The 144,179-nt window shown below is 48.1% G+C and overlaps 1 protein-coding gene and 1 long non-coding RNA gene across 2 annotated transcripts in view; one reads left to right on the top strand and one right to left on the bottom strand.

Moving 5' to 3' along the window:
- Positions 1-23,776: 23,776 nt before the first annotated feature.
- Positions 23,777-108,077, top strand: LOC125947001 (glucoside xylosyltransferase 1-like). The gene is made up of 3 exons (XM_049671275.1): positions 23,777-24,086; positions 92,160-92,327; positions 108,011-108,077. The coding sequence occupies exons 1-3, from the start codon at positions 23,790-23,792 to the stop codon at positions 108,059-108,061; spliced, it is 516 nt and encodes a 171-aa protein (XP_049527232.1). The 5' UTR covers positions 23,777-23,789; the 3' UTR covers positions 108,062-108,077.
- A 30,457-nt stretch (positions 108,078-138,534) lies between these two features.
- The window catches only part of LOC125947002 (uncharacterized), a 14,232-nt gene continuing 8,587 nt past the window's right edge, over positions 138,535-144,179 (bottom strand). The window contains exon 3 of the long non-coding RNA XR_007468061.1: positions 138,535-140,058. This is a non-coding gene — a long non-coding RNA (uncharacterized LOC125947002). The remainder of the gene's footprint in view (positions 140,059-144,179) is intronic.

Below are 144,179 nucleotides of genomic sequence, written 5' to 3' on the forward strand. Positions count from 1 at the left end.
CTCTGTTGTTGCGCTGCTTAGCTCGAGGTCGCTAATCCGAACTCTTCCGTGGCGGCCGCATTTAAATGGGGGCGAATTGCAAACACGCTGGTGTGTGCTTAGATTTATGTGCTCGGGTTGAAGAAACCGAGGTGGTCAAAATTAATCCCGAGTCCTAAACTACTTGCCTGATAATCATGTGATGGGTTTGACACGTAAAATCTCAGAATTTATTTTTTACATGTACTTTTATATTTTATATAACCCCATCTCTCGCGGACAGGGACACGATCTCGTGACTCAGTCATAAAACATCGCGCCGAGCCAGTAAATGAGAATCGTCACAGCTTTGAAAATGAAGCACGATCGCAGGGCTCAGGCGCAATATTTTGCGCTGACAAAAGCGGCATTGTAGTTCAATGCGAATTTAGCATTTTGCTTGTAATTCTAGTAACTTGGGGTTCCAAAAGTAGAACTTTTTCTGACAACAAAACTCTTATTTTTATACTGAGAAGCGGTTTACCTTGAACATTCGTGGGGCACAACGCGCTATCATTCCAATTGCCAAGCATGCTTTGCAATATTTTCTTGAAAATAAATCTCATTACCACTTTCTCATGCAGAAAAAAAATTATCTGTTTAGGTTAGCATAATACTATTTCCGTTCAAAGCATTTTCCTACTACCGGAAGCCGCTTGGAAAACATTATTTTATAAGCGTAATAATAAAAATATTACTTTAAAAATGCAGAAATGCTTGTAAACATTTCGCCTTTTTGCGTCTGCCTCCCCCCTCTCCCCTCTTTCTTTTTCTTTGTGTGTTTAGAGCTCCAGCAGCTAATTTGGTATAGTTCCCAACAAACCAAAACTTATCAATTTTCATGTTTTAGTTTTGAATAGGTATGACCCGCTCACAGAGCAAAATATGTTGGAAACGGTGATTTAAAAAAAGGTTGTCACCTGCTTTAGTTACGCGATATCACTAATTATCCTCACTAGACGAATCTAGCCCGGGAATGTGCACGCTACCCACGATAGGAGCAAGCAAAGAAAGGGTTACGTGGAGCGACTAACATGCAGGGATGAGCTGTATCACGGTGGAAGTAATTCATTTTAATTAAAAATTATGCGAAGGTCAGTACTGCAGCACAAGAATAGGTAAAAAAATTTTACCAATTTTATCCGCCCTGTATCAGACGTTCCAGACCACTTTTGCGACAATGCTGCTAAAACAATGCATGCATTAACGTACCGCAGTGACGACCTAGTTTCTTGAGAATGGCATCAAACTTCTTTCATGATATGCTTAAGTTTTCTTGGGCAGCAAGAAAATCGGAATATGTGTGGCAAACGAGTTGGCGACCGAACTCGCAGTACGCGCTGAACTGACAAACGCGCTATTACAGCGCAGGCACCGTAGCTGAAGACCAAACCCCGCAGTTCACTGTCAAGAAAGGACCGACAAATCGTTGTGAGTGCGCCATGAGAACGAACAGCAATGGCGAGAAGCCAACGCCGCATACGCACGTATACACTCGGAGACTAGCAGACGACGCCAGGAGCAATCCACATTGATCTTAGTGACGACTACACGGCTCGATTTCGCAGTGAATCGCGTCCTCGAACATTCAGTACATACTGGTCACAAAACCTGCAGACTTGCGTTTCAAAAAAATGTCGCAGTTTCGCCCGAAAGGCCAAGCATCAATTGCGATAGCAAATTGGTAGAGAGCTATAAGGAGTAGGGATAGTAGTTTTATCGGCTGCATAAACGTGACATATTCCCTTACTAACTGAATTAACAAGCCTGGTGTCAGCGCGCACAAGCAAACATGAATAGATCACATAGTCGATGACCGCAACCAACCACTGTCAAAACGCGGGCGTGGGGAAGCGCGGCCGCCGCAGCCAGCGAAGGTTCGTGCGGTCTACGCTTCAACGGAAACTGAGCGGCGAAAGCGAAGCGCATACAAAGGTCAGAGCCCTGTGGAAATCGCTTGCAAGATACGGTGCGCGCGACAACACCGACAGACCGCACCGGCACAAAGTACAAGAACGCAATTGTTGGCAGAGTAAAAGCCGCCACCCCCCCCCCCCCCTTCCTTCCGCGCTGCCTTCCCGCTTTGCTCCTTTCGCGTAGGAGATTGTGTCGCCAGTTACCCTCGCGCCCGGTTGCAAGATACGCATTTGGTGCCGCAGCACAGCGTCGCCCCCTCTCTCTCCCATACCCCCACGGCCTTTCGCGCGAAGGAAGTCGCGTTTGCTCTCGGCCGTGCGTTCGCTCTCAGCGAAAGCGCGCGTCCCCCGCGCGCTTTTACTCGCACATACGGCGCACGGCGACGATTTTATCGCCCTTGGACTTTATACGGAACCTCACGGCGACGGCAGAAATGCGCTCGGAGTGTCCATATAATTGCTCTCGCAATAAAACTGGAGCAAAGCAGGATGGCCGACAGCTTCAAGCTGCCTTCACGTAGCGAGCGAGCGAGCGCGCGGCGCGGCAGCGGAGTGACCCCATTGAAGTCACACGTGAGAGGGCGCCACTCATAGATTTCAGGACTTTCACGAGTGAAGCCGACGGGAGCGGACGTGTCGAGTTGAGGTGCCGTTTCAGCGCGGCAGGAGCAGCGTGCCAAAGAGATGTTTTCTTTTTGCTGTTTTTGTTTTTTTTAGGAGGGTTAGCTTAGCCAAGCAATCTTTATAAATTATTTTCATGCTTTTCACTTTCTTGGTCTTTTCGCTTAGATAAAAGTAGGTAACGAATAATTTTTTTGTCAGACATACAGCTTGTTAGTACGAGATAATGGTTGGTACTAGGGGGAACCCACGCGTACGTTGTTCTGAGTGCGAGCGTGCTTACGCGTTGGAAGAAACGCGGTTTAAGTCAGCACGCGAAGCGAACGATGCAGATTTTATGTGTAGGATGTGTGAAACTAGGGTCGGGGCTGGACCGTCTAGAGCAGAAGAAGGATAAGCTAGCTAAGCACGTTGGAAAGCTAGAAAAGGAACTTAAAAGCGAGCAGAAGCAGAGGAAGGAGGCAGAAGAAAAGCAAGCTAACGCAGAAATGCAGCTGAGGGCCACCATTCCGCAAAGCAATGGTGAACGCATCGAGACGAGCACCGCGAACGGAGCTGGCTCCGATGAGAGTGCAGAGACAGCCGAACCCGCCACGCCGGGAAGCAGTGGCGGAAACGTCAGTGATGGTCACGAAGGGGATACCACTGACGCGGCCGCGGGAGAAAACAAAGCCAAGGCAAGGATAAGAAATGAGGCGAGGGCATTGTGACCTCGGGGGCAGCTTTCGGCGGTGAGGGGGAAGAAAAGCGTCGAGTTGTCTTTGTTGGAGATTCCAACATGCGTAAAGTAGAACCGGCGATAACAGAGAGGGTAGGTGCAGGTGACTGGTTCCAGGTTAGCGCGCTTGCTGGAAAGCCGATTAGAGAGGCGATAGCGAAGGCCAAGGAACGCATGTGGGACACAATGCATGAGAGACACTTAGTGGTGATAATGGGCGAAGTGATCGACGTACTGCACGGACGAGGGGCAGGGATCACAAAGCAAATAGCCAAAGGGGTCACCGACCTGTAGAATGTTTCAAAGCAAGTACAAATCGCAGTGTGCACGGTGCCAGAGGTTGAAAGGGAGGGCTATGAAATTGAAAGGGCAGTTCTTGCAGTAAACAAAAAAATTTGGACTCTAGCTAAAGCAATGAATTTTACGGTCATTGACATCAACCGAGAACTGCACCGAGCAGGCCGCGAAGACACTTTTGTGCGTTACGGGATACATTTTAGTGAAAGTGTAGCAACACCGGTCGGACGTCGATTCGTGGCGCGAACTGTAGCTTTTTTAGGCGGGCCCCAGGCAATCAGGAAGCAGGGTTAAGTATCGAACGTAGCGAAACACCAGTAAAGGGCAGAATTAGACGACCAGTAGTCAGGAAAAGGCGCAGAAAGGATAAGAATAGAAAAGGTAAAATTTGCTACATTAACATGCAGGGTGGTCGCAAGCAGGAAAAATGGCTGGAAATTCAAACGCAGCTGAATGATGAAGCGATTAGCGTGTACGCCATGGCGGCAACGCATCTACGAGATTTGCAGCAACTGCCTGTTATTGACCATTTTGTATGGGAAGGGTGCAACAGACCGACCGGGTCAAGGAAAGGCGGAGGCGTACTAATTAGGCGAGGTCTGCAGTTGCGAAGGGTACACGAGACATGTAAAGAGCATTTATGGATTAGCGGCACATGGCAAGGTAAAAGACGTGGCTGGGAGTTGCTTACCTAAGGACAGGTAGTGATAGCAGATAAAAAAATAAGGAATTGGTTGATTGCATTAGAAGCGATATTAATGAGTTCAGTAAATTGGGCCAGGTGTTATTAGTGGGAGATATGAACGTACACATGGACGATTTAGACGGAAACACTGATTACAACGGCTCTGTAGTGCTGGATCTGTGTGATGAATAGAACCTTATAGTAGTTAACAGGGAGAATAAGTGTCACGGACAGGTAACGTGGCAATTCGGTAACAGGCAGTCATTTATAGACTACGCCTTAGTCTCAGAAATGCTCTACGAACAGCTAGATCAAATTATAATAGACGAAAATGGAAAAAAATGTCACAGTTTCGCCCTAAGGGCGAAGCAATGAATGCGATAGCAACACAGCAATGTCATACGAAGTAAGGTGAGCGGCTTTGGTAGCAATATGAATTGTAGTAAACATGAGCTGATTAAGTAAGCAGGTGTGCTGCGGCTTAAGTAGACCGACATGAAGAGAGACTCGATGACCACGAGAAGGCGCGTGTGAAACGGTGGTGTTGATGAGAAGCGCTTCCCGTGGGCAGCGCGTGAGAAGGGACACAGCTGTAGCGCTGCACTGCCGATCCGGGCAGCACTGCATGTGTAGCGTGCGTTGGAAAATGTGGCCCGACTATTACTAACTGATTGAACAAGCGTGGTGTGAGCGCGCACAAACAAACATGAATAGATCACACTGAATGACTGCAGACAACGACCGTCAAAACTCTGGCAGCAAGCGGATACGCCGCAGCGGCGAAGGTACGTGCGGTCTATCGCTTCAACGGAAAACTGAGCGGCGAATGCACGGCGCATAAAGGTCAGAGCCGTGTGGAGATAAGAGACGGTGCGAGCGAGCGACGAGCGCGGTTGTTGGCAGAGTGGAAGTGCGCCCCCCCCCCCCGCTCCCTCCGGCGCTGGCTTCCCGCTTCCTTGCTTGCGCGTGGGAGATTGAGTGCGTTCGCTCTCCGTGATAGCGCGCGTCCCCGCACGCTTCCCCTCGGGCATACGGCACGCGGCGAAGATTTTATCTATAGGGAACCTCACGGCGACGACGACGGCGACGGCAGAAATCCGGTTGAAGTGTCCATATAATTGCTATCGCAATAAAATGAATGACGAGCAAATAACAGAGATCGCAAACAACATAGAGAAGAAAATTGAGGCTTTTCCTACATCAGTCTGGGAATATAAGGACCTGGTGGCCGTTATGCAGCATGAAATAAGGCAGACACGGCAAAACAATTGTTGGATTGAAAAGAGGAAACCACGAAAGTGGTGAAACAAGCAAATAAAACAAGCTATAGAAGAGCGTAAAGAGGCATCTAGGGCTCATCGAGAAGCCAAAAAGTTGGGATTAAAAGAAGAAGAGGTGCTCCTTAGGTGGAATACATACCGAGCAAAGAAAAGGGTTGCGAGTGAGCTCGTGTAAGAGAAAATTAAATGCGCGAGTGAACGTTGGGTGCATAACATTCACAAAAGAGACAAAGGCGCCCCAAAAAGATTCTCCAACCATATAAAAGCACTCGGAGCTCCAACTAAAAACTCGCAGACGGCTATAAGGGATGAAGACGGTAACATCTACGAAAGAGACGATGCGCTGCGGTACATCACAGACGTTATTAGGGATAACTTCGGCACCAGAAAAAGCGTAGTTCAGACAACAGATCTAGCAACAGCAGAGAGGCTTGAGATATCAAAATTTAGCATAGAAAGCTTTTATATGAAAAAGGCAGCAGAAAATGCCCCTAACAACACGGCAGCAGGACCCGATGAAATCCCAATACAGCTAATCAAAAACCTCGGTCCAAAAAGCAAAGCACTCCTTACTAATGTCATAAAGCAAGTGATTAGAATAACAAAAAAATCCCGTTGGATGGCGTCAAAGCAAGATGAACCTCATCTACAAAGGCAAAGGAGATAAGGATTCCTTAAGACGAGATTGTACAGGCCACTTACAGTAACGTCGGTGATATTGTCACGAGCAATGGGAAAGACAAAGACGTTGTAGTGGGGCTGGTTCAGAGTCTCTCTTGTCGGACTGAAACCTGCTGGAGCCTGTGCGCTCTGTGCAGTCTTGACTTCACAAGCGCTAGCCGCTTACTGTTAATTAAATACTCCCCGTAACATCTTTTTGGTGGAGGTTGCGGGCTCTATTCCACCCGGCCCTGGATTTTCGGAGCGGACGCCACGTTTCTCCCGCCACCATGGGCGAAGACAGTACGCAGTCATCGCAGCCCGCGCCCGCGGCGCCAACAACCATGGTCCTTTCGCAGCCCCTCGACTCCGGCACGTTTTGCGGCATGGACAACAAAGACGTCGACGATTGGCTCCTATTGTACGAGCGCGTCAGCAAGCACCACAGGTGGGATGAGACTCTCATGCTTGCCAACGTCATTTTCGACTTACGGGGCACGGCTCGGGTGTGGTTTAACACGCACGAAGAAGAACTTACAAGTTGAGGCCTATGCAAGGAGAAGATGCGCGTATTGTTTGGCCCATCGGCCGCGCGCCAAATGACAGCCCGGCACGAGCTGGCGGCCAGAGCTCAGACGTACACGGAGTCGTACGTCGCATACATCCAAGACGTACTAGCCTTGTGCCGTGCCATTGAAAAAGACATGCCAGAGACAAGGTTGGCCACGTGTTGAAAGGCCTAGCTGACGATGCCTTCAGCATCCTCATGTGTAAGCACTGCACCACGGTTGACTCCATCATCACAGAATGCCGGCGGTTTGAACAAGCAAAAAGCAGGCGAATTACTCCGCGCTTTAACAGACTCCCGAATACAGCTGCGACCTCCTCGTGCGATGATCCCGTGACGCCCCCTCCGTTCTCGCCGCCTAACTTGGCCAGGATTGTTCGCCAGGAGCTCGAAGCCATGGCTCAAGCCGCTTATCAGGCACCTGCTCACGACCAATGGGCGACAATATCTCTCATTCAGGCCGTCGTACGTCAGGACGTTGCAAATATAGGCGTCCTATTTCCACAGGCCCCCAGCTACGCCCCTCCGCCCATGTGTGCTTCCGGTCCTCCCACTGAACACCACACCGCCCCAACGGTTGCTGCTGCCGCTTCCGCTCCCCGGTTCACGCCCCGCTACCGCAACCCTTCTGAGTGGAGGACGCCTGACGATCGACCAATCTGTTTTTCTTGCTCTCGCGTCGGCCACATTTCACGCCACTGCCGCAATCGTCGGAATTACGGACCAAGTTTCCCCCGTGAGCGCCGCCAAGATCGTGGCCCGTACTACGGCACATCTTTTCTCAACGACCAACTCCCGGCGCGTGATTCTCACCCTATTTCCTCGCGCTCTCAATCGACCTACGCCGACAGTGCCGCACAAGGACATTGGTACAGCCGATCGCCGTCCCCTCAGAGTCGCCAGTCGCGCTCCCCTCAATGCCGTCGCTCTCCTTCTCCGGCTTTCTCTGGACACCACCCGGGAAACTAGCCAGTGCAGCTCCGGGAGGTCAGGCTGCATTGACGACAAGGACCGCAAAACCCCTATTGACCCCTACTTCAAGACGCAATTTGCTCGCTGTTCTCGTCGACAGCGTGCCCGTTACAGCTCTCAGTAATACTGGCGCCCACATATCTGTTATGAGTTCTACGCTCCGACGCCGCCTACGCAAAGTGCTGACACCTGCCGTCTCTCCTACTGTGCGAGTAGCTGACGGCACCCGAACACCTGTTCTTGGTATGTGCACTGCCCGCGTTACTGTTGCCGGCCACCACACTTCAGTTCTCTTCGCTGTTCTCGACGCTTGCCCACATGATTTCATTCTTGGTATTGACTTCTTGAGCGCCCACTCTGCCCTCATCGATTGTTCTTCTGGCATTTTGCGGCTCGAACTGCCATTGTGTCCTGATGACACCGCATCAAGTAACACTCGTCTACGTTCCCTGGAGTTTCTACGACTACCCGCGCAGGCTGCTACCTACGTCCTTATGTCACCGTTTCCCCCAGTTCCTGATGGTGAATATGTGGTCGCTCGCCTCACAGATCTGATCCTATCGCGCAACATCGCACTTCCTCATACCGTAGTGCTTATTGCCAACAACAGAACGTTGCTTCCAGTCCTCAACTTTTCTACTTCGATCCATGTGCTTCCTCAAGGAATTTCACTAGCCTAACTGTCACCTTTGGAAGAATGTACTGTTTCTGCATTCGCTGCTGACGCTGAGACCGCGACGCAACCTACCATACCAGCGCCAACCCAGGAACTCCTGGACAAAATGATATCTCCTGACCTTTTACCTTCCCAAAGTGAAGCACTCCGTGGTGTCCTATTTTCGTACCTTGACGTATTTGATGTTGCGAACAGTCCACTAGGCCGTACACATGTCGTGGCCCACCGCATCGACACTGGAGACGCCAGCTCCCTTCACAAGCACCCCTACCGAGTATCTCACTCTGAGCGCCAAGTCATCCAAAAGGAGTTAGAGAAAATGCTTTATAAAGCTGTTATAGAGCCTTCCTCTAGCCCTTGGGCATCCCCTGTAGTGCTTGTGAAAAAGGACAACAGCTGGCGGTATTGCGTCGATTATCGCCATCTCAATCGGGTAACGAAGAAGGATGTGTATCCTCTCCCACGAATTGATGATGCGCTCGACTGCCTCCATGGTGCCAAATATTTCTCGTCGCTAGATCTCCGCTCGGGATACTGGAAAATTGCCGTCGATGACCGCGACCGCGAGAAGACCGCATTCATCACACCCGACGGCCTCTACCAATTTAAGGTTATGCCTTTTGGGTTGTGTAATGCTCCTGCAACTTTTGAACGCATGATGGACACTCTTCTACGCGGTCTGAAACGGTCGACCTGTCTTTGTTATCTGGACGACGTCATCGTTTTCTCGTCCTGCTTTGACAGCCACCTCCCTCGTCTGTCGGCCATTCTCGACATCTTTCGCCGGGCTGGCCTCTAGCTCAATTCATCTAAGTGTACCTTCGGGTGCCGCCAGATCAAATTACTTGGACGCCTAGTCGACGCTACTGGTGTCCAACCAGACCCTGACAAGGTCAGTGCCGTCCGCGAGTTCCCGGATCCACGGTCCACGCAAGAAGTACGCAGCTTTCTTGGGCTCTGCTCCTACTTTCGCCGCTTTGTTCTCAACTTCGCGGACATTGCTCGACCCCTCATGGACCTACTCAAAAAGGATGCGGCCTTTTCTTGGGGCGCGGACCAAGCGTCTTCCTTTGCGTCGTGGATTTCTGCCCTCACTACACCACCCAGTGCTGGCTGATTTTGACCCGGCTGCTAGAACAGAACTTCGCACTGACGCAAGTGGCCATGGCATTGGTGCTATCCTCGCCGAAACATAGAACGGCGCCAACCGTGTGATAGCGTATTCTAGTCGTCTTCTGTCACAGTCGGTGAAGAATTACGCTATTACTGAGCGGGAGTGCTTAGCTCTCGTCTGGGCTGTCGTGAAATTCCGTCCGTATCTATATGGACGGCCGTTCGTGGTCATAACAGACCATCATGCGCTCTGCTGGCTCTCAACACTTAAAGACCCCACAGGGAGGCTCGGCCGTTGGGCATTACGATTACAGGAGTACACGTTCTCGGTAGTGTACAAATCTGGCAAGTTACACAATGACGCCGACTGCCTCTCCCGCCATCCCGTTGAACCATCCGACTCCACTGAAACGGACCCCGACACCTATGTCTTGGCGTTAACAGACTTCACCCATGTGGCCGACGAACAACGTACAGATCCATCGTTACTCTCTCTTATTGACCGTCTGCAATCCGGTACCCTCGACCCTTCCATCAACATGTTCTTACTTCGGGATAACGTTCTTTACCACCGCAACATGCACCCCGATGGCGCAGAACTCCTGCTCGTTGTCCCGCATCATCTGCGCAGGGATGTCCTCATCCAGTTTCATGACGCCCCCACTTCCGGGCACTTAGGCGTCTCCGGAACTTAGGATCGCATACGACGACGTTTTTTCTGGAAGGGCTTTTATCGGTCCGTTCGCCGCTACGTAACATCTTGTGAGCTGTGTCAGCGTCGCAAGAAACCTGCGAAGCTACCTGCTGGTCTCCTTCAGCCACTTGACGTTCCAGCCGAGCCGTTTTATCGAGTGGGCCTGGACTTGCTGGGCCCCTTTCCAATTTACACGAAAGGCAACAAATGGATTGCAGTCGCTACGGATTATACTACTCGATTTGCAATTACTCGAGCGTTGCCAACCAGCTGCGCCACAGATGTAGCCGACTTCCTAGTCTACGACGTCCTCCTCCAATATGGCGCTCCACGTCACCTACTCACAGATCGCGGTCGCTGCTTCCTGTCTCGTGTGGTTGACGATCTCCTCCGATCATGTGCTACTCATCACAACTTCACGACCTCATATCACCCGCAAACAAATGGACTCACCGAACGCTTAAACCGTACACTGACCGACATGCTTTCCATGTACGTTGCCGATGACCACCACGATTGGCATAGGCGTATCTACCGGGGGGGGGGGGGGGGGCAAGGGGGGCACTTGCCCCCCCACTGTAAAAAGTGGGGGGGTAAAGTATGCCATTTGCCCCCCTACTTTTGAAAGCGGGCCCTTTCGGCAGCATGCTGGAAAGTCCAAGAAAACTATAGCTGAAGCTAAATTTTCTTTCGTAATAGAGTGGTCATGTCAGTAATGCTTCTCTTTACTACGTATCCCCTGCTTGGGAAGCGAGGATTGTCTTTTGTGTCTCCTCGTGTCCGCGTGTCGTCCGCTGTAGCGGACGACACACGCGCTACTTGCATCATGCCCAGTGTTTCGGGATCACTATATCCGTATTTGAAAACACAATCAGCTTATTTAACCTGCGGGCGAGGGGGAGGTCAGGATAACGTATTATAGTCATAATGAAACTTTTGCGCACACAACACGAAACCACAACGAAGAAGTACACAAGGACTAGCGCAGTCCTTGTGTACTTCTTCGTTGTGGTTTCGTGTTGTGTGCGCAAAAGTTTCATTATGATGCCAAACCAACTAGCCCGCCTATCCGTTTTAATGTATTATAGTCAGCCGCGTTCAACGACTGGTGTAGTTTACGGCATGAAATCGTTGGATTTTCAAATGCTGGAACTATTTCATCTCTGTCTGGAGACATGCTACATAGCGTTGCAGTCTCAGTATCTTATCACCATCAAAAAGTCTGATCAAACCTCTTACAGGTATAACTGTCGAGTTTCACTGTCTAATCACGACCTTTTGTAGATATGTTTGTAGAAGTGACCTTAGTCGAACGTGTAGAGTCATTTAAACACTAATAGAACAGTAATTAATTTTTTTCTAAAGGCATGGTCTAATCGACGCGGTTGCTTCTCACCGTGTCTATTTCATTTTCAGGCTGTTTCTAAATAAGAGCTACACTGTTACTTGTATCCCAGCATGAGCAAGAACAGCAGATGTTTTATATATTGAAAAAAATGAGGGCCACTTTTTGGTGGTGTGTATCGAAAATGTGCACTGTGTAGGTTGCTTATGTGCTCCAAAAACAGTTACTGAGTAGTCTCTTCTCCCAATTTTTATGCGTTATACACGGCATTTAGTTGTTCTCCCCGGCTATCCTCGGTGAACTATGCGAGACATGGTGTTTTTATTTATTTGAAGTACGGACAAATGTTCTGAGTGACGAGCCATAAATGTTTATCCTGGGTAGGTTCATTATAGCATTTGTAGAAAATTATTCATTGGAGCGTTCCAGGGAATCATACTGCCGATAATCGAAATGTTTCCCACACTCCTAGAGCAACGACATGAGAGAAAGTTTAAATTCCGTGAAAATAAAGATAACTTTGAGTGCAATGCGTTGAGAAACATTCACTTTCCTGCTTTTACTGTAAGTTTTGCAAATAATTACTAAACCCTCGTTTTCCGACGTGTTTTCATGCATCGTGTGAGATTCGTAGTTGGTTTCTCAAGTGTCGAGCTCTCTGAGCTAAACAGGGCATTTTGTTTATATCTGGGGATAATCAAGCGCATGATACGGGTAATCTGTAGGCAATGCTCCAGATGGGTGGGTTAAATGCGCATTTTCCTAGAATACGTATGCAAGTGGTCCATTGTGTTATTATAGTCTGTTTCACGAGCGGTGTAAAACTTAGACGGCTGCGCTGGCATAATTACAACTACAACTGAGGTGAAATTTTACGAATATAAGGGGGGAAAATATGCCAAGTTTATTTGCGATGGTAAATGCGTGTTGATCAAAAGAGTTACAAAAAGTGTAACCAATTGTTCGAAAGTATCACGCTGCTGCTTGGTTTCCCAATGTCGCAAGAGAACTCTGGGTTTCAGATATTCTATAATTTGAAGGAATAGACAGATTTTAAGTGCAATGTGTCGCACAGTTTTAACGTTTCTGGCTTATTTAGAAGCGATACCAATAAATTTTGAACCCTCATATTTCATTTATTTTTACTTTTTCATGCATGATATACTAGGTTTGCCTGGCGTCCTACTGACCAAAGGAGGCAGCTTCGTTTTGTTTAGTGTCTGTAAAGACAAGTTAATAGGTGATGTGTAGGTGAAGTTCAGAGTAGATGGGTAATTGGGCCTTTCGCAATAAATTACGTATGCAAGCACTCTAGAATGTTATGAGCGTGTCTAACGAGTGGGGAAGGATTGAGCCCACTGCCGTGGCAGAACTATAAAAGCCACCAAGACCAAATTTAGCGAACATTGGTGGAATGCTATGGAAACTCTCTGTGCGAAGTTAAATGTGGCTGGATCATACACAGTCTTTGTAAAAAGATTCTTATTCAAGTGTTAAAGCCTGTGCTATGGCAGCTGTCAGCTATGCTTCCGAGTACCCCGACATAGCTGTAGGTTACAGCAGGTTTATATTTTGTGGAATGGGGAGGGGGGACATGGTAACCGCAATGTGCGACAAAAGTTTTACGTTCGAGATCCAGCTGGAAGCGTTGCAAATAATTTTTGAGCCGTCGTTTTTCTGTCCCTATTTTAAGGCGTCACAACACATTCAGACTTGGTTTCAGCGATGTCCTCGGGGAACTAAGCAAGATGTTTTGCTTATATTTGGCGAAGATAAAGGGCGCTTTGTGGACAATGAGTAGGTAAACTATAAGGACAGGCGACTAATTATGACATTCGCAGTAAAGTACTCATGCAAGCTACCCGGGGCTTTATGAATGTGTTTTGCGAACAAAAAATTCATCCCGTTGCTCTGGCACAACTGTGAACTCAACCGATGTCAAATCTAGCGTAAATTGAGTAAGGAGGGTAAGGGGGAGGGAGGACACCATGGTAAATGTTATGGCGAAGTAGCATATGTGTGTTGATGAATTACTGGCTTTTAATAAATTTCCAACAATAAGTGCTCCAAAGGATTACATGCGGGCATAGTTTCAAATGGTACAGTCGTTTACGGTCAGCTTTGTAATGTATACGATATAATTACAAGAAACTGAAAGTTTTATTGCAACAGTTCGAAAAAACAGCTTCGCTGGAAATAGGGTTGTTGCACACATCTGCAGTAGTTTTTTTCTAGTGAATATAGCAAGTAATTTATGTTTATTGTACTTCGTTGCGTAGAACCTAGACGATACTATTACCTAAATTAGCGATACATATAGGCTGTAGACTGAAATGCCAAGTACAATTGTTTGTTTCATTATTAATATTGTTTTTAGCAAATGTCCATTCTTCACAATATATATATATATATATATATATATATATATAGAGAGAGAGAGAGAGAGAGAGAGAGAGAGAGAGAGAAGGAGAGAGGTCAGATTTTGTGCGGTTTGCCCCCCCACTCGAGAAATAGTTGGTACGCCACTGACGATTGGGACGTTGCGCTCCCGTTCGTCACGTTTGCACATAACTCATCGCGTCATAAAACTGCCGGCTATTCACCCTTCTATCTTCGTTCTGGACGCCATCCCTTACTACCCTTTGACACCTTGCTCCCTTCTGATCAAGCCTCCACGTCTACGACTTCCTATGCGCAAGATGCCATCACGCGTAGATGCCATCACGCGCATAGTAGCCCGCGCTCGGCTCTCGTAGATCGCACAAAAGGCCATCTACGATCGTCGACAGCGGGATACTGATTTTCCACCAGGCTCTCTCGTCCTTCTCTGACTCCCATCTCGTCGTGTCGGCCTCTGTGAAAGTTAATATCGCGGTACGTCGGGCCCTACCGCGTGCTGCGCCAGGTGACTCCTGTCACCTATGAGATATCTCATATGGCATCCACCTCATCGACTGCCGCACCACGAAGTGACATCGTACATGTTTCCCGCCTCAAACTTTACAACTGTGATAATTCATTTTGACCACAACAAGCACCGGGACGGTGCTTCATCGGCCGGGGATAATGTCACGAGCCATGGCAAAGACAAAGACGTTGTAGTGGGGCTGGGTCAGAGTCTCTCTTGTCGGACTGAAACCTGCTGGAACCTGTGCGCTCTGTGCAGTCTTGACTTCAGAAGCGCTAGCCGCTTACTGTTAATGAAATACTCCCCGTAACAATATACAGAATGGCAATGCAAGCCATAAAATTAGAACTGTCGAAGTGGGTGGAGAAAAACGATGTATTGGGGGAACTACACAATGGGTTCAGGCCAGGCAGACGCTTAGAGGATAATATGTTTGTACTAACTCAGTGCATAGAGATTTCAGTAGCTCAGAAAAGACCTTTATCGATAGCATTTCTAGATATTAAAGGAGCTTATGACAACGTAGACAGGGAATTGTTATGTGATATTCTTCAATACGAAGGCATAGATGATTTCGTAGATCTGCTGAGAGAGATATATAGAGACAACCAAGTACAAGTCGTATGGGAAGGTCGGAATGGTAATTAAATGGTGGGAATTCACCAAGGATTGAAGCAAGGATGCCCTCTGTCACCATTGTTGTTCAAGCTTTACGATAAGGCTATAGAAAGACGACTGGAAAACAGCGAATTAGGTTTTTATTTATCCTACATGCGTAATGGACAAATGGTGCAACAGAAGGTCCCTGGACTGATGTAAGTAGACAACTTTGTGCTACTAGCGGACAATAAAAACGATTTACAGATACTTGCGAATATCTGTGGGAACGCAGTGATAAATCTAGGCCTTAAGTTTAGCACAGAGAAATCAGGAATTATGATCTTTAATGAATAGACGAGTAACTTCGTGGTGTCAATTCAACAGCAAGTAATACCCATAGTGAAGCAACATAAGTACCTCGGCGTACACATAAACGAAGGAGAGAATTACTCGAGCAACCACCACGATAATCTTAAAATAAAGGGGAAGCGGAATGCAGCAATAATGAAACACAGAGCACTGTGGGGCCACAATAAGTATGAGGTGGTGCGTGGAATCTGGAAAGGAGTAATGGTGCCAGCGCTAACATTCACAAATGTCATTCTATGCTTAAAATCGGATGTCTTGTCGGGTTTGGAAGTTAACCAAAGATCAGTAGGCCGGTTGGCTTTGGGAGCCCACGGTAATACTACAAATGAGACAGTGCAGGGTGACATGGGTTGGGCCTCTTTTGAAGTCAGAGCACCACAGATCAAAATTAGTTTTGAAGAAAGGCTCAGCAACATGGATGAAAATAAATGGGCGGCTAAAATGCACAAGTATCTCTACATGAAAAGCGTGGACACAGAATGGAGGAAGAGGTGAAGGAAGTTGGCAACCAAGTACATCATAATCGAAACTGTAAATGGACAACCAGGAGTCATCAGAAAAAAAGTGAAAGAAATAGAAACCGTGAATTGGATGCAAAGAATGGAAACAAAAAGGACAATGGAGATTTACAAGAATGAGAAGAAAGAAATTACAACGGAAAATCTGTACGATAACACAGAGGGCAGTGCCTTGCTATTTCAGGCTCGAGCCGGTTGCCTCAGCACCAAAACATACCTAAGCAAATATTCGGAACTAGATGAGGCATGTGTATGCTGCAGTAAAGATCCAGAAACCACTCAGCACATCCTAATGGAATGCGACTTTATCCCACCCAGCGATAACCGTAGGTAACGTGCAACATGAACAGATCAGCCGTAGAGATAAGCAAGAGACGATTAGAGTATTGGTGGAAAGAAATCAGGGAAAAGATGGATACGACCTGATCTCTTAAAATCATAAGTAGCGGTGCAAGGTAAATTTTTAAAAAAGAAAGGATAATGAGAGGGGGGTGGTATAAAAAATGCTAGATAAAGAACATGTATACCTGATTAAATCAAGCAGGCTAGGTGACTATTTGTGGCCGCCCCGTTTCAAAGGGGATGCCAATAAAAATCATCATCATCATTATCAGGGCGAATAGAGATGGTATTACGGCTGGCATAGCGCAACCAGCGTAGCGTGACTGGCCGCGAACGACGCTCGCCCGCGCGCCGATAACGTCAGACTATAAGCGAGCAGATGCGCGCCTTGTGTGAAAGGATGGCATCGCGTGGGAAACAAAACATGAAACAGAAGACGCTGGCTCGCGCTCTCGGCTACTACGTCACATCTATCTAGCCGCGTTTACATCAATGCGACAGTAGCGCATAGAATTTTCCAAGCGCATTTGGGAAAGTCCATGCGACGCCGTTTACATGTAGCGCATTAACTCTCCCGAGAAGGGAGCGCCACGTGAGTGAGTATACTCGCGCCCGTAAATCTACGCTCGCCTGGCGCATTAATGCGATGCGCCTTTCTAGCGCTTTACCGCTGTTTACATGAATTCGATGCGCTAGAAATGCGATGCGATGCGACAGTGTCGCATTCATGTAAACGCGGCTATTTCTTGTAGGTGGATGAGTCTTCACACGCGGTGATTCGCATATCGTAAACAACCAGAGTAGTGTCTGCCGCGTTGGAGCGGAAGCGTTAAGGCCCAACCACTGGCACGGTCCGGCACGCGCCAATGCGTCAAGAGCTCCAGTCCCGAACAGGGTGACGCGTCCCGACGCGTGCAGATTTTTTACCGGCTGCCGATGCTAGAAGATGAGAGGCTGCAACCCATCGCCGGCGTCCACCAATCAGAAGGTCTCGAAACCTTTGGCTGCTACGCCTGATGATGGCCGCCGATGCGAAGGCGCCGACACCAACGATAGTCCGAGTTCTTTGGACGCACGACGCGCTCGACAGTGTTCCTTAAAGACAGCTGTTGTGATACTAGGCCGACAACGACACGACCGACGACCGTGGGTGGTGGAACTGCGACGTCAATTCATGCCGAGTTCGAACGACGCCGCCGAATCCAACCTGCCGGCCCACTGGCGGTTCCGCAGATCTCAATAAATGGGAGATTTATTACGACTGCAACTAACACTTCGAGCAGGCCAGCTAGCTATAGTTGACATCGCTGAGGGTTCCCTCGAAGAGAATAATGCACGATAGGTAAAGACGGGCTTCCGACTTACCAACTGGGGAATACGGGCGGCCGCGGCGATTGCCGCGGCAAGAACGCGGTTGACTAACCACGTGCGGGAATACGGGAGCGGCGGCGGAGACTTCCGTCGTCGCCGCTTGCTGGGGACCAAAGGGATCCGGGCGATGTCAGCGGGATCTCACATGACCCACCCGGTGGCGCTGATAGCGCTTGCGATTCCCGTGCGCCGCCCGCGGAAGGAAAGTTTCCCCTCTCCCAACTCTCCTTGGCGCGCATGCACCTGACGCGAGGTTCGCTGCGCGTGCAGCGGTCATGGGACCCGAGGTTTCCCACACATTACGCGTAGTCCTAGCGCATCCGTCGAGTTCGTAACCGGCGATGAACAAGCCCAGCTGAGATTCTCTGCCGAAGGAAATGATTTTTCAGTTCCGTTTTTGCGCAGCTGTGATTTGAAATATGGCACTCCTGACCTAGTGTGGTGCACGTGTAGTGTGGTGAATGAACCGTGCAGAACTTCGGGTGGTGACCCGCGGCGTGTTTCGTCTGTGAATTATGTGGTCTCGGGTGACTCAAGTTTAACGGGCGAGCTCTGCACTGTTTCCGGCGGCAAAAATAACTTGCCATAGCGAAAAATATTAGTAGTAGAACAATTCGAAGTACATCTTGTGGGAACGCTGCACGTGAATAGTGGCATAAGAACCAACTGTGGGACGAGGAAGAGGACGGACGCGCGAGGCAGTGGTGCGAGAGACGCGCGAGCTGCGACTGGGGCACCCTTGGGTACCCCTTCTAGTACACTGTACCTTGTCGCGGCCGGCCAGGACTGGAGCTGTGGCTGTGGACCGCGGGACCGAGGCGTTTTCCCACGTTGGCACCCGTAACGTGGGTCCCCGCCTGCGTTCCGAGACGGACCATGGTCGTGGAGAAGGCCGGAGGTACCCGTTCCATGGCTAGTAGCGACTCATGGCGCGTGACCATTTCCGCGGTGCGAGCTGCACCTCTGGCGTTCGATGACGTGCGATTCCGCCGGTTCCTCCTCCGTCGTCGTCAGCAATCCTGGCGTGGGTCCTGGTGGTGGCGTGGTCTTCTACGCGCTGCTGCAGCTCCAGGCGCCGCCGTTCGAGAAGGGCATCAGCAGTGCAGGAGACATCATTCGCGTGATCACGCCAACACCACCTCATGAGCGGCTCCATCCCTCGGTGCGTGGTTCTCTGGTTCTCAGCTGCGGTACGGTGTGGTCTCTGGTGGCAAGGCTTTGAGCGGGTGGCGGCTCCTTCCGGTGACCTGCTGTGTGCACTCGTCAGAACGAGGTCGTAGAAGAAAACTAGACCAGGTGTGCGCCAGGGGATGGTTTAGGACCTTTGGTTCCTGCAAGACCTCAACTCCGATACTGCACCACCTGGTCTGGTCAATCTTCGCGAGCAGTCCGTCATGGAAGCCAGTCAGGTTTAGGGCCTGCAGGTTCCTAGAAGACCTCGGTGATTCGGATTTGACGGCTACGCCGATCCTCGTTTGGTGAATTATCAGCCTCCAAGGTTCGCTCGCCTGTAGGATTGTCATGCCGTCGCTGCCAGCCACCGTGGGCCAGTGCCGTCAACGCCTTCGCAGCGCAGCTGCAAGGAAAAGCGCTGGCCATGGAGGAAGGAATGGCGCTAGGGAATGCTTGCACCCGTTGTTCCGACGACCAATTGCACCACCCGCCGCCCACTCGTCGCTTCTCCTCGTTTTGTACTTTGTGGTGCGCCCACTGTGACGACGTGGCGGAGTGAGCGAGTGATTTTGCAACGCGGAGCAGTGTGGCTTTCGTTGTGATCGTGGCCGTGCTCAGCGAGCGTGTAGCGTCGTCGCCCATGGCGACTCGGCATCTCTCATCGTCCGTGCAGTCGGGTGCGACCGCCGTGTTGCCAGCCAGTGCCGTCAACTCCCTCGCAGAGGCAGGGGCAGTGTGGGAACGCTGACGTGAATAGTGGATAAGAGCTAACCATGGACAAATAAGAGGACGGACGCGCGAGCAGTTGTGCGAGAGACGTGCGAGCTGCGGCTGGGCATCCTTGGGGGTGCGGCCGGCCGAGGCTGGAGCTGCGGCCGTGGACTGCCGGACCGAGGCGTTTTCCCACAATCTTCAGCCATGCCGTCCGTTTCAGCTGAGAGTGAGCTCTTCGATTCGGCATGTGAAATCTATTTCAGTACAAGTTCACATTACTGCTTCAATCACTTCTTTCAAGTGCAAGTGTCTTAAGGGCTAGTTGGGTATAAGTCACTCGTGCAGCACTCGAGAACGCTGACACAGTGAAGGAAACGTGACATAGTGTTGTCATGTTTGAGTATGTGTGTCCTTGTACTTGAGCACTCGAAGAAGAAATGATCTGTTTGCAATATGTTCACCGTGTGCAATGCATGGAGGACCTGCATCATACAAGACATGCATGCAGCTGCGTATGCCAGGATTGCTTCGATGCTTGCTTGAGAAGCAGCACGTACTGAGTCAATGAAATGAATTGACTTTTGATAACTTTTTGTTTTGTTTATGGAAAGAGTTTATGGAAAGATGGTGTGAGTGCATTGCAGGGAAGGGGAAAAGCTGTCATCAGTGCTTTGCGCAGTCGGTATGCTTAAGCTGCCCAATTCTCTTCAGCTTGCACCAAAACGCATCTCGATGTGAAACTATAAACTGTAGTCGGGAAAAAGATTCACAAAAACCAAGTTCCCAATGCATCTTCGCAGAATGTGTTTAATTAGCACGTTAACACTTGCGCTGCAGCATTATGCTGATACACAGCACATTCGCTTGAAATAAATACATTTTGTAAAAGTGGACGACTGGGCACACAATAACAAACTTTATGTAAGCACTGAAAAAAGTGCTGCCAATGCGTACCAGCCACAACAAAACCACTTTGCGCCCAACCTAGTTCCCCGGAGGCCCTTCCCCCACTAATCAGCCCTTCTCTCGACTTTTCTGCGCAAGTCACTAGGCTCGTCGCATTCTGGGGTTTATAACCTGTCTCTCCCTTCCCTGCGGATCTGAGGTTTTCAGAGCACTCTACACATCTCTCATTTTGCCACAGCTTGAGTACTGCTCATCAGTACAGTCCCCGTACCAAACTCAGATGTGTACTTTGACAAAACATTAAGCTTCTGTTCAGACGTTAAATATGCACAACGTGCCCTTCACGTTCTTGGAATTGTGTGTCGTATATTGCATGATTTCCACTCACCTGTTCTGTATCTGAAAACATATTCTGCTGCGGCCCTTCCACTACTAGAGTATGTCTCTGTAGAATGAGGTGCAACGTGCAAATCTAATTCTGGCGTCACTGAGCGCGTCCAGAATAAATTGATATCGGTCTTCAAGCACCACTTTTGACATTCTGGCGACCATAGTCCAGCCCTTTTAAATATACCTCAACTCACACCTCTAGACTCCCTCAAACCTCACCCCTTCGAATAATAAAGTTGTCACTCACTCACTCAAGACTTATTATATCAGGCCTTTTTGGTCTTGTATAAGGTGGTCCATAGGATTATACATGCCCCAAAGCTGTGCGATTTCTCGTGCTGCACCAGTATACCAGGTAACATTCCGCATTCTCTGCCTAGCCCTGTTTCATTAAAGACTGGCTCGACTCCAAAAAACATATAATAAGAACTGTGCCTATATTTATAAATTTCAGAGTTCATTTCCTCTGTATTTATATATGTAGATAATCATGTTGTATGATGAACTGCCTTTTACAATTCCTTGTTTTCTGTTTTCATAATTGTTTCTCTATCTCGCACTGTTTTGTCTACTACATGTGTGTTATCTGTACATTTTGTCTCGCGTGTTGCTTTTTAAGTGCACCAGTACGAAGGCTCTCTAGCTGTTACTGGGCACTATAAGAAACATTTGATTCATTGATTATTATTATTATTATTATTATTATTGTTGTTGTAGTATAAAATTGTTTTTAAATATGCACTAGTATATCATTTCAGTTCAGTAGCTTTTGTGCAATAGTGTTATAGGGTGACCATTTTTTAAAACCATCACTTAAGTGTAACAAAATGTTATTTGCCTGATCATATGCATTGTGCTATTAATTTCTTCTGAGGTTTAATAACGGTTGGCTACCGTGTCCGGTGTTGTGCAATAAAATAATAATAATCATCATCATCCTATATTTATGTCCACTGCAGGACAGACCCCTCCCTGCGATCTCCAATTACCCCTGTCTTGCGCTAGCAGATTCCAACTTGCGCCTGCGAATTTCCTAGCTTCATCACTCCACCTAGTTTTATGCCGGCCTCGACTGCGCTTCCCTTCTCTTGGTATCTATTCTGTAACTCTAATGGTCCACCGGTTATCCATCCTACGCATTACATGGTCTTCCCCGCTCCACTTTTTCCGCCTAATGTCCACGATAATATCGGCTATCCCCGTTTGTTCTCTGATCCACAACTTGCTTCATGTACATTAAGGCCTCCAAGTTTCTGCCCCATATGTTAGCACCGGTAGAATGCAATGATTGTACACTTTTATTTTCAACGGCAGTGGTAATCTCCCAGTCAGGATCTGGCAATGCTTGCCGATGCACTCCAGCCCAATTTTATTCTTCTATAAATTTTTTTCTCATGATCACGGTCCCCTGTGAGTAATTGACCTAGATAAACGTACTCCTTTACAGACTCTAGAGGCTGACTGGCGATCCTGAATTCTTGTTCCCTTGCCAGGCTATTGAAAATTATATTTATAGATTTGGGTTCACGTTAAAGAACCCCAGGTAATCCAAATTTCCGGAGTCTCCCACTATGGCGTGCCTCATAATCAAATCGTTGTTTTGGCACGTAAGACCCCATAATTTTTTTGAACATTATCTTTGTCTTCTGGATATTATTCTTCAACTTTCTCGGTTAAGGTCCTCAATCACTTGCTGTAATTCGTCCCCATTGCTGCTGAATAGGACAATGTCATCTGCAAACCGAAGGTTGTTGAGATATTCGCCGTCGATCCTCACTCCTAAGCCTTCCCAGTCTAAGAACTTCAGTACTTCTTCCAAGCATGCAGTGAATAGCATTGGAGAGATTGTGTCCTCTTGCGAGACCCCTTTCTTGATAGGTAACTTTCTACGTTTCTTGTGGAGAACCAAGGTTGCTGCGCAATCCTTGTAGATGTTTGCCAATATATTCACGTATGCATCCTATACTTCTTGGTTACGTAATGCATATATGACTGCTTGTATCTCTACTGAATCAAATGCTTTTTTGATATCTATGAAAATCATATAGAGAGGTTGATTGTACTCCGAAGATTTCTCTACTACCTGGTTGATGACATGGATAGGATCCATCGTAGAATATTCCTTCCTGAAGCCAGCCTGTTCTCTTGGTTGGCTGAAGTCAAGTGTTGCCCTCATTCTGTGGGAAATTACCTTGGTGAACATTTTATACAATACTAAGAGCAAGTTAATGGGTCTATAATTCTTTACTTCTTTAATGTATCCCTTCTTATGGGTGAGTATAATGTAGGCGTTCTTCCAGCTTTCTGACACATTTGAAGTCGTGAGGCATTGCGTATAAAGGGCCGCTAGCTTTTCAAGTATGATATCTCTTTCACCCTTGATTAAATCGACTGTTACTCCATCTTCTCCAGCAGCTTTTCCCCTGGTCATGTCTTTCAAGGCCCTTCTAACTTCATCGCTAGTTATAGAAGGGGCCTCTGTATTCTGTTCATCACTACTTCAAATGAAAGTAGCTCGGCTGCTCTGGGCACTGTACAGGTCAGTCTAGAATTCTTCCGCTGCTTTTACTATGTCATCGAAATTGCTGATGATATTACCCTGCTTATCCTTCAGTGCATACATCTTGCCTTGTCTTATACCCAGCTTTCTTCTCGCTGATTTCATGCTGCAACCATTATTTACGGCTTCCTCAATGTGTCCCACATTATAATTCGAATCTCCCTTACTTTCTTCTTGTTGATGAATTTTGGCAGTTCAGCGAATTATATCTGGTTTCTTGAGTTGGATATATTCATGCTTTGTCGTTTCTTCATTAGGTCCTTTGCCGCTAAGTAACACCAGGTGACCAGATGAACAAAGCAAAGGTACGAAGCACCTTCTCCACGCTTGTTCTGAATTATTTACTTTGCCGTTGCAGGGATCAACGCAGGCGTCATGTTGATGAACCTCACGCGCATGCGTTCTTTCAACATGAAGGAGCGCCTGCGTGTCCTAAAGAAGCAGTTCAAAGGGCGCATCCCGTATGGAGACCAGGACCTGCTGAATATCCTGTTCTCTCAACATCGTGAAACGCTCCATAGAATTACCTGTCGTTGGAACTACCTCTTTGAGCACTGCAATATGATTGCCGTCTGCTCCGACGGCCCAGTGGCCGTGCTGCACGGTTGGAGGGACGCATTCACAACGCAACCTGAGTCCGGGTTTGTCGCTGTTCACCAAGCCATGAAAGCGGTAGGTACATTAAAGGGCATGACTCTCAAATAGAGGCCACACGATGCACTTACGGACATTTTGCGTTTCGAACGCACACACCACCGCAGGGGCGTACAGTTCGCAAGTCAAGCTCTCCAACAGGCACTACATTTTGGAGCATACAGCTTCCTTTCCTACACACCTTGAAATCAGCTTCAATTCGAAATCCTATAATAGTCAGTGAAAGTACCCCGCTACGCGAATCAAATTATTAATAGCGTAACTGTTAAAGCTGGAGGAGAAACGTCCGAAGTCCGCAGAAAACTCCCCGATGTTTCCCAGCAACAACCAAGTCACAGCTGCGCACCACCTGGCCCAACCTCGCCTAACCGCGCATGCGCCGAAGCAGTAGCGATGACGTCACCTCGCGTTGCCTAGTAACCGCCGGCGCAGGTGCGCGCTCGCTTCGCCCGACACAGACACGGCTAAATTGAGCTAGACTGGGTAATGGGCTCACTCGTCGGCTGGCGCCGTGCATTGAGGTGACGCCGGCTATTAGTGGCGAGAAGTTAGAGTGGCGCCCTCTACGAGTGCCGTCACGGCCAGGACGGCGCTCGATCGGCTGCTGCGCGCGCCGTTCTCTTCGTGCATGCTTGGGGTATTGGTGGCTTGAGCCGTACTTATTGAAGGATATGCCGGCTTCTTTTTTCTGCCATGCCTGAACGGCAGTTTCTTCTTCAAAACCGCGAGTCTTGAAAGTATTAGGCGTGGATATCGCAAGTTATGTAGCATTGCAATGGTTTTGCAATGCGTCTGTCCATAAACTTTGCGTAAAAAGAATGTCTGCAGTTTCAACACACGCAGTTGCGTACGATGCTCCGCAAAGCACTTAACATTCCCTTAGTGCTTAACTATGAGAAACATTGCATTTTACAAGGAAGAAAATCTTGGTATTGGATGTCAATATTATAAATGTGTGTTAGAAGGAAACTGCACAGCCAATCTTTCATGATGACTCTTATTACTAGGGTCAGTTGTTCTAGTCAAATATGGCTACTTTATTAATGCGTAAAAGGAAGAGTTAGGGGCGCATTTTGCATGAAAACGTTTGCTAACGCTTGCACCGTTCTCTGATACAGGCACCCAGAAAACGCATTGCTCATGGCTCTTAACATGACGGCGCGTCACGTATAGTATGTATATATTTCACGAATACCATTACAGCAATCGCCTGAAAGAACAGTTTCGTGGTTAAGATCGAGAGCCTATCAACTGCTCGCGAGAAAATGTGTCATGGTGACCTCAGTTGCCTTTATCGATGTCATGGCACAGCCCTTACGCAACTAAATCTTCCGACTGTGGTTATGACGAGGCACGCAATATTCGCGAAACCCATCAGTTCACTACAACTGCGAATTGAAACCATGAAGCAGTTCTTTAAGCGCCAATTGCAATGCCTAAGGTATACTCGAAGCTATACAGCGCAGCTTAGGCTGCGCTGAAGGGGAAAATTCAAACGCCTTCTGCCTCACCATGTCTCGATCCTGCGTTGTCTTACTACACAAACTGAGAACTATTTTCTTCGTGAGTACATAAAAAGGAACCTCACATACCCGCCTCATAGAGATGACACCTCAAGCGTCAAATGAATTCATATAATTTTTGACCTCCACAGGGGAATAATGATATCTTCAATAATCCTCATACTGCTAATGAATGAGGCTTCGGCTTCTTTCTAGCTGCAATCATACGGTCGAAAAGGCATATTTCACTAAACAATTTGGGCCGGGCAGTCTGTGTCAGTTTGCCAAACAGATTCGTGGTTTCTGTTCCTCAAAGAACAAGCAGCAGTAAATTGCAAAAGTCAGTTTAACGTGTAGCACGGAACAGTGAATAAATATTGGTACATTCCTTTGCATATTCTGCAAATATCTGTAAGCCTCAATTAGCTTTACTTCAAATTACCGCCACTTGAAATTAACCGTTGAAGAACGGCTTAATTTTGAGAAGCAGTTAAAGGAACCAGTGGTCCTGGTTGAATCTAAACTGCACTGTCAGTTCCTCGTGTTACTGCCGAGCGTTTCTGTGAAGTAATGAAAAATTAGATATTATATCATGAGCTACTGGTCATAAGCAAACACGCTTTAATGGGTTAAAATCAAGGTAAATGTAGCAGTCATATGTAGGTATGGTATCCTAAGAGGATTCTTATGTGCTATGTTTATGCCTTTATGCTTTTGTTAGTCACGTGCTATTTATGCTTTTTTATTAGTCCCTCAATCTGCAAAGTCCTGATCCGCGCATGAAAAACACGCAATGGGCTGGTCGGAGCTCCTTTGGCTGGCACTGCAGCGTTGCCCTTGAGAATTAAATTGTCGTCTAGGAAATAAGCTCTTTGAATAAGTTTGCGCAATTGAAGATGTCGAAAAATGTATTTGAGATGACTGTCATAAGTACACAAGCACAGGGAACGGCATCGAACAAACGGAAACACTGCAGAAGGCGCCCGGACAGCGCCCGAACGGCAGCAGACGACAGGCGCGAGTCCGTGCCTTGATGTCACGCGAGCGGCGCTCGCAGCGCCCCTGTAGGTCGTTCTCGGGGCTAATAGGCCCATTCACATGGCACGATTTTCACACAGCGACACAGCGAATTCCGTCAGTCAGCGACCGCCGCGACGTCGCGGGCTCTCCGCGACGGGATTCCAACATGTTGGTAATTCCGTCGCCGAGTCGCAGCGATCGGCGCGATGTGGGCGGAGCAACGTGACGTAACAGCAAGCGCCGTGGAAATAGGTGCTTTCCTGTTTTACCGCGTGTTGGAAGCTCAGCGGAGCAAAGTATCAATGCTTTTAAAGGCTGAAAAATTGTGTACTATCCTGTTTTCAAAAAAAATTATATGAAATTGTAATATTTGACTAGTTTCCATGTTGTTTTTATTTAACGATGCAGGCATGGATACTTCGTGAGCAGGGAGTAACCTTGGGCGTCGCTGCGACGGAAATCGCGCGGTCAAAGACGCATGTGAAAGCTGCCAGGGAAAATCGCTCTGCGACGTGCGCGACAGAACGATATTTATCGCCCCAATCGCGCCACGTGAAACGGCCTTATGTCGCCGGATTGTGCTTCGGCGCGCCTCCGCGACGCGGCACCACCGCCGCCTTCAACGCGAGCGTTGGGGCCTCTCCGCAGTTGGCAGTTACCTTTGGAGTTTGCGGAGTTTTGTTTCTTACGAGAAACCGTCACGCGCTGCATCCTCTATCTGCTGAATGTTTTTCTGCGGACAGTGATGTGGCCTGACAACCAGTGACTGTCTTGCGCGACCAAAATGCCACCTCGACGGCACAACCATTGCTTTGCGCCAGGCCGTTTGCGCCAGAGAGGTTTTCACAAGAAATTGGGTGCGCACAACATGCCTCTCTTCTCTGAGCAAATACGAGGTGTTTCAGTTAACTTGGGCCAAACTTTAAATATCACGTAGTAGTGACGCTGAAGAAAACAGTCGCAAAACTGTGAATAACGAAACGGACTTTTTTATTGGGCGAACCTGTGCCCACAAAAGCAAGTTGAACTCGAAGCAGAACGATAGCGGCGAACACAGTCGGCGATCGTCGAAATCTGATCAGCGGCGAAACGCGTCGGCTTTTCTACATGAGTCATCGAAAGTTCCAGTTTAATCCCTGGTACCCGCGTGCCTTCCAGAAAGTTCTAGACAATTCGCGTCGCTCATACAATCAGATTACATGAGCGTCGCTGACCACAGACGACGGATAGAAGCATCGATAACGTTCGAGAAGCTTCCAATGCAGGCGCGTCTTGCGCCGAGCGATAACGTTTAACATTTGTTAGCCGGTGGAAAGCGGCCACCTGTGAAATATAAACATGCATACGTGTCAATATGCAAATGCTACGTAGCTGGACAGAAAGAAGGTAATGTTTGCCGTCGCTTGGAGATCCTCAGACGATTTTTTGCATTCCGTCTAATTAGATAATTGCTCTAAATAATCAACTTCTCAATTATTATAATTAGATGAAAAGTGTCAATGAGAAACTCGCAGAGCAACATGAGAACCTACCGATACAGCTTTCTGTTGCCCAATGCGTGCTACATAAAAGTGCTTTTCGAGTGTTTCACTAAGTGCAGCTCGGGGAACGAAATGCACGTGTAACGTGTATGCACGCGACCGCATTATTCAGCGACAATTCGATATGTATATCGAAATTGACTGAAGTTGAAAGAGTGCACGAAGATCACGAAAACATTGCAAATAATCGTTGACTTTTGCCCCAAAATATCTTCATGCCCTTCCTCAAAACTGACAATGAGAAGGGCATGCTAGAATTTTTAAACAACGTGTCATTATTGCAAAAAAATATATAAAGACGTCAGTTTATGTTATAAACTGTGTAGGAACAATACTGAAACAATAGTAATGTCTAGAGAACTAGAATATCGGCTTGGTTTATTTAGGCAGTTTTATTAGAAAGTCTGCTTGAAGTGGCGAATAGCAAGCTAGTGTTACACCACAAATTCCAACCTCCGTCGTTCATGATTTCTATTGGCGAATCGATTGATAACTTATTCACAAAAAAACAGGGATGTCTCTTCGGTATGTAGCAAGGCGAGGCCGCTAAGGTAACTTTCACTCATCTGTGATCACTGCCATGTCTTGAAGTGATGAAGCGTGGAGAAAAGGCCCTTCGACGCTGCCAATGGTGACAGGGAGAGCGGCCAGAATTTGCAGAAGTGTCTTGATCGAAGGGAAGATATCGCCGTCGCAGATGTCGAGCGCATCAACAGCAGTTGAAGAGATGTCCGCTTCTCCTTTGCTTTCGCGCTTCCACTTTTTCCTCCATGGCCGCAGTTCGGCTTCAATAACGTTTGCAGTTATCGGGGCATGCCTTCCAATGAGTCAATCACACCACTGGGCAATCTGCGTTAGGGCTTTTGCGTTGTCGTATGGTATACAGCTGAGACGGCATAAATATGAACAGTCCACAGACTCCAAAAGTGTCTTCGTGAAACTTCAATTTGAGGTCTGCCAACACAGTATCCAGTAGTAGGATGTATACCGACATCCTGTAGAAGCTCTCTCTATCGAGCGCTGGATTGTCGGACCTGTGGGTCTGTCTCTTCGGTATGCAAGAGAGCCGCAGCTTTGTAGCAACCTCATCCGCCAGCGCGACCACTTGCTCGTATAGAGAAGTGTGAATACCTCTTCGCATTTTTTCAGAGCAGTTACAACAGTTACTAGGTCTGTCGACGAGGTCCGTGCTGTGTGCATATCGACGTACTCTTTCTGGTAGGAGGTATAAAATCGCCATCGCCAATAGCGACGCGGAGCGTACTCGCTTTTGCAGAGCTTTGCAGTTCTCTCCAGTTGGCGACAGCGTCGAGATCATTAGCTCGGGAGCAAAGTCAGTCTCGAAACTGGACGACACTTTCATGTCGTTCCACCCATCCACTCCCGCAAAGGCCTTTAAGTTGGTGGCCAAATGTGTATTTCATTACACTATTTCATTTTGGTGATGCGGTAGAGAAGTACATTATCTCTTTCATCATCCCTACTGCGTTCCTGACGGCTTGAACGCGCGATGACTTGGATAACCACAAGTTGAGTGCATGGCTAAAGAACAGGGAGCGAACTGCGTTTGGGGCACACCGCTCTATTTCGGACACGGCACCAAGTAGCTCTGACACAATGACGCTGCAGCCATCTGTCGCTGTGCCAACGTACTTGCCGAGGTCGAGTTCTAGGCCCTTCAGTATTTTTAGACCCCATTCATTGAGTACTTCCCCTGTCAGGATGAACTGAGTTACGTTGGCATCGACAGTATACCTGTCAATTGAGCGCGCAAGTGTTCCGCTGTCTCGGTGTCCACGAAATGGCATATTTACAGAGTATGGAAAACTCTAGCTATCCGGAGGGCACCAGTGCGTTTTCAACAAATGCCGCTTAGTGTAGTCATCGACTTGTCCGCCAGCGACGATTCCGATGTCACATTGAGCTGGCACTGACAAAGTTATGAACGTTCGCGAGTAGGCGTTAAAGGCTATGACGTCCAAACTTCCCGCGCTACATTCGGTATTTGGTTACATTCATAAACAAGGTGCGAACATTCGCCTTGAAGAGATAGCCATATGCTACATGATGCCGACCCGGAAGGAACACAGATGTTCAGTTTTAATGCGATTAGCATTTTTGCCCACTTCAGCCGTTTTAAGTCCGTCCGTCCGTCTCTTACGTCGACCCAGAGGCCGAAGTTTACCCGCCTGGGCCACTAGGTATGCGCTCGTGGTCGAGATGCCGTCGTGGTAGTTCCTTCGTTGTCAATCAGATTCGTAGCCTGCCTCTGGTCATGTCATCGTCGCCACGCCTTCTACCCCGAATAAGTAACCCAAGTTCTCTAATACCTTGTGCCACTAAGTATGTGCTGAGGCTGTCGCGGTCGTTGCATCGTCGCCATTCTAGCTTTGTCAGCGGAGTCTCGTCATGCTGCCATCGTCGCGCCAACATCATCATACAGATGTCGTGCATTGGTGGTGACACCGACCTCGTGAGGTCGCCGTGATGGTCCCATTGCCTTCATTCCAAATGGGTCATCCAAATTACGTCATGCCGTCGTTTTCACACAATCGTCTTGATAACATTGTCATGCAGTCGGTGTCGCTCTGTCGTTTTATCGTTTTTGCTTCGGTAACGTCATCTCATTGTCGTCATCGTCATACCTCCTTTCGTCGTTCCATCGATGTCAATGTTTATTCATCATTCTATTGTAATCATACTGTCGCAATTCGATGGTCGTCGTCAAGGGACAGTCGCTATCACGCATCTGTTGTCAGGCTCTCATGGCCACGCAGTCGTGATCGTGCCATCGTCCAGCCTCGCCACCCGACTCTCGATATACCGTCCTGGTCACGCCATCGTCGTCATACACGCTTCATAACACTGTCACGTAGCAGTGACGGTGAAGAACACCGTAGCAAGAGCTGTGTATCACAAAACTAACTCTTTATTGGGGGAACTTATGCCACTAAAGGCTCATTCACATTAGGCCGATTTTGGTCTGCCGACTGTTGGCGACAGCTTTTTCCTTCCTTTGAACCATTGGCCACGGCCTTTTCCGTCCTGTACACTGCTGTCGTCATCAGTCGGCACACAAAAATCATTGTCGTGTCAGCCTAGTGTGAATCAGCCTTAAAGGCAAGTGACATTCAAGGCGCAACGATGGCGGCGAGCAGAGTCAGCGATCGTCTAATATCTGATCTGCGGGGCAAGCGCGTCGGCTTTTGTACATGACTCGTCGAAAGTTCCAGCGTAATCGCTGGTGTCCGCGTGCCTTCCTCAATGTACTACACAATTCATGTCGCGCATACAATCTGATCTGTGGGGAGCACAGGCATCCACCTTCTCCCTCGTATTCTCGTCGTCGCGTGCGCACGTTGCGGACACATGTTCTCTTCGCCCTCTTCCGGTTCTCGCTAGCCTCTCGCGAAGCGCGTACCCTCGCGGGAAAGGGGAACGTATCCGACGGGCGAGGAGGCGATTCTCCTCGCAAGAAGGTAAAATGGCATAAAAGAGCGCCATCGAGGGAGACCCACCAGGAATTCAACAAGAGGGGACACTCCCATAGAGCCCAGCGGCCGAATTGACTGCAGCTCGCCAAGCGGTCGGCATAAATCACTTCCGGTTTCGGTTTTGGGCGCGCGCACTTTGAACGCAAGCTAGCACGCCGGCTGCGCCCCCCCCCCCCTTCCTTCCTTTCTTTTTTTTTGCTTTTCGTGCGGAATCGGTTTCTTATTTGGTAAAAATGATTGCGAACGATCTCGTCAAGTCCCATCGAATCTGTGCCACGTGCAATTTCACAAAGTAGACGCAAGCCCTTTTGTGAAATGTGGAAATATTTATTTCTATATAAAAGCTCCTTCTGCGCTTTGTGCGTTCATCCAACGTTGTGACCCCAGGTATGCAGTATTTCCTGTATGAAGCTCCACCGGACGGCACCAGGTGAAAAAAAGTAAATTACAAGCATATTACATTTACAAGCACGTAACAGCATGTTACAAGCATGTGTCATTTTGGTATTTAGACATAGGAATACTGCATGTAGAGGCGAAACGTGCGAAAGTGGTGAATGGGCGGCATTACAAACAAAAGCAATTCGCTCTTACATACATGGCGTAGAAAATACCCGACTCATCCCAAACAATACCATAAAATATGAAAACATCTGATTTCCAAGCGTTCCCCCATTTCCGGGCATTATTTCCTGCAGTTTGGCAGCACAAATACACGGGCGACTTCACGTGTCCAAAACTTGGCCTAGGGCGATGCGACGGTACGCTACATACACAGAGACGGACGCAACAGGCACTCAAGACAAATTCGTTGGTGCAGAGCCTGTTTTCAGTTCTTATGAAGACGGAATTTTCGAATTACAAGTTTCTGACATGTTCCTCGGCGTTATCTTTCGCGCGTTCTGCCGGCGCCAGCATCACACTCCCATCATAGAGAAAGGAATTCAACAAGAGGGGACACTCCCATAGGGCCCAGCGGCCGAATTGACTGCAGCGTGCCAAGCGGTCGGTGTCAATCACTTCCGGTTTCGATTTTGAGCGCGCGCATTTTGAACGCAAGCTAGCACGCCGGCTGCGCCCCCCCCCCCCTTTTTTTTTTGCTCTTCGTGCAGAATCGGTTTATTATTGAGTAAAAATGATTGCGAACGATCTCGTAAAGTCCCATCGAATCTGTGCCGCGTGCAATTTCACAAAGTAGACGCAAGACCTTTTGTGCAATAAGGAAATATTTATTTTGCTCTATATAAAAGCTCGTTCCGCGCTTTTTGTGCGTTCATCCAACGTTGTGACACCAGCAGGTAAGGCAGTAGTTCCTGTATGAAGCTCCACCGGACGGCACCAGCTGAAAAAAAGTAAATTACAAGCATGTTACATTTGCAAGCACGTAACAGCATGTTACAAGCATGAGTCATTTTGGTATTTAGACATAGGAATACTGCGTGTAGAGGCGAAACGTGCGAAAGCGGTGAATGGGCGGCCTTACAAAAAGCAATTCGCTTTTACATACATGGCGTAGAAAATACCTGACTCATCCCAAACATATATGAAAACATCTGATTTCCAAGCGTTCCCCCATTTCCGGGTATTATTTCCTGCACTTTGGCAGCACAAGTACACGAGCGACTTTGCGTTTCCAAAACTTGGCCTCGGGCGACGCGACGGTACGCTACATACATAGAGACGGACGCAACAGGCTCTCAAGACAAATGCGTGGGTGCAATGCCTTTTTTCAGTCCTTTAGAAGACGTAATTTTCGAATTACAAGTTTCTGATATGTTCGTCGTTCGCGCGTTCTGCCGGCGCCAGCAGCACACCCCATGTTATCACTCTTGGCAACCGGCCATCGCGTTTTCAACAGGCGTGAGTACCGAAAGAAGGTATAGACGTTTTCACGAGAGAGCTTCCGACGGTCTGGCGTGGAGAGTATGTGTCAGTGTTGCCTGTTCGGTCTGGACTGTGAGCTTGCCTTGCGCTTGCATTGCGGAGTGGTAGCTTTCCTTCGATGTTTCCGTTTATTTTTGTCACGAATTACTTACGCTCGTAAATAATGGCATATATACTCATCAAAAGGCTACAGGCCAGCACTGTGCAGTTTATGGGTGCACAAACAACCAGCGGAAAATAACGATTTTGGGGACTAAGTGTGTCCACAACACAGCACTCCGCGAGACCACTGCCGATGTGATATGTTCACGTTTCACCGGTTTCCTGCATCACCTGAGGACTTGGCATTTCAGTCTAATGTGAACCAATGCACACATAAGTAAAATAACGCATTTTGGTAAACCTTTTTCGGCACATTTCCCAATAGGTTGCGAGAATTGTCAGCTCTTCGATGCAATATTTTCTCGTATGTAGTGGCAGAGGCTACATTTGTTATTCTTACAAACACGACTTCATTCCACTGCCTAATACGGGGGCCACACGGCGCACGTTTGATCGTGATCGAGGCCGATATGGGTCGAATTTCTTGGTCGCGATTGGCTTCTTTGCTCAATCTGCGGATGGGAGCCAATCGCGGTCGAACATTCTGATCCAGATCGGTCTCGATCGCCATCAAAATGGCCGTGTGACACCGGTATAACACAAATTGAAGCACTCTGCGAGAGAACTAGTCGGTAAATACATTTCGCAACGATCTGGAAAAATCCTGTCCTATGGAAGATGTATGCAGACCCTGTGTCCACCAAAACATTCACTCTGCGTTCACACGCACCCTGCGCGGCCCTGCCCATAAAGTTAATAACTTCAACAGTGTGGTGCTGCATCGAGCTCACCCATCTTTGAGCGTTGTCTATGTGCTTGGGCAGCAAGAGAATGCAAAAACGAACGTGTCAACCTCATCAGCGCGGCCTAGCGCCAGTGCTAGAGTTCGGGAACCGTAATGCGCTAACTGTGCATGGCGTAGAAACACGCTAAATGAGCCCGCGCAAGTTAGAACGTAAAAAATGGTATTCGCATGGGTACGCGCGGACAATAGCATCATATTTTCAAGAATAACAGCAACGAAAAAAAAATTATTCGCACAGTCGATCAAGTGAAATACTTACGTGCGTGCAGTGACCGCTTCGCTGACCACTAAGCGCTTTTCACTCACGGTCAGTAGTAGTTTGCAGTCATACGCATATGTATTTATTCGACAATTGTCAAGACTCGACATTACTTGATTATGAACATTGCACAGAAACTAGAGAAAGAGCAGAGATGGCCCTAACGCTGCAATATTATTGGCTTATTTCGCTTCAGAGATAGCGCACATGAACAATTCTTTCCGTACGCGATATCTTCAATACAAACTTCGCGCACGATCTACGTTAAGGTTCACCGTGAGCGAAGCTTGTTCCAAATTCAGACATTCGAAAGAAAAGCCATTCCAGGTAAACAAACGTAAGAAATAGGTAAACAAATATATCTTTATAACAAGTCATGTTATAATCCCTATTGGGATTGACAGTATGTATAAATAAATAACTACTAAATACTAAAAATAAAAATCTAGCACCTGGGCTGTATCAGTTGCGCTGGCTTCTGTGATCACTGTCGCGCGTCGGTTCGCTGCAGGTACCGCGCTGCTCGATCGCCACGCTTATGCTTTGACATTTGGTTATAAGCACACTGCACCGCACCAGATCCAATAAATTTTGCATGATTGAGCTGTTCAGTTGCGTCGGAAGCGTATGGAGTAACCACCGCATATCTACCAACCACTGACACGCGTCGTCAGGCCGCCGGCGCCTGGTTCTAAGCATTGCCCGACAGCTACGTACGCGCCTGCTTTCGCTAAATGAGGCAACCCTCAACCGCGAAACCTAATGGTGATCAGATTCAATCGACGATACGGTCACATGTGTCCAGAAATAACAATGAAATATACCGCTGATTAGCACGCCAGGTTTCGACGAAGCAGACGCGGCTGCCGCCGCTACCGACGACGAAACACCACATCCACTGGCTGGGCTTGCTGTTGCCATGGCACACCACACGGAGCGCTCACGCGAGCACGTGAAACATGTAACAAGTCAAGCCGCACAAGACAAGCGAAACGGAAGAAAACAATCGAAATAATGCTCGGCGAAGATCACACAACCGAAGTGCGGCCGGCCTGCTCTCGCAAGGCGCACAGTCCAAAATGGTGGCATAACATGTTCTGACGCTAGACGTCGCCCGCGTCGGCAAATGGCGCTGCTCAAACGTCGGTTTGTGAAAAGGTCTATATGTTGTTGCGGAGCCACAAAAAACGTCACAGACTTGTCCCTCTAAGATTCATTACACGCCAAACTTTATCACCACGGCCGAGCTGCTTATCGCTAACTGCGTCACAGCGCGCTGTGCGGCCAGCGTGCCTCAAAAGTACCCCAGAAAGTAACGAAATTACATTTCAGTAATGTCTGGCGTCAGAGAAAGCGGCACAAACTTCTCCTAGCAAGATGCACTAGACTACACACCACGGCTGAGTTCTCGCTAACTGCGACACGGCGCCCTGTGCGGCCAGTGTGGCTCAAAAACCGAAATAAGTTACAATAGTCCCATAGGAAGCGTCGGAAACATGTCTCAGCACGATTCATTAACTCAAATTAACTGCGCCAGGATGGCCGAGCTGTTTTTCGCTAACTGCGTCTTAAGTATCGGTCCCGTGCCGTAAGCCTAATTGCGTCGTAGACTGTGAAACAAGATTTCTCACCTTGCGTAGTCCAATAGTGCAGTGGTGTCTTGTCCCAGTGCAGAATGAACGCAAGAATACGCCGAGAGCCCAATAAACCAGGATACATTTAAAAAAGAAAAAAAGAAGGAGACAGACGGGTCGCCGCGCGCGAGCGCTCAAACGCGCGCGCAGCCATCCTCGCTGGCTTCGGGGGAGTGTCTGGCGGATGACGCATGTATCTGGCGCGTCATTGACCTGTGGCTAGGTAAGGCAAGGAAAATAAGTCGCAAAGCTTAAGTTCATTTATACGCAAAACGTTTTAGTTTTCGCGGCAAAGAATTAAAAAAATAAATCAATGCCTGTTAACTTAAGTTCACTTTCTTTTTCTTTCGATGCTCGCGGCAGCTAACGATCGGTGTCAAAAGTATAGCATGACGTAGGGTGGCGTGTTTCCTGCTGCCAGTTTCTGCCGAGTGTCCCCTCTTGTTGTATTTCTTTCTCTATGCTCCCATGTTATCACTCTTGGCAATCGCCCATCGCGTTTTCAACAGGCGTGAGTACGGAAAGAAGGTATATGTTGTTGCGGGGCCACAAAAAACGTCCCAAACTTGTCCCTCTGAGATTCATTACACGCCAAACTAATTTTATCACCCCGGCCGAGATGCTTATCGCTAACTAAAGCCCCTATATATAAAACGTAGCGTCACGCTTTGAAGAATGCCGCCGCCTCCTCGCACACCCTGTCCGAGGCCGACGCCGCGTCGGTATTGGCCTAATGGCATCACGTGGACCGTCGCGCCGCCGGGCGCTGGCTGCGTTTGTTAACGATCACGCTCCATCGCCATTTTCGCCCGAGAAGCGTCTACCGACTGGCGAGGAGCACAACGATAGCGGCGAACACAGTCGGCGATCGTCGAATCTGATCAGCGGCGAAAGATAAACAAGTGCACGTGTTTCAAGCGGTGTAGGCGGCGCAACGGTCGAAAAAGGAGCGCGAAAGAGAGGAGAAACGAGGAGGATGGAAGGCGGAGGAGGGGAGTGTCGCTACTTTTTATATATAGGGGTTTTATCGCTAACTGCGTCACAGCGCGCTGTGCGGCCAGCGTGCCTCAGAAGTACCCCAGAAAGTAACGAAATTACTTTTCAGTAATGTCTGGCGTCCGAGAAAGCGGCACAAACTTCTCCTAGGAAGATGCCCTAGGCTACGCAACACGGCCGAGTTAGTTCTCGCTAACTGCGACACGGCGCCCTCTGCGACCACTGTGCCTCAAAAACCGAAATCATCATCAGCCTATATTTAAATCCACTGCAGGACGAAGGCCTCTCCCTGCGATCTCCAATTACTTAATTGTCGGAATCATGAGGGAGGTAGTGGCCGAATACTGCACCAGGGAGGCCAATTCCTGTTCTGGTGAGGGAGTGACTTTGATGAAGCTTAGTGGGCCTGCCTGGTTTCGTTGCACCTGAACTAGGATAGCCCCACTACACTGTAAACGGAAATAACTCTCAGGTGGGAGTATAATGCTTGTCCTCTAGCGACCCCCCGGTTGGGAGTTTATTATGCTCCGAATGATCGGAGTATAATTTTTACTCCGTGCGTGCGGAATTTTTGCGTGGTGCCTTCGGAGGTTTTTTTTTCTGTCATTTTTATTTTTTATTTCGAGCTGGACGGAGTTTTTTGGAGGTGCACCGGGAGTATAAAAAAAGACGTAAATTTGCGTGGAGAATTTTCATGTAGAGGCTTCGGGTCAAATTCCGAAATATACGCACAAGCCAAATTCTGCGAAACAAGTGAACGAGACCAGACAGACCAAGGAATACATAAACACAAACATTTCAGAAACACCCGATGAGGAGCTGTGAAAGACATACAACGCACACTCGACACACAACAACAAGCAACCCTGCCAGTATATATAGCCACGATAATGTGGGCCTCGAGACGGCCTAGCGAGCAGCTGTAGTGTTTTCAGAATTACGACTCACAGGCTCGCACATATGAGATCGGCCTCTCTGAAAGTAACATGAAACCTAAATCCACACGGAACTGTTAACTTAGAATATTGAAAAAACGTTCATGGCATAATTTTCAAAATTAGAATGCCATTCCGTGAGCGCTGAAGCGACTTCACACACTGCCGGCGTCCGTGGCCAAAAAGTAGTGCGTTAGTTATAGTACGCAAGAAAAATGTACGTGCGCGTGCTTCATGACAAAATTAGCTTCGTGCGAAAGAATTGTGGCAGGACAATAATTTATTACATGTGAGCATGACCCGTAGCAGCCTACGTAACACCGAAAATTGCGTAGTCATACATTTTTTTGACCGCACTATTTGCTCCGCGTCTAAGCAATGTCTCTCGGCTGTGAAACGGAGCCATATCGCTGATCTGGCAAACGAATCCTCACGCTCGGAGCCAGCAGGTATGCACCTAAATCAGTATGTTGGATGGAGCATGATGTTAATGCAATATCCGAAGCAACGACGTGATCAAAACAGAACTGCGCGATAAGAATTCAATTCACATCGCTCAGTAAGAAGCTATATTCACAGTACGTACTCACGTCCTACCGTATTTCTTGGGCGAGGATATCCGTACACAGATTCATAAAAGAGTTGCTTGCACCACGGTCTAACTTACTGGCAGCACAGCACCGTGACGAAGTCAGAATATGGCATTCATGTGCGGCTATCACGGACGTTGTCGCTCGAACAGTGGCTGCTGTTGCCATTGCTACGCGGCACTTTACACCGGACGTAGTCAGAATATACTCAAAAGGACATAAAAGTGGTATTTAACACACTGAGGAACACAAGTCAAGGTCACGCAACACGGAAGCACAGCCAGAAACCCGAGCCGACATCACGAGTCAACCGGCAGCTTCGTGGTCACAACTAAGCCTTTTTCCGCACTTGAAATCGTTGCTCTTGCATTCATCGTTGTCAGCAGAGTGATCACAGCTAACGCACATGAAGATGAGATACAGTGAGCTTCAGGCACGCCTATAACACTTTCTGGAAGGAAGTATAGGAAAGAAAATCGGCGAAACGCTGGCACGGAACGACACTTCACAGATGTAAACAAACCGTCAGCCATGAGCATCGCCGACTCCGCCGAACGCGGCCGGTCGCTGGCGCGGCGCACAGCCTTATGGGAAGCACCACGTGACTAACCTGTTCCGGCGGGGGAGTTTTTTAAAACTCCCTGTGCGGAGTTCCCGGGGAGAACAAAATTTTGAAGGCGGAATAAAATCACGTCATGTCCGCCCTTATCCTCCCACAGGTTGTGAGCGGAGTGAAACGAGGGAATGCCGTTGTATTCCTCCCATACATCGGAATAAATATTCAAGGATGGGAGTATATAGGGCACATCACCTTGGTAAAATTCCCATGTGGGGGTATTTTCGTTTACAGTGTAGCTTTCGGCAATATGTTTTTTTGCCGGTGTCAGGCACCACTCCATGCCTGAAAACCGAAATAAGTTACCATAATCCCCTAGGAAGCGTCGGAAACCTGTCCCAGCACGATTCATTAACTCAAATTAACTGCGCCAGGATGGCCGAGCTGTTTTTCGCTAACTGCGTCTTAAGTCTCGGTCCCGTGCCGTAAGCATAATTGCGTCGTAGACTGTAAAACAAGATTTCTCGCCTTGCCGTAGTGCAATAATGCAGTGGTGTCTTGACCCAGTGCGGAAGGAACGCAAGAATACGCCGAGAGGAAACCAGGTTACATTTAAAAAAAAGAGAGAGAGAGAGACAGACGGGTCGCCGCGCGTGAGCGCTCAAACGCGCGCGCAGCCGTCCTCGCTGGCTTCGGGGAAGTGTCTGGCGGATCACGCATGCATCTGGCGCGTCATTGGCCTGTCGCTAGGTAAGGCAAGGGAAATAAATCGCAAAGCTTAACTTCATTTATACGCAAAACGTTTTAGTTTTCGCGGCAAATAATTTTAAAAATAAATCAATGCCTGTTAACTTAATTTCACTTTTTTTTTTTCGATGCTCGCGGCAGCTAACGTTCGGCATCAAAAGTATAGCGTGACGTATGGTGACGTGTTTCCTGTTGCCAGTTTTTGCCGAGTGTCCCCTCTTGTTGAATTTCTTTCTCTATGGACCCAATCTCTCTTACTCTCTCTGGCGTCCCTAACTCGAACCTGCCGGAACGGATTTTATCTGCTGTAACCCGCGAGTGACCTCGCTTGCGTGACTAACAACGCAACGAGGCAAGCCTGTTTATTACTTATTGCAGAGTGGACTTCCCTCTGCAAGTGCGCATTATTGCTCGCTGCAATAAATATTGTTGCAGTTGACTGCGCTGGGTGGGTATAGCGATGCCTATCCGGTAATAATGCCTTTTCGCGCTTATCGCGCTTTGTCAGTGGTCGGAGCGACGGTCCGCTCGCGTTATCAACGGGATCCGCCGGCCGTGAGAGGTGGATGATAAGACTAGAGTAGAATAAGTCATAATGCCTCGCTACAAAATCGCGGCCCTGGTTGCCTTATCCGCCCGAACCCTTACGTAGCTGCGATTGCACGCGCTACGGGTTGGGGAGTACGACGGAACGACTGTGTGGCTGGCTCCGAAGCTTGCCTTCAGCCCTAGCCTCACGCAGAGCCTACCGACACAGTTCACGCAAAGTTCAGCGAGATCGTACAAAGCAGATGGAATCAACTATAACATTCGAGAAAGTCTCAAGTCAAGTAGGCGCGTTTTGCGCTGAGCGATAACTTTAAGCTGTTAGCGGGTGAAATGCAGTCCGCGGAAAAAGGATAAATAAGCACATTTGTCAATGCCCCACTAAAGTTTTCCTCTTCCTACTTTGTTAGCCCTGAGTGCGCCAAGCTGGCGTGACCAGCTTATTTGGTATGGAAACTTTCCTTCAGCTGCCGCAGTCGTCGTTTCTCCTCTTCCATTAGAGAAGGGACGCCATAGACGTCTGTACGTGAAATTATGACTGTATGTACACAACATATAAACAGGGTGTTTCAGCGAACACTTTCAAAAATTCTTAAAGGTTGCCTGTGGCAGATAGCCCAATTCTAGTTCATGAGCTGGTCTACTCGAACAGGCGGACATTATTTGCACAAGAAATTGAAATGCATAATTGAATAATTAATGAAAGTTCACTGATTAAGTTTAAAACTAATTACCTGATGGCCCATATTGCAATTTACAAATTGTAGCCGTGCAGTTCGCAAGGCGGATCCACTTGAAACAAATTCTTGGTAATACACCAGTTTCGAGATATTAATTCCCGAACTTTGCGGAGAAATGCATTGGCGTTCCAGTTAGGTTTTTAACAAAACGTCGCTGTTTTTATTGAAGCACAAAATTAACTGGAACGCCAATGCATTTCTCCCCAAAGTTAGGGAATTAATATCTCCAAACTGGTGTCATCCCGAGAATTTGTTCCAAGTGGATCCACTTTGCGAACTCCAGGGCTACAATTTGTAAATTGCAATATGCCCATCAGGTAATTAGTTAAAAACTTAATTAGTATTTTTAATTAGTCGATTATGCATTTCAATTCTTTGTACAAGTAATGTCCGCCTCTTCGAGTAGACCAGCTCATTAACTAGAATTGGGCTATCTGCCACAGGCAACCTTAAACTTTGCAAGTGTTCGCTGAAACACCGTGTATATCAACATCTATTTACAGTGAGTCTGACGTAACACTCGACATAGCCGATACTGCATAACACCGCTCATACGTCCAGACCTTCGTTCACACTGGAACCGGCGCCATAACTCGACAAAGCCGACAATGCAGAGCACCTTCCCTACGTCCGGAACACTCGTGAGGGGTCGGGAGCCCGGTTTTAATCCTTCGGTTGCGACTCCCAAATCCCCTCAAGGCAAATCACGACACCACAGGGCCTGATTGGGTCAGCTGGGCGGTCACTCACTTGTCACTACTTCTCTCACTTTCTCCCTGCGTTTCTCGGAACATTCAGAGAGATAGAGGGAGAGAAAGAAAACAAAAACAAGAAATAAACAAATAGCGCCCGAACTGTTCCACTCTGCTACATGTTAAAATATCCCGGTGTTTCCCCAGAACACTGTCGGTGAAAGAAACACCCGAGTCGCCCGTTCTCCAGCCTTAATTGAAAATCACCCACTACATGCAGTAAAGGGCACCCCACCGAAGCACGCCCATCGATGCACAATGCCGTCCTGCGCATGGTTCGTCTCTGGCGGGCCCATAAAACTGTCATTCCAAAGACGGACTGCGCCTCTGGTGCCGACCCGTCGCTCAAGAGCCCGCCACAATCCCTGCGGCTCTGAAGTGGCTTCTTTGCAACCGGGACATGCCCATTGCTACCCTAATGTGGTCTTGCAGGTGATCCGTCTTAGGCAGCGCGCGAGAGGGCAGCCGTTCGCGCTTCAGTTGACGCTTCTGGGCCATACAGCTCCCAACGCCACCCCCTCCCCCGCGTCACCGGACCGCACGTGCACCATTTTACGATGCACCGAGCTGGGGACGGGGGTTCTTTGCGGCCGAAGATCGCCTCCTGACCCACTAACGAAGCCCCCCGCTGGTTTTGCTTTCTGCGAGGGTCGAAAACGGCGACCTCCCACGTTTCTGGGGCGAAATTACTTTTCGGGCCCTCCTGCCTTTTTCAACATCCTTTAGAGCGCCTTCTAAAAAAGCATCGTCCTGATGCTGACAACACGAGAGCAAGAACTCAATCTAAAAATATAAATAACACTCATACATAAAACAATGTCCCAGAGTACGTTATTGCTGGTAGAAATGCTTAAGACCCACAGCATGGACTAACAGAACTAAAAGCCGGGCTAGTTGGTCTTGATTCGTCTTTGAATTTACTTGTCCAACGCAAGAAACAGCACGGACGACAGAGATGCACACACGGTCCGCAAGGGCACCTTGAATATCAAGGAGATAGTGCTTGGCAGGACCACGGACCCTCAGCCCCCTTACCGAAGCTGTCATCCGCACCGTGGGGAATGGTTTTGAGGTGAAGGGTATAAAGTATGAATTGTGGCGGTCGGGGCCATGGTGAAGCTCCGGCCAATGGGCTCCTCGTCTGTTCCCAGGCGGAGAGCCCCGGGAACTTCCTGTGAATAAGACGGTGAAGCACAGGTGACGTTGTAGGAGCCGTCGGCGTATCCATATCGCCTGACTGCTTCTTCCAAAAACCTGATCGGTTCCTGAAAAGGGGCAGCACCGAAGAAAGCTTTGACAGAATCTGATCTGATTGTGATCGCTTTCCACTTTTTCTGATTAACCACTCTCTTGTAGACACCGACTCAGTTGCTTCGATGTCTGTGTTATTGCGATAGCAATTATATGGACACTCCAAGCGCATTCCTGCCGTCGTCGTCGTCGTCGCCGTGAGGTTCCATATATAGTCCAACGGCGGTAAACTCATCGCCGCGCGCCGTATGCTGTATGTGCAAGTGAAAGTGCACGACGGACGCGCGCTTTCACGGAGAGCGAACGCACGGCGACGAGAAAACATGACGTTGTACGAAAAGCCGTGGGGGGATGGGAGGCGACGTTTAGCGTATCTTGCGACCGGGCGCAAGGGGAACTAGCGACACAATCTTCCACGCGAAAGGAGGAAAGCGGGAAGGCAGCGCGGGAGGGAGGGGGGGGGCGGCTTCTACTCAGTCAACAGCTGCGTACTTGTACTTTGCGCCGACAACCCGCCGGCTGTCGCGCGCACCGTATCTTGAAAGCGATCTTTGTGTGTGTGAGTGATTCTTAGAAGATATGAGAAAAGTACAGCGCCGTAACTGCCTCTCGGAGGAGGGCACCTCAACAGCGCTGTACAGGGAAGGGGGTGAGGGAGATATAGTGACAGGGTAGAGAGAAAGTGGGGGGGGGTAATAATAAAAAAATAAAAATAAAAGAGAGGGAAAAAAAGAAAAACCGAGCGGCAAGGCCACGAGGTGAAGACGGCACGACTCACAACCGAGCGCGCAGGTTGGCTTCCTCCAGATAAACAAGTAACGCCGAGAAGGCGTGCCTGGCAATGGAGGGGTGTGTGGCCGCGAACAGGAGCTGCTGCGTAGTATCCGCGGGCAGCCCGAGGCGACTGTATGTCGTAACAAGTGCGCCGCGCTCCGATGCACTTGCGGAGCACTGAAGGAGGGCGTGCTCAACCGTCTCAATGTCGGCGCACCCATCACAGGACGGTGAGCCCTCCCCCGACAGCCGATGCAACCTTTCGGCCGTCCGGCCGCAGCCGATGCGGAGTCACAGGATGAGAGCGCGGTCTCGCCGGCTCAGGCCCCTGCGGGGCAGCAACTTGGGGGGCACGCCGCCGGCGACGCGAGGGTCCGGAGTCTGCGCGTTCAGATAGCCGGCCACGGAGTGGCGGGCGATGTCAAACCGTGTCACGAACCGCGACAGCGGGACCGGCGAGGAATGGGCCTCCTTTGCGAGCCGGTCTGCTTCCTCGTTTCCCTGCAGGCCAACGTGAGAAGGTACCCACTGGAAGACGAGGTCGCAGCCCCGCTCGTAAACGCCGTCAAGCTTGCACTGGAGCCGGCAGATGAGCGTGGGGCCGTGATCCTCTCTGGCCAGCATGCACAGCGCCGCCCGTGAGACCGTCAGGAGGCCGCTCGCCGGACAGGAAGTTCGAGCAGCAGCTCGGCAGCCAGGTCAATGGCGGCCAGCTCCGCATGCGTGGAGGACACCGCGCGCAGGACACGGCACTGGCTCTGTGCCGAGAGTTCGGGGGCAACGCAGGCCGCCGAAGCCGCGCCGTCTCGGAGCACAGAGCCGTCGGTGTACGCAAGCACGCGGCCGGAGAGCTGCTCCTCGATGACCGCGGCCGTCTCCTGTCGCAGGGCGCAGGTGGCGGTGTTGCGCTTCCCTCTGACGCCAGGCACGGTGGTGCGGATGTCTAGCCGGCGGCGGCGATGCGGAGGGGGCGGTAGCCACGCACACGACGGTCCCGGGCCGACAAGGCTGGCGAACTCGGCGACGCGGCGCCCCATGCCGGAGTTGGGCAGGGAGCGAAACCGGTCCACCAGCTGCCGCCCGTGTGGCGATCGGTGTAGTCGCTACCACACGGCTGTGACCTCTGTATGCACTGTGCTTTCGCCGCTCAGTTTCCATTGAAGCGATAGACCGCACGAACCTTCGCTCACTGCTTGCTCACGCCGGCGTTTTGACAGTGGTTGTGTGCGGTCATCGAGTGTGATCTATGCATGTTTGCTTGAGCGAGCTGGCACCATGCTTGTTAATTCAGTTAGTAAGAGAATGTGTCCAAGTTTATGCAGCCCATAAAACTAATATCCTTACTCCGTATACTCTACTAGTAAATTTGCTCTCGCAATTGATGCTCCGCCTTTCGGGCGAAACTTCGACTTTTTTGATCGCTAGGACACTTAAGAAAATAATACGGAAAAATACGAAGCAATGAAACTCTCATCCAGTTATCTTCTTGTTGAAATGTCACAGAAAAACTATTCATACATCCTCCTTAAAGGGCCCCTAAACCACCCAGAGGTCGAAATTTAGTTGTGGTGTTGCAGTTGTGCACGAGTCTACAACGAACACGTAGCCTCGAGAATTTTTCGAGATGGTGCCGTAATAGCGGAGATACACGCGTTTGATGATCGAAAAACGGCCCTCGCTCGTTTCGCTCTTTCCTTCGCTACTCACCTCATCGGTTGGTCTCCCCTCGTCGCCGACTGCTTCTCGAAAGGTCACGTGACATACGTCATCGCCAACGCGCTTTTCAAAACACTGCCTACTTCCGGTTAAGGCACGTCCACGCTAGCGGCACATATACCGACGGCAAACCGGCCGCCAGTGCCGTAGAACGTCTGCCGCGCGAGAGGTGTCCAAAGGAGACGGCGGTTCGGCCGGCGCCATGCCCGCTGCACGATCAATGGGCCAATTGACGACCGCGAAGCTGCGCGCCTCCACCACCGGCAACGAAAACATCGGCTGCAGCTCAGCTGCAGTGCACGGCTACTGCCGGGAGACGACGTGCTCGGCTGTGCTCGCATCGCAGCCGACGGCGCCGCTAATATCAGCGCATTTTCCTTCTTTGTGTACGATTATTGTGAAGAGCGATAACAACGACAAGAAAATATTGCGGCTTGTGAGCGTCGGTATTTCATTTCGAAGCGCCGTCCGTTTTAGCTTTGAAGGGAACCAGAAAAGGCCTAGCGACGATATCGGCGCCGCCGAGCGATCAGCGGCGTTGAGGCAGCCGCACAAATGAGTCCCAGTCTCGTCCTCTCTGCTCACGGCAAGGACATCTCGCCGTTCGCGAGCAAAAACCGCAGTCGAACGGCGGCCCGCGAATGGCAACCGGCGTGTGACGAGTTATCGTGCCGGTAACGTGGACGTGGACTCAGCGCTTCTCGGATACCCGGTGTTGCTGCGGTGCCAGCCCGTCTTAGGCGAAGCGTACCGCTGGCCGTGCCAGCGTCAGCGGAGCATTTGTCGTGTTATGCGAGCAGCTTGCTGTCGGCATCTGCGAACTGCGCAGCATGGGATGCGGAGGCGTTTAACTGTAGCCGTGCTCCGTTCGCGAGCAAAACCGCCGTCGAACGGCGGCCCGCGAATGGCAAACGGCGTGCGGCGAATAACCGCGCCGGTAATGTGGACTAGCTGCGACCACGGCCGCAACTCAACGCTGCTCGGCTACCCGCTGTTGCTGCGGTGCCGGCCCGTGTTATACGAAGCATGCCGCTACGAACCCTGTGTTGAGCGCACGTGTAGAAAGGCCAACACCGTCAGACTCTGTTCGCGCAGCTAATCAGACCGCTAAGCACGACTGTGTTGGAACGCGAGCGATTTGGCACTTGCGTGGCGGGCTGTAATTACCGATTCGCAAGGGCGCACAAACGAGCAACACGACGAGGAAGTGTGTGTGTGAGTGATTTTAAAAGGAAGAGAAGAGAAAAGTACAGCGCCGTAACTGCCTCTCGGGGGAAGGCACCTCAACAGCGCTGTACAGGGAAGGGGGTGAGGGACATATAGTGACAGGCTAGTGAGAAAGTGGGGTAGAGGGGAGAAGAGAGAAAAAAAAACGAGCAGCAAGGCCAGGAGGTGATGGCGGCTCGACTCACAGCCGAGAGCGCAGGTCGGCATCCTCCAAGTAAACAAGTAACGACGCGAAGGCGTGTCTGGCAATGGAGGGGTGTGTGGCTGGGAATAGGAGTTGCTGTGTGGTATCCGCGGGCAACCCGAGGCGATGGTATGCCGCGACAAGTGCGTCGCGCTCCGATGCACGCGCGGGGCACTGGAGGAGGGCGTGCTCAACCGTCTCGATGTCGGCGCACTCTTCACAGGACGGCGAGCCCTCACCCGTCAGCCGATGTAACCTTTCGGCCGTCCGGGCGCAGCCGATGCGGAGTCGCAGGATGAGAGCGCGGTCTCGCCGGCTCAGGCCTCTGCGGGGCAGCAACCTGGGGGGAATGCCGCCGGCGACGCGAGGGTCGGGGTGCTGCGTCCTCACATAGCCGGCCACGGAGTGGCGGGCGACGTCAAACCGCGTCACGAACCGCGACAACGGGACCGACGAGGAATGGGCCTCCTTTGCGAGCCGGTCTGCTTCCTCGTTTCCCTGCAGGCCAATGTGAGAAGGCACCCACTGGAACACGAGGTCGCATCCCCGCTCGCAAACGCCGTCAAGCTTGCACCGGAGCCGGCGAGCGAGCGTGGGGCCGTGATCCTCTCCGGCCAGAATGGAGAGCGCCGCTCGTGAGTCCGTCAGGACGGCCGCTCGCTGAACAGGAAGCTGGAGCAGCAGCCGGTCAATCAGCTGCTGCCCGTGTGACGAACGATGCAGTCGCTCAACGTGGCCCAGCGCCCTCCCCACGGCGCGCAGGGAGATAGGGGTCTCGCCAGCCTCGGCGAGTGTGGCGCCCACTGGTGACGTGTGTGGGAGGCACAGGAGTTGTCGAACAACGGCTCGGTGATCCATGTCCAGTGCCTCCCACTTCGCTGGGCTGAGGTCAGCGAGCGGCAGGCCGTAGTCGTACAGTAATCTCGCCGAGGCCACCGAATTGTAGAGTCGCAGTGCCAAGGTGGGGGAGCAGCCCTGACCGCGGGCCAAGAGGGTGCGCGCGGCACTCGCCACCCGTTTGGTTCCCTTGCGCAGGGCAGCCACTGCCGGCTGCCACTTGAGCCGGTGGTCCACGATGAGGCCGAGATAGCGCACTTTCATCCGCCACGGGAGGCTCTCACCGCGAAGGGAGAAACACGGCGCCGATCGGTGGGCCCCGTAGCGTGGATGGACGAGCATCGCCTCGGTCTTTGCCGCCGACAGAGTGAGGCCGATGCCGCGCACGTACTCGTCGACTGCGTCGAGTGCCGACTGTACACACCCGCGCACAACACTGCCCCTGGCGGTGGGACCACTGGCGAACAGCGCGATGTCGTCCGCGTACACCGCGACACGGACCTCGTACTCCGGCAGCTGAGGGATGTAGTCGCCGATGCGCGCGAGCGCGAGATTGAAGAGGAAGGGGCTCAGTACACTGCCCTGCGGCACACCAGTCGAGACGGCGCGCGGCTGACTGAGCGCTCCCCCCACGCGCACACGCATCGTACGGCCACTGAGGAAGGCCCCCACATATGCGAGCAACCTCCCGGAGACCCCCATGGCACACAGAGCGTCGAGAATCGTGGCGTACGGCAGCTGATCGAAGGCGCTCATGACGTCGAGGAAGACGAGGTAGCTAGCGTCACCGCGGTGCTTGGCCTCCTCGAGCGTCGTGACGACGTCAGCCAGGGAGTCGGCAGAGGCACGGAGACAGCGGAACCCGCTCTGCTCGGCAGCCAGGATGTCGAGAACCGCTGCGATCCACTCGAGGCGCCGAAGAGCCATGGCCTCGAGGACCTTGCCCGCGGCAGACGTCAGCGACACCGGTCGATACGAGGCAGGGTCGCACGGTGGCTTGCCGTTCTTGAGCAACGGCACTACCACCGCCTCGCTCCACTCCCTCGGGATGACGCCCGATCTCCAGACGGCGTTGTAAGCGTCCAGCAGGTGGTGGAGCTGGTCGCTGTCGAAATTCCGCAGCATCTGGTAAGTGACGCCGTCGGAGCCGGGTGCCGAGCGACGCCTCCGTGACGCCAGCACCGTGCGCAGCTCGCCGATGGTGAAATCAGCCGCGCACAGTGCGGAGATCTCTTCCAGGGTGCCAGCGGCCGGGAAATAGCGCTGGGGGGCCATGAGCTCGCGCCGGGGGTGGTGGTGCGGCTGGAGGATCCCCGTCGCTCTGGTCGAAGCCGCGGTTGGAGGGCAGAAGGTGGCCGCGAGCAGCTCGGCGAGCTGCGCGTTGGTGATGCCGCGTGCCACCGCGATGGAGAGTGCGGGGCAGCGCGGCACACGGGGCCGGCGGACCGCACCCAGGATGCGCCACGGGCGCGAGCGCGCGCGGGTCGTCAAGCGAGCAGCACAGGCTGGACCAGCTCGCACTGCGGCGCTGCCGTGCATGGCGGCGGCAGACGGCGTCCAAGCGGTTTTAAACAGTCCAGTGCTCCCGCTTGTCGGTGCGCACGGCTTTGCGCTGTGCCCTTCGGCGCGCAGCTCGCAGGTTTAACTGCTTGATGTCCGGCACGGGTGTTCCAGCCGGCACCACACAGCGAGTCGTGGCCGCGCGCGCACACTCGGCGATGTGCCGAAAAAGGCCGCACTCCGAGACTGGCACTGCAGCACACAGTTCCCGGAAACGCGGCCAATTCACAACACTGTAGGACCTCGTCGGGAGGTCGGCGGTGGCGCGAGGCACGAGGAAGATGGGGAAGTGGTCCGAACCCCCCCGTGTCGGGGTTGCGGCGCCAGGCGTAGTGGCACCGGTCCGACACCAGCGTGAGGTCGATTGCACTCCCCGCACAGCCACGGAGCACGAAGGTCACCGCTCCGGTGTTGGCGATGAGTAGGCCAGCACGGAGCACACTGTCCAACAAGCCGCGGCCACTGCAGTCGATGTGGTTGGAGCCCCATGCCGTGTGGTGCGAGTTAAAATTCCCGCACACCACGAGGTCCCCCCCAACACGGTCAGACAGGCGGCACACGAACTCAGGGTCCCAGCGCCTACCAGACCGCACGTAGACGCTGGCAACACATGTGTCGGTGGCGCCGACGCGCACGGTCACAGCCACGCACTCCACATTCGCGCAAGGCAGGTCGCACACGTTCACCTCGTCCTGGGCGAGGCCAGCGCGCACGTAAAGAGAGGCACGCGATCGGCCGGCCGGGTGGGAGGGGTCAACACACGGGCTGGCCGTGCATGACGCCTGCTGGCAGCTAGTGGCACTGTGGTACGCCACAAAGCCCGGCAGGTTGAGCTCCCCCGCGTGCACGTACGTTTCTTGCAGAGCAAGAACGTCGCACCCGTCGATGAGAGCCCCACCCGCGAGCTCGGGATGACGGCAGCGCATCGAACGCACGTTCCACTGAACGATGCGCGGCCGTTGTTCCCTGGGCGTACTAGCCATGCTGAACCAGGGCGTCATGCATTGCCAATGCCGCCACACACATGTGACGCGCTGGCGAGTGGGCGGGGGCCAGCTCGAGGAGGGAACGAAGTGCCGAGGCAAGCGCCGTCAGCACGAGCACGCTTGTAACCGGCGCCGTCGCTCCGGGGGGCTGCACCGGGTTGTTGTCGGTGACGGGCGGTTCACCCACGCCGCCGCTGATGCTGCTGTCCGCTTGTGTGCCGCCGGTGAGGGCCGCAGAGTAGGAGAGCCCCGGCTGCCGGCGCGATGAAAGTGGCCTTGACTCCGTGGCCCGCTGGCCGGCGGGTCGTTGCTTGGAGGAATCAATCACTGCTGCGCCGCTGCTCCGCGCGAGCTCCAGCGCTTGTTTACGCGTGATGCGCGGCTTGGAGCTCGCGAGAGTGGCAGCGACCCTCCTCTCAAGCTGCCACTGGGGACAGCGCGGTTCCGTGGCGGCGTGCGGGCCCCCGCAGTGAAGACAGCGACGCCTGTCCACCGTGCAGGAGTTCGTTGAATGTCTGCCGGCGCACTGCAGGCAGCGAGGGTCGCGCGAACACGTCACCGTCGCGTGGCCGAAGAGGCCGCAACGGCTGCACTGAAGCGGGCGCGGCAGGCGTGGTCGCACGGCGCGCCGCCGTCGAAACAGCAGGACCTCCTCGGGGACGACGTCGCCGGCAAACCGCAGCGTCACGACGTCACCGCTCCTGGCGATGGCGACCACCGGCACCGAAGACTCGAGGCCCTCGAAGATGGTAGCCCCATCGAAGGTGGGGTCCACGTCAAACAGTGTGCCTGTGCACGTGTTCAATATGAGGGCTTTTGCCCTCACGGGCACATCACATATGACGAGGACCGCTAGCATAGCCGTTAGGTCCTCGCCCGGGAGCGTGTCGACGGCCACGACGTTCCTCCGAAGGTTGGGGCGGACCCGATGCGCACCAGGAACTCCGGACAGGAACGCCGCAATCGCGTCACCCGATGCCGCCAGGAAGTGCGACCTCCGGGCCACTGGTCTGTAGAGTACTGTGTACTCGCGGGGCGGGAGGTCGTCATCAGTGACTTGCGGTTGGAGAGGGGCCACGAAAGGGACGAAACGTTGCCGCTTTTCCCTTCTCGGCCCTGTAGGGTGGTCGCCCTGTACCCCGCCACAGGCAGGAGGTTCGGAGGGCTTCGGGTGGTCCGCCAAATCATCGGCAGATGCGATGGGCTGCTCTCGATTGCGAAGGGTGCCCTTGTTCTTTCCCTTCTTTTTCTTCTTTTTCTCCTGGCTGGCCGCGCCGCTGAGAGGGGAGAGGCGAGGCTCGGGGAGAGAGGGGGCGCGTGGAGAGGAGGCCTCGTACTCATGCGTATCACTGCTCTCCTGCGGGCCGCTGCCCCCGGGGCTGTCGTCTGCTACCAGAGCCGGAGAAACGAGCGGCGGCTGAGGGGTGAGGGGGGCGGCTTGCGAGGGGGAGACCTCCTGCGCGAGGGAGGTCGGCGCGGGCGCGGCATGGCCGTGGGGAGGGAGATGAACTCTTTCTCTCTCCTCCTCGGGCGGCTCCGAGGGGGAAGATGCCTGGGCTGGCGGGCTGCTTTTTGCCTGCTCCGTCTCCGCGCTTGCCTGCCCGTCGACAGCAGCCGCGGGCTTCTCCGAATCGGTGGAGTCACTCTGCTCAGGCCGACGCTTGGTAACACGTGGGGGGCAGGGGGAGACGAAGGCGGGCTGGTGTCATGGCGTTGGGGGAGACCGGTGGAACGTGGTTCCCCTTCGGTGGTGGATGGCTGCTCCTTGTCGACAGCAGCATCATCAGACGATGTGGCGTCGCTCTCGCTCTCGGGGGACAGGGTGAAAGCCGTCGGTGAACTTGTCGCGGTGTCGTCCGCATGGATAGGCGAGTCGGTAGGAGACCTGAGGTATGAGGCTGTGTCCGAGTCGGTACAGTCAGTCGCTGAGGAAGCGCTCGCAGAGCTAGTGGGTGATGACTGCGACGAGGAAACGGCGTCGTCATCTTCGGCGGGGCTTTCGAGCTCGGCCTTTTTTGGCGCGCGTCTCGCTACCCTGCGAGCACCACGGGCTTTCCTGGCGGCGCCCTTGAAGGAGGTGGGCGAAAGCCGCTTCGGGGTCCCCTCGTGGTTGCCCTGGTGGGGGTTGAACATCCGCGCTGCCTCCTTCAGCAGGAGGTCCAGGGCGCGCGAGCGGGCATGTGGGGGGCCAGGCCGAGCTCGGCCATCCCCTCAAGGAAGTCACCCATCTCCGGGTGAACTCAGGCGGGAGAATTAATGCACTTGCCCATGCCTGCTCCCCTGGGAGCCCTAAAAAGGGCTACGCTCGAGAGCGCGGTCGTGGGAGAAGGCGGACAAGTGCACGACGAGGAAGAGCACAAAGCGCGCGTACCTGCTAGCAGACTAACCGGAAGTCGTGGGTTCTTGTTCGACCAATGGACATCGTTTCCGCAGTTGACATCACCAGATTCCCCCTGCTGACATCGTGACGACTGCTGGGGATACCGGAAAGGCGAGGGGAGGAGGACGGCACCTTTTTTTTTGTGTGTGTGTGTGTGTGGCGCTCCCGCCATGCTCCCGCGGCGCGTAGCGCTGCAGCGTTTGGCATCGTTGATAGTGACGGCATTCTGAACTCGATGCGCGTGTTTACTTGAAATATTCAAAAATATTTGCGGTGGTTTAGGGGCCCTTTAAGCAAAAGCAGTTCGCTCATTTGCTGGTGTTCACCGCAGTCTGAACACAGTCCAAGGCGTTCTCAGAATATCAGAATGTGATCTGAACCGCCAAACACACTCTGGCCTCTTTGAAGGCATCAGATATCAAAGGCGTCATCGCCCTTCGCCGCATCACCATAAGACGATACGGTGACGATGTAGTGACACCCCATATCGCCTTGACTTTTAAACGTTCCCTTCTACGAGATGCCTGTGAAAGCAGAGTTCATTCACTGCAAAGTCCGCTCCTATGTCTCAAACCCGAGAAAATTGTGCCATAAGTACGGACACGGATCCAACACATGTCGCGGTAAACTCACCTGTGCAATGTGTGGTCCTCATGAGCACCCAACCGAAAGCTGCAGTGTCACTCAAACAGAATGCTCCAACTGTCAAAGGCCACACACTACGTACTCGCGAACATGTTAACTGTGCCAGAACGAGAAAAAAAGGGATTCAAATTAAAGTAACGGAAAACATGACATTCCCTGAAGCTCTCTCTTCTCTCTGCAAGATCCTGCATTGACGAAGCCGCCGGGGGGCCGGGCGGCGTCTAGTGACGGTGAGCACGCAATACAGCTTTGCTGATGCGCGCCCATCTCGACCCCCCTGCAAGCAGCCATCGGCTGCACTAACTTTCTAAGTCCAACAGGTCAACTTCTCACAGACCTCTGCGACAACACAGACAACTGAAAGGGAGTCCGCCCCTCTTGACGAACCCTCAGTGTCTGACGCTGAGAGAGTCCCCCCAAAAGAGGCAGAGTTTTCTAGACCGCCTCAAACAGAAAAAAAAAACACATCCGCCAGTCAAGCCGCGTAATAAAGTAGTGATATTTGAATAACCCGTTTCCCTTCTCCTCACTCGCAAAAATGGCCATCGAGAGCATTATCCACTGGGACGGCCGAGTGCTAATCAAGAACCTGGATAACATATATATGAAACACTTGCACAATACCAACCAAACATACTTTGTCTACAGGAGACATACTTAAACCCAACACACACAAACTTTCTAAAAGAATATATAGTATACCAGTAGGATAGGCAAGGCAGTGCCCACTCACCGGGTGGTGTGTTCATTGCCGCGCAGTAAACGATTCCCTGCCAAAGACTCATTCTGGTTACCGATTTAGAGGCAGTCACGATGAGAATGGACACCCACTATGGGGATGTACAAGAACTGATTCCCGAGGTGCACTAATCGAAAATTGCCTATTGTCCTGCGCTTCCTGGATATTTAATAGAAAAAGAGCCAAGCCAACACACGTTAATGTAGCACACAACTCATACACAGAAATAGGCCTTGCTATTGGCTCTCCGGCGCTCTTGACAACCACTTAGTGGGCTGTTATTGATCATCTATATTGGGGGAGTGACCACATTCCCGTATCCTTAAAACGCACAGGCAATATTGATACAGAACAGCCGCCACAGTGTGGCTGCACTGCAGAGGAGGAAGACGACGTGTTCCCGCTTGATATAGCGTCGCCATCTTGGCCTCCGTTGGCCTTCCATGTAAATAAATTGCAAATAGCCTTGGGCATCAGCTACACGTAACGTTATTTGGTGGAGGTGGACGTTCCCCGTACCGGCCATGGAGCTTCGCAGCGGTCGCAACGGCGACAACGCAACTTCGGCTCCTGCTGGCGGCACTTGATCTACGTAAGCGTGCACCTACGCACTTCGTCACCGTTTCCTCCCCTCGGGATCCTGGTGTTTTCACTGGAGTCGGCAGTCCCGATGTTTATTTATTTTATTATTTAGTTTATGTATACTAGGCCGTTACAGGGTGAATGCAGGGAATACAACTTAACAAGTGTACGCAGCCACAAGTACAAACTTTTATACAAATCTAGTTCAATCAACTAGAAACCAACAACCATCATAACACAATCATCTAGCGGCTATATGGATACAGGCCGCAAATACAACAGATTTGCCGGCCAACACTCGCAACAGTAGGCTGGGTTTCAGACCAAAAAAAAAAAAAAATACGCGCAGCCCCCGCGAAAGAAATGACAAGAAAGACAAGAAAATGACAAGAATTTCTATTCAGATAAGTAACGGGACAAACAATGTTCCAAATTTTATCTGCTTGGAAAAGCTCCTGAGGCAGAGCATTCCATTCAGCTATTGTTCTTTAAAAGAAAGAGTACTTAAAGGCGTTAATTCGGGCCGTCATGGGTGTAATTTGATCTTTGTGTGAAGTTCGCACAGCTCGCGAGGAACGCTGCTTCAAGTAGGGGCTTGTTTTTAGGTTGAAGTGATTATTACGCAACAGAAAAAGAAACTTTAGCCTGGCGACCATTCTTCGGTTTGAAAGTTAAGGTAAGTTTAGCTCACGGAGCATGTGAGTCACTGTATCTGTAAATTTATATCTAGATAGAATGAACCTAGCCGCCCTTCTCTGAACGTTTTTCAATCTTATCAACTTGGTTTGTCTGTTGCGGATCCCATACGACGCTCGCATATTCCAATGTTGGACGTACCAGCGCGAGATAGGCAGTTTTGCTTTTGTGGAAGCAAGCTTCAGTTTTCTTCTGATGAACCACAACTTCGATTCGGCTTTTGAGCATATGTTTTTGATGTGTGTATGCCAGCTTAGATTTGAAGATATAGTGACGCCTAAATATTTTAAATGGTTGACTCGTGTTAAAGACTGCCCGTTCATTTCATAATCAAAGAATAAAGCATTTTTGGTTTTGTTTGTAATTGTAATACATGAAGTTTTCGCATAATTATTTTCATTTTTTACGCTGTGTTCCACTGATCAATAGTGTTCAATGCAGAATTTAGTGTGAGCTGGTCTTCTTGCTTTGAGATAACCGAGTAAATTAAGCAATCATCCGCGAATAGCCGGACTGTAACATGAGGCGGGATAGAAACTGCAATGTCATTGATGTAGCGCAAAAATAATATGGGACCTAGCACAGACCCCTGAGGGACACCTGAGGGTACCCCCAGGACGTCAGATTTTGCGCCATTTACATCCACGAACTGAGTTCTGCTGGTGAGGTATGCTTTTATCCACCACACAGTATTTATGTTTACGCTTGTTAATTAGCTTGTTAATTTATTAACAAGCTCTTCACGTTGAACACGGCCAATTGCTTTAGACAGGTCCAAGCTAATTGCATCCATTTGAACTCTGTCGTTCATTGCTTTGGAAAAATCGTACAGTACTTTCTACAAGTTGGGTTACAGTAGATAACTTTCGTCTGAAACCAGATTGATTGGGATCTAGCTTTTTGGTGTCCTCAAGGTGTTGGGATAAGCACTTTGCCAAGACATGCTCAAGTATTTTGAAACAGGTGCAAGTGATAGAAATAGGTCTATAATTATCAGGAATGTGCTTGCTTCCAGATTCGTGTACTGGTACTATTCTAGCCTGTAGCCTATCATTTGGTAAGCAATGTTGCCCTAAAGATACTTTAACTATGACATGCAAATATTTACCTACCCATTTAGCGTATCGTCTTAGAAACTCATTAGGAATAGAATCAGGGCCAGGCGACTGTTTCGTGTCTAAATTAAGTAGGAGGGAAAATATACCTTGCTCAGACAAAACAACACTTGGCATGTCAGTTGGCAGTGCGCACTTCCCGTACTGGTATTCGGAGGCGAAGTAGGAAGACTGAACACAGAATGAAAATAAGCACTGCATCTGTTGACGATTTCTGATTAGTCCGTAATAAAACAACCATTCGTTTCAATGAACCTAATTTTTTCATATGAGGGTGAAAGGTGACGCCAAAAACGCTTGGGGGGAAATTTTCATAAATTGCGTGAGCTTTTCTGCAAAGTATGCGTCTTTCGCTGCCACCAACTTCTGTTTAAGCATCAAAGAAAGGTGCGAAATTTCATTAGAATTCTTTTCTATCTTGCGTTTTCTACGTTTTGTCTTACGTTTTAATTGGATAATCTCACGATTTATCCAGGGATTATGCTTTCTGACAATTTTTTGAGGAACAAACATTTGTAAGCAATTGTTGGCAGTGTGTTTAAACTTAGTGCACAATTTATTTACGTCATCCTCCACGTCAAATGAGTCTAAGGACATGTCCAAATAGTCTAAGATGCTTACATCGTCAGCTTTTGCAAAATAGTTCGCCCTTTTTCATGTTTTGGTGGTCTGAGCTGTTTACAAGCTTATGATCAGAGAGCCCTTCGTTAATGGACACGTCATATTCAGTTATTTTACTACTTATAAAAACGTCCACTATTGATTACGTAGTCGTTAATATCCTTGTTGCATCTTTAATGATTTGTGTGAGATCAGTATTAAAAGTGATGTCCAGCATAGCCTCACAGTGTTGAGCATCAATTGGGCCTACCTCAAGCGACTCCCAAAGGACATTCGGCAAATTGAAATCACCTGCAAATGATTAATCTTGCATTGGCAGATACATAAGTTGAAAAATAGTCATGAAGTGATTCAAGAAATACGAGAGGGGCGTTGGGAGGCCTATAAACCGCTGCGATGACACAGGAAGAATTGCCAAGGTTCACCCTGCACCATATGATCTCTGTGTTAGGACATTCTTTCAGCGGAACAAATTGAATCTCTTCTTTGAAAATAAGTGCGACACAACCACCACGCGAATCACGATCCTTTCGAATCATTTTATACGTAGACGGCAATATCTCACTGTCAGCAATTTCAGGACGCAACCACGTCTCTGTAACTCTGTAACTGTGAGGACATCTGGCTGATAAAGCATAATGATGTGTTCACGTTCAGCAGTTTTATTCGGGAGAATGCGCGCATTGACGTTTATTATGGTAAAACAACGTTCTTCCGTCCTACACTGTCACGTTGTTTTACTATCAGTTGCGAGCGCCCGCTGAGCTTTGAAGCAGCAGTGATTTTCGTCATCCCAGACGAATGCATCTTTGTCAATGAAAATCCTATCATGTTCGAGCCGAACTTTTGCGCCTCTGTCCTTTCCTTTCTTTGCACTATCGCACAGTCTCTTACGCTTTTGCAAAGTCACCTGGGTATAGTCATTTCATAAGGAATAGTCGCTGCCCTTTAGTTTCTTGCAGCTCCCAAATAAATTCATCTTTTGGCTGTAGTCAAAAAACCTAATGATCACTGGACGCACCTTATCGTCGCGCTTCTGGCCAAGTCTATGTATCCGCTCCACTGTGTTAACTTTGACACCGAGGCGTTCATGGAAAACATCATGCAGCATTTTCTTCTTGAGATCATCAGTTGTTTGGCGAACAGTTTCGGGTTCTCCGAATACGAAAATATTATCTCGACGGCTCCAGTCATAAAACTCCGTTATTTTCTTTTGCTGTGAACGGATAGTAGCTCCCATTTCATTTACCAATATGTCCCGTCGTTCTTCATTTCTGTGCATATTCGTTAAAGTGTTCTCGATTTCTTTCATCTTTTCATTGACTTTTTCCAGTAGTTTGGAAAGAGAACTGTGATTTTCTTTAACTTGCCTAATATTTTCGATTAGTGTTTTCTGCTCTTTCATGAGTTCACTGAACATTTGCTCGACAATTGCAGGCCCAGGGTTTCGCTCAACATACCCGGCAAGCACCAACAACAATGAAATGTACTCCAGCACTAAATCAGCACACACTGCGGGGCACGGCAGAACAATGATCAACCTATCATCACTTCTAAAACTTTTGCCATGATTACTAACCTGTGAAAAAAGGATAAAAAGTTCAGGTGGCTTCATTCTGGAGCCCTCGCCGTGCCCACGGGATGGCTGGATGCCGACTGAGCTTAAGTAGCTGGTGCTGTCCGTAATCATTGCCGCAGTAGCCGTCGCCGGAAACACATGCACAGGTCCCTTCCAAGTGGCAGCCTTCCACGCAGAGAGCCACGAAAGATGATTGTCGTAGCTGGTAGCGACGGAGCACGTGCTTGGGGCGTGATCCAAAGTTGAAGCATGGCACAGGAAGGCCTGTGAAAACAGGATAAAAAGTTCAGGCGGCTTCATTCTGGCGCCCTCGCCGTGCTCATGTTGACGACTGGCTCCGCTTGTACGAGCTTGTCAGAACCAGTCACAGGTGTGATCTGACTATTATGCTTGCAAACATTCTTTTCTACCTCGACGGCGCTCCACGGGTATGATTTCAGACTCACAAAGAGGAGATCTGGAGCTTGGATCTCTTCAAAGAGAAGCTCCGCGACCTTTTTCGCAATTTTTGGTCGCCAACTCAATGCCAAGAAGGTCCTTGCCACACGTGTACAGACGTCCACCGAGTCCTGTGTGTCGTACTTTCTCGATGTCTTGGCCCTTTGTACCAAGGCCGACTTGAACATGTCGTAGAGAGAGAGAGAGAGAGAGAAAAGTCATAAGGGAAAGGCAGGGAGGTTAACCAGGCTGCGCCGGGTAGGCTACCTGTACGGGGGAAGGTGAAAGGAAGAAGGACTTGATTAACCTTATCGTTCATGTCGAAGGACGATAAGGTTAATCAAGTCCTCAAAGGCATTGCTGATGATGCCTTCAATTTACTGGTGTTTACCAACGTCACCAGCATCGATACGATCCTCAAGCAGTGCCGCCGTCTCGACAAGGCTAAAGGCCACCGGGTATCCCAACACATCTCGAGACTTCCCAACACAGCTGCTACGTCATCTTGTGACGACCTCTTCCACCAGCCTTAGCGATGTGACAACTCAACCCGCATCATTCGTTGTGAGGTCGAATAAGCTCAACCGGCAGCCCCTTCATTTCTGTCATCTGATCATTCTCCGGCGACGATCTCCTTGATACAGCCCGTCGTCTGTCAAGAGTTGTCAAACGTCGGCCTGCACTCCGTTCGTCCCGTGTGCTCGGAGCCGTTTCCTCCACGCACGTTCCCACCTCGCTCCTCTTATGGACAGCGCAACCCGTCCGAATGGGCCCCGCAGGGGCGTCTGCGTCAGCAGGCGTTTGGTGAGTGGCGCCACCACGTACCCGAGCACATGAGGGTTGGACCCTCCCGCGTGTCGCCGTGCGTGGCTTAGCCGTGTCCGGGGAAAAGGGGATCCTGGGAGTTGAGCCGAAGCCGGGTGTTTGGACTGTTATGGCCCCTCGGCAGAGGCAACACACACCTTTGGCCTCTGCTTCACGTAGACGGCACCCTTGGGCTGACCCACCCAGGGGAAATCGGCAGTTGCCTTTTCCTATCCTCCTCTTAAATCTTCGTCTTTCTCTCTCACTTCCAATCTATCCTGTCTTCTTCTCTCTTCTATTTACTTCTGATCTCCTGGGCAGCGAGGGTTAACCTTGTGTGCGATAACCAACCTTGGTTATACATATTGGGTTATAGAGGCTGTGTACTGCTGGCGCTGGCAGGCTTTGTGTACACAGAATCTTGCCGCGTCCCCTTGTTGGGCTCCGTGGTGGGCGGCTGGCACAGCTGCCGAAAATTAAATACATTTATGGCTTTAAGCTCATTCCCAAAGCTGCCTGATCGCTCTCTTTTGAAAAGAGGGCTGCACCGATGAACCTTTAAACTTTTTCGCCAAGAGCAAAGAGATCTTCCCACCTTTCCACGTGATCCATGCTGAATCCCCCAAAAGACTCTAAGAACCCTATCTCATTTTGTTGTCGCGGAGTGCCTCACCGAGATTCTGGGCCCAGGATACAAAATTACGAAAATGGCCAGTGGCGACCTTCTCCTTGAAGTGCGTGGCAAAATCCAACATGACAAACTGACAAATCTTGTTTCATTTGGTGACACTCAAATCTCAGTAAACCCTCATCGTTCCCTCAACAGCACACGAGGTGTAGTTTCAGAACAGGACCTACTAGAATTGACAGAGGCAGAGCTCCTAAAGGGCTGGAAGGATCAACACGTAACAAATGTACAGAGAATTAAGATCCGGCGAGACGATAAGGAAATTCCGACAAAACACCTGATTCTCACTTTTTGTACCAGCACACTCCCCGAACAAATTGAAACAGGCTACATCAAACTCAATGTCAGACCCTATATACCAAATCCCCGACGCTGTTTTAAGTGCCAAAGATTCCGTCACGGCTCTCAGAGCTGCCGCGGCCGTACCACCTGTGCAAAGTGTGCGTCGCATGACCACCCCGCGGACAACTGCAACGACCCACCCCACTGTGCAAACTGTGAGGGTGAACACCTGGCATATTCACGCTCCTGTCCCACATGGAAAAAAGAAAAAGAAATTATAACGCTCAAAGTAAAACAAAACATCTCCTTCAAAGAAGCACGAAAACGCCTCTCATTTGTGGGGCCTTCTTTCTCCGAAGTGGCACTGCAGGGGGCACTGCCACAACGGTTCTCGGCGGCCGTTCGGACCACGCAGAGTGGACCGGCGTTAGCGCCACCCGCCCCCAAAGCGGTATCAGGTAGTGCTGTTCCGCCAGCTAGCAAGCAGAGCCAGCAGCCCTCCGGGCGTGCGGGCTCTAGGACTTCTAGGGCCTCTGCTCGCGCAGAGAAGCCCGAATCACCCGCGAGCGTACACCGCGAGCGGGCATCCAGCGCCTCGGCGGAGGCGATGGATACATCGCCAAGTGCATCGGCGTTTCACACGCCGAAGGATCGGCGCAGCTCTCAGGAGCGCGCAAAAAAAGACAAACCCCGCATCACGGGGCCTGCAAAGGGCCCTGTGGGCTAATTTAGTTTTTCTCTCTTAAACACACAGCACAAACTACTATAAACATGGATACACAAATATTACATTGGAACATCAGAGGTCTCCTCCACAACCTCGATGACGCCAAAGAACTCTTATGTAAGTTTAATCCCAAGGTGCTGTGTATACAGGAGACATACCTAAAACCCACACAGACAGGCTTTCTCTCGCAATTTGCTATCTTCCGCAAGGACCGTGACGACGCCAACACCTCGTCCGGTGGTGTTGCAATAATAGTTGATAAATCTGTCGCATGTAGAGCCCTAGATCTTCGAACGCCTCTTGAGGCAGTTGCGATTCGAGCCTTACTGCTTGGAAAACTAGTCACTATTTGTTCTGTCTACATACCGCCTAATTATCCACTCCAAAGAACAGAACTTGAGGGATTAATAGATGCCCTGCCACATCCTTGCATATTGGTTGGCGATTTCAACGCACACAATACACTTTGGGGAGACTCCCGATGTGATTCACGAGGCCGAATAATAGAACAAATCCTGCTCTCTTCAGGTGCCTGCGTGCTAAACAGGAAACAACCAACATATTACAGCATTGCACATAATACATACAGTTCCATAGACCTAAGCGTAGCATCCCCAACCTTAGTACCCTTATTAGAATGGAATGTTATTATGAACCCCTATGGCAGTGCTCATTTTCCTATGTGCCTTAAATCTACAAGAGAACATCATCCTCCGCCACACGCGCCTCGATGGAAAATTGCGTCCGCAGACTGGGAAAAATTTAAGACAATGACGCACATGCCTCGAAATGCTCTTAGCGATTTTAATATAGACGATGTTGTTGCTTATTTTACCGCTTTTATCATTGACTGCGCATTAGAGTGCATCCCACAAACGAATGGGGCTCCAGAGAAACGGCGAGTGCCCTGGTGGAACGAGGACTGCAGGAATGCGCGGAAAAAACAGAATAAGGCTTGGGGCATGCTACGCCAGTCTCCAACAACTGAGAACCTCATTAACTTCAAACGTATAAAATCCCAAGGAAGACGAATACGGCGCATTGCTAGGAGAGAAAGCTGGGAAAAATATATATCTAGCATTAATTCCTACACGCAAGAAGGAAAAGTATGGAACCGGCTGACAAAAACAATAGGTCGTCAACCCTACCTCCTGCCTTTGGTCGATAACCAAGGCAACAACCTTGAACACCAGGCGAATGCTCTTGGACAGTATTTCGAGCAAGTGTCTAGCTCCGACCACTATTCAGAGTCATTCCTTAAACAAAAACAATTAGCAGAAAGCAGGCCGCTGAACAGGAAATGTAATGAAAATGAACTGTACAACCGTCCGTTTAGTGTTGCCGAGTTCAGAAATTCCATAAACAATTGTCAAAGCTCTGCCCCCGGAGCCGACAGGATTATGTATGAGATGATAAGGCATCTTCACTCTGACGCTCAAATGGCACTGCTGTCCCTCTTTAACACTATTTGGGCGGCTGGGTACCTTCCACTCGTATGGAGAGAAGCCATCGTAGTACCCATTCTAAAACAAGGTAAAGATCCATCCTCAGTGGAAAGTTACCGCCCTATTGCTTTAACGAGTTGCCTTTGCAAACTTTACGAAAAAATGATAAACCGCAGGCTTTTAAACTTCCTTGAAATAAATAAACTGCTCGATCCGTATCAGTTCGGTTTTAGAGAAGGCCGTTCCACGACAGACAGTCTTGTTCGCATAGAAGCAAACATCCGTGACGCCTTTATCCACAAACAGTTCTTTCTGTCTGTCTTCCTCGACATGGAAAAAGTGTATGATACAACGTGGCGGTATGGAATATTGCGAGATCTCTCAGAAATTGGTATCCGCGGGAACATGTTTAACATAATTGAAAGCTACTTATCAAATCGCACTTTCCGTGTTAGAGTTGGTAATGCTCTATCCAGACAATTCACACAGGGAAATGGGGTGCCACAGGGAGGTGTACTCAGCTGTACGCTTTTTATCATAAAAATGAACTCCTTACGTTCAGCAATACGGCGCGGCATGTTTTATTCTGTATATGTAGATGATGTACAGATCGGCTTCAAGTCATGTAACCTCGCAATTTGTGAACGACACATCCAATTAGGTCTTAACAAAGTGTCTAAATGGGCCAGTGAAAATGGCTTTAAACTTAATCCCAATAAAAGCTCCTGTGTTCTATTCACACGGAAGAGAGGACTGGCCGCAGATCCCAATATAGAGTTAAATCGACAGCGCATACCTGTGAACACAGAACACTAATTTTTGGGCATCATTCTGGACAAAACGCTAACTTTCATTCCACACCTAAGAAATCTTAAGCAGAAATGCCTTAAAACAATGAATATCCTGAAAATCTTGTCGCATGCGACATGGGGCAGTGACAGGAAATGCCTTGTGAACGTATACAAAAGCCTTATACGTACGCGCCTAGACTACGGGGCCGTGGTGTACCAGTCGGCCACTCCAAGCGCTCTAAAGATGCTTGACCCTATCCATCATCTAGGTATCCGCCTAGCGACCGGTGCCTTCAGGACGAGTCCTGTAGAGAGTCTCTACGTTGAAGCTAACGAGTGGTCGCTTCATCTTCAGAGATCATACTCTAGTTTCATTTACTTTCTGAAAGTCAACGCGAACCGCGACCATCCCTCTTACGAAGCCATAAACGACATGACATCTGTAACGCTGTTTGCTAATCGACCTGCAGCTAGAGAACCATTTGCTCTGCGCGTAAGAAAGCTTTCTGAGGAAATGGGAGTTCAGATTCTTGAGCAAAACCTTGTGGTACCAGCGAAGCCATTGCCACCGTGGCAGTGGCAGCTCATAGAATGCGATACATCGTTCGTAGAGATTACAAAGCACACTCCAGAGGCACATATAAGAATGCATTTTCTATAACTCCAGTCCAAGTACTCATGCGCAGAATTTTACACTGATGCTTCGAAGCCAAATGCCGGTGTTTCGTATGCAGCCATCACCCCATTGTTTTCAGAGTCCAACGTTCTGCACCCGGAAACAAGCATATTCACCGCAGAGGCTTACGCAATACTGTCTGGTGTTAAACAAATAAAGGAAACAAAGCTACAGAAAGCCGTTATCTTCACAGACTCTGGACAAAACGCTAACTTTCATTCCACACCTAAGAAATCTTAAGCAGAAATGCCTTAAAACAATGAATATCCTGAAAATCTTGTCGCATGCGACATGGGGCAGTGACAGGAAATGCCTGTCACTGCCCCATGTCGCATGCGACAAGATTTGCGTATTGCAAATCTGTCGTAACATCTCTAATGTCATTCAAGAGTCACAAAAATCCTGTACTCACTGAGCTATATTCCCTCCTGTGCAAAGTATATACATCTAAGCAGCACATCATAATATGTTGGGTGCCTGGGCACAGAGGAATTGAGGGCAACATGCTTGCAGATGGAACTGCCACATCCAGTGCAACGAAAGCTGGCAACTCATCCATAGGTATCCCAGCCACAGACCTGAAGCCATTTTTACGAAAACAACTTAGAAGATATTGGCAACAGATGTGGGACACTAAGACTTCCAATAAACTTCATTTAATCAAGCCCCGCTTAGGAAATTTTCCACTAATGACAAAGATACGGCGAACTGAAGTGATTTTTTGTCGCCTTAGGATAGGCCATACCTATGGCACACACTCTTATCTGTTGACCGGCAGCGAACCTCCTACCTGCTGTAAGTGTGGCGAGACACTGACCGTCCTCCACGTCTTGCTGGAGTGTCGGAAAGTGGAACCTGAAAGGAAAAAACACTTCCCTCTAGCCTACCGACAGCATATTCCTTTTCATCCGAGAATGTTCCTTGGTGCAGATCCGTTTTTTTCACAGAAAATCTGTTTTTAACTTTTTACAGGATGTTGGCGCATTGCAAATTATTGGCCCACAAGTATCGTAGCATCGCCTCTCACCCGAGGCCCCTGCTGCGATAGTAGCGCCTTGTAGAGCACCTGCTTCCAGGCCCTTGCACTTAAGGGCCTCGGTGAGGCAGTAGTGCTACTAGTATTTATACATTTTAGTATTTTACTCCGTCCGAGTATACCTTTTTGGTTCACAGCACACATCACGAACCATTGTCATCAATTTATTATGTTTACATGTTACTACTGGTTTTAGGCCCCTATACAGCCGCGTTATATCTTCAGTCAGCCACGTTTCACTTTGTAATTATTTGTATCATCGAACACATACCACCATCGCTTGGCGCTCTTTGGCCATTATTGGCCCTTGCGCCATAAAACACCACATATCATCACCCGTCCGAATGGCGCACCGTGGACGATAGGCCGATCTGTTTTAACTGCCGACGCATTGGGCATATCGCTCGCCACTGCAGCAGCCACTGGACTTCTCCGACACCCTATTCTTCTGACTATCACCTTCGTCCCTCTAGTTCGGCCTTTTCATTCGCTCATTCTTTGCCCGACCCATAATCTGACCATGCGACACCTCTGACACGACCCCGCTACTCCCGCTCACCTTCTCCGTTCCGCCGTCAATCTCGTTCGCCCCGTTCACGCCGTTCTCCTTCTCCCACCTAATAGCAGCACCCCCGACCGCAAAACTAACCAGTGCACCTTCTGGAGGTTGAGCTGCATTGATGACATTTGCACAAAATCCTCGCTTGACCTTAACCACAAACCAGAATTTTTGGGACGTTCTTAATGACAATGTCCTTGTGTGCGCGTTGATTGCCACCGAGCCGCATGTGTCAATTATGAGTGCTGCTCTTTGCCTTCGGCTGAAGAAAGTTCTGACGCCTTCCCCGAACCGAGCTGTACCAGTCGCCGACGGAGGGACTGTCGTTACTGTTGGCATGTGCTCTGCCCGACTCACCATTGCTGAGCGACACACCGTCGTTCTCTTCCCCGTCATCGAGCATTGCCCTCACGAACTCATTCTCGGTCTGGATTTTCTCGCCAGGCATTCTGCCCTCATTGACTGTTCGGACGGATCACTTCGCCTTGACTAGCCTCTTCTTGCTGACCCTGTGAACCCGCCTCCAAGCCGTTTAAGTTGCATGGATTCTATTCGCCTACCGCCTAAATCTGTGACACACGTCGACTTGTTTTCCACACCAGCTATACCTGACGGCAATTACGTGGTCGCACCAATTCCGGCCGTTATACTTACCCATGGTGTTACTGTGCTGACAATTACTGGCAGCCGCACCGGTCGTCCCATTGTCAATTTCGCACTAACCGCGCTAATTCCGCCACAGGGGATTTCATTGGCTGTAATTAGCGCTCTGCAGGATGATCAGGTCGAACCCTTCACAATCAAAGATTGTTGCAGCTCAGCCCATACCGCGACGTCATCCCACGGCAGTGGCGTCGACATTGAGAAGGTCACACATTGAGGGATTTGTGTGATGAACAGAACCTTATAGTAGTTAACAGGGAGAATAAGTGTCATGGACAGGTAACGTGGCAATGCGGAAACAGGCAGTCATGTATTGACTATGCCTTAATCTCAGAAATGGTCTACGAACAACTGGACCAAATGATAATAGACGAAAATGGAAAAAAATAGCCTGGGAAGCGATCATAGACGTTTAGCATTAAAGTTTGGGAGAGATACCAGCGCAGAACATGAACCAATAGCCTCAGAGTTTTTAAAAATGAATGACGAGCAAATAACAGAGATCGCAAACAACATAGAGAAGAAAATTGAGGCTTTTCCTACAGCAGTCTGGGAATATAAGGAACTGGTGGAGGTTATGCAGCATGAAATAAGGCGGACACGGCAATACAATTGTTGGATTGGAAAGAGGAAACCACGTAAGTGGTGGAACAAGGAAATTAAACAAGCTATAGAAGAGCGTAAAGAGGCATCTAGGGCTCATCGAGAAGCCAAAAAGTTGGGATTACAAGAAGAAGAGGTGCTCCTTAGATGGAATACATACAGAGAAAAGAAAAGGGTTGCGAGTGAGCTCGTGCAAGAGAAAATTAAATGCGCAAGTGAACGTTGGGTGCATAACATTCACAAAAGAGACAAAGGCGCCCCAAAAAGATTCTGGAACCATATAAAAGCACTCGGAGCTCCAACTAGAAACTCGCAAACGGCTATAAGGGATGAAGACGGTAACATCTATGAAGGCGATGATGCGCTGCGGTACATCACAGACGTTATCAGGCATAACTTCGGTACGAGAAAAACCGTAGTTCAGACAACAGATCCAGCAACAACAGAGAGCCTTGAGAAATCAAAATTCAGCATAGAAAGCTTTTATTGGAAAAAGGCAACAGAAAATGTCCCTAACAACACGGCAGCAGGACCCGATGAAATCCCAATACAGCTAATCAAAAACCTCGGTCCAAAAAGCAAGGCACTGCTGACTAATGCCATAGAGCAAGTGATTAGAACGAAGAATATTCCCGTTGGATGGCGTGAAAGCAAGATGAATCTCATCTACAAAGGCAAAGGAGATAAGGATAAGACGAGCTCGTACAGGCCAGTTACAGTAACGTCGGTGATATATAGAATGGCAATGCAAGCCATAAAATTAGAACTGTCGAAGTGGGTGGAGGAAAACGGTGTATTGGGGGAACTACAGAATGGGTTCAGGCCAGGCAGACGCTTAGAAGACAATATGTTTGTACTAACTCAGTGCATAGAGATTTCAGTAGCTCAGAAAAGACCTTTATGGGTAGCATTTCTAGATATTAAAGGAGCTTATGACAACGTAGACAGGGAATTGTTATGTGATATTCTTCAATACGAAGGCATAGATGATTTCGTAGATCTGCTGAGAGAGATATATAGAGACAACCAAGTACAAGTCGTATGGGAAGGTCGGAATGGTAATTCAATGGTGGGAATTCACCAAGGATTGAAGCAAGGATGCCCTCTGTCACCATTGTTGTTCAAGCTTTACGATAAGGCTATAGAAAGACGACTGGAAAACAGCGAATTAGGTTTTTATTTATCCTACATGCGTAATGGACAAATGGTGCAACAGAAGGTCCCTGGACTGATGTAAGTAGACAACTTTGTTATACTAGCGGACAATAAAAACGATTTACAGATACTTGCGAATATCTGTGGGAACGCAGTGATAAATCTAGGCCTTAAGTTTAGCACAGAGAAATCAGGAATTATGATCTTTGAATGAATAGACGAGTAACTTCGTGGTGTCAATTCAACAGCAAGTAATACCCATAGTGAAGCAACATAAGTACCTCGGCGTACACATAAACGAAGGAGAGAATTACTCGAGCAACCACCACGATAATCTTAAAATAAAGGGGAAGCGGAATGCAGCAATAATGAAACACAGAGCACTGTGGGGCCACAATAAGTATGAGGTGGTGCGTGGAATCTGGAAAGGAGTAATGGTGCCAGCGCTAACATTCACAAATGTCATTCTATGCTAAAAATCGGATGTCTTGTCGGGTTTGGAAGTTAACCAAAGATCAGTAGGCCGGTTGGCTTTGGGAGCACACGGTAATACGACAAATGAGGCAGTGCATGGAGACATGGGTTGGGCCTCTTTTGAAGTCAGAGAAGCACAAAGCAAAATTAGTTTTGAAGAAAGGCTCAGGAACATGGATGAAAATAAATGGGCGGCTAAAGTGCACAAGTATCTCTACATGAAAAGCGTGGACACAGAATGGAGGAAGAGGTCAAGGAAGTTGGCAACCAAGTACAGGATAATCGAAACTGCAAATAGACAACCAGGGGTCATCAGAAAGAAAGTGAGAGAAATAGAGACCGTGAATTGGATGCAAAGAATGGAAACGAAAAGGACAATGGAGATTTACAAGAATGAGAAGAAAGAAATTAGAAGGGAAAATCTGTACGATAACACAAAGGGCAGTGCCTTGCTATTTGAGGCTCGAGCCGGTTGCCTAAGGACGAAAACATATCGGAACAAATATTCGGAACTAGATGAGACATGTGTATGCTGCAGTAAAGATCCAGAGACCACTCAGCACATCCTAATGGAATGCGACGGGATCCACCCAGCGAGAACCGTAGGTAACGTGCAACTCCCAGAAGCGCTTGGGTTTAAAGTGGAAGGAAACAAACAGATCAGCCGTAGAGATCAGCAAGAGACGATTAGAGTACTGGTGGAAAAAAAGCAGGGAAAAGATGGATACGACCTGATCTCTTAAAATCATAGGCAGCGGTACAAGCTAAATTTTTGATAAAGAAAGATAATGAGAGGTATACAAAAATGCTAGATAAAGAACATGTGTAGTATACCTGATTAAATCAAGCAGGCTAGGTGACTATTTGTCGCCACCCCCTTTCAAAGGGGATGCCAATAAATCATCATCATCATCATGGTTTCCTCTGACCTTACAGTTGATCAACGCGCCGGTCACCTTCGAACGAACGATGGACTCTTTGCTTCAGGCGTTCAAGTGGTCCACCTGTCTGTGCTATTTCGACATCATCGTTTTCTCGCCCACATTCGACACGCATCTCGATAGTCCTTTAGCCATTCTTTATGTGTTCCGCCGAGCCGGTCTCCAGTTGAACTCTTCAAAATGTCACTTGGCTTGCCGCCAAATCACCGTCCTTGGACACCTCGTGGATGTCAGAGGCCTGCGACCTAATGCGGACAAAATTCGCACCGTTACGAACCATAATCTGACCATGCGACACCTCTGACACGACCCCGCTACTCCCGCTCACCTTCTCCGTTCCTGTGAAATCCTGTTCTGAAGCCTGCCAAGGACGTTCGTAGTTTCGTAGGTCTGTGCTCTTATTTCCGACGCTTTGTAAAGGATATTGCGACCATTGCACGTCCCCTTACCGACATCTTGAAGAAAGCCGTCCCGTTTTCTTGGGGTCCTGACCGTGCTGCATCTTTTTCGCAGCTCACTACTCTCCTTACCACGCCTAAAGTCCTGGCCCACTTGGACCCGTCTGCCTCAACGGCAGTTCGAACTGGTGCCAGTGGTCACGGCATAGCAGCAGTGTTAGTACGTACAACGCTAGCGTGGACATGATCGCGCTATAGCCTATGCCAGCCGACTTCTATCACCCGCCGAGCGCAATTATTCCATCACAGAGCGCGAGACAGTTGCGAAGTTTCGTCTATACTTGTACAGACGCCCATTCTGTGTCATCACTGATCACCACGCTCTCTGCTGGCTATCCTCGCTCAAGGATTGCACGAGACGACTCGCTCGCTAGGCTTCACACCTGCAAGAATATACCTTCTCCGTGATATATAAGACGGGATCCTTGCACCAGGATGCAGATTGTTTGTTCCGCCACCAGATGCGGATGCCATCACTTCCGTTTTCTCTGTGCCCCAGTTGCTTCACACTGGCAACGGGCAACGCCGCGATGCTTCGTTACGAGCCCTCATCGACCGGCTCGAGTCAACGCCTGGTGACGCCTCTTTCCGGATGTTTTGCCCCAAGGATGGGACATAAACTGCCGCAATTTTGATTACCACGCTCCTGACCTTCTGCTCGTCATTCCATCACACCTGCGATCGACTGTCTCCGCCAACTTCACAACGCTTCCTTGGGTGGGCACTTGGGCGTCTCGCGCCCATACGACCGTGCACGCGTCGCTTCTTTTGGCCGGGTCTCGCCCGCTCTGTGCGGCGTTACGTTGCTGCTTGTGAGTGCTCTCAGCGCCGGAAGAAGCCCTCCGCGCTGCAAGCTGGATATCTCCAGCCAATCGACGTCCCGCCCGAACCCTTTTTCCCCGTTTCGCTAGGCCTTCTCGGGCCGCTTCCTCTCCCGGCATCCTGAAATAGATGGGTCGCCGACGGCTACCGATTACGCTGCTGCGCAATCACAAAAGCCCCCCCCCCCCCCGGTCAAGTTTCGCTGCTGACGTCACTGATTTTCTACCCTAAATCATTTTAGTGAACACTGATCCGCACCAATGACTCACTGTCTGTGGCCGTACCTTTCTCTCGGCAGTCGTCGAGGACATCCTCTGCTCCTGCTGGACAAAGCACAAATTCAGCACGTGCTACCAACCATAAACTAACGGCCTCACGGAGCGCCTCAACCGGACCATCACCGCCGTGCTTTCGAAGTACGTTGCGGCCGATGACCACGACTCGAGTGGTACCTTCATTTACCATCTGTGACGTTCGCGTATAATTCATCGCGTCACAACACCAGCGGCTATTCACCATTCTATCTCCTATACGGACGAAAAACCGCATTGCCCTTGGACACCTTGCTGCCCTCTCCCGCAAGCTCAGCCATTGAATACGCCCGCGACGCGATCGCAAGCGCCGACCAGGTGCGGCAGCTCACTCGCACCCGTCTCAAGGCCTCACAGGAGCATCAGAGACACCTCTATGATTGCTACCGTCGCAATGTTCACTTTCCTCCGGGTTCTCTGGTGCTTCTCTGGTCACCCATCCGCCGTGTGGGTCTTTCCGAATAGCTGCTCTCGCGTTACACTGGTCCATACCGCGTGGTGCGACAAGTTGCCGATGTCACATATGAAATCATCCCCGCCCACTCCTCAGCGTCGTCGTCAGCTGCAAGTGCATCGTTCACGTAGCGAGACTAAAGCCACATAACACAACTTTCACCGCGCATGCTTAAGCACCGGGACGGTGCATCTACTGCCGGGTGTGCTGATACGGAATCGCCGCCACAATGTGGCTGCACTGAAGAAGAGGAAGACGACGTGTTCCCGCTCAATATAGCGTCGCCATCTTGGCCTCCATTGGCTTCCGTGTAAATAAATTGTAAATACAACATAAATTTGGGTGTAAATAACTCTAAGAAATTTAAAGAACAGGCTGCTGATTGTAAGAAATTCCGAGGACTCTCAAGACTACCCTGTTCATCAATCGCAGACCTAGGTACAGACGAACATCAATCCATGATCACACTGCATATTTAGAGGCCACACAGAAATCAAATCCACAGACAATCAAATAAAACACAAAACAAACGAAGGCCATGGTGGAATGCGGAGTGAAAGAATGCCCGAGAAAACCAACCCAAGGAATGGTCAAAATAACACAGGTATCCTACAGTTGACAATTTAAAAGACTTAAAGTGTGCTAAAGCACATTTGGAGTCTATTATGAAGCACGCTTGAAGCCAGGTGTATCCGATGTGCATTCAAACGGAAAAGCTTGCTGTCATTCCTCTCATCTGTAAACTTCTGCACAGATACACATAAAATGTACAATAGACTTGAAGCACTTCAACGGCGCAGTGCTCACCCAGTGCCTCTCGTCAGCACTGCTTGTGATACACTGGAACACCAAGCAGATGCAATAGGCCAACATTTTGAATACATTTTCAGCCCAGCACATTATACAGACTCCTTCATACGACACAAGCTAGCGGAGGAGCGGAAACCTATCCGTGATACAAGGCCATCCACACGAGGATACAATAGCCCATTCACTACGGAGGAACTGAAGGCGGCTCTGGGAACATGTGGCAACTCAGAAGCAGGCCCCGATAGGTTTATATGGCATGCTGAAGCGCATATATGAACACACACTTGTAACCATCCTCTTTCTCTTTAACAAGATATCGTCACGTGGTAGTGACGGTCAAGAACACAGTAGCAAAACTGCGAATGCCTGAACTAACGCTTTATTAGATAAACCTGTGCCCAGAAAAAGAGGCTGTGCCCAGAAAAATATGGCCGAAACTTCTGGATGGCGAAGACTACTGCCAGGCATTCCAATTCGGTGACAGTGTAATTTCGCTCCGCTCTCGTCAGTGTCCGACTTGCGTATGCAACGACGTGCTGGCACCCATGGTGAAGTTGAACGAGGACGGCGCCAACGCCCACACCGCTAGCATCAGTGTGTAGCTCAGTCATGGCCTCGGGATCGAAATGGCGCAAGACTGGCCCAGAGGTGAGTAAGTACTTCAGCTGACGGAACGCGTCCTCACACTCTGTAGTCCATACGTAAGGAATGTCTTTGTGAAGGAGGCACGTGAGTGGGTGAGCAAGTTGGGCGAAGTTCTGAATAAACCGGCGGAAATACGAACAAAGGCCCAGAAAACTTCGGAGGTCTTTCGCTGTCTTCGGTTGGGTGAAATCGCGCACTGCAGCAGTCTTGTCAGGGTCAGGTCGTATACCATCTTTGTCGACGAGAAAACCGAGAACGAGAGTCTGGCGCTCACCGAAGTGACACTTCTTTGAGTTTAAAACCAATCCTGCGTTTTGTATGCGGTCCAGTACGACGCCAAGTCGCTGATTGTGCTCCTCGAGTGTTTTTCCAAAAATGATTACATCATCGAGATAGCACATGCAGATCTCCCATTTTAATCCGCGTAGCACTGTGTCCATAAACCTACGATAGCGGCGGACACAGTCGGGGATCACCGAAAATCTGATCTGCCTGTCAAGCGCGCCGGCTTTTATACATGAGTCGTCGACATTTCCAGAGTAATCGCTCGTGCCCGCGCGCCTTCTAGCAAGTACTACACAATTCGCCGTCGCGCATACAATTAGATTATTCAAGCTTCGGTGACAACAGATAGAACCATCGATAACATTCCCGTAAGGTCCAATCATGCAGGTGCGTCTTGCACTGAGCGTGGGTGGGTTAGTGGGTGAAATGAAGTCCCCGAGACAAGGATAAGTAACTGAACGTGTCGATATGGTCCTCTGGGTGCCTACCCAAAGCATGGAAAGAGGCTGTTATCATACCCATTCTGAAACAAGGAAAGGAAGCCACACTCACCGCTAGCCATAGGTCCAATGCATTAACTAGCTGCTTGTGCAAGGTCTTTGAAAATGATAAATCGCCGCCTCGTGTATTTCCCTGAATTGGACGACCTTCTGGACCAACGTCAATCTAGATTCAGGTGTGGTCGGTGGACAACTGACCAACGTGTAGCATTCGAGTCGTATGTTATCGATGTCGTAATCCACAAACAACACTGTATCTCTGTATTCTTTGACCTGGAGAAAGCATATGACACGACCTGGCATTATGGTATTCTCCGTGATCTGCATTCTCTTGGAGTCTCGGGAAACATGCTGAATACTACAGAAAGCTACCTCACCGAACGCACTTTCGTGGTTCGTGTTGGAAATGCTCTATCGAAGCGGTTTACACAGGATAATGACGTTCTCCAAGGTGGCGTTCTCAGTTGTACGCTTCTCAGCAGCACAGACATAGTTTAATGAACTCCCTTCGCACTGTGTTGGTCAAAAGTATCTTTTACTCTGCATATGTGGCCGATGTCCAGATCAGTTTCAAATCCTGCAACTTGACCATGTGTGAACAGCAAATTCAGGTGGGAGTAAATAAACTCTCCAGCTTGACAGATGAAAATAGTTTTAAATTTAACTGTGAGAAAGCCATCTGCAAACTTTTTTCTAAACAGTGCAGTATTAGGCCAGACCTCAACATCACACGGAACGCGCATAACATAGCCATTAAAAAAGATCACAAACTCCTTGGTGTTATGGTTGATGAAACGGTTACCTTTGTTGCACATATCAAGCAGTTGCGATTAAAATGCTTGAAAGCTTGAAAGCTTTGAACACACTAACGATTCTTTCCCATCAGCCACGAGGCCCAGACCGTGACTGTATATTGAACCCTCTGAATAGCGTAGTCTTGTCATGTATTGATTATGGCTCGGTAGTGTACGAATCAGCGTCACGATCCGCACTAAAGATGATTCACCCAGGGTACCACCTCGGGCTCTGTCTGGCCACTAGTGCTTTCCGAACTAGCCCAATAGCCAGCCTGTAGGTTGAGGCGTTCAGATTGTCACTGGAACGACGAAGGCAGTTCATAAGCATAGTGTACGCTACTAAGGTGCTTTCTCATGCGGAGAATCCAACTGGTGAACTTTTGCGGGACACAACCAACACTCAGTTGTTCATGAGGCAACCTCCAGCAACGCCACCATATCCGGTTAGAGTCGCGTCGCAACTTGAAAGCCTGTACATACCAGTCTCCAATCTCCAGGTGGTCTCCCATAAAGACACAACTGCCCCGTGGGAAATGCACGCTGTTAACGGTCATGTCATTTCTTGAGGTGGGCAAACATGGGCATCGGCTTGCAATAAATCAGCACTTTATGCACTTGCAGGCAAAATACCGGTGCGCAGATTATTACACTGATGTATCTAAGTCCTGCGCTGTCGCATGTCCAGCAGACAGCCCTCAATCGAAAACAATAAACGAAGATACAAGCATAGTTACTGCAGGATGCTGTGGCATACTCCTGGCCGTAAGGCACATCCCAGAGAAACAACCAGCCTCCATCATATACACAGACTCCTTCAGTGTGGTGACTGTTGTCATCCGGTGAAAAGCATAAAATACACCGACTAATCTCCTTCTATATGCCTCATGCCGGATCACAAATGCAAACTTAAAATTACACTCTGCTGTGTACCAGGACACTACAACATAGCTGGCAATGAGGCAGCTGACAGACTTGCGGAGTCAGCGGCTCTCCGTAATTCTGTTGACATAATGTACCATACGAGGGCCTCAGGCCACACATTAGAAACACAATCCGTAGGCAACGGAAAGAAGAATGGAATGCAGCAAGTGAAAACAAACTGCACTCAATAACACCAATAATAGGAAGATATGCCAGCTTAGGATAGGACACACACATGCAGCGCATTCACATCTCAAACATTTCGCTAGCGCCACACTGTCCAAAATGTGGTGATCGGCTGTCCGTCATACATCTTCTAATAATGTGCAAGAGGCTAGAACCAAAGAGGAGACGCCACTTTCCAAAGCTCTACAAAAACGAAATACTTCCACACCAGTCCTTCTTTCTCGGCGACTGTGAAATGTTGTCACTAAAAAGAGTTTCAGCGTTTTTAGTGAGTGTCCGCTTCCTAGGTGCAATTTAACATTTCCATGGATCTCAGCCTTGTCTCATTCCCTTGAATGACTAAGCTTTTTAAACCGAAGCTGTTTATGCGTACCCTGTGGCGTCGTTGTCGGACTTCGCTAAAAAGGGGCCACGTGACCTAGCGGGAGAGGAAAAGAGCTCAACAGGGTGAAAGGGGTTGGAGTGCTTTCCCCCTGTGAGAATGCTGTCAGAGGATGCAGATGTAAAGGAGAAAACGAGAACGTAAGTCGCGCCTTTCAATACACGCGTTGGAGGGGGAGAGCGTGAGGAGCGCCAACCAATGGCGGTGTAGGAAAAAATTCGATCAAGGGAGCAGTAGGGTGTGAGAGGAGCTCGCGTTAGCGTTGCTTTTATATACGGAGCTTTGGATTAGTGGTTGCGCACATTCCATCCCAGCTACAACGATGAGCAGACCACGAGTAGTGTGTACTCCTGAGGAAGAAGCTGTCCTACCGCGAGTGTCAGCGAGAGTTGGCTAGCGAACGGACTCGTTGTCATAGGGCCGACTCCGAGCTGCCCGCGGTAAGGCGCAGCTCTCTCTGCTTGCGAAGCTTGACTTGCATGGTGTAACACTCGGTGTAACTAACACAGCTTCGCTGTTCGACCATCTTCACGGAGTGGAAGGGCCAGTGATTTTTACCTCACTTGTCAGGCGCCCCGTACTGCTTGCCCTGACAAATACTGTTGCTGAGGCTGCGTGAAATTGTAAAGGTGACACGCTTTGCCCATTATTATTGCATATAACCATTACTCTTAACTAATTTTAGGCCCGATACGCCAGTTGTTTCGTATCCTTCACCTTGAGTACTGCTTCTTAACTTCAGTAGACCACCAACACTGTGTTGGCGCTCTTTGGCCACAGCTGCCCTTGCGCCAAGAAAATCTACTACTACCTAATTAGAAGCGCACACGGACAGCGCTGACTCTCAACCGAATATTTGTTGAAGACGACGTAAACGCGAACGTGAATACGCATGCGCAACAATCGTCGTCGTCCGTGTCGTCGTCCTCTGTCGTCCGTGTTGTTTCTTGCGCTGGACAAGTCAATTCAAAGATGAACGTGGACTACTTCAGGGCGCGAGCGGCACCGCGGTGATTCCGTAATGCTGTCTGGCACGACTTAATAGTCTAGTGCGCCAATACGCCGGATGGTCTTGTGGGGTCAGAAATAGCGTCGCAAAAGTTTTTCACTAAGTCCTCGTCGGCGAATCGGGGTCAAAACACGGTCGCCGGGTTGGTAGTCCACGTAGCGTCATCGAAGATTCTAGTATCGGCTGTCCGTCCTTTGCTAGTTCTTGATGCGCAGGTGGGCGAGTTTCCGTGCTTCTTCGGCGCAGTGCAGATTGGTGGCGACGTCAAGATTCTCTTCGACTGTGAGATGCCGCAGCATGGCGTCGACAGTCGTCGTCGTTCCCCAGCTGGAACGACGTGATCTGCGTTGTTTTTTCACGTTCGTATTGTGAGCGAAGATTACGTATGGAAGGACGGCATCTCACGTCTTGTGTCTGATGTCGACGTACATCGCTAACACGTCGGCGAGCGCCTTGTTTAGGCTTTCCGTTAGACCATTCGTTTGCGGGGGGTAGGCGTCTGTGGACGGAGCTGTGGCGTCATGGAGGGTGGACCTGACGGCGGGCGAAGGCGACATAGGTAATTATTTCCGGCTAAGACTGCGGCGGTTCAGGAGCTCTCAGTGACTGCTCAGTTTCTTCGCGGACGATCGGCCACTAATGCCACTTCAGGTTTCGACGATGTCACTATCTTCCGTAGACCTTCGGGCACGACGGACCTGATGCTTTCCCACAGGTCGTGGGTGTTGTGTCAACACCCCTTAGATAGAACGTGTAGTGGCGCTCTGACGTCACTGAGGTCTAGAATTGTATCTTAGATGGAACGCACGTGCCTGTGTGTGTGTCTGTGATGTCACTGATTAGTAGTTCTGTACAGCTATATAAGACGGCCACGTAAGTGCCTTGTGGGTCTTTTCCGTTGTATTGCAAGTGGCAATAAACATGTGTTCTGGCAAGTAGGCTACTGCGTACTTGAAGACACAACAGTGGCGACGAGGATGGGATCCTCATAGCGGACGATAGCCGGGCCACGGCTGAAGCGCTGGTTGCGGCTCCAGCAGTTTGGGAACCGCAGGCGTCTAGGCGGACTACCACAGCATGGCTTCCTTCGGCCGCTTCGAGCCGTTCACAGAGGAGGGAGACGAAGACTTCGAATCTTACGTGGAACGCTTTGAACACCACAAATATGTGACACTTTGTTGTTGGGCCGTAATTGGCTAGAGGCGTCGAAGCTGGACTGGACGAGCGTGTGTACTATCGGTCTTGATAAATCAGCCGCAGCCATCGAAAAACTTTCGGAATTTTTTGAGCCGGCACTAGGACTGATAGCTGACACATCGGTGAACCTAGCGCTAAAACACCGCAGCACACCTGTTTTCTGTAAGCATCGACCTGTGCCATTTGCACTCAGGGACGCCGTCGCACAGGAATTACATTCGCTAGTGGAATCGGGAGTGCTGGTGCCTGTACAGCAAAGTGATTGGGCTACGCCCCTAGTATTGGTACCCAAGGCTAACAACAAAGTTCGCATATGCGGAGACTACAAAGTGACTGTAACCCGTTGTCTGAGAACCGATTATTACCCTTTGCCAACGTTGGAAGATATTTTTCTCGCGTTGCATGGATGCCAATGTTTTACTGTCCTTGACCTTTCTACAGCGTACCAACAGTTGCAGCTGCACCCTGATTCGCAACCTTAGGTCACTGTGAACACACGCCTAGGCCTTTTTCGATACACTCGCATGCCGTACGGAATAACAAGTGCTCCGTCTATTTTCCAAGCCGTGATGGATGACATGTTAAAGGGTTTACACAGTGTCATGTTATCTTGATGATGTGTTAATAGCAGGAGAAACAATGGAAGAATGGCATAAGGTCGGAGCTGTGCTGACATGGTTCAAGGAACGTGGTGTGAAATTGCGGAAGGAGAAATGCAAGTTTTTTTAGAAGGCTGTGACTTATTTGGGTCACGTGATTGATGACAGAGGAATCCGTCCTTCAGAGGACGAGGTGCGCGCTATCAAAGAAGCACCAACGCCAAAAAACAACGAGCTACGCGCCTACTTAGGCTTGTTAAATTTCTATCGGAAATTCATACCGAACATGTCAGCACAGCTTAAACCATTATATGACGTGCTAGCTGAGAATGGACGGCTTCCGCAGAAAAAACCTTCAAAGCATCCAAGGGCTGGCTGCTGAGTGCGTCCGTACTCATCTACTATGACCCTTCAAAGTAGCTAGGGTTGTTTGCGCCGCGTCTTCGTATGGTTTAGGCGCAGTCCTTTTTCACAAGGAAGGATCTGAAGAAAGACCAATCACTTTTGCGCCTAAGACTCTGACTAAAACGGAGCAGGCGCACGCCCATGTCGAAAAAGAAGCCATGGCTGTCGTGTACGGGCTAAATTAGTTTCGTAAGTACCTTTCCGGGCGGAAATTTGTTATCTGCTCCGACCATCAACCCTTAATGGGGCTATTAGGACCCGATAAGCCAATTACTGCTATGTCGGCGGCAAGCGTGCAGCGTTGGGCCTTACAGATTGCTCCGTATGACTACAAATGGGTTTATCGCAAATCACGGGATATCGGCAACGCTGACGCACTTTCACGCCTGCCGCTTCAGAACACAGGTGACGTGTACACAGATGACGTGTACCTCGGTTTTTCTATGCTGGACGAGCTCCCACTCTTGGCAGAGGACATTAGAGGGGAAACAAGCAAAGACAAGCTGTTATCAAAGGTCTTGTACACGCTGGTCGGCTGGCCTTCAAAGGTGTCTGATGACGCTTTGGAACCGTATTTTGTGCGACGAAGTGAGCTTTCTGCTGACAGAGAATGCGTGACGTGGGGAAATCGGGTGATAGTGCCAATGTCTCTTCGCGGAAAAGTGCTATCGCTGTTGCACGAAGGCCATCCTGGAATGGCACGTATGAAAATGCTGTCTAGAGACCACGTCTGGTGGCCCCGCCTTACGCAAGGCGTTGAGCAAAGAGTGAAAGAATGTCACATGCCAGTTGACGCAAAATGCGGCACCCAAAGTTCCTGCAATGTCATGGGGAATGTCTAGTCATCGGTGGGAGCGTGTGTACTTGGATTTCCCTCATCGTGATCAGCATTGGTTTCTAGTGCTAGTTGACTCCTATTCAAAGGGGGTTGAAGTGTTTGTCATGAAGTCAACTAGTAGCGAAACGACAATAGAGAAACTGCGCACAGTATTTGCCGCGTATGGGTTACCGGAAGAAGTGGTAACAGACAATGGCCCACAGTTTACATCGGCACTTTTCGAGACATTCATGAGACGGAATGGCATTCGGCATACTAAATCGCCTCCTTATCACCCGGCATCAAATGGCTGCGCGGAGCGTTGTGTACAGAGTTTAAAAAAATCTTTTTAAGCAGGTCATGGACGAACAAAGAAATGGGCAGATGAAGTCTCTCCAGCACCGGATCGACAAGTTCCTGTTCAATTATAGGAACACGCCAACGGGGGTCACTGAAGACATACCGGCCCAGCTATTCTTATCGTGGAAACCAAGGACAAGGTTGAGCCTTCTCCATCCGGATATCGAGCAAAGGGTGAAAGAAAAACTTGAGCGAACAAAGCAGTCGGCAAATCAGCGACGAGGTGCGTGGAGGGACTTCGAGGAAGGAGAAGGTGTCCTTGTACATACAGGGTCTACGCCCCGGGGAAGGGGAGTGGTTGAGCGGCAAGTTAAATAAACGTGTGAGTTCAAGCACTTATGTGGTCGGGATAGGGAACGAAGAGCGGTACGTTCACGTTGCTAATCTGCGACCGCGAACATTCCAGGAGTGCTTCCCGCAATTGGTTCATGCGCCATCCCCAAACCTCGAACCGCCAGCATGTAGCCAAGACATTGTGTCTCGCAGGTCTCAAGGTGCACACCTTGAGACCTGCGATACGATAGCGGTGCGCGAGAGACGGTTCATGCGCCGTCTCCAAACACCGAACCACCAGCATGTAGCCAAGACATTGTGTCTCGCAGGTCTTTAGGGGCACACCCTGTAAACGACGACGGTGCGCGAAAGACGCCTGACACCGATAAAGTAGGTGAGCAGGCAGTAGTTACCAACAAAGAACATGCTACCCCTCCGGACCCATCGTCTGCAGGCAGGGAGTTCAGCGGTGCAGCGGTGGCGCATCGCCATCTTCCCAACCGGAGCTTCGTCGCAGCACCCGGCAAAGACGGCCGCCCGACCGCTACTAAGAACCCATGGGGGGGGGGGGGGGGAGTGTTGTGTCATCACCCCTTAGATAGAACGTGTAGTGGCACTCTGACATCACTGAGGTCTATAATTGTATCTTAGATAGAACGCACGTGCCTGTGTGTGTGTGTCTGTGCTGTCACTGATTAGTAGCTCTGTATAGCTATATAAGACGGCCACGTAAGTGCCTTGTGGGTCTTTTCCGTTGTATTGCAAGTGGCAATAAACTTGTGTTCTGGCAAGTAGGCTACTGCGTACTTGAAGACACAACAGTGGGAAATTCTTGGGAGCTTCATCTTGGAGCTTCGATTGAGCGGACCGATACGGCAACAGGGGCTAAGAAACCCAGGGCTAGTAAGCTCTTGTTGCCGTATCGGTCCGCTCACTTGAAGCTCATTAAGAGGAACATTGCCAACTTGTGTTTTGGAAATTCCTTAAAGAAATCCTGCAACCATACGTTCTACACGTGTATTATGGATCAGTCGGGACGGTTATCAGCAGCAGGGTTTTCGGAGTCAGTGCAAGTTGCGGGTGTAGAGGGTCTGCTAAAAAGATGCCATGCAGGCAGCAATACTCCGCACGCGGCAAATCAAAGGAGGAAAACGAAATGAAGGTAGCGGTAGTACTCTATCTGCATAGAACAGCACATTGTCTTAAAGAAATGACTAGTCGTGTGGACACAATAGTGCTCTTTTCAACGCCAGGAAAACTCGGCAAAATATGTCGGTTGCAGACCCGTACCGTAAGTCAGCTGTCGGGAGCTCTTGAATTATCGTAACACTTTTGTGGGTTGCGTAGAAGCAGTGGTGTACGAGCTTCCGCTGTCCGGTGGGAGAAAATACATCGGACAGACAGGAAGATGTCTGAATGACCGTCTACGAGAACATTGGTTAAACGTGAGGAATAAACATGACGGTCATTTGCCTGCTCATTATCAGGAATGCGGCTGCGCATCGTTGTTTGGGTCCTGCCTAGTTCTTGCAAAGCGCAAAGGTAAATATGTCCGAGAGATAATTCAGGCTAAGGTTCTCTGTCGAAATACTAATACGAAATACTAATACTTTGTTAGTGCCCCTTCGGTCGACTTGTTAGATAAAGAGACAGCCTTTTTGGAAGGTTAAATTTGGATGGTGTGGTGCCACCGTGCATGGGTTGTATTGGTGGGTGTTTCCTGAAAATAAAGTTAACCCATTGTGGCATGGTTGCCCTTTCTGTCCTTGTCCGCTGGCTCCTAAACATGCTATCCATTTCTTTTCTTCGGAAATGTCAGGGTCTGCACGCCGGAATAGCCGAGTGATTTCCTCGGTGAAAATTCCGACGTTTTCATTTGGTAGCTGCATCCGGGCTTCCAGCAGAGCTTGAGCTCGCTCTTTGCGCACGACGCTTGTGAAGGTCTGTAGGAAGCTGCTAAGAAACGCGTCCCATGTTGTTAGGGTGTATTCTCCGCTTTTAAACCACGTCCTCGCGGCGTGTTCAAAGTAGCAACTTCGAAGTAGCGCAACTTCTTTCAGCGTTCCAGTTGTTCAATGTCGAGATCCTTTCAGAAGTCTTAAGCCAGGTTCCTGGGTCGTCCGACGAGGATCCACGGAAATTGGTGGCTTCTTGGCTGCTGCAGGACGATGGCTGCGGGGGATGTTGCATCCGTCATGGTGGCGGCTGATTTGGCCTTGGTTTTCCTGGTCGTCTCGGGTAGACGCCCGTGCTCCCGGGGGCAGGTCTTGTAGTATACAGATAACTCGATGGTCCGGGGCGACGCTGGCGTTGCCTTCATAGCTCAAGCTTCGATCGCGGCTTCTTGGGGGCTTCCGGTACATGAACGCACAAGCACGTGCCCCAGATGTCACGTAGTAGTGACGCTGAAGAACTCAGTAGCAAAAACAGTGTATCACAGACTTACCTCATTATTCGGAGAATTTGTGCCCCTAAACGCTAGCGACGTTCAAAGTACAATGATAACGGCGAGCACAGTCGGCGATTGTCGAAAATCTGATCTGCGGCTCAAGCGCATCGGCTTTTATACATGACTCGTCGAACATTCCAGCTTGATCGCTGGTGCCTGCGTGCTTTCAAAAAAGTACTACACAGATCGTGTCGAGCATACAATCTGATTAAACAAAGTTGAACGAGAACATACACAGCGAGACGAATTAACGATAATATTTGAGTAAGTACCGAATCATGCGGGCGCGTCTTGCGCTGAGCGATAACTTTAAGCTGTTAGCGGTTGAAGTGCCGTCCCCAAAAAAGCATAAAGAATCCGCGTGTCCACAGGGTCGTCATCACGCTATGGTCACCATACACTCGTCGTCATCCCGATTGCATTCATACCTTTGTACTGCCATCGTCCTCACTGGGTCGTCATCATGCAGTCTTCGCCATGCATTTATTCTGATACCATCGTCGCGATGACGTAGCGTTTGTTCCCTCGTCATTCTAACTTCGACATCCAACTGTCGTCATGCCGTCGTCGTCAGCCATCGTCGTCACACATTCGTCGTCATACCATGGTCGTCATTGCGTCGTCTTCACGCTATCGTTTTACCATCGTCATCACTTCATTAACTTCCCATTCTCGTAACGTCATCTTCGTCATACCGCCTTAGTGGATCCATTGATGTCATTCCTTGTTTGTCATTCTATTGTAGTCATGCTGTCATTCAATCGTGATTATGCCGCCGCTGTGATGGCATCATCGTCGTGTCGTCGTCTTCAGAACACCATTTTTTAAGGAGGGAGGGGGGTGACCGCACCGACCGACCCCCCCCCCCCCCTTTCACCTGGATCCGCCACTGAACCGGCGGCGCATTTCCAATCGCACCCATGCCCGTGGCTATGATGGTGGTAATTTCATAGCATCCCCTTTTAAATGGGGCGATGACAAATAGTCACCTAGCCTAGCTGCTTGACTTACTCAGCTATGCTATACGAGTACATGCTTTTAAGCGAAGCTTTATAGGCTTACAAGTGTCTGCGGTGGTGGTGATGGTAGTGGCGGTGACGGTATCACGCTGAAAAGTGGGCCGATCGTGGCGATAGTGCCGAAAGGGTGCAAGCTCAATGGCATATGGCCCTGTTTTGTGGGCCGATCCTGATGATAGTGCAGAGAGGGTCCAAGCCCAATCGCACATACCAGGGACAAAAAAGAAAGAGACAAAGAACGAGAGAAATACTTTAGAAAGAAAGAGAGAAAGAAGGAACGAGAGAGAAAAGAGAGATGAGAGAGAGAGAAAGAAAGATGATCACCACGAATTTCAGATACACATACGACAAGCTTCGGTTACCCCCATTTTCTCGACAGGGGAAGAGCTGGTGTTAAACGAAGCTTGATAGGCTCAAGTGTCGGCGGTGGTGGTTGTGGTGGTGTTGGTGGTGTCACGCTGAAAAGTCGGCCGATCCTGGCGATAGTGCAGAAAGGGTACAAGCTCAATGGCGCATACAAGGGACAAAAAAGAGAGAGAAAGAGAGGGAGAGAAAAAAAAGAGAGAGAAATAAATAAAAAATCACGAAGGTCAGATACACACAAGACAAGCTTCGCTTACCACCATTTTCTCGACAGGGGAAGGGCGAGTGATTTTTTATTCTAGCATTTTTGTATACATCTCCTTAATCATTTTAATCTTCAACAAAGCTTCTCTATCTACCTTGTACCGCTACCTATGCCTGTAACGGATCTGGTCGTATCAATCTCTTTCCTGCATTTTTCCACTGATACTGTAAACGTCTCTTCCTTATCTCGACTGCTGACCGGTTGCTTGATGCTTCCGTCCATTCCAAATCCAAGCGCTTCTGGAAATTGTACGTTACCTACGGTTCTCGCTGGGTGAATCCCTTCGCATTCCATTAGGATGTGCTGAGTGGTCTCCGAATCTTTGCTGCAGCATACACAAGTCTCATCTAGTTCCGTATGTTTGCTACGGTATGTTATGGTCCTTAGGCAACTGGCTCTAGCCTCATTTAGCGAGGCACTGCCCTTTGTGTTATCACACAGATTTCCCGTTTTAATTTATTTCATCTCATTCTTGTAAATCTCCATGGTCTTTTTTGTTTCCATTCTTTGCATCCAATTCACTGTTTCTGTTTCTCTCACTTTCTTTCTGATGACTCCTGGTTGTCTATTTACACTTTCAATTACCCTGCACTTGGTTGCCAAATTTCTTGACCTCTTCCTCCATTCTGTGTCCATGCTTTTAAGGTAAAGATACTTGTGCACTTTAGCCGCCCATTTATTTCATTCATGTTCCTGAGTCGTTACTCAAAACTAATTTTGCTGGGTGCTTTTCTGGCTTATAAAGAGGTCCAACCCATGTCACCTTGCACTGCCTCATTTGTGGTTTTAACGTGGACTCCCAAAGCCAACCGGCCTACCAATCTATGGTTAACTTCCAGTCCCGACAGGATATCCGATTTTAAGCAAAGAATGGCACCGTTACTCCTTTCTAGATTACACGCACCGCCTCCTCATACTTATTGTGGCCCCACAGTGCTCTGTTTCATTATTGCTGCATGCCGCTTCCCTCTATTTTTAGATTATCTTGATGGGTGCTTGAGTAAGTCTTTCCTTCGTTTGTGTATACGCCGGTATATATATTGTTTGACTATGGGTATATACCGACTTGCTGTTGTATTAATAACACGTAATTACTCGTGTCTTCATTAAAGATCATAATTCCCGATTTCTCAAGGCTAAAGTCTGTCGCTGCGTTGCCACAGATATTCGCAAGTGTCTGTAAATATCTTGCATTGTGCGCTAGTAGCACTATGTCGTCTGCGAACATCAGTCCAGGGACCTTCTGTTGCAACAATTGTGCATTACGCATGTAAGATAAATCAAACCCTCATTCGCTGTTTTCCAGTCGTCTGGCTATACCCTTAACATAAAGCATGAACAACAATGGAAACAGAGAACATCCTTGCTTCAATCCTTGCTGAATTTCCAACACTTCATTACATTTTCGGCTTTCCTACACAGTTTGCACTCGGTTGTCTCTCTCTCTCTCCATATATATATATATATATATATATATATATATATATATACATCTATTGCCCTTAGCTGCTCCATGAAATCGTAATCTATGCCTGCGTGCTTAAGAAAATCCCATAAAAGTTGCCTGTCTACGTTGTCGTATGCTCCCTTAATATCTAGAAATCCTATCCATAAGATCCGTTCTGAGCTACTGCAATGTCTATGCACTGAGTAGTACAAGCATCGTATCTTCTACGCATCTGCTTCGTCCGAAGCCATTCTGTAGAATTCCCTCAGTATATCATTTTTGTGCACCCACTTCGACAGTTCTAATTGTGAGTGGTCGGATTGGTGGTGCCACAAGGCCCGACTAGACCAGCACACAAATAATATTGTTATTGATGTTACCGAGTCTATTCTACATCACTGCTGGTGTAAATGTTCGACAGCGCCGTAATCGTTAACGTGTTGCCTTCTAAAATGTTTTTTTAGCAATAACACACATGTAATACAAAGACGTCTCTATAAGCCAGCGTGGTCAGCTGAAGCGTCACGAGATGTTGCTACGAGCTTCCGGACACGCTAAAGCTCTATATTACCTTAGAGTGAAAGAATTCAAGCGCTTTTCTTCACACTCCACAATAGTCTAAGGCGGCTAATTCTGCCGCACAGCTTCTGGTCGAAGTGTACCCTTTGTTACTTATTTTGCAATTATGTCTGAAGGTCCTGGTGATATTATTATAGTTATTGTCATCAACGCGCACCTGAAGAGAATACTTTGTAGGGAGCAATCATCTCTTAGTTCCTGACTAGCCCATATTTTCATTACCAGCGTAAATGCGCTTGATCTGTAAGCGGATTCCAGCCGACAGGGCTTTATTTCAGAGGTGAAGTAAACCTGCCGTGGCTGCTTAGTGGCTTCGGGGTGGGGCTGTTAAGCACAACGTCGCGGGACTCACCGGCCGCATTTTGATGGAAGCGAAATGCAAAAAGGCCTGTCTACAATGCATTGGGTGCACGTTGAGGAACCCCAGGTGGTCGAAATTAAACCGAGTCTCCCACTACGGCATGCCTTATAATCAGATCGTGGTTTTGGCACGTAAAACCCCAGCGTATAATCTCTAGAGGGGAAGTAGGGGGCAAACGCTGGCCTCACCTCTGCCTAAGAAGATGCGGAAATTAACAAAACCTCTTTGGATGAAACTCTCAATTTTCGGTCCCCTATTAATGAAAGGCAAACATGCGGGCGTTCTCATAATTTCGAAATAAACTGAAGGTAAACGTTGTCCTTAAATATGGCTCTTTTGCGCTGAAATGTCATTGCGCTTTCCTGCGTCCGTGGTCTATAGACATAGAAGAGATCATAGTGTCGCGTTGCGAAAATGATCATAAGTATGGGCACGCTCATTCAGGGTCACGAAAGCGCTCGTTCAACCTTGGCAACACAAGTATTTTGTCTGAGTGAATGCAGAAACCACAACTGAAGGATGAAGGTTGAAGCAGCTCCTAATCTACGTATAGGTGGTGAGTGTATTAACCAGTGTTCTATATAGCTGTCGCTAAACGTTCTGGGCTCTCTGGATAGCAACTTGAGGTGACAGCGCTTTGTCTTTATTTTCTACGATAGGAGATCGTTCGCTTGCGCGTAAGTAAATGCGTTCTTTTACTTGTTCGTAAGTACATTTACTTGTGATTGTAAGTAAACATTTGTCAAGCAATTTGAGAAGCGGGACCACGACATCATGTGTACGATACGAACAATACATACATTACGGTACGAAGCAGTGCATTTCGTGCGTGAGCGGACGTTGGTTACGGCTACACTCAATAATAATTTTCTACTGTGCATCTTTCATTACCGTGCGCCATAAGGGCGGCAGTTGTATATTATATCTGGTTGCTGAATGGACGACGCTAACGATTGCAATAAGCAAACTTGGTAGATGTGGCCGTGTTCTGCTTGAATCGTAAAGAAAAAAAAGAAGAAGAAAGACCAGGTCCTGTCACGGAGCGGCATAGTTTCGAGTCATCGACAAGCCGATTAACGGGCGTCAAAAACGTCGTGGTCTCACGGTACGGCATAGTTTAGAGACAGCGACACGCCGATGAACGGGCGCCGTATGGCCGGCGGCCGCTGTTGCTTCTCTGCTGGTCAACGGGCTCAAGTGTGCGCGTGTGTGTCTGTGTGGCGCAGTGCGGGGGGAGCGACCGCGGACCGCGGGGGGGGGGGGGGGGGGGGGGGAATCAACCGTTCCTTCGTTCCTGATTAAAAGAGGCGCGGCCAAGACTTTTGGGAGGAGTCATGAAATAATTAGGTGAACTCTGCATACCTGCAGTTCCCCGACATATGGAACAAGGGGAAGGAGAGGCTATTTAAGCGCAGGTTTTAGGCCCCGCTAATCAGTCTAGAAGCTGAGCCTGTAATCGGCTGAGAAGCATTCGAGGGGCTAGTGCCGTCCAGCATTGCATGGGCCACCTAGCCGCGTCGGAAGTCCGCGTAACTAGTTGACGTACGAGACAACAAACCAACGTCTGCAACGAAGCTCACGGTGGTTCGCTTCAACTTAGCTCAACCTGCTTGAGAGGAGTTGTCAGATCTAGACTCCCGGTAAACCCAGCCCAGCAATCACATCCACCTCAACAAGATTGGTTCCCCGGCATTCTTCGCGAAAGCTTTACGCGCCGACTTCACGGTTTATGGACTTGCTGGTGCTGCCCGGCCACGCGTATGACATCGTTGTTGTTGTTTTTTATTAACGTTGTTTTCTTTTTAACTTTGTTTTAGTGAACTATTGTTAAATATATTCGTGTACATTTGATCCGCGCCCTGTTTAATTTTTATAAAAGCCACTGTTAATTGCTCGTCATATTTCTTTATCGTCATCGAGCTATATTAGGTGCAAGTGTTAGTTTTCTTGTGTCATTTTGCAACTATTAATTTGTGCATCTTTGCCCGTATAGAAATATCTCGTTTCTGGTTTTTTTTTTTTTTTTTTTTTTTTTTTTACTCCCGACTCTGACTCTCTCATTGTGTTGGCTTGAGTACGGAATGACCAACCGACTTGTATACCCCGTCGATTGACTTCGCGCCGCCGGCGAACGGGTGACAGCCGTGACAGGTCCACAATAAGCAATGCCAGCCAAAAACTTCCGTTCAACCACCCCACACAGCCATCGTCCCATCGGCGTGCAGGCCGGGCACATATAATGTGCCAATCTGGATAAACATGGCGAATATGCGGCTGCCGTTATCCACCAAGTTGACTCTGTGAATAGCTGCAGAGAGGCGATTTTTCTAAATTCTCGGCGGAAAACGCGTGCTTCAATAAATGTGTCAGTTTCGCCTGAAGGACGAAGCATCGAGTGCACCACGTCTAACCTTCTGGTTAGACGTGGTGCTGGAGCTCCTCGGACGGTATCCAACAATACGCGGAGGAGGCATGTTGACGCGTCGGGGTACGTTAGGTAGGTGGCGGCCAACCAGGCAATGCTGGCATGCTGAAAAACGTTGCGAGTGGCATTGCAGGCGACGCGCACCAATGCTGTACAGTATGAGGCGGGCATAAAACTATCGACGCTATTGAGCGCCCAGCGAAGACGTCAGCGTTAGCGGCTCGCGGAACATTTTTTTTTTTCAGAAATCGTTCCATGAAGCATGAAGACCAAATTCTCGTCGGGCGGATCACGCATGATACCGGAACAGCACGGCGGCGGCAACGCGGTGGCGCAGACGGCGCGAACGCACTTCAACTGGCGTTTGCGCACTACTACTACTACTACTACTACTACTACTACTACTACTACTACTACTACTACTACTACTACTACTACTACTACTACTACTACTGCTACTGCTACTACTACTAACTACTGCTGTTGCTGTCACTGCTGGTTGTTGTTCTTGTTGCTGTTGTTTTGGCGGTTGTGGTGCACCTCCAACTGCTTTCACGTTGCAGTGACGCTGTCGATACAGACTGCTAAATGCGTCGCCTTAAGTGTACCGGGCGAACGCGTGCCGAGATAGACAAGCAGCACTGAGAACTCAACAATAGCAGCGAACATAGTCGCAGACCGTCCCATCTTAGCTCACGGATCAAGTCCCTGGACTATTTCTCCTTATGTCATTGCAGATTCTAAAGTTAGCGCTGGCGCTCACGTACATTAGAGAATGTATAACATTATTCCAGTCGCGCACGCAAACTAATTAGGTAAGATATTTTTTACATATAATCAGCGACAACAGTCAAGAAATTTCGGACACGGAGTAAGACTAACATTTCAGCGAGAAACAGTCATTGGCGAAAAGCAAGAAAATACACTGTGCAGAAATCATCCAGGATGATTAACAATGTAGACGAATAACCTACACGGACCGCAGAAATCAAGTGGACACACTAGCAAAGCTTCCTAAGTACACGGCTGACGTCAGTAACAGCGATGGATGCCGGCCGCGTGTTTGGTAGACGGCGCGACAGTGTGACGACGGTGGCGCGACGAAGACGGCAGCATGATTAAAACGACCTCACGACGAAAGAACTGCGGCATCGAGGAGACGATAGGAACTGACGCGCACCTACGGTTTCTTACCGACTTCGCGGAGGCCAGATAATCTTCCGACAGTTCGCTACAAAAATACGCAGATCCCACACACTGGTGTCGTGGGATCTGCGTGAGGCTCGCCACTTTTAAACAAAACAGTAGTGTCAGCCCAGGCGGTCGAGAAATTCGACACAGCGCAAACACCGACCAGAGCCAACCGAATCGTCATACAAACCTTCGGACACCGACAAGGCTCTCTGAAAGCGGCCCTAACCGGGCTATATAGCGCATGCACTCGTGGGCTGCCCTTACTCTCTACAAAATACCCAGCCAGTGATTAACATGCAAGGTAGCCAAAAAGAGCTCTTGCTTCAGTAGTGTACCCATGACGACGGATCAGCTAAGTGCCTGGGTAGATTTTCTTGTTGAAACGTCGCAATGGATTTATGCAACCTATGGCAAGTCGATGCTAGATATCGAGGTTAGCGTCGCGCTTTATTATTGGATTATGTTCTTTTTTTTCTTTCAGTACAAATTAGAAGAGAAGCTTGTGGATAGCTTCATTCTTCCGTTGAAGAAAATACTTCAAAGCCTGAAGCCAGCCAACTGCGCAAAAGAGTTTGCGAGACAGCTGCCAATCTGGAAGCTATCTGCTCGTCGCATCGACAATGCAAAGACCAGCATGCTGCAACGCAAGGTAATATTTACACGCCCTCCATTGTTATCCACAAAGACATTCTCACATGGTGCAGTTCCTCCTAGATGTTTCTTGTTGCGCCCTGTTTAACATCTTGCATTAGTGTTTAACGAGATTTTGCGACAGTGCTATTTTATATGCATATTATTTGTGCACATTTATTCTCTAATTATGCTATTCATGTTATAACAGTCCAATTGCTCCTTGTTCAGGATTTGTTTCGACAAGTGTAATCTGAGCTTTATTATGTTTAGTTTAGAAAGGAGGTCCCATTGCAGTCTTTGACTTCGTAACTTTATTCTGTATATTAACTTCCTGTAATATTTCCAAGCAACCCAATAAGATCGATTCTGATTCACACATTTCGTTCAATGTGAATTGCGTGAAACTGTCTGTTCCCACCCAAGGCCGAAGTATTGACAGCGGCCTTTCACAACACTGACATACTGGTGGCACCAGTGCCGTCGTTACAGGCGTCGCGAACCGGTGATGTAAACTATGAGATTGGCGGAAGACCGTCGCTCTTTGTTAACGTCCAATGAAAGTGTGTAAGTGTGACTTTACTATCTGTTCCGCTCAGAGCACAGCTTGCACACAACGGCTCAGTAGAGACGCTAGTATAAAAAATTGGGAGGACGCTTAAGCTTCGCTTTTAAGAATGGAACGTGATAGCATTCAAAGATCCCTGACTGCTACTCATGGTTCCCGACGACTGCAGCTTATGCAACCGTAGTGGTTACTGGCAAACACTGGCGGCGAACGCTATGCACGTAGGCGAGCTTTCTGAAGGAAACGCGGCCTCTTCCGTGGGCCGATCCCGGAGATTGTGCACAACCGCGCCAAAGAAATTACAGCATTTTCATGTTTCCGTATTTCTTTCGCACTTCTAATATTTCAGTCTGAGAAGATTTAACATAAAAGGCATGCGCTGTGGGTGTTTTGTTTCATGACATTTGTTTGTGGATGGTCATTCTCAAAATTCCGAGGAATAGCTTTGCCAAGAATGCAAGACAAGGTGTCAGCAACATTAAAGGGACACTAAAGAGAAAGGAAGTTCAGCTGGAATAAAAAAGGGACCTTCAGGAATGCATGCCGTTTTTGTTGGGTGCAAAAATATGAGTTATTAGCGGAGAAATTCGTAAACAAAGACCAAATATCTCTTCCTCAATTTCTCTTACCCCAGATTCAGCACTGAAGCAGTGTTGTTACGTATTTCATTGCTCTCAGCGAATGAGAGGGCGCCATGATACGTCGCCGCTTGCGTAAACGGCCGAGGCGTTCGCTCCATCATAGGCTGCATGGCCGCTGCGTTTCCGTTCGCAGTGACTTTTGCTTAGGTGTTCTGTGGCCGCAATGGATAACGCGTTGCTGACGCTGAACCTTGCAACGAAGAGCTCGCCTGGAAAGCACGACTGCATTTGAGCGACTTCAGTGAAATGGAGCACGAAATGATCCTCCGTGCACACGCAGTAGTTGTTTCCGTGTACGATGGCGGTGAGCAGCTAGCCGCGCCGGCGGAAAGCGAAGCCTCGTTTTTGTCGACGGAAGGCGAGGCGGCCGGTCCGCCAGTCGACGATGTTGCCGAGAGAACAAGCGTAGAAAGTTGCGCGCGTACTCGGAATGGTTTTTTGTGTCTTTTTTAATGACATTCAGCACTCACAAGCGGCCAGTTTGCTGCTGCAGGGGCATCAGTAGGGGATTTGATGAAGGTGACATTGATGGGACAGCTGCTCGAGAAAGGACTGGCCTCTGGGGCACGCCAATATACTTTCCGAGGGCAGGATTATATACATAATCCGAGGGCGAGAAATGCAGAGAGCACACCATCGGTTTCTCTGGCCCTTTTGCCGTTTTATCATCGGCAGAGCACTTAGACACTGCGAACGCCGGGGCTCATCGCGCGGCACCAAATGAAAGGACACAGTCGGGTCAACGCTGCCGCTACCCCTGAGCAAGCACCTTGCGCCGTTTATACAGCCCTCAACACTACACACATGAGGAATTTTCTGGCTGTTTCCCGCGAAGTCGCCGTTTTTTGAGCCACGCAACACGCAACCAAACACTGCAGCACTGTAGAGCCGAACAGGCGCGCACGATGATGCATGGAGCAAAAACGAAACTACGAAACTATCACGACCGCAAGTAGCGCCACGCCATTGTTTCATATTACCTATTTAATTTTGCGCTAAACTTGTACGTCCTCGCTTGAAACCCGGCTTAAAAAGTTGGAAAATGCTGTTTATGTACAGTACTCACGGATTGAAACACGACAATTTAGGCCTAACTAATGCGCATGCTTTTGTTTCCACCGTCAGTAGTTCGTGTGACATCGGCGCAATCTCGACTCGCACGCTTCGATCAGAGTCCAAGTGACCTTTCGTGACCAGACTCGAAGGAACAAGGCATGGTACTCTCGAGTAATTGCACAGAAAAAGAGTTCTACCCAAAATTTGCCTGTCGCGTTTCAATTCGTGAGTACTGTACGTTTACGGTATATTTCATTTTGCGTTTTATTAACAGCAATAAATCGCTCTCGTCCAATTGCGGCCGGGCTGTGTTTGTGGCCTCCGACGTCACGAACGTGTAGTGCGGGAAATTCGAAGGGTCGTCAGCACCTATTTTTCACAAACCTCTGTTCGCAGTAAGAATGGTATGTCTGTGATCGTGATAGGATAATCTACCATTAAAGCGCAACTTCCGGATTTTCTTTAGTGTCCCTTTAATGATAGAATGGTGTGGCATAGCTAAACGTGGTTGGGGATGATTTTCTCGGCCACGGGCGCCAATGCCGACGCCGGATCTTCTGCGACACGGGGCCCTAAACGCTATCGCATTAAAACACTGATGCCAACAAAGGAAGGCAGAAAGATGCCGAGTCTGTTCAGCCGAACGTGACGGTGTGTGCGGTTGACTTCCTGGTTGTGCAGCAAAGTGGACAGCGCTTCTCTAGCGTCTCCGGATACGTCTAACCCCCTTTTCAGACGAAACACCAGAATTCTAGCCTTAGTATGGAGTTGTCCTTGTAACCGAAACGATCACGTCACCTCGAACATACGGCACGCGCCGGCGTAGTAGGAAGCACGGAGGCGGTAATGCATCAAGTTAGGCTGCGGTGTATCCGTGTAGTAGCTATCTATCGCAGCAACGTTTCATTGAGTTTAATCGCCTTCATTGAGACTCATCTACAAAATTTCCTATAAGCGAAAGTAGCTTAAACAGAATCTGGAATGGGACGGAAATAAAAAAAATGCAGCAGATCCAACTTTCCTTGTTTCAAACTTATATACAGCGAAGCTTTCCATAAATGCATAAGGAGCGCTGAAACACGTGTTTGTGCTTATTCAATATGAGGGAGAGTGAAACCGAACATTTTATTCATGTTGGCGAAGAATGCAATCCGCCTGTGTGCACAACAAGCGTTATAGGGGTAGAAAGAGGCAACCTGGCTTTCTACAACATTTCTTTGGGGTGCCCGACCTCCTCTTGGATGCGCAGATGCGAACGTCCGCGCGGTTGCCAGGCGGTGCAACGCATGCGCAATCTTCTCCGGTGCCCTCTCTTCCGTCTTATTGCGCTTGGACGAAGATGTCATCGCCGATGTCGGCGTCGCGGCCCCCCTCTACCTTCCGTTGCTGCGGGAGTAGTGTGAGCCGTCGCTCTTAGATGGCGTCGCCGTCCCGCAGCCGAGTCGCGTTGATTGTGCGCCTCGGTTTGGTGGCATAAAAGTAGGGAGACCACAATCAACGGAGACGTACAGAAACATAGTTCCCAGTAATGATTCAAAAAGGTTGGTGCCTCGAATTCTTTGTATTTGTGTGTTTCTCAAAAATAAAGGTAGGACATTAGGCAAAATAATAACAAGAGCTTGGTGGCGCAACCCACGATCCCGTTTGAAAGGCGACGCTTATAGCATCCATCCATCCATCCGAGTTTGGTGCAGCCGAGCATAGAGTTAGTATACTAACTCTAGAGAAAAAGCTGAACGAAAAAAACTGGAACCGCGAAGGCGCCGCCACTGTTGCTACGACTCTTTTTCGTAGCACTAAAAATATTCAAAATATTACGGCAAAAGCAAGCACTTACACGTAGCACGTAGGGACGGACAAAGTTTGAAGTTAATTCCGTATGTTTTCAGAAAGATCAAATGACTAATGAGAAAATTTTGATGTAAAATTTACGGTGTCTAAAAGCCTGCGTTTGCAGGCGCCTTAACTAGATGGCGCTACTATACTGACGGAGGCTCGGGGTCGCGTTGATTGCGCGCCTCGTCTGAGTCGCATCTCGTCGACTGTGCTTGCGCGCCTACATAGGGTAACAACATGGCAGCGCCCTTGAGGTTCCCGATTTCAATGCATGGGCGCTATGGGGAGCTTTCCCTCTAGAGTTGGTTATATTAACTCTATGCAGCCGAGTCCCGTAACAAAACTTTTGTGGTGCAGTCCACCGCCCAGGTTAAAACGGGACGCTCATAGCATCCTTCCATACATCTGAGTCACCAAAAAGAAAGTGTGAGAAACAGAGACAGCGAATTGGATGCAAAAAAATGTAACCAAAAAAAAAGGCCCCGGAGTTTTACAAGAATGAGAAGAAGAAATTAGCAGGGAAAATCTGTACGACAACGGGTAGATAAGTGCCTTGCTATCTGAGGCTCGAGCTGGTTGCCTAAGAACAAAAATATACCGGAGCAAATATTCGCAACAAGATGAGGCGTGTGTCTGCCGCCGCAAAAAAAAAAAAAAAATGCGGCCAGCTTGACACCAGCGGTGCCAAGTCTGAAGAAACAGCGAAGCTGGGCGACGTTCCTTAGCAACTAGTTGATGTAGGCTTGACGTGGCTTTACTTAGCTTTTTCTAGGCAAGGTTGGGCTATCATGGCAAGGCTGGGCATTGACACTTGGCAGGATTCTCGCGTTCTCGGTATTCCGTATCGGCTCGGCGACGTCGCATATCGGCGGCTTTGTTGGCGACGTAGACTGGATCGGCACGAAGACAGCGATTCCAAGGTCGATCCAAATAGGTCGAGAAGTTTTGGGCGAAAAGCGGTTCAGGCGAAATTGTCACCGACATCAGCAAGGGTGGTTATGGGAGCAGAGCGCGACTATGTGAGGAGGGAACAAACACTGGGAAAGAAAAAAGTAATTAAAACGAGATACAGTTTGATTGATTCAAAGAAAATAAAATTCCTAATCAATTTTATATACGCGTGTTGTGGAAATAAAAGACAACTGCCTTTAATTTATCATTTTCAATAAATACGTGTTTTTTTTTTCGCGTGAACTATAAAAAGGGGCATTGACGCCGCTATCAATCGCAATGCAATGCAGCTCTTCAAGCGTGCAGAATGGCGCGCGTTTAAAGTTCACCTGCTGCAATACGCTCCCCTAACACGTTGTGTTGTTTTGCTTGTCGACGTTTGTCTGAATTTGGTTGCGCGGGTAGTTTCATCGTTTCTTAACCTGTTCACTCAAAATAGTAAGTTACGACCGCCAGATAACTGTTTCCTTTAGCTGTTTTCGTGCGGCTATGCTGGCCGACGGGCTTGGCGTCCGATGATGGGACCAGCACTCTACACTCAAAGCTTTCGTCGTCCTCCAAAAAGAATGTTCTGTGCACGGGTGCAATCTCGACACCCGTACGACAGACAATTTGCTGCATCGCTTTGCGCACTGAAAGCTCGAAGAAACGACCATCCAGTCGAATGGCGGGACATTTGAATCTACAGCTCTAATGGCAGCTGGACTCCAAAATAAATTTCGCACCTTCTAGAACAAAATGACGTCACTTCTGTTTTTCGCAGATATGGCGTCACATTATTTTTTCTTCCGCCGGTAGTGTTCCCTCGTCACACAGATGGCCCTAAGCCCCACGGGCCGCCGATGAAGCGCCATGTTTCGAACGTATGGGCTTCCATGGAAGTTTCGCTACCAGGTATATTTGCGTTGGCGATTCCTTTCCCGCGTGGCTTGAAGGCGCTTCTCTCGTCGGGCAGCCACTTCTACCGGCGTCAAAGTGCGCTTAGGTCGAGCCATATCTCGGTAGAGCAGAGAAATGCCCGTGCGCCGCCGCGCGCACGCTTTCATTAGCGCGGTCACATGACTCTGCTGAACACGTGCTCGGCGTAGCTATGACGTCAATGTCCAGGCTCCTCTCTCACGAGCATAACGCGCTATGCTCGCGAGAGACGTGGCTCCTCCTCGTTCAATCAGTTTTAGCATTGCACACCGAAATTTTGCGAAGCTTAAACAGCGCCGCTATTAACAATTGGCTCGCCATCTCGGCCCTGCGAAAGTGGGTATCCAGCGAAGCTGTGTAAAACCACCACTACAGCTGTTGAGTGCAGTGCTTTATGGCTTTAGAAGTAATGGTAGTAATGCTATCTTAGAATGGTGGTAGTAATCGGAGGGAGTAATGGTAATTTTGAGAGCACGCCGCCGCCCATAGCTGCAACAACATTGAAATCAGTTGCTAGGCTGGTTATATTATATAGGAAAGGCTAGGGACGTCACTCCCCACGTCGTAAGCTGCCGTCGCCGCAGCAGGTTGCGCAACAGTAATTTTTACCGGGAAACGTATGCGGGGATCGCTACGTGCTTCGCATTGTTATCAGGAGCGCCTTATCATCAATTATGTGGTTCTGATGCTTGTTTTGAGCTTGTTCTTTTTCGAAACGTATGCTGTTGTGTGATGATGCGTGATGCCAAAGAATGTATGCAGCGGTCGCTTTACTTTGCTGAGTGCTTGTAGCCTCTGCCTTACGGGGGTATGAGCCATTGCCGAGTCGCTACATGTAGCCTCTGCCTTACAGAGGGATGAACCATTGTTTTAACAGCGAAACTGTAACTTGGGCGTTTGGCGTCAGATGTAACGCCGCAGTGTGGGCCGATCCTGGTGGTAGTGCCGAAAGGGTCCAAGCGCAATGGCGCATACCCCTGTGAACTAGCGAAGCCGTTCAAACGGACATTGAAGGCAAATAAAAATCAAGCCAAAGTGATAGAGTAATGCTGTAGAACGTCTAAGGCGTCAATATAATCGCGAACAGAGCTTTAGTAATCGAGAAATTGAGGTAAATGCACGACACGATGAGAGACTCCCCAGGGACATTCAGGTACTAACCCGATGACCGAACGCACTCCTCAAAAAATAATGTCACTAGTACTCAACCACCCGGATTAAAAAGATCATTTCGTTGGATTATAAGACGGAAGAAAATGCTACTTGTCTACTTCTACTAGATTCTTAGAAAAAAAACTTTTTGGCGTTACTCTTGATCAGCGACATGGTTGGTGTAAAGATTTCGTTTCCGCTCGACTCTGCGCCGCGCGCTTGGAGCAGTTCCGTTATCGCGTAGTGCTGCGCAGGTGTTACTGGCTCGCTAAACTCGCACTTGAAATTGCAAGCAGCAGAGAATGTCACGTCTATGTGATGTCGCGGGATGCCCGAACGGCACGTCCAGACGGTGACCAGCTTCGTCGCCCGACGTCGCATTACTGATGGAGTCCTTCCTGCTTTCGCGCTCGGAAAAGCCGGTGTCAAGGCCGCCGTCATAGTATGCAACGACGCCGGCAGCGCAAGCCCTCAGCAGCATGTCAAGCTCATCGGAGCTTAAATAACTGAAATCGAGCCCAGTATCGCGAGCCAATATGTCGTTGTCAGTGTCGTCAACAAGGTCCGTTGCGACGAGCGTCGACGATCATCATGTTTACAATTCGGCAGACGCCTTTACTTCCACTTTCGCGTTGCTGTCGGCTCTGTCTTGGCTCTGTATCTGGCCAGCGCGTCTGCGTTTTCCGCAAAAAAGCCGTAGCGCCGTCTGCGGGCGGCGTTTTACTCAACGGCGGCACAACGTCACTAGGAGACCATGACGTCACCACTCCTCGTTCGGTAGGGCGGGCAATTTGAATGGCGTTAGAGGTACGCAGACGCTTCAGACGCAATTTGCTCATAAAATAAGTATTTTCTTGGCACGAAACAACCGTTTCGAGGTTTCTGTAACCGTATTTTAACATTTCACGTTGACTTAATATTTGGCTTTAGTGTGCCTTTAAATGGACACTAAAGAGAAACCGGAAGTTGAGCTTAAGTGGTAGATTATCCTTTCACGATCACAGCCCTACCATTCTTACTGCAAACAGATGTTTAATAAGCGAGAAAATAGCGAAAAACTGAAGGATAGGTGCTGACGCCCCTTAGAATTTCCCGCACTACACGTTCGTGACGTCGGAGATTACAAATGCAGGTCGGTCGCGATTGGTCGAGAGCGATTTATCGCTGTTAATAAAGCGCAAAATGTAATACACCTGAAACGTACATAAACAGCATTTGCCAACTTTTTAAACCGTTTTAAGCGAGGAAGTAGAAGTTTAGCACAAAATTAAATAAATAAGAAAAAATGGCATGGCGATACATCCGGTCGTGATAGTTTCGTAGTTTAGTTTTTGGTCAATGCATCGTCGCGCGCGCCAGTTCCGCTCTACGGTGTTTGGTTGCGTGTTGCGTGGCTCGAAAAACGTTGACTTCGCGGGAAACAGCCAGAAAATGCCTCGTGTGTGTAGTGTTGAGGGCTGTATAAATGGCCCAAGGCGCTTGCTCAGGGGCAGCGGCAGTGTTGACTCGATTGTGTCCTTTCATGTGGTGTCGCGCGGTGAGCCCCGGCTCCCCGGCGTTCGCAATGGCTCAGTGCTCTGCCGATGATAAAACGGCAAAAGAGCCAGAGAAACAGATGGTGTGCTCTCTGCATTTCTCGCCCTCGGATTATGTGTATATTCCTGCCCTCAGAAAGTATCTTGGCATGGCCCAGAGGCCAGTCCTTTCTCGAGCAGCTGTTCCCTCAATGCGGCCTTCATCAAACCCCCTACCGGTGCCCCTGCAGCAGCAAACTGGCCGCTCGGTGAGTGCTGAATGTCATTAAATAAAGCCACGAAATAACCATACCGAGTACGTGCGCAACTTTATACGCTTGTTCTGTCGGGAACATCGTCGCCTGGCGGACCCGACGTTTCGCCTTCCGTCGAAGAAAATGAAGCTCTGCTTTCCGCCGGAGCGGCCGGCGGCTCACCGCCATCGCACGCGGAAACACGTACCGCTCGAGCACGGAGGATCATTTCGCGCTCCGTTTCACTGAATATCGCTGAAATGCAGTCCTGCTTCCCTGGCGAGCTCTTCGTTGCAAGGTTCAGCGGCAGCAACGGTATCCATCGCGGCGAACGCAAACGCAGCGACCATGCATGCAGCCATGATGCATCCAGCGCCTCGGCCGTTTACGCAAGCGGTGACGTATCATGGCGCCTTCTGATTCGCTGAGAGCAATGAAATCTGTGACGACACTGCTTCAGCGCCAAAGCTGGGGTGAGAGAAATTGAGAAAGAGACATGTGGCCTTTGTTTACGAATTTCTCCGCTAATAACTCATATTTTTGCACCCAACAAAAACTGCATGCATTCCTGAAGGTCCCCCTTTTATTCCAGCTGAACTTCCTGTTGCTCTTTAGTGTCCCTTTAAGCTCGAGGATGGTCCGTCGAGTGTACGCCGCAAAACTTCCGCCTGGCGATGACGTCACCATGCGTCGCCTAGCAATGCTTCGCCCCAGCTGCGCTGACCACGCCGAGCCTTGCCACAGCTGCGTCAGCCGTGACGTCATCGCGCGCGCCACATCGCTTCGCCTTTGCGGAGCCATGACGTCACCTTGTCGTGCGGAGTAGTTGCCGCGGCTGCGCAGAGGCGGAGCTAAGCCGTGACGTCACCACGCCGACCCACGGTATCCACGGGATATATAGCTCCGCGTCGCCGCCGCGGCGAAACAAAAGCCCTACTGTCTCCACGCCGAGCAAATCGCCGCCAAGATGGGGCGGCCGAAGAAGAGCGTCACACCCGAAGAAGAGGTAGCGTTTATGCTTAGTGGTTACGACGCTCGCCTTGGGATGCGGGTATGCGGGTTCAAATCCGCCTAGTCACGAAAGTTTACTTTTCTTTATTTATTGATAGTTTCTTGATACGCACCACAAACCACAAATTACGGCTGGCTTAAACATCTTCGCTGCTAAATTTTTTGCATTTCCTTCTTATAGGTGACGCCTTGCGTAATCAATTTTTCCCTCAAAAATTTCCCGAATATGTTTACATGGTGTCCGACGGACATTTCTACCACGCGTCGTCTGCTTGATTCAAATATGAATTACAGTATGTTAAGTAGGATGCATGCCCCCCTGCTGTAATGCTGTGGATCAGAATCACTGTTTGATTATTCCTCGCAAAAGAAAGCTTCAAATTAAATTTTATTTTTGAGTTTAACATCCAGAAGCTGCAGGGCGTATTGAGCAGGACGCCATACTGTGGCTCTGGAATAATTTGAAGCCTGTGATGCTTTATCATGCACTCACAGCACGATATACACAAGCGTTCTTTCTTTTTAATTTTGTTTTTCATCTCGCGACTTCGGCAGTTCAGAATTCAAACCACGTGAAACCTCTTGATCAGCTGAACAACGCTACGTAGTCACTGAGCCAAGTCGCAGGGTGGAGGCATCGTGGTATTTTATCATTATATTTACAAAAAAATAATCAATCACAATCACAAATCAATAGTACATGAAATTGGGTGTGGTCTGCGAATCACTGACACAGCTGGCGCCCTATTCAAAACTATCAATCTCTTTTTTACCTGAGTGAAATAGTTGTTGCTGACACTCCTTCCTACATAGAGATGTCCAAGATTTTTATGTTGCCGAGCTTTTACTAAAAGAGCTACTAAGCAGTGCTGTGTTCACCGTATATATTGTGCTCACCGCTCATTCTGACCACTGCCGTCACAGACTAAAATGTACAACATTTCCGCGGTCAGCTTGCACTTGAGCCCTGTGGCCGGTCTCTATAATGTCCACCAGACGCCAATACTGCATTGAACCTCAGAAGAAAATGAAATGATCACATGCAAATTTGATTACAAGTATTTTGCATGTTCTGTGCCGTTGAAAGTACGCATGAATTCGATACAAAGTTATGTTCCCCTGTAAAAAGATAAGATATCCGAGTGTGGTATTTAGAGAAGCATTTGTGCACACATTTCGACTTCCATTTGTAGCCAGGCATTGCTGCCATCTGCACCGATGAACGCAATCTTTGTTCCGGCAATAATGTACCCTACTGTATTATTCTGCAGTTATTGGTTTTTGGTAATAAAACAGAGTAATGTATATGTTAAATATTACAGGACGACGACGGGGACTACAGCGGCGCGCTCGTGTTAACGCGTTTCCTCCAACGGCCAGCATGGACGCGTTGCTACTGTTCTCCGGGCAATAAACTCCCCCCTTTCCGCCTCTTCTACTGCGATGACTCCTTTGTATCAGAATATGTTTTCAAGAAGCGACTCCTCGTTGTCACCAACACCTAAACAATAGCTCAGATCGCAATAAAATTAGTAAATGCAACCCTTTCTGCTCAACGAATACATGCTCCGTGGTTTTGGAACGGACAGAAAGCGATATTTCTTAGCTGTTTATGCTCGACATGCTTTGCGACAATGAAGAAATGCAATTTGCCTAGCTTTAACGATGGTTATAAATTTCGTATTGTTTGATGATACACACTGCAATGCCTTTCCACGAACGGCTCATGAGAAAACGATAGTATAACGGGAGTTATTTTTTTATTTATTTAGGAATACTGCAGGCCTTAGAAAGCCCAGGCAGGAGGGGAAAGGTATATACAAAAATAAAAATACAAAAAATACATCAGAATGACGAAGGAGTAGAAAAGCTGCGGGAAAATGTAATACAAAGTAGGAATGCATGGTGAGTGAAGCACCTAAATAATGCATAGAGGGTAACAAAGACAAGTTGAAACACTGTTTCATAAGCACAATTTCGAAGCACTGGAAATGTCATTAGAAAGAGGAGCATATAATTCAAAATTATTACAACGCGTACATCAATAAATAATGCATAACGATACAAAATTGAAACAACATTCCGTAACAACAAGCACTAATTTTAGATTGTAATAGACGCTATTGAGTCAGTGCTGACAAGTTTGCTATAAGGTAGCCTGTTCCATTCCGTTACTGTGCTAGGGAAAAAGGAATACATAAAGAAGTTGGTTCTACCATATAAGGCGTTAATGAGGCAGCGTGTCGATGTCTTGTTCGGCGGGCAGTGAGGGGTGTTATATAAGGTTCGGGAGAAAGAGACAGTTTATGGTTACTGAGTAAGAAGAGACTGAATTTTTCTTCTTAGTTGCAAGGACGGAATATTGTGTTCAGCCATTAACTGACTTGGGGAATCACTTGAGCAATATTTTGAAAAGACGAACCTTATTGCTTTGCGTTGTATCAGTTCTAGCGCATCGATGTTAGTATATAGAGACCCCATACAATAACGGCGTAGTCGAATTTAGGTGTAGGCGATAAGACGGGTTTCAGAAGGAGCGTGTTATAATTTATGCCTCAGGTAGCAAAGCTTTTTAAAAGCTGAGTCGCAAAGGTGAGAGATGTGCGAGTTCCAACTAAGGTTACTAGCTATTGTAACACCGAGGTACTTATATTCATTCACCTCCGTAAGAGGTTTGGATGCTAGGCTATAGGTAAACGATAATTTATTAATTTTTCTAGTGATCTTCCTAAATACTCTTTTATCAATGTTAAGCTGCATATCCTCGCGTGCACACCAAGCTAGTATGTCTTGAAGGTTAACGTTTAGAGTAACTTGATCTGTTGGCAGGTGATTTCGTTAAAGAGCAGACAGTTATCAGCAAATAGTTTTATTTGTACGGGCTGAGTAACAGTGTCTGCAATGTCATTCTTATATATGTTAAATAATAATGGTCGAAGAACACTACCCTGGGTAACACCAGAAGTGACAGGAAGGATACTGGAAGAACAATTATAAACTACTACGAATTGCGTACGGCTGGAGAGATAAGCGCAAATCCAATTTAGGAGATGTGAAGTAATGTTGAGATGTTCAAGTTTTTCTATTAGCTTTGCGTGCGATACAAGATCAAATGCTTTCCTGAAGTCCAAAAATATGATGTCTGTTTGCCATGATTTGTCGACAGTGCTAACGAGACTGTGAATTACAGTGGTTAATTGGGTTGCAGTGGAGAGGCCCTTTCGAAAACCATGCTGCATAGGAGATAGAATGGCTCTATCATCGCGAAAATTATTGATTTCAGAAGCGATAATATGTTCTAAAAGTTTGCAACAGGATGAGGTTAGTGATATGGGGCGGTAGTTTGCCACCAGTGATGGATCGCCTTTCTTTAGTATCGGAACAATACGAGCAGAAAGCCAGTCGTTAGGAAGCACAGACGATGAAAGGGATGCACGAAAGATAATAACAAGAAAGCGAGATAGCATTTCGGCGTACCTGTGAAGAAACACGTTTGGTAGGTTATCAGGCCCTGGAGACGATTTTGTATTTATATGCAGAATCATAGAAAAGACGCCAGACAAAGAAATCAAACTAAAATCATCATTGTGTGCTACGCAATTCACACGAGAGGAAACGGGCGACTTCGAAAAGACACTGCTAAAATAGGCGTTGAAGTGATGAGCTATATCTTGTTCAGCGACAACAGGATTGCCCTCATGCATAAGATGGTCAACTTTCTTTTTCTTTTACTGAGATAGCCCCAAACTTGCAAGGAAGAGTACCGATGACGTTAGGCAGGGTTAACTGGAAATAGCGAAGTTTAGAAACACGGACAGCCTCATTTCATTTTCCTTGGTAGGGTTGTACTATGTCACGAGAAATACCCTGTCGTCTTAGTCGCTTAACCTTCCTATTTATGTGCACTTTGTCACGCGTCATCCAGGGAGAGCTCTAGATGTTTTCTTGGTTTTATTTCGAACAAAGTTGTCGATGCAGTGCATACAAATATTTTTAAATTCATCCCAAAGTTGAACAGTGCCATAGCCGCTAAGACGAAAGTCAAGATCCAGTATGCTCTAATCCCTGGCGCGTGAAAAGTCTTTTACAGTAATAGCTTTACAATGAGTAGATCTGAGAGGGTCAAGGTAGCAAGAAAAAGCCACAAGTTCATTTTCAGAAATGCCATGTTCAACAGAGACCGAATAATTATCTTAATTACGGCTAATAAATACAAGGTCAACTATTGAGGCCGAAGCAGTGCTAATACGTGTTGGCTCAGTAACCACTTGTTGCAAGTTGTGCATCAAGATGATGTTACGCAAGTGCTCATTATTTATATTAACATCAGCGCTAGGAGTTCCGCGAATCCAGTCAACTCCCGGCAGTTTGAAATCGCCTATTAGAAAAATTTTGTCGCGTACAAAAGACGCCATGTGATCACGCAGATCAATGAGAAACTGCGGAGCGGAATCGGGAGCTCGATAAACAGCAAAAAGCAAAACAGGCGGTATTACGGCATAAAATTTTTAAAGAGATCGTTTCAAGATTAGCAGCTTGACGTAGGAGAACTGCAGAGATGCCTTACCAAAATAGCACCACCGCCACCTCTAGTAGGTCTATCACGACGGAAAGCACGGTAATTAGAGGGAAAGACGTCCGTATCTTCTATTTCATCATGCAGCCATGTTTCTGTGATGACGAGAACGTGTGCGTTATGCGCAAGAATAATCGCGTCAAGCTGATCACTCTTGTTGATAACACAGCGTGCATTGATATTTAAAATTCGTAATTCCTGAGGGGGAGGAAGTCAGTCCTTTTTTGAAGTATTGCGATAGTCATGAATTTTAATGCTGGTGTTCCTAGCATTGTCCCATCTAAAGTATTCATTGTTGAACCGCAGTTTTGCGTGTATCAAACTAACCTTTTTCCCATCTTTTTTCTCAGCCTTCGCGCTATCCCAAAGCAGGTCACGCTTTCTAAGGGTTTCATGAGAATAGTCATTTCGTGCAGAAATTCTGGTCCCTTTTAGCTTGTGGGCGTTTTTGAAGATTGCATGTTTTTCACTGAAGTCCTGAAAGAACATAATAACCGGTCTTTGTTTACCGGTCTTCCCTAAACGGTGGGTTCTTCCATTGAAGGTGCAATTCACGTTTAGTATGTGAGAAAATATGTGAGTCACAATTTTTTCGTAAGCTCGGTTTCTGTTTGAGCGGCTTCCTCCCGAAGGCCAAAAATTATCAAATTGGAACGCCTGCTCCTATCTTCCAATTCCACTAGTTTGGTTTCTAGAGATTGAACGGTTTGTTCGAGTTCATCTACACAAGCGACAAGTTTTTCTAAAACAGCTAAACGATGTCCTTTACATGTTGTTCTGCTGCTTTCTAAGCATCGCCATATTTTCAACCAACCTGGTTTGTCCAGCTAGTATTTCTTGCAGCAATTTTTCAATATCGGGGCCTGGATTTGTCTCGATGTCACCGCACAGCAAAAGTAAACACATACAGTACATTTCGTAAGCAATACTAGCACAACGCCGGGGGCACGGCAAGGCCAAAAGACAGCGGCAATCGCTCTTAAATGAGACAGAGTAGTAACTAACCTGCATAAAGCACAGGAAAGGCTTGTGAGGCCACATGCCCGCACATAATAGGGAGTTGTGGTCCAGGGTTCATGATTTTCATATTACAATGAAGTGACATCAGGATGTGCCAAATGCTTGCTTCTTTAAACCAGCCTTAGCAGTACAAGGGTTACATTTCTATCCTTAAGACGCGATTGCGAGCTTTTTTTCGGTTTTACATTTTTTTTTTCATTTGCAGGTGTCCTTCGCCAGACGAGAAGCGAAGAAAAATGAAAGCAAGATATCTTAACCATGGCCGTGCCGGGTCGCCTACCCTAATTTTGTTAAATGGGATAAAATAGGCAATAAAAGGAAAAGCTAATAAAATCACATTGCTCACAACCGCATATGAATGTTCGCTGACTATCAGGGGCGTTCGTACTGTCTATGTCTCCTTCATAAAGCACCACAAGGCTTTTGCGGTTAGCTGCACAGAATCGCACTTAGGGCAAGACCCCAGAATTATTTTCCACTGAGAGCACGGTCTGCCATCCAAGTGGCATGCACAGGCTCGCAGAGCACATGGAGGACCGTAGAAAGATGTGCAGTGGCTCATGAAGTGCGTTATTGTCTTTTACACGCGCAACTGTATCAATCGGCCGTATTGTTGTAAATTACAACGTGCCGGTTTATTTCTTAGTTACGGCTCTCGTTGCCATTGACAATCCCCTTCTGTTCAGATCGCTTCCTTCTTGTCCTCTTGAACTCACGTCGGTGGTCGCGTTAGAGATCCACCGTTAGAGACCACCGACGTGAGTTCAAGAGGACACCCGTCTATTTGCAACCGTCCGGGTTGATACGGTACAATGTTCTAAACCGATGTAGTTTCTACGACGCCATCGCTCCCATTCTAGCGCACTGTCTCAATATCCCTTGGTGTCGGCTTGTCTCGACAACGATGTATGGTCCGTAGAAACGAACCTTCGATGCCTGCAAATCACCATCGCACCGGCACATGGTCTCCCACTCCAACTGCACATTTCCTCGGTGAACGTGGTAATCACAGCTCTTTTCATGGCCAACTTGTATTTTTCCTCCTGCGTTTCACTTTTTGTTCGTTATCGCAACATTACATCTTTAATTGCCCCAATGGATAAGGCGGCACCCACGTTGAATTTTTAGGCACGGCAAAGAAAGGACTGCAGCCCAGCTCCGATTGTGTCAAAACAGATGTGGGGATTAACCGCAGCCTCTAACGCGCACTTAGAGCACCGCAGCCAAGCCCGATTGTCTCAAAACACAACAGTTGTGAGGATTAACCGCAGCCTCCAACGCGTACTTATAGCACCGAAGCCACGCCCAATTTTTCAAAACAGTTGTGGGGATTAACCGCAGCTTCTAACGCGTACTTGTAACACCGCAGCTTAACCCAGAGAGAGAGAGAGAGAGAAACGAGAAGGGAAAGGTAGGGAGGTTAACCAAGGACGTGCCCGGTTGGCTACCCTACGCTTGGGGAGAGGGAAAGGGAAGAATAGTAAGAAGCGAGAATACGAAAAAAAAACACAAAGAGTCCGTTATTTACACAGTCAGTCGCAGAGGAAGGTCCACTGTCACAAGCGCTCATATATCCAGTCTCCTTCAGAACTGAAGAAGAGCTTTTGTGGCCTTTCGCATGCAGGAATGCGTAAGCCATGTCCCAGAATCTTTTCCTCTGACAGCACTCTGCTATCTAACATGCTGAGTTGAGTTTGAAGAATCCGTCGTTGAGCGTCAAAAGCTGGGCAATGACACAGAAGGTGCTCTAGCGTCTCATCGCAGCCGCACAAATTGCATGCCGCACTGTTAGTCATTCCTATTAGGAATGAATAGGAATTTGTAAATGCGACGCCCAACCACACGCGACACAGTAAAGTTGCTTCACCACGGGAGAGTCCAGGTGGCAGGCGAAGTCGCAATTTAGGGTCGAGAGCATGCAAGCGTTTCAGCAACAGCTTAACCCAGTTGTGTCAAAACAGATGTGGGGGTTAACCGCAGCCTCTAACGCGTACTTATAGCACCGCATCCAAGCCCGATTGCGTCAAAACAGTTGTGATGATTAACCGTAGCCTCTAACGCGTACTTATAGCACCGCAGCCAAGCCCGATCTTGTCTAAACAGTTGTGAGGATTAACCGCAGATCTAACTCGTACTTATAGCACCGCAGCTTACCCCGATTCTGTCAAAACAGTTGTGGGGATTAACCGCAGCCTCTAACGCGTACTTATAGCACGACAGCCAAGCCCGATTGTGTCAAAACAGATGTGGGTATTAACCTCAGCCTCTAACGCGTACTTATAGCACCGCAGCCAAGCCCGATTGTGTCAAAACAGTTGTGGGGATTAACCGCAGCCTCTAACGCGCACTCATCGCACCGCAGCTTAACCCAGTTGTGTCAAAACATATCAGGACTTGTTGCTGGGCTAGTTGGTTCATCTTATTCCGTAGTGTTCTCTTTCCTGTCCTGATTTTTTTCCGTCCTTGGTTGCGTCTAAACACTACGGAATAATGTGTCAAAACAGTTGTTAGGATTGACCGCAGCCTCTAACGCGTACTTATAGCACCGGAGCTTAGCCCGATTGTGTCAAAACAGTTGTTAGGATTGACCGCAGCCTCTAACGCGTACTTATAGCACCGGAGCTTAGCCCGATTGTGTCAAAACAGTTGTTAGGATTGACCGCAGCCTCTAACGCGTACTTATAGCACCGGAGCTTAGCCCGATTGTGTCAAAACAGTTGTGGGGATTAACTGCAGCCTCTAACGCGTACTTATAGCACCGCAACCAAGCCCGATTGTGTCAAGACAGTTGTGGGGATTAACTGCAGCCTCTAACGCGTACTTATAGCACCGCAGTTAAGCCCGATTTTGTCAAAACATAACCAACCTCTAGTCACGATGATGAAGAAATAGAACAGTTTTATGAAGATGTTGAACTAGCAATGAGAAAGGTGCAAACTCAGTATACTTTAGTCATGGGCGACTTCAATGCAAAAGTGGGGAAAAGGCAGGTTTTTGAGCAAGCCATTGGCAACTACGGCATCGATTCTAGGAATGCAAGAGGAGAGATGTTAGTAGAATTCGCGGAAAGGAACAGGCTCCGAATAATGAATACCTTCTTCAGGAAGCGCAGCAAGAGGAAGTGGACCTGGAAAAGCCCTAATGGAGAAACAAGGAATGAAATAGATTTCATACTCTCTGCCGATCCAAGCATAGTGCAGGATGTAGAAGTGTTAGGTAAGGTTAAGTGCAGTGACCATAGGTTAGTGAGGTCTAGGATTTCTATCAATTTGAAGAGAGAGAGAGTGAAATTAGTCAAGAGGAAACAGGCCAACCTAGAGGCAGTAAGGGTAAAAGCAGACCAATTCAGGCTGGTGCTCGCAAACAAATATGCAGCTTTAGAACAGGAAGATGAAGATAACATAGAGCTAATGAACGAAACCGTAACTAGGCTGATCTCAGAAGCAGCAATTGAAGTGGGCAACCAAAGCAACCTGTAGGGAAGCTCTCCCAAGAAACAAAGGACCTAATAAAGAAACGACAAAACATGAAAGTGTCCAACTCAAGAGATCAGATAGAATTCGCTGAACTGTCAAAACTGATCAACAAGAAGAAAGTAAGGGATATTCGAAATTATAACGTGGGAAAAATTGAGGAAGCCGTAAAATATGGACGCAGCATGAAATCAGTAAGAAGAAAACTAGGCATAGGACAAGACAAGATGTATGCACTGAAAGATAAGCATGGTAATATCATCAGCAATTTCGATGACATAGTAAAAGCAGCGGAAGAATTCTATACTGACCTGTACAGTAGCCAAAACAGCCAAGCTTCTTCCATTCGAAATAGTGATGAACCGGATACAGAAGCTCCTTCTATAACTAGCGATGAAGTTAGAAGGGCCTTGAAAGACATGACCAGGGGAAAAGCGCCTGGAGAAGATGGAATAACAGTAGATTTAATCAAAGATGGAGGAGATATCATGCTTGAAAAGCTTGCGGCCCTTTATACGCAATGCCTCACAACTTCAAGTGTACCAGAGAGCTGGAAGAACGCCAACATTATACTTATCCATAAGAAGGGAGACGTGAAAGAATTGAAGAATTACAGACCCATTAGCTTGCTTTCAGTATTGTATAAAATATTCACCAAGATAATTTCCAATAGAATCAGGACAACACTTGACTTCAGTCAACCAAGAGAACAGGCTGGCTTCAGGAAGGGCTATTCTACGATGGACCATATCCATGCCATCAATCAGGTAATCGAGAAATCTGCGGAGTACAATCAACCTCTCTATATGGCTTTCATAGATTATGAAAAGGCATTTGATTCAGTAGAGATATCAGCAGTCATAGAGGCATTGCGTTATCAAGGAGTGGAGGAGGCATACGTGAATATCGTGGCAAATATCTACAAGGATTCCACAGCTACCTTGGTTCTCCACAAGAAAAGTAGAAAGATACCTATCAAGAAAGGGGTCAGGTAAGGAGACACAATCTCTCCAATGCTATTCACTGCATGCTTAGAAGAAGTATTCAAGCTCTTAGACTGGGAAGGATTAGGAGTGAGGATCGATGGCGAATATCTCAGCAACCTTCGGTTTGCAGATGACATTGTCCTATTGAGCAACAATGGAGAGGAATTACAACAAATGTTTGAGGACCTTCATCGAGAAAGTGCAAGAATCGGGTTGAAGATGAATATGCAGAAGACAAAGATAATGTTCAATAGCCTGGCAAGGGAACAAGAATTCAGGATCGCCAGTCAGCCTCTAGAATCTGTAAAGGAATATGTTTATCTAGGTCAATTACTCACAGGGGACCCTGATCATGAGAAAGAAATTTACAGAAGAATAAAATTAGGTTGGAGTGCATACGGCAGGCATTGCCAAATCCTGACTGGGAGCTTACCACTGTCGTTGAAAAGAAAAGTGTACAATCATTGCATTCTACCGGTGTTAACATACGGGGCAGAAACTTGGAGGTTAACAAAGAAGCTCGAGAACAAGTAAAGGACCGCACAAAGAGCAATGGAATGAAAAATCTTAGGAGTAACGTTAAGAGACAGGAAGAGAGCGGTGTGGATCAGAGAACAAACGGGGGTAGACGACATTCTAGTTGACATTAAGCGGAAGAAAAGGAGCTGGGCAGGCCATGTAATGCGTAGGATGGATAACCGGTGGACCACTAGGGTTACAGAATGGATACCAAGAGAAGGGAAGCGCAGTCGAGGACGGCAGAAAGTCAGGTGGGATGATGACGTTATGAAATTCGCAGGCGCAAGTTGGAATACGCTAGCGCAAGACAGGGGTAATTGGAGATCGCAGGGAGAGGCCTTCGTCCTGCAGTGGACATAAAATATAGGCGGATGATGATGATGATGTCAAAACAGTTGTGGGGATAAACCGCAGCCTCTAACGCGTACTTATAGCACCGCAACCAAGCCCGATTGTGTCAAAACAGTTGTGGGGATTAACCGCAACCTCTAACGCGTACTTATAGCACCGCAGCTAAGCCCGATTATGTCAAAACAGTTGTGGGGATTAACCGCAGCCTCTAACGCGTACTTATAGCACCGCAGCCAAGGCCGAATTTGTCAAAACAGTTGTGAGGATTAACCGCAGCTTCTAACGCGTACTTGTAACACCGCAGCTTAACCCAGTTGTGTCAAAACAGATGTGGGGATTACCCGCAGCCTCTAACGCGTACTTACAGCATCGCAGCCAAGCCCGATTTTGTCAAAACAGTTGTGGGGATTAACCGCAGCCTCTAACGCGTACTTATAGCACCGCATCCAAGCCCGATTGCGTCAAAACAGTTGTGATGATTAACCGTAGCCTCTAACGCATACTTATAGCACCGCAGCCAAGCCCGATTTTGTCAAAACAGTTGTGAGGATTAACCGCAGATCTAACTTGTACTTATAGCACCGCAGCTTACCCCGATTCTGTCAAAACAGTTGTGGGGATTAACCGCAGCCTCTAACGCGTACTTATAGCACCGCAGCCAAGCCCGATTGTGTCAAAACAGTTGTGGGGATTAACCGCAGCCTCTAACGCGCACTCATCGCACCGCAGCTTAACCCAGTTGTGTCAAAACATATAAGGACTTGTTGCTGGGCTAGTTGGTTCATCTTATTCCGTAGTGTTCTCTTTCCTGTCCTGATTTTTTTCCGTCCTTGGTTGCGTCTAAACACTACGGAATAATGTGTCAAAACAGTTGTTAGGATTGACCGCAGCCTCTAACGCGTACTTATAGCACCGGAGCTTAGCCCGATTGTGTCAAAACAGTTGTGGGGATTAACTGCAGCCTCTAACGCGTACTTATAGCACCGCAGCTTAGCCCGATTATGTCAAAACAGTTGTGGGGATAAACCGCAGTCTCTAACTCGTACTTACAGCACCGCAGCCAAGCCCGATTGTGTCAAAACTGTTGTGGGGATTAACCGCAACCTCTAACGCGTACTTATAGCACCGCAGCTAAGCCCGATTATGTCAAAACAGTTGTGGGGATTAACCACAACCTCTAACGCGTACTTATAGCACCGCAGCTAAGCCCGATTATGTCAAAACAGTTGTGGGGATAAACCGCAGCCTCTAACGCGTACTTACAGCACCGCAGCCAAGCCCGATTGTGTCAAAACTGTTGTGGGGATTAACCGCAACCTCTAACGCGTAATTATAGCACCGCAGCTTAGCCCGATTGTGTCAAGACAGTTGTGGGGATTAACTGCAGCCTCTGACGCATACTTATAGCACCGCAGCTTAACCCGGTTGTGTCAAAACAGTTGTGGGGATTAACCGCCACCTCTAACGCATACTTATAGCACCGCAGCTTAGCCCGATTATGTCAAAAAAGTTGTGGGGATTAGCCACAGCTTCCAACGCGTACTTATAGCACTGCAGCTTAGGCCGATTGTGTCAGAACAGATGTGGGGATTAACCGCAGCCTCTAACACGTACTTACAGCACCGCAGCCAAGCCCGATTGTGTCAAAACAGTTGTGAGGATTAACCGCAGCCTCTAACGCGTACTTATAGCACCGCAGCCAAGGCCGAATTTGTCAAAACAGTTGTGAGGATTAACCGCAGCCTCTAACGCGTACTTATAGCACCGCAGCTTAGCCCGATTATGTCAAAACAGTTGTGGCGATAAACCGCAGTCTCTAACTCGTACTTACAGCACCGCAGCCAAGCCCGATTGTGTCAAAACTGTTGTGGGGATTAACCGCAACCTCTAACGCGTAATTATAGCACCGCAGCTTAGCCCGATTGTGTCAAGACAGTTGTTGGGATTAACTGCAGCCTCTGACGCATACTTATAGCACCGCAGCTTAATCCGGTTGTGTCAAAACAGTTGTGGGGATTAACCGCCACCTCTAACGCATACTTATAGCACCGCAGCTTAGCCCGATTATGTCAAAAAAGTTGTGGGGATTAGCCACAGCTTCCAACGCGTACTTATAGCACTGCAGCTTAGGCCGATTGTGTCAGAACAGATGTGGGGATTAACCGCAGCCTCTAACACGTACTTACAGCACCGCAGCCAAGCCCGATTGTGTCAAAACAGTTGTGGGGATTAACCGCAGCCTCTAACGCGTACTTATAGCACCGCAGCCAAGGCCGAATTTGTCAAAACAGTTGTGAGGATTAACCGCAGCCTCTAACGCGTACTTATAGCACCGCAGCTAAGCCCGATTATGTCAAAACAGTTGTGGGGATAAACCGCAGCCTCTAACGCGTACTTATAGCACCGCAGCCAAGCCCGATTGTGTCAAAACAGTTGTGGGGATTAACCGCAGCCTCTAACTCGTACTTACAGCACCGCAGCCAAGCCCGATTGTGTCAAAACTGTTGTGGGGATTAGCCACAGCTTCCAACGCGTACTTATAGCACTGCAGCTTAGGCCGATTGTGTCAGAACAGATGTGGGGATTAACCGCAGCCTCTAACACGTACTTACAGCACCGCAGCCAAGCCCGATTGTGTCAAAACAGTTGTGGGGATTAACCGCAGCCTCTAACGCGTACTTATAGCACCGCAGCTTACCCCGATTGTGTCAACACAGTTGTTCAGATTAACCGCAGCCTCTAACGCGTACTTATGGCACCGCAGCTTAGCCCGATTGTGTCAAAACAGTTATGGGGAATAACCGCAGCCTCTAACGCGTACTTATAGCACCGCAGCCAAGCCCTATTGTGTAAAAACAGTTGTGGGGATTAACCGCAACCTCTAACGCGTAATTATAGCACCGCAGCTTAACCCGATTGTGTCAACACAGTTGTTCAGATTAACCGCAGCCTCTAACGCGTACTTATAGCACCGCAGCCAAGGCCGAATTTGTCAACACAGTTGTTCAGATTAACCGCAGCCTCTAACGCGTACTTCTGGCACCGCAGCTTAGCCCGATTGTGTCAAAACAGTTATGGGGAATAACCGCAGCCTCTAACGCGTACTTATAGCACCGCAGCCAAGCCCGATTGTGTCAAAACAGTTGTGGGGATTAACCGCAACCTCTAACGCGTAATTATAGCACCGCAGCTTAACCCGATTGTGTCAACACAGTTGTTCAGATTAACCGCAGCCTCTAACGCGTACTTATAGCACCGCAGCCAAGGCCGAATTTGTCAACACAGTTGTTTAGATTAACCGCAGCCTCTAACGCGTACTTCTGGCACCGCAGCTTAGCCCGATTGTGTCAAAACAGTTATGGGGAATAACCGCAGCCTCTAACGCGTACTTATAGCACCGCAGCCAAGCCCTATTGTGTAAAAACAGTTGTGGGGATTAACCGCAACCTCTAACGCGTAATTATAGCACCGCAGCTTAACCCGATTGTGTCAACACAGTTGTTCAGATTAACCGCAGCCTCTAACGCGTACTTATAGCACCGCAGCCAAGGCCGAATTTGTCAACACAGTTGTTCAGATTAACCGCAGCCTCTAACGCGTACTTATAGCACCGCAGCCAAGGCCGAATTTGTCAACACAGTTGTTCAGATTAACCGCAGCCTCTAACGCGTACTTATAGCACCGCAGCCAAGGCCGATTGTGTCAAAACAGTTATGGGGAATAACCGCAGCCTCTAACGCGTAATTATGAAACATTGGGCGCGGGAACTTTGGGTACAGGGCGGCCAACTGTTTATTTATAACGCATCACTCTTTCAGCGAGTCTGTTTGCTTCTGGGTGGTATGGTGCGGTAAATCGTAAATTAATCTTTCTTTTCGTCGGCCCACTGTCTCAAAAGCTCACTTCGCAATGCGGGGCGGTTATGTGCAACTAAAACTTCGACATCATTGAATACCTCTATGCTGAAGAGTGCAATTACTCTTCCTGCATTTTCCCGTTCCAATCGGCACGCAACTATTTGTATGCATTCGTCAATACGTAAGTGGAAAGCTTGAGTGTTGCACACTTTCTTTTTGAGCTCTGCGAAATCGAGATGAAGCAGAGAAAACGGTTTTTCGAGCCTTCCGTTATTAGTAAAAGTGTTACCACGTGATTTCAACTTTGCTTTGGAAAGGTGACACACGTGACGCGTGCGGACCTACTCAGAAATGTCTCCATAATGTCCCAACAGAACCTACGTTCTGCGTTCTGCGCTCCATACGTTCTGCGGAAACCATCCTGTCCAGGAAAAGGAGAATCATCGTAAAGTTCGCGAATACGAGAAACTCGTCTTTGGTACTAGCAATGTTCCATTTTCATGTGCCATAGCTTCCATTCTATCCATTAATAGTGCAGCACATGTTCGTTACATCCTCCACTGGGCAGGTGTATCCTCGACATTGCCTCAACACCTGGTAGTTGTATACACAAGGTTGGTGTGCGACTTCGAAGGTGAACTGTAGTATTTCACTGTAGTATTTCACACTTGTAGCTTGTTAGGCGATTTGATGCGGCTGGATTTGCATCTCTCACAGTCCTTGTCCACCTCCGCACAGTGCTCACGCGAACACAGGCATACCTATGGATGTTGATGGGCGCACAACATTCCTCAGTCAAAATTGATTTACAGCCCGCTGTTTTAACCAGAAGTCACCAGTGGATGCCATGGATTGCTCGATTACTCTGGAACGAGAAGAGATAGGAAGGTGTGGCAAGTGACATTCTCTAGCCTTAACATTAGTGCATTAATGATGAAGAGTTCAAAATGTTTGCAGTAATTTTGGCAAAGTCGTGGGCTTGGAGGCATTACTTTCTGAATCGCCCTCGTAGCATAAAGTGTACTTAACGTCAATAATCAGGTCAGATACAAAGCTCCACTACCAAAAAAGAATGGCACTTTCGTCTTATTCCCCTTGTATTTGACTGCCACAGTAATTCATTTGTTGAGTAACCTAGAAAACATTTTGGGGTTTTACGTGCCAAAGCCACAATCTGATTATGAGGTACGCCGTAGTGGAGAACTCCGGATTAATTTAGACCACCTGTGGCTCTCTAACGTTCACCTAAAATTAAGTAGACGGGTGATTTCTGTATTTCGCCCCCCTTCGAAATGCGGGCGCCGTGGACGGGATTTGATACCGCAACCTCGTGCTTAGCAGTCCAACACCATAACCACTAAGCAACCACGGCGGGTCGAGTAACCTAGCCATTTCATTATAATGTATACCTTAATGGGCTTCCCACTAATGACATCGCGTGGCGAAATAAGGATTTTATTTCATTTGTATGGTTTCTGATGCCCCTATATCAATCAGAAAATCGATTGGCTCATAAATTACGAGCATTTGAGCATAAACCAAACGCGTTGCTGACCCGGCCAAATAAAGTTCCTTTTGGTATCGTTGGGTAGGAACTGGACACCCCCTTTCATTTGTTCTTACTCTTCCTTTTCTTTTTTTGTCTTACTACCTGCTTTACAATATTCGGTCGTCGATTCCACTTTGGCGCAAACCATTACCGTCACAACTAACTGCCGTCACTACCGCACCCTCTGAACCACCTCCCGACGCGGTGTGCAAGATAGCAGTAGCCGAAGGAAGAGGCAATGAAACTCGCTTTAAAATCACGGCGCGACGGCGCATGCGCCCTGCCCTAGCGCATTAGTCGCAACACGTTTTCGAAGGGTCGTGCGCGCGGCCCTGTCTCGGGGGAAAGCCCCCCGAAAAAAAAGTGATAATCCATTCCACTCTGTCAAGGTGGACGACCAGCGAAACTGTTTAGCGCACGACACAGAGGTGACACAGAATTTTGAACAAATGTACGAACATATTCATTGTCCTTATTGGTGGTCATCGTGACGATAGGTACGCGCACACATTCGCGTATGACGTCAGTTATTAAATCTGTGTGCCACGTAAGACAATGAATGGCTCATACCCCCTTAAGCAATGGCTCATACCCCCGTAAACGCGGCCTCCCCATTACGACGACAGAAGAGCAGTGAAATTCTACTCATAGACATTCCGGGGCGCTCGACGAGAGCCATCCTCGGGCTGGACCTGATGAATCGCCACGATGCCATATTACGACAAATAGACAAGCTAAATCTCGGACTACCAACGTACAACTACGCCCGAGACCTCCACACGGGATGAACAGCTCGCATGCGAATGGGACAACTAGACTCAGATCAAATCAACATCGGGAGCTCGGGCACCCCGCAGGGCTCGCTCATCTCGCCGATGCTCTTCAACCTCGTCCTGCTGGGGTTACGCGACCGAATATTGCAAATCGAAGGACTGCACCACACGCTATACGCGGATGATATTACGATCTGGACGACAACGGGCAGCGACGGAGCGATCGAGCAACATTACAGCAGGCCATCCAGTGCGTGGAAAACTACCTGGTGGGCACGGGACTCACCTGCTCGGCCGAAAAATCCGAACTGCTGCTATATAAACCGGTCAGCAAGGGGCGACCACCTAAAGGCTACACCCCCACACCCCCCCCCCCCTCGGAAAAGGACGAGATCAAATTAACAGCATCAAGCGGCCTACCCATCCCGATGGTAGACAAGATTCGGGTACTAGGAATGATGATTGAACACAAGGGCGGCAATGGCGAAGCACTTCGCAAGATAACAGCAAAGGCCACCAGCACGATGCAGCTCATCCGACGCCTCACCAAAAAACACGCGGGCATGCGCGAAGGCAACGTCATACGACTTGTACAAGCCTTCGTTATTTCTCAAATAACGTACACGGCAGCGTTTCACAACTGGACGGTTGCGGAAAGAAACAAGCTCAACGCCCTCATACGCAAGGCGTACAAATGTGCATTGGGACTTGCGCCCGGAGTGAGCACCACCAAGCTCCTGGAACTAGGCTTGCACAACACGCTCGAGGAACTCGTGGAGGCGCAACAAGTGTCCCAACTCGAGCGCCTATCCAAGACCCGCCCGGGCAGGCACGTGCTCGAAAAGCTCGGCATTACATACCACACTCAGCACGGCATCAAAGTGGAAATGCCTAGAACCATGCGCGAGCAACTATACGTGCCCCCATTGCCTCGCAACATGCACCCCCAACACCACACGCGGAGTGGTAAAGCCAGGGCACAAAACATGAACCAAAGTTACTCCAACGAGAAGAAGGCAGTCTTCACCGACGCAGCCCGTTATCAACACAGGAAGAGTTTCGTGGCGGCAGTTACTAGCCACCGAGGTAACCACCTCACGAGCGTCACCGTGAACACGGCATATGCCGAAGCGGCAGAGGAAGCGGCCATAGCACTGGCCCTCACACAAACCAAGGCTAGATACGGGATCTGCGATTCGCAAACGGCAATTCGCAATTTTGCACATGGGCGCATATCGCAAGAGGCGTATCACATACTCAAGCGACATCCCATACACCAGGGAGAGGCCGACGTCGATAACCGAAGGCACTTGCTATGGATCCCGGCACACACTGGACTGAGCACCCCCAACGAAGCGGCTCACCGCGTTGCTCGAGGCCTCACTCACCGAGCATCATCGGAGGAAGAGCCCCCGCGGGGTACTGCAAACGTCTGGCCGTGGGAGGATCGTTTGACCAGGTTCCACGACATCACGGCACACTACCAGTTACAGAGTCGAATATACCCATTCCCTCACGCTAGGTTAGACAGGGCGCAAGCAGTACACTACAGGCAATTACAAACTGATTCTTACATAAACCCAAGACTCATGCACGCCATGTATCCAGACATGTACACTACAAACAGATGCACATCCTGTGGCGAGGTAGCCACACTTAATCACATGTTATGGGAATGTCAGGACATAACAAACAATTCGGGCAGTGCCGGCACCTCCGTCTCTTCCACCGCCAGCCTCCGCTCGCGTTGGAAGACCGCACTGCTCAGCTCGAACCTGACAGTACAGCTCTGGGCCGTCCAGCGAGCCGAGGAAGCCGCTTCGAGACAAGGTCTCGAAACCGCGTCCGCGGCGGGTCCCAGACCCACTAAAAATACGCCGGACTCAAATCTTATCGATTTGATAATAAAGTTTACGTTCTTCTACGCTGGAATGATGAGCGGCAACGGAGCCAGCTGTAGAAGAAGACGACGACGACGAACGCGGGAGCAGTGGCACGAGCGCGTTCGCGCGGTAGCGCCGAGGATCGCCAATGAGCCAGTTCGCGGGTTGTGCACGGACGACGGATCTGCCGTAGCCATATTCAGCGTCACTGTAAAAAAAAGCGTTCCGACGCGCGCTGCGACAAACAGTTTTGCCGTGTACCGCGTTAAACTCCACTGGGGGCTCGACTTCAGTGCGGTACAGAAAACGTGCGTAGCGTAAACTGTGAACGAAAATATATCTAGCTGGGAGGTTTTTCACGTATATGCTTCCGCTATACTCCGCGACCTAACCATATACTCCGACACATCGGAGTGTATCAGGCATTCAGCTTTACTATACTCCGTATGGTGAATGACGGAATAAAACGGCCTAATTTCTCTGATTATACTCCGATAGACAAGAGCGGAGTTTATTTTTAAATTCCGCGCTCTTGCAATAAATACTCCGCACCATGGCACTCATTGGCTGCCTGAGGAGTGACGTCAGCGGTTTGGCTGGCAGCCTTAAAATCAACATGGCGCTCTTCAAGCAAACCGGGTAGAAACGAGATGTAGGCCTGGTCTTCGGCTGCGCTCGGAAAAGAAAAAAAAAAGTTTCGGGCTTATTGTGATTGTTTCGAGTCGCGACCAGCAACAGCGAAGGTTGTCATCGACTGTAGCAAGCCTTTGTGCCTGGTGCGAACCCCTAAATGTGTGACGGTGTCGTGCAGTGACCGATACAGTTGGCCGGCTTCGATCTCGCGAATGTGTGGTGCACGGATCGGCTTTTCTTGCGTGTTTCCCAAGTGCAGTGACCACAACTGATTCAAAAATGACAAGGTTATTATGAACTTGACACACAGCTAGAGTGCCGAAATGTGCGCGCGCTGTCGCTGTACCGAAACGTTAACAGCACCGAGCGTTCGCCGTCAATGCAAGGTTTGTGTCAGCGGACGCAGATATCCTGCATGTCTCAAAAGTTCAGACAAGAATTAAAAAGTTCTCACCCTCTCTCTCTCTCTCTGTGTGTGTGTGTGTGTGTGTGTGTGTGTGTGTGTGTGTGTGTGCGTGTGTGTGCGTGTGTGTGTGTGTGTGTGTGTGTGCGCGCGCGTGTGTGTGTGCGTGTGTGTGTGCGTGTGTGTGTGTGTGTGTGTGTGTGTGTGTGTGTGTGTGTGTGTGTGTGTGTGTGTGTGTGTGTGTGTGTGCGCGTGTGTGTGTGCGTGTGTGTGTGTGTGTGTGTGTGTGTGCGCGCGCGTGTGTGTGTGCGTGTGTGTGTGTGCGTGTGTGTGTGTGTGTGTGTGTGTGTGTGTGTGTGTGTGTGGTGTGTGTGTGTGTGTGTGTGCGCGCGCGTGTGTGTGTGTGTGTGTGTGGTGTGTGTGTGTGTGTGTGTGTGTGTGTGTGTGTGTGTGTGTGTGTGTGTGTGTGTGTGTGTGTGTGTGTGTGTGGTGTGTGTGTGTGTGTGTGTGTGTGTGTGTGTGTGTGTGTGTGTGTGTGTGTGTGTGTGTGTGTGTGTGTGTGTGTTGCTGTGCCGAACGCAGCGATCACATCGCAATCAAGCGCTAGTGCCCGTCGGCTTCGATACGCGCCGCGCGCGTACATACTTTAGGAATTATTCCTGGCTTCTATTACACACCCGCGGCGATGTTCTTGCAACGACTGTTGGTTTAATTAGCGTGAAGAGTTTAGTGTTACCAACGAAGCTTTTGCGAGAATCATCGCATTTTTTTTCTTTTCCGCGATTAGAAATTGTTTGGTTTGATCGACATTCTATTATCTCATGCGCTTGTAAGAACACGTATCTGAAATCCGGAAGCTGCACTTGCGGTAAGTTGGAGCAAGGGTTCAGGTGGGAAACTCGACGTGTATAGTGACTCGGGAAAGTGTAGACTGTCTTTGGGCCTGGTGAATTTTTTTTCACAATCAGTACTCGTTTGCATAGTTAAATTTCCTACAGGGTACTGTTTGTAGAAAATGCCTATACACCTCATACGGAAAGGATACTAGTGGTAATATGCACAGCATAGACCTGAAGTAATTAACCGACTTTCTGCTTTTCGAACTTTGTTTTTCAATTTATATGTGTACAGCCCTATGTGGTGGCAGTGCTAAGAGCTGCTTTCAGATCAAGCAAATTACATCACCGATCCAATGATCCTTCATTGAATTTGCATAATCTCTGCACTGCTGGGTGCATTCATTAGGATCATATAATAAATATGAAATGAGAATGTCTCCATTTATATTTAACCGCTAGGTTACAGTAAGCAGTCCAAGTGCTTTGCGGTTCCCTGCAAAGCGACATTGCCTTTTTGTCTAGGCTGCCATTCGCCATAGTATGCTGCTGCTGTTGACAATGTGTTTTTAATTTTCCTGTGGCTCTCGTTTGTGGTGTGAGTAAGAATACCGAATGGGGCCTGAATGCCACTTAAAACCTAGCATTGTTGGGCCACCGCAGGCTTGTAATTAGGAGCTGGCTATCTCATCGGCAGTATTTCACTTCTACATACACTAAGCCACTAAATTGGCCACTAATATTGCACTGTCAATGCAGGTTTACACTGTGTTCCGCACTAGGCTGGCATTTTCAGCAGATTTGTGTAGAGTGCTATAGACCGTACTGAGTAACAAAGCAAACATGACTGGCTCACCGGACCTGTTAAGAGATTGCAGCATTTTCACAACATTCATTGTATGCACAGCAGATGTCCTTTCAACACTCCAGCAATAAGCAAGTTCATTATAGAAAAACCCTGCTTCATAGGGCCATAGGGGAAAAATCTGACATTTCTCTGCCATAACTACATTATTTCGTTATTTGAGTGCTAGTGTTTTTTCTCATTCATGGGCTCATGGGTGAAATACTAAAATGAGGCAAATATTCTTTTTGTCTAGGTTTATGCTAATGACATGCAACTCCCATTGGTAAGCCTTTTACGTCATATCACAGTAAAAGCTGCTGCATAGCTGATAGCCATGCTTTGCGGTGGTAGTGGCTTCACCTTAAAAACAATAATGTCAATGAATTTTCAGACATGTAATTGTTATAAAGCGAAGCTTTCTTTGCTAACCATTCCATGGTTTTGTCTGGTCTCCATGGTTCCATGGTTGGTCGGGTTCTTGCCGAATAGATTTAACCTTATTCTTTAAAGAAAAAGCACTTCCAACAGCAGGAGTCGAACCTCAGTCCGCCAACGCAGCAGCCCGATGCGGTAACCATTTGCCCACAAACACTTTTTTTATTATTGCCGGTTTTGACAAGAAAAAACAGAGTACAGTTCAAACGGTTAGCCTATCTTTGCTGACACAACTGAATCAAATTTCTTCAATACAACCAAGTCGGCAAGCATCCATCCAATCGGGCAGTTCAGGCAGCCCCCTATACACTTGTCTGTACTGCACAACACTTTGTATTAAATTTTCCCGTTCTGAGCGTTCAATCACATCAGCATGTCTAACGTGCATGGGGGATTGCAAAAAAAGCAGGTGGTACATATCGTGCAGCCAACAAGCTCTTTGATATAATCTCTGCTTGTTTATGATTATGATTTCTGCACTATGGCACATGCCCACTACATGGGAATCGGCAAAGAAGTGTGTCCACATGTAGATTATGATGATGATGGTTAACATATGATGGCACAAATCTACATGTGGGGATTGGCCAAGAAATGGGGAGTACATATCGTGCGATCATAAACTAGCTTCTTGAGATGATCACCTATGTTTTGATCATGATTATAATTTCCATAATGCAGCACATATATACAACAGGCGATTAGCCACGAAGTGGCAGGTACATTTAAAATAATTAAGAATGAAGAAATACAAGGCAGTATAACTGTTGTCACAGTACATAGCATGAGTGAGCGAGATCACATGCACGTGCCAGTTTCTCTTACGCCAAAGAGGGTGGAAGAAAATGGCCAAATTTATTGCATTTCATTAACCGCTTCACTTAGATTCCAACATGTACGTTTTATCTGCATGATTTTTTTCTTTAGCTAATAAATACAAAAATATTCTGGCTTAGGTCATCCACGTGTTGCTGTTGCAGTGCACAGAGGAAGGGTTAAGATGTTCTTGAAAGGGAAAACAAAAAACACTTTACCTAATCACAAGGTTCAAACACAGGCTCACTGAGCAAGAGAAAAAATTTACACTAGCACTTGACTATTGGCAAGGCTCGGCAGTGGCAATTAAGTGCCAAGTTAACTGTGGCCTCATTAGGTCAGTCTACTCCTTTGAAGAGTTCACTTACTGCAGGTTGGTTCATTAAAAATAAAGCATATTGTGCATGTGCACCAGGAGCCTATCACTGCATATTAATACAGCTGTGTGTGTGTGTAGCTTTTTTCCTTCTTTTCGTTATCCATCCACACAAAGTGCTCCCAAGGAGCCTGTGTGGCTCGATGCGGTTCTGGCCTGCATTAAGTGTAATAAAATGGATAGTCTGTGTAACATCACTTCGTTGTCTTCTCCAGTGTCTTAAGCTGAATGTGGACTCTTACTTTCATTCATTCAAATAACTTTATTGGGTGCCCTGCAATTTGGCGGGGTGGGCCTGGACCCCGCCTAGGCTTCTGCCAAGGGTTGTTGGCCCTTGGCGGCTTCCTCGGCTCGCTGGACGGCCCAGAGCTGGTGCTGCAGATCCAAGCTGAGTCACGCAGACTCTCAGCGTGCACGGAGGCTGTCGTTGTTTGAGGCTGCATCAATGTTGTGCATTATACCCGTACATTCCCATAGGATATGCTCTAGGGTGGCTCTAGAGTAGCAATGTCTACACTTGTCAGTCGTGTATAAATATGGGTGTATTATGTGCATGATAGCTGGACTCAGATAAGATCTGGTTTGTAACTGCCGCCATTCGACAGACTGTGTTTTGCCTAATTTTGGGTGAGGCGGTGGGAATTTGCGCCTGTGCAGTCTATGGTGTTGTGTAATTTCATGAAATCTGGTCATTCGATCTTCCCACTCCCACTTGTCGGTAGGCGTTGAGACGGGGCTGACCGAGGCTCGGTCCGTAAGCTCTCGAGCCATGTGGTGCGCGGACTCATTAATATCATCTGGTAGTCTGTGAGCGGGTGTCCAGATGAGATGGACACTTTTGTCATGATTACTCCCTAATTTTAGGAGTCGTAATGCCTCTATGGAGATTCGACCCTTGGCGAAGTTTCGTATCGCCTACTGGGAATCGCTGATGATTATGTGATATCGCTAATGCGATAGCTATTTCCTCTGAGGTTTCTACATGTAGCATGTTGACTGTAGGGCTCGCCTTGCATTTTCTTACTTTGTTTCGTTTTAATATGTGGTAACTGCACGTGAAATAAATGCAGCTGCCAGTACTTACTCAGAGCTCGTGCTCACAATATGAAAAACAGCGAGAACCAGCTTGGCTAGTTATGATGAAGTACACAATCTTCACTGAACAGCATGAGGCATTTGCTGCCACAGTGGTTACTTAAAATAAAAAGTAAGCCTAGGCATTACACTTGAAGCTGAATGATGCACATAAGGCTAATTCGACTTTATAAAGACATAAACCATGCATCAGCTCACTTTTCAGTGAGAGGCATAGAAACTGAAGATAAAAGCATGTACTGGCCACCTCATAGAAGTGGCCTTGTCTGTAGCCTGCAGTGGCCGAAAAACATCCATGCACTTTGTATATTTACTCAAAGAGTAAATGAGGAACAATTTTTGCACTGAGTCAGACATTTGATCTAACAGTTAGAAAATACTCTTTGATAAGTCAAATATAGAAAGCGCATTCAGTAGTTTTAGGCAACTGTTAAATAACAAACATTTGTTCTGCGTTAATGGACAGCATCCAACAATGAAATTTTGCCCTCATTACTTTGTTTGAACTGAACTTGTTGTATAATGTGAATGCAGGGCATGTCCAAAGCTCAAATAGGGAAGTATTCTAGTAAAACTGAACTGTGCTCATAAATCAAAACTGAATGTATGAGCTGCAGTGCAGTAAATTATTTGTCTGAATAAACACAGGAATTCTACAAGGCTGTCGCTGAAAGCCTGTACTCGTGAAAAACATGTGCAGCATGAACTTCATGTTGCCGAGTTGCAGTATAATCTTTGTTCATTAGTTTTGATATCAACAGTTCTGAGGAAGCTAGCATAAAATCCTTTCGACCGAGGTGCACGTCTCAGCTCCAGTGTGAACAGTAACCAGAGAAGCAAGGGCCACGGCACATGGGGAGATTGGCGTCAGACATACCGTAGTGCTCTCTGTAATATTTGGCATTGAAGCGTTCCCAACTGTAACAACACACCGCTCGTCAATCAGGCTTCAGTTGTGAGAAGTAATCGCAAGGTTGCATCATGCTTCTTTTGCATTGCATTCCTTTTTTCTTTTCTTCTGCTGCACCCTGTCAATTCTTTCTATATTTTTGCAGACAGGTAGGTGCCGGCACTGTCGAGTGAACATTGATTGACCGACGTCCATATCAGGCCTAGAAGTACAGGCTAGAGGCGTGGCACGCACCCACATCTTGGTGCCTTCATTCCTGTGGTTTCTTTTTTACTTCAGCTGTTTGCATCTACATAGATAATTAAAGGACATGCTGACACAAGCTGAAGGCAGGAACATAGCCAAATCACATCCAGGTTTCCAATTTCTTTGAACATTTTGAGCTGTTTTTATATTTTCCATATCTTGGTGTTTTGTTCTTTCTCCCAATGAATGCCACATTCTTACTGAGAAATGTACCAATGTTTATCGATTTCCAAGAAATCAATAATGTAAAAACAATGGAATGCCTAAGCAATTGCTCTCGCTAAGTTAGTTATCTAAACCAGGTGGAGTTCTACGCAATAAAGCAACCTAATACAGGGTCACGTAGCATAACGAGGCTGTGTAGGCTGTGATGATGTGAATTAACACGACATATAACTGTATTTTCCAGGTTAGCTAAACTCTTCATTGTGAAGCGAGCAAATACAATACATAAAACCGTGTAGGCATAGCTTTTGGACAGTTTCCAGGTTGAGGATTGAGAAGCGAACAAATACAATATATAAAACCATGTAGGCCTAGCTTTTGGACAGTCTCCAGGTGGCTAAACTCTTCATTGAGCAGCCAAAAAATACAATATAAAATTAAACGTACGTAAGCCTAGCTGTTGGTCAGTTACCAGCCCCTCGAGCTTTATCCGTCGTATACGGACCATGTCATCAATCACACATTCACATTCATCCTGACATCTTGGAAGTGGAGCAACGTACGTTAAACCGTGTTTTCACAAATGTAGCCAGTTTCTCCCCCCTGTTTTTATTTTTTTTTCGACATTTCTGGCCTCAGAACGCGCCTCGTGTTATAGAGATCGTTACGCAAATATAACGAGTTTCTTTTGTTATGTTGTTTTTCTACCGCCGTGTTCTGCGTGCCCGCTGGTACTTCACCTCGCGCAGCAGTGGCGAGCTGGTAGTTGCCGCATTGTGCCGTCTTTCTTTTCCTGATTTAGAACGCTGTTAGTGCCGCATCAGTGTGGCTACGGTGTATTAATCGCAACTTCGAGAAAGACGATCGGCGCTTGTGCAGGCGGGTCAAAGTTGGTTCTTTATTCTATGGTCAAGCGATCGAGCGGTCTTCAAAGTCGCGCGATGATACACTGCCAAATCCGCAACATTCTTTGCAGTGTTCGATTCTGTCGCGGGCGTTTCTGAAGTTTTGTTTGTTTAATAAAGTTGGTGTGTGTCACGGAGGCCGACGCCGTTCTCGCCGACAGTGATAAAAATGTCAACACGCGTCGCAATTTCACTTTATTGTGCGACGGCAGTTCGCAGTAGCGATGAATAAAGGACCCTGCTGACATTCACTTTTCTGCGTCGTTTTCCGTTTCTTAGCGGCATCACTCCCCGTTATCATCTTAAGATATATATATATATATATATATATATATATATATATATATATATATCTTATATTTATTTATTTATTTATTTCATCGTTGCACTACAGTAGCACTATCGAGCAGTGTGCTGCAATTGTTTCAGCGGCAGCTCTGGGCCGGTATTTTGTAGCGATGCCTTTAAAGTAATAATGCCTTTTCACGCTTATCGCGCTTTGTCAGTGGTCAGAGCGACGGTCCGCTCACGATATCAACGTTGATAACGCGAGCGGACGGTCGCTCTGACCACTGAAAAAGCGCGATAAGCGCGAAAAGGCATTATTACTTTAAAGGCGTCGCTACAAAATACCGGCCCTGGAATATTTGTCTGTTTTGAATACCTTTAGTAGAAGGGTTCTTTTAGCCTCCATAATATAACCTTTACTCGTGTAGGAAGACATTTTTGTCATTCTCAATATAAGGATAGCCAAAAGGCACCATGCAAGGTTTTGTGTAACTGTGTCGGATATACTAACCCACATACATATAAGCCTGAAACGAATGGGGCCGTAGGCTCTAACACATTACCGGTGCTCACTTCAAACGAAAGTGTGATTCGGGAAAAAGAGGAAGAAAGATACACACAAATGAGGGCTTAAACTTTCTACATGTATACGTTTTGTCAATGAATTACCCACATGTTCCTTCCACTTTTTTGGCAAGCGTTAGTTTTTCTGTGCCCCGCAGGGGCGTCTGCGTAAGCAGGCGTTTGGTGTGTTGCGACACCACGGACCCGAGCACATGAGGGTTGGACCCTCCCGCGTCTAACCGTGCGTGGCTTAGCCGTGTCCGGGGAAAAGGGGATCCTGGGGGTTGAGCCGATGCCGGGTGTTTGGACCTTTACGGCCCCTCGGCGGAGGCAACACACCTCTTTGGCCTCTGCTTCACGTAGACGGCACCCCCGGACTGACCCGCCCGGGGAAAACCGGTGGTCGCCTTTTCCTGTCCCCCTCTCCAACCTTTTGCTTTCCTATCTCCTTTCTTTTACTCTCCTGTCATCTCTTCTCTTCCGTCACTTCCTAATTTTCACAGGCGGCTTGGGTTAACCTTGTGTATGTGCCCTCTCTTGGGTATCTTATATTGGGTTATAGCAGCAATGCACGGCTGGCGTCTGCAGCCTTACACGTTAAGTGCTGCAGCGTCCCCTAGTTGGGCTCCGTGGTGGGTGGCCGCCATTGCCGCCGAAATAAACGATAATAACATGGGAACACCTGCATTTCCCCGTCTACTTGATCGTCACCCTCACAAGAGGGGACGCACCGATGAAATATTAAGCCTTTTCAAACCTAAAGAAATTTTTCCTCGTTTCCAAGTTGTACATAGTGAAAAAACAGAAAAACCAGCTAGGACCCTATCCCCTTTCCTAGTTGCAAAAGGCCTGACTGAAGCACTTGGCCCTGGCTATAAGGTCACCAAAATGGCGAGCGGGGACCTCCTCCTTGAGATCCGTGATAAAGAGCAACACAGTAAAATAAACAAGCTTGTGGCATTTGGAGACATTCCTGTTACCGTTTCACCTCATCGGTCTATGAATACAGCACGAGGAGTAGTGTCTGATGCAGATCTTATCGACTTGTCCGAAACCGAACTATTGGAAGGCTGGAAAGAACAAAATGTAACCAACGTACAGCGCATCATTATCAGACGAGACAACAAAGAAATTCCTACAATACACCTGATTCTGACCTTTGCCACTTGCGATCTGCCACAAACCATAGAAACCGGATACACAAAGATAGCTGTCAGACCATACGTACCTAATCCAAGACGATGTTTCCAATGTCAACGATTTGGCCACGGCTCGCAGAGCTGCCGTGGTCGACTCACATGTGCGAAATGTGGAACCCAAGGTCATTCCTCAGACAACTGTGAAGCGACACCGCACTGTGTAAACTGTGATGGTGAGCATCCAGCTTACTCCCGATCTTGTCCCAAATGGAAAGAAGAAAAGGAAATTATCACTCTAAAAGTACGTGAGAATATCTCTTTCAAGGAAGCACGTAAAAGGTGCTCACCTTTCCACAGCACAACCTATGCTGACGCGACGCGCCAGGGGGCAGCGTCGCACCGGCCTCCGCCACTTGTCCGGCCCGCGCACAGCGAGCGGTCGGCTGTGGCGCCCCCCGCCCCGGTGGTGGCAGCAGTCCAACCTGCTCCACCCACCCAGCCACAGAGACCCGCTACCCCAGGTACCTCGGGTCTCAAGACCAAGCCTCATCAGGCGAGGTCTGAAAAACGAACAAGCAGCCCGCACGTGCGGGCATCCAGTGCCTCCCAGGAGGCGATGGAAACAACACCGGTACCTTTGGTGCCGAAGAACCGGCGTGGCTCTCTCGAGCGCGCCAAAACAAACAAAAAACCCATAACAGGGCCGGACGACGGTCCTGTTACCTAAGACACTACACACCTGAACACAGAACACTCCTCCTCTCTTCAATAAGATGGCGGTACAAATTATTCATTGGAATGCCCGTGGCATTCTAAACAACTTAGATGACATCAAGGAAATAATACAAGAATTTAATCCTAGGCTGTTCTGTGTTCAGGAAACACACCTAAAAACATCAAATACAAATTTCCTAACACACCATACATTATTCCGCAAAGATTGCGATGATGGTCACACCGCGTCTGGCGGCGTGGCCATTATAGCACAGAGGTCAGTTGCTTGCCAACACCTCCATCTTCAAACAAATCTAGAGGCAGTAGCAGTTAGGGCAATACTCTTTGACAGGTTGGTGACAGTCTGTTCATTGTACGTACCACCTGAACATCGTTTGCAACTTAGAGAACTTGAAACACTTGTTAATCAGCTCCCTGAACCATTCATTTTAACAGGAGATCTGAACGCCCATAACACGATGCGGGGCGACTTGCGCTGCGACGCAAGAGGGCGTACTGTAGAAGACTTCCTTTTATGTTCTGGTGCGGTTCTGCTGAATAAAAAAGAACCCACCTTCTACAGCGCCACACATAAGACATTCTCTTCAATAGATTTAACCATAGCTTCTCCAACTCTGATGTCATACCTTGACTGGAAGATCATAAAAAACCCTTATGGAAGTGACCACTTCCCTATTGTTTTAAATCTAACAAAACAAGCTGGCTGCCCTCCACAGGTTCCCCGATGGAAAACCGACTCGTCGAACTGGGAACTGTTTGAAAAGATTACGTACTTGAAGTGGGATGATTTGGTTTCCTTTAATATAGATGAAGCTGTGGAATATTTGACAGGTTTTATCATAGACGCCGCTGAAAATGCGTAAAACAAACTAACGGACTTGCTAATAAGCGTCGCATACCTTGGTGGAATGAGGAATGTAAAGAGGCACGGAAAAAACAAAATAAAGCTTGGGGCCTGCTCCGCGACTCTCCAACTGCGGAGAATCTCACTAATTTCAAACAGGCAAAATCACAGGGCAGGAGAATACGCCGACGTGCTAAGCGGGCTAGTTGGGAAAGGTACATAAGTAGCATCAATTCTTACAAGAATGAGAGTAAGGTGTGGAACAGAGTGAACAAATTGAAAGGCCGGGAAACACAACCACTTCCCTTAGTAAACACTCAGGGTGACAGTATGAAAGATCAGGCCGATTTCCTAGGCGAGCATTTTGAAAGCATTTCCAGTACATCCAACTATGAGCCAACTTTCCTAAAGTTCAAGGAACACGCAGAGCGGGAGCGCCTCAAACGAAAGTGCGCAACAGAAATGCCCTACAACCGTCCGTTTAGTCTCGCAGAACTCAAGGCTTCTATCAGTTCTTGCAGCAACTCAGCACCTGGTGGTGACCGCATAATATACGAAATGATCAAGAACCTGCACTCAGAAACATTAAACACGCTTCTGTGTCTTTACAATACCATGTGGTCATCTGGACATATTCCATCCTCATGGAAACAAGCCATTATCATCCCAATTTATAAACAAGGCAAAGACCCTGCATTAGCCAGCAGCTATAGGCCAATAGCACTTACAAGCTGTATGTGCAAGTTATATGAAAAAATGGTGAACCGGCGTCTAATCTATTATCTGGAAAGCAACCGTCTACTTGACCCCTTCCAATGTGGTTTCAGGGAAGGTAGGTCAACAATAGACCACCTCGTTCGCATTGAGGGAAACATTAGAGACGCTTATATACACAAACAATTCTTTTTATCTGTATTTCTGGACTTGGAGAAAGCCTATGACACAACAAGGCGATTCGGAATCCTTCGAGACCTATCTGCAATGGGTGTACGCGGCAACATGTTAAACATGATAGAAAGTTACTTGACTAACCGCACATTCCGCGTTAGAGTGGGCAATGCCCTGTCCAGAAGCTTCATTCAAAAGACTGGTGTGCCACAAGGGGGCGTGCTTAGTTTCACCCTCTTCATTGTCAAAATGAATTCCCTTCACAAAGCCATACCATCCTCTGTTTTACTCAGTATATGTCGATGATGTGCAGATAGGATTTAAGTCTTGTAACCTTGCAATATGCGAGCGTTCAGCTCGGACTGAACAAAGTTTCAAAATGGGCAAATGAAAATGGTTTTAACCTAAACCCCCTCAAAAGCTCCTGTGTACTTTTCTCTAGAAAGAGAGGCTTAATACAAGATCCTGATATGCTCCACGGACAACACATACCAATCAACACTGAACATAAATTCTTAGGCGTTATACTCGACTCGAAACTGACATTCATTCCTCACATCAAGTATATCAAAACTAAGTGCCTGAAAACAATGAACATCCTGAAAATACTGTCACACACAACATGGGGTAGCGACAGGAAATGCCTCATGAACCTCTACAGGAGCCTTGTACGATCGCGTTTAGACTACGGCGCTGTAGTGTATCACTCTGCTGCCCCCAGTGCACTCAAGATGCTGGACCCTGTGCATCATCTTGGTATCCGCCTTGCCACCGGTGCCTTCAGGACAAGCCCTGTCCAAAGCCTCTTTGTCGAGTCGAACGAATGGTCCCTTGATCTACAACGGTCATATTCTACTTTTAATTACTTTCTAAAAGTACATACTGATAAAGACCATCCTTGTTATTCTATCATCAACGATATGACCTCTGCAACACTTTTTCATAACACGCCTGCAGCGAGAGAGCCATTCTCGCTCCGTGTGAGGAGGCTGAGTGAAGAAATGGACGTCCCGCTTTTTGGAAATCGCCTAATGGCTCCTGCTAAGCCGTTACCGCCATGGTTGTGGCGTACCATTGACTGCGACACGTCATTTGTGGAGGTAACGAATCACGCTCCAGAGGCCCACATTCGTATGCATTTCCTAGAGCTACAATTTAAGTACTCGTGCCCAGAATATTACACAGATGCATCTAAATCACATGCCGGCGTATCATATGCAGCCGTCGGCCCATCCTATTCGGAGTCGGATGTTCTGCACCATCATACAAGCATCTTTACAGCAGAGGCGTATGCACTATGGTGCGCTGCAAAACACATCAAGCAGTTAAAACTACATAAGGCGGTCATATACACAGACCCGTTAAGCGTCGTTAAAACATTGATTTCATGCTGCAAACATAGAAATCCAGTAATTGCACATCTTTTCTCTCTCCTATGTACTATTTATGCCTCTGGCCAACATGTAACGGTATGCTGGGTGCCTGGACACAGAGGTATTGAAGGTAACGTGCTAGCAGACCGAATGGCAACTTCCTTAGATACAACATCTTACAACGCGTCCATAGCTGTTCCATTTATAGACCTGAAGCCATATTTGCGGAACAAACTCAGAACCTACTGGCAACATGAGTGGGACGCTGAAACCCTTAATAAGCTTCACGTGGTTAAGCCACATTTAGGGTACTGGCCATCACTGACCAACTCAAGACGAAGTAATGTCCTATTCTGTCGTCTCAGAATAGGGCACACCTATGGTACACATTGTTTTTTGCTGACTGGCGGTGAACCTCCAAAGTGTAGAAGATGTGGGGACACCCTCAGTGTTCAGCATGTCTTCCTGGAATGTTGCGAAGCACAAGCCGAAAGAAAAAGACACTTCCCTTTAGCATATAGGCAGTATATACCACTCCACTTGGCACTGTTTCTAGGCAGAGAACCGCTATTCGACATGAAATCTGTTTTAGCATTCTTAAATGACGTCCGTACTCTCAACGTATTCTGCCCAAAAAACTCGTAGCACGGCCTCCTGCGAGAGGCCGCTGTTGCGATGTCAACCTTCGTTTATAGCACATGCCTCGGGCCCCTTCACTCAAGGTACCTGGTGAGGCTGTTGTGCTACTCGTCAACCATCACTTCTTCATTCTTAAATACATGTTAAGTTATCACAACCTTCTTCCACCTTTCAACTCATAGCATACGCCACTTCAGTCACTATCATTATTTTATTACCTATATGTTTTACGCCATTTACAGCAACAGTTTTTAGGCCCCTTTACAGCCATGTTACATCTACCATGAGAAACTCATTGCCCGCGTCATAACAGCTCATCGATTACATTACCACTTGTCATGGCGCTCTTTGGCCATACCTGGCCCTTGCGCCATAAAACACCACACATCATCAGTTTTTCTGTGACCTACATTGTCACCATATCAAAACGACAGTCGAAGGTAACATACTATAATGAAGTGCATATGAAAATTTCAAATAAGACTTCCATGTTTTTTATTTTATTTTACATTGCCATCATTCATAAAAACATTTGGTTGAGACTTGAAACTTAAGCATTCCCCATACACAAACTTGCACTTGTAATAATAATAATTAAAATAATAATTATTATTATAATAGTAATAAAAAGGAACAGATTACTTTACAATTACTAAATAACTAATTAATATTACAAATTACATTTTCAAGAAAGTAGCTGACCATTAATTACATTACAGAGTACTAATTACTTTTTGGCCGTTGTTTTTTACATTATGTTCCTGATGATAGACTACAGAAAAAAATGTTTGGGAAATTATTTACTTCTAAATCATAACTGTTAGGGCTTCTGCAGGTAATGATTTACAAGAAGTAAACAATTAAAGCTTCCACTTATGATTTACAAAATGTAAACAGTTCAAGCTTCCTGGGTTATAAGAAGTGAAGCTAACCTACCTCATTTCCATGTATGATGTCAGCCGCAACACTAAACACTCTAGGGTGTCTGCTTGCTAGCTTTCATCATATTTAACCTCTGCTTTAGACTTCTACTGCTACGATCTGCTTCAACTTTTTTTGCCTAAGTGGAAGAAAAGAAATAGCTAAAAATCTCTCTCATCTGGCCATACAATCATTTGACAGGTCACCTTCGTCGCTTAATTTTCTAGTTTCAAGAAAAGAATACAAAGTTCTTTTGATCAAACACCCTCACGTGCAATTTTAACACCTCTTCCTTCTAATATGTCCCTTCAGAGTTAAATTGTGTGAAAGCAGCCCACTATTTCGAGTTTGAAAGTCCTGATATAGAGAGCGGAGATGTCTCCCACTATATATTTTGCTTTGTCGAACCTGCTTAAGTGGAGTCTCTTGCTAGTCTGAACGAAACACTTTCTAAAGAAATAGTCATTGAGAAGTGTGCCAAGAAAAGCCTTTTTTTTACCCCTTCTTCTGTTCTCAGTGCAGGAGTCAATGGCGTTTAGACGTGTTGCAATAGAGACGCAAACGAATAGAAAAATGAGGTAACATCTCCACTCATCCCTTTTCTTCATACTAGGCACACTCTTAAAAAAAGGTAGTCTCAACCGACTCTTTTTGAGGTGTATCTGCTCGTCACACATATGACCACCTTTTGGGTGGTAACATAGACTCTCTTGAAATTACAGTACCGGCGACTCTCTTACAGTACCGGTGACTCTCTCCCTCAAGGAGCACTGAGGAGTCTGTTTACTCCCAAAGCAGGAGTTGATGCGACTACCTTAGTGGTCCACGCAAGTACCTCTTGGTAGTCAGCAGAACCCCTTTGCAATGGCCACAATGACCCTTCCTAGGGTAGTCATTTGACAACTGACAAAGAATGGTGGTGTACATGACTACCATGGCAAGAGTTGATGCGACTACCTCAGTGGTCCATGCAAGTACCTCTTGGTAGTCAACGGAACCCCTTTGCAATGGCCACAATGACCCTTCATAGGGTAGTCATTTGACAACTGACAAACAATGGTGTTGTACATGACTACCATGGCAAGAGTTGATGCGACTACCTCAGTGGTCCATGCAAGTACCTCTTGGTAGTCAACGGAACCCCTTTGCAATGGCAACCATGACCCTTCCTAGGGTAGTCAATTGACTAACAATGGTGGTTGTACATGACTACCATGGTAAGAATTGATGAAACTACCTCCTGGTACTCAACCAGACCCTTCACAGCAACTGCTGTGACCTCTGCCTGGGGAGTCAAATGACTATCTCTAAGCTAATATGGAAGCTCGCTACATATAGCTTTTAATTTGTGTAAGCAACAAAAGCGTTGTTATTCAGCAGCTCTCAGCCACCATTAGATGTTATAATAAACTGCAAAACTATAAACAACTAAAAACACTGGGCAAAATGAGCACAAGATGAAAGCAGGAGCCAACGTTTCGACAAGTGGACTTGTCTTTTTTAAGGCGACAACGAAAAGAACACTTAGCACATAGCATCACAATGAGTTAAACACCAAGAGCCAAAATTTCACTGTCATATGTAATAACCTCAAATGCATCAGCATCATACCTGGCAAAAAGAGAAGACAGCAATCTGATTTGCTAAATTGGAATCAATGGCCAACCTTGAGGAATACTATGCGTCAGCTGCGACATCCAGCATGTTTTTTTTTTGTTATGGGGGGGGGGGAGATGTGGTGTACAAGGCAAGCTGAACAGCGCTAATATGTCCAATGTTATGTAATATAGCATTTCAGGTATTTGAGAAAAAGTTTTATTTCCTGAACAAGAATTTTATTTCTTTGCCATGACAAAGGGCTCGTTTATTTCAATATGCCATGGAGGCATACATGGGCAGAATAATTAAATTTCAATATTGATAATTAACGACAAATTTAAAATTTCACCATATCGAAGCAATGATACAACATCGATGCCAGTAGGAGAAAATAAATATGACTAAAGACCAAATAAATGTAAAACAGGGCATGACGAATAATGCCACTTAAAAATCCATGTGCAGCTTGCATAGTAAATGCATCACATTATGTTTCAAATGTGCTACTTCTTGGCCATCCTATCATCCAATTTGTCAAAAAAAGACTGCTGTCTCACCTCTGAATCTTTCCATTAGCACTGCCTCCATGTTTGCATCAAATTTTGATCGGCTTCGGTTCAGATCTGAAAGAACAACACAACAGTTAAAACATGTACAAATTTATTCAATAAAATATGCGCACATCACAGTGACTTTTCGCGAGAGTACATATAGCAATCACAAAAAGCACTTAACTTTGTAAGGAAAGCATCAGTTTACAGCACACGAAGAGCCTGAGAGAAGAGGTACACTGCATCCACTGATGTTCTCAAGGAACGAATCACCAATGGCCTTGCCACCAGGGTTCATCGTAAGCCCACACATATCAAAATACCTAGATGTTCTTTCTGTACACCTCAAGGGCCACAAACGCTAGGCCGCCTCATCACTAGTAACCTCGCTTTTCGGTCTTCGCTCAAGTCATACAAGGCAAAAAGCAGAGTTGATCTTGATGCTAAATGACACGCAATGTAATGGCCAGCCGCTAAAACTGCCAAGTGAGCAAGAACATCATGCCTCAGCGCCCATCCGCTAAGTGGTGAGAAAGAAAAGCAAGCGTGCTACCATCCTGTATGCATGATGTGGCATGAGCGAGACTTTTGCTAGAGTGTTGAATGCCTGCAATGGTTGGGTGGCACATGTCCCTTCCAGCAAGCTATGTGATCAACTGGTGTACATGAAGGACCCCTTCGGAAGATTGAACTAACTTGGCTCCATGTACATATTCACATGCAAAAAATGTAATTCACTGTCAATCTGGCAACGTTAAGAAGCACCCAAAGCAGGATAAGCACTAACTCTTTAAAAGCAACCTTATTTCCCACGCATTATCCGAACACAAAGAGAAAACAGGTCCTTCTATACACTAGCACTAGGCATCCATAATTGCCACTGCGACATTACCGATGAAATTACTACTAAAATCACTGCATATTTAGATGACGTGCTAAGCGATAGGAAGGACACACGATAATCTGCCTGTTATCTATGCATGCGCTCTCTGCCATCTCACCCGTACAGAACCAAACCATTGCCTCTGCTGTCATTTGTGAACAAAGGACCCATACTGGCTCCGAAATACAATTTCTTGTAATTTCATTATTTTTTAAAATATCATTGGTGAGTGTTTGCTTTATGCCCCATAATACAAAAACTATGACTAACATTTAAACACAATAAAGTTTTCGAGGTTTCACTAGCTATTGGCAGTACTACTCAGCTGCATAATCCAAAGCTACGAACACCAAAATAGCCTGAGCGTTAAAAAAAGAAACAAAAAAGCCTAAGTGCATACAGGAAGGTGCATTTCAAGACGACTTTAGCAGCTTAGTCAGATTTCTCAGCCTGCTCAGCACTGGCTGTGATTTTGTTAGTTGCAGCAGTTAACCGTGCTGTTAAAGCTGTTGGGACTAGGTGCCTAGTTTTGTCGTTTTCGTTTTCATTTCAATCATGTGTTGCAGCAATGAGAGTGTCTGCTCCGCAGAGCTGATGTATTCGATGTTGAAAGCCCCAGTACATGGAAAATAAAAATAACCCCGTTACACCGGAAATGAAGTCTAATACAGCTACACATATATATACACACTTCACACACAGGGCCTTGGAAGAGATGCAGTTGTCACCAGCGTACAGCAATGTGGGGTGGGCAAACTCCTGTCCTGGCGTCTGCAAAGCAAACATATAAATACATAAATTGTTGGTGCACAAAAACAATACGGGTTGCTCTGCGACAAGGTTTTACAGAACTGACTTTTATTTTAGGTAAGTGTTGTCGAAATGAAAAATCACGCAGAGAAAAAGACAAAAATTGCTAATTTCTGTTTGAGGTAGGCAAAAATGGTTTGTTATATTACCAGAAAATTAGAACAGTTCTAAGCTTTTACTTCAAAAGCAGTAAGTACCAATTTTATTGTGCTACAAAAAAGATTACCATAAGCGGCAGTTCAATTTTCATAACTTAGTTTGGCAAGATCATATGTGCAGCCATGGATGGTTGCACAAGATTTGCTCTGTATGTGATCTCATCTGCCACTTTGACATATTTAATTGCTTTGATAATGTCCATTAGGTAGAGAGCATAAATGGTTTCTCTGGTTACTTTCATTGCTTTCAAAGCCCAACAAAAAGTACCACTAATAATTTGAGTAAATAGAATGCCACACATAAAGCGCGTGCACACAATGATTAATTGATTGATACTTCTTAAGCCTTCATAATCAAGTTTAACAAAATTATCTCGTTTTAACTTAAGGCTATACTCAAATTGTTTATCTTGGTGGTTTTCTAGCTCTGAAATTTCCCCACAGTTATACCAGGGTCTTGAATATTACGCTGTGCATGTTCAAAAGAAGGTTTTGTACTCACCGCTACACTGTTCTTGTTCACATTTTGCAGAACAATCCCATTTTGGGGTCCGCTTCGTTTAGTATAAAGCTTACTAAAGTTAACTGCCTGGTTTTTAAGAAAGATGTGCAAATTTTTCTTCACTTACGGGGATGCGAGCTGCTGCAGCGACAGCGCTCGCATCCCCGTAAGTGGCATAAACCTGTGTCGCTGCCTGCCGGCAGCTGCAAAAAGCAGCCGGTCACGGATGTTTACCATTGGGTTTACCGTGTGTTGCCCGCTCGTGAACACACTGCAAACCTCCCTGACCGCCTGCATTCTGCAGCTGCCGGCAGGCGGCGACACATGTTTATGGTAGCGCCGCCGCTGCAGCAGCTCGCATCCCCACAAGCGAAGGCAAATTTGCACTTTTTTCTTAATACCAGGCAATTAACTGTAGTAAATGTCAGACTAAACGAAGCAGCCCCCAAAATGCAATCATTTTGCAAAACTTGAGCAAGAACGGTGTAGCGGTGGGTGCAAAACCTTTCTTTGAACAGGCGCAGCGAAATATCACGGGCCCTGTACATATTGACAATTGCCTCATACTGACACTGTGTACTTGGTCGTGTAAGCAGCTTAAAGTTCTAACCATTTTTGTGAACATGTCGTCCCCTCGCTCATTGACAAGAATTGGTAGAACCATGATGGCGCTCACGCCTTTTGCATCTGAAGAGAAAAATTACAGCAGTGAAAGGGCTGCAGCTGCTGACGAATTTCGCTGCTTGTAATTATTAAGCAAACTAGCAAGTATAAAACTGCCAGCAGCAACAGCTTATAAGATTCATACAATCATACAGCAGTCCACTTAGGGAATTTCGGTGGTACAATTCAGTACTAAATGGGCAGTGAATAAATAGTAACTGCATATCATCATCATCAGTCTATATAAGTCTCCAATGCAGGACGAAGGCCCCTCCCTGCGATCTCCAATTACCTCTGTCTTGCGCTAGCTGATTCCAACCTTCGCCCGCATATTTCCTAACTTTATCACCCCACCTAGTTTTCTGCCATCCTCGACTGCGCTTCCTTTCTCTTAGTATGGATTCTGTAACTCTAATGGTCCACCGGTTATCCATCCTATGCATTACATGGCCTGCCCAGCTCCATTTCTTCCTCTTAATGTCAACTAGAATATCGGCTATCCCCGTTTGCTCTCTGATCTACACTGCTCTCGTCCAGTCTCCTAACGTTAGGCCTAACATTATTTGTTTCATCGCTCTTTGTGTGGTCCTTAACTTGTTCTCGAGCTTTGTTAACCTCCAAGTTTCTGCCCCATATGTTAGCACTGGTAGAATGCGATGATTGTACACTTTTCAACGACAGTGGTAAGCTCCCAGTCAGCATTTCACAATGCCTGCCATATGCACTCCAACCCAATTTCTTCTTCTGTAAATTCCTTCTCATGATCAGGGTCCCCTGTGTAGGTATATACAGCTATAAGCAGCTAGCTGCATATAGCTATCTACAAAAAAAGGATATTCGCAAGATGTGTTCGGCTATTTAACGGGTGATGCTTCTGGAAGTGTACTGCAAGTGGGTCAAACATGAATAGGTGGAACAAATGGGCCAGATTTTTGTTAATCAAGACTGTATGCAGCCAACAGATAATTAGGCCACGGAAAGTACAGGGGAAATTAAATGTGATTTTATTGAAATGTAAAATAACTAAACATTTTTTATTTATTTATTTATTCAAGGTCCTCACAGGCTCCGAAGTGGAGTATTCCGTGAGGGGGGTTACAAAAGGTTAAACAATAAAATAAAAAGGAGCAAAAATCCTGTTATACATGAATTCACCAAAATAGAACTTATACAATAGTTAGCGATAAAGATTATTTCCAATTATACAATTCAGGCTGGAGTAAGAAATTTGTAAATATACAGGTAAATCAATTTAAAACACGTTCACATGACAATCGCAAAATGAATTCGAAATCAACAATTAAAATGGGCACTTAACTCTTGTCTAAAAATCACTGGATTAACAATATTAGCTATTGTGTCAGGAAGGTCATTCCAATATTTAATAGCCTGTGGCAGGGCGGATGAATTAAACGCGTTAGTTTTGCCAAAGAGGCGTTGAAAGCTATGCTCATTATGCAGACGTCTTGATGAACGGAATGGACGAGTTAAGGTTAAGGAAAACGAATGTTCACTGTGAACTATTTTGTGCAATAAACAAAGTAGCGAAATAGTTCGACGTTTTTCTAAAAGCGGGAGTGCCAGTGCTGTCTTGATGCTTGTTACGCTAGAATGTATGCTATAATCTCTGATGATGAAACGAGCGGCACGGTTCTGAATAGCTTCAAGGTCATTGATTAGATAAGTTTGGCAAGGTGACCAAATGTGCGCAGCATATTCAAGTTTATGGCGAACAAATGTTTGATATGCTAGCTTGCGAGTAGTTTGAGGAGCATCGTAAAGATTACGCTTCAGATAGCCGAGTGTACGCGATGCTTTTGCTGTAATTGTGGTGATATGAGTTGACCATGAAAGGGTTGGTGTAAGATGGACGCCTAGATACTTATATGAGGATGTGCTGGAAAGAGAACGTTTGTTAAGCGTGTAGTTAAATGAAGAATTCATACGTTTACGACTACAGGTAATCAACTTGCATTTTTCTGCATTTAAAGTCATTTGCCATGAGGAACACCAATGGGAGATTCGATCAAGGTCTTGTTGAAGAGTGATGTGGTCATGATGCGCATGAATTTGTCTGTATACGACGCAGTCATCCGCATACAACCGAATTGTCGATGAAATACCGGAAGGAAGGTCATTTATGAAAATGAGAAATAAAAGTGGGCCTAGCACGCTACCCTGAGGTACACCGGACGTAACATTAGACGTATCAGAAGAGTAGTTGTCAATGACTGTGAACTGTTTACGAAATGACAAGAAGTTACGAAGCCATGAGACGGTAAGGGACTCGAGGTTAAGGCAAGACAGTTTGGAAAACAGACGACCGTGCGCAACACTGTCAAAGGCCTTCGAAAAATCTATGAATATAGAGTCAGTCTGGGAATTATCATCCATGCTTACGTGAAAGTCATTAGTAAACTCAATTAATTGTGTTTCACACGAAAAACCTTTTCTAAAGCCGTGCTGGTTAGGAAAGAAGAAACCGCTTTTTTATAAGTGTTGTGCACTGTTAGATACAATTATGTGTTCAAGAAGCTTACCAGGGACACTAGTTAGAGATATAGGACGGTAGTTGTTAACAGAAGTTTTGTTACCGGATTTGAATACAGGAATTACTTTACCCAGCTTCCAATCATATGGTACTTCGCCGGACGACAAATATTGCTGAAAAATGTGGCAAAGGATAGCACTAGAAGGAATGACAGTGTGCTTCAAAATCTTAGAGTTGATACCATCTACACCAGCGGACGTGGATACCT

Source organism: Dermacentor silvarum, chromosome 7, assembly GCF_013339745.2.
Source record: "Dermacentor silvarum isolate Dsil-2018 chromosome 7, BIME_Dsil_1.4, whole genome shotgun sequence".
In the NCBI taxonomy this organism is placed as follows: domain Eukaryota; kingdom Metazoa; phylum Arthropoda; class Arachnida; order Ixodida; family Ixodidae; genus Dermacentor; species Dermacentor silvarum.

Bases quoted from the DNA above. Each gene is read 5' to 3' on its own strand.
- LOC125947001 (XM_049671275.1), top strand. From the start codon at position 23,790: ATGTTGATGAACCTCACGCGCATGCGTTCTTTCAACATGAAGGAGCGC. The intron at 24,087-92,159 runs GTAGGTACATTA...TTTTTCTTTCAG, and splicing joins TTCACCAAGCCATGAAAGCG to TACAAATTAGAAGAGAAGCT. The intron at 92,328-108,010 runs GTAATATTTACA...TTTCATTTGCAG, and splicing joins CCAGCATGCTGCAACGCAAG to GTGTCCTTCGCCAGACGAGA.